The sequence below is a fragment of the Canis aureus genome, chromosome 19, assembly GCF_053574225.1.
Source record: "Canis aureus isolate CA01 chromosome 19, VMU_Caureus_v.1.0, whole genome shotgun sequence".
Taxonomy (NCBI): domain Eukaryota; kingdom Metazoa; phylum Chordata; class Mammalia; order Carnivora; family Canidae; genus Canis; species Canis aureus.
In genome coordinates, this window is record NC_135629.1 from 45655392 (window position 1) to 45792920 (window position 137529).

Below are 137529 nucleotides of genomic sequence, written 5' to 3' on the forward strand. Positions count from 1 at the left end.
GGTTTAGAGATGGTCAGGGAATAGTCCAAGTCCCTCAGAACCATGGGTGACCCAGGGTTTATTTGATGTTCTTTCCCAGGAAATTTCTTATATGTCCTCACTGTCCTAGCACCTCTTTGGCTAACTGGCCTGCTTTCCTACCAACCACAAAGATTTCCCTGAATTTCCCCCACCCCCTCTCTTTTTATGCCAGTCACTGTGTAGGCCCCAGTGCTAAAACAATGACAAACAACAGACTCTTCCCAGACTATGGGGGTTTTCCAATCTAATGGGCAAGGCAGAGGTAAGTCAAATAATGGCACAGACATAAAATCAGTTACAAAGTAGAGGTTCATCATGTTCAGAGGACAGCCAACCAGACCTTGTTTGGGAAGGTCATGGAGAGCTTCCTGTAGGAGGTGACCTTGGAAGGAGCTCCAATCTGACAGGTTAGTTGCCTCCAAAAGCAGTTACCTCCTCCGGGGTTAGGTACCTCCAATAGTCAGTGACTCCTTCCTTCCTTCCTTCATTCATTCATTCATTCATTCACTCATTCAATTATTCACTCATTTATTGTACTCCCATATCATAGGTGCTAGGCTTCATTCAAGGATGCAGTGGAGACAAAACAGGAAAAATTCTTTTCCAGGATGGAGCAGCATGGGATAAGGGGAGGGAAGCAAAAGAATGAACAAGATCATTCTGTGCTTGGGTAACTCCTGGGAAGGAAGTAAAACAGAGTGAGGGAAGAATAAGTGTTTCCCCTTTTGCAAAACAAGATCCATAAAAACCCATCTAATCGAAGCTGCCAGCTTCTCCTGATGCCATGGGTACCTTATCACCCCTCAACAGAGGGTGCAAGGAGGAGAAACTCCTTCCAGTAGCCCTCCCGGCTCAGTCGTTCACCTATTAATTGAGCTCCTGTACGCAAAAGGCACCCTCCTGGGGATTAGACAGTCCACACGGGGGGAGGGGGTTCCGTGTACCCTTGGGTGATCTCTCCCCCTCGAGACCTTGGGTCCACATCTGTAACTAGGGCTTCAGGGTGGGTTTATCCAACAGTCCCAGAGCTGCCCTGACGGTCAAATCGGAGCTCCTCAAAGAAATACCTTTTAGGACTGTCCTCCCCAAAGTCCCCCCCCACCCCACAATGTGAAAGTGCGTGGATGGGGGTGTTTATCCTCATTTCGCAGATGAGCAGGATGAAGCTCAGACCGGAACGATTAGTCCCGCTAAGCAGCGCGACGCAGATTGGCGAAAGGACTCCTATCCGGAGAGCCCCCTGCCCCCGCCCCCGCCCGGGGTGGAGGGGCAGCCTCTGCCCCTTTAAGAACGCCCCGCGGAAACAAGCAGGAAGGGGGTGGTGCTTGCTCCCGCGACGGATGCGCCCTCGGACCAATGGGTGCCGCAGTCGCAGCAGCGGCGGCCAATGGGCACGGTGGGGGCGGGGCCGGGCGCCCGAGCCTGGTTCCCGAGGCGCGGCGGCCGCGGCTGGGGGCGGGGAGGGGGGCGCAGGACCCCAGGCGGGGGTCCCGGAGCCGGAGGCACGTGTCCCGGGGCGCCGGCAGGGTTGCGCCGGCTGGGGGCGCTGCCCAGGCCGGGGCTGGTCTGGGTGCCGGGGCGGCGGGGGCTGGGGCCGATGGGCGGGGCCAAGGGCCGCCGGGGGGAGGCGAGCCGGGGGGTGCGGAGGGTCGGAGTGCTAGAGGGGGCGCGGCCCAGCGCGGGCGGCCGGGGGTGGGGGCCGAAGGGGGCTGAGGGGAGTGGGTGGGGGCGGTGCTGGCAGAGAAGTGCAGGGCCGGGGCTCCGAGGGTGCGGGGGGTCGGGGGCCCCAGAGTGGTGGCGTCAAACAGGCATGAGGCGTTGGGAGCCTGGGTGGGAGGTTGACGGAGAGCCAGGTCGAGGCAAGGGGTGTCTGGAGGGCGTAGGGTGTTATGCGATTGGGAAAGGAGCGTATGGGGACATCAGGGTGTTTACGGGTCGACTGAGCGGCTCTCGGGGGAGCTGCCCGGGTTGGGGGCGGTGGTTGGGGGAGGGGGCAGAGCGAGTATGCGGGCGCAGGGGATTGTGGGGGTGGGGGCAGGGAGGGTCTCAGAAAATGGGGCTGGAGCCCGGAAGGAGCAGGCAGGTGAGGGTTAGGGAGATGCTGTGGGTTAGGATGATGGCTAGGCTCTACGACCTCCGAGCTGGGGGCCTGGAGGAGAGGGGGAGTTCTTGGTAGCCCGAGGAGGGGGCTGTAGAATGTCGTGGGGGTCTTGACCACTTCTGTACAGGAGGCTACTTGGAGAGAGTGGTCAGGAGGCTCTAGGAGAAAGGGCTCCCAGGGAAGGGTTTGAGCCAGGGTCCTTGGTATTGGGGAAGTGGCATTAGAGTCGGTATGGAAAGAAAAGGCTTGGGGTCGTGGCAACCCTTAGGAGAAGGGGCAGCTGGAGGTAGGGAGTCCTGGTAAAAATTCAGTTCCCTTTGGGCTCTAAAAGTAGACTTCCTGAGACTTCAGTCCCTCTAACAAAATCCCAGTACCCCCTCTGGGCATTTAATCAGTTAAAGCCCCAGGTTCAAATTCTGTCCCTTGCAGTTGCCTTGCTATGTGACCTTGGGCAAATGGCTTTGCCCCTCTGGGCCTCAATTGCCTTTTCTGCAAGATATAGTGTGGAGAGGGGAGTGTTTCCTACTTCTCTGGGTATTTGTAAAAACTATAAAATAATTAGCTGTAATAACAGTTATTATTGTTTGGGACTGATTGATGCTCAGGGTTTGATGTGTGGGGTCAAGCCCAGGTTGTTCTTTACCCACCGTATAGATGAGGAAATTAAGGCCTGGAGCCTCCAAGTCACATAGCAGATGATTGGCAGCATGGTGAATGGATGCAGAGAGGAATTCTTACCCCATCCATTCCCCCCACCAGGGCCAATTCCCGTCCCCCCAGCAGCATGGCATCCTGTGCTGAGCCCTCTGCCTCAGGGCCTGAGCCCACTGCCCCACCGCCTGCTGGGGTCCCACCACTTGAGGACTTCGAGGTGCTGGATGGGGTGGAAGACGCAGAGGGCGAGGAGGAGGAAGAGGAGGAGGAGGAGGAGGAAGACCTGAATGAGCTGCCACCACTTGAAGATGTGGGGCAGCCTCCACTGGAGGAGGCTGAGCAACCTGGGGCCCTGGCCCGAGAGTTCCTGGCCGCCATGGAACCTGAGCCCGAGCCCGCCCCAGCTCCGGATGAGTGGCTGGACATCCTGGGTAAGGAGCAGGGGTGGCTTGGGTTGACCCTAATGGCCTGGACAGCTCAGGATCAGAAATGACCTTGGCCTAGGCCCTCCTCTCCCCTGAGCCTCCTTTTCCCCTTTCTGCTATGAAGTAGATTGGAAGTTAAACATGTAATCACGGTGATCGCCAGCCATCGGCAACTGGTTGAGACACTTCATATTTAAGAACCCCTTTCATTGTCACATGCACACACGCACATGCACATTGTGTTATGTTCCTGTTTCCCAGAGCTGCTAAGAGCGGCTCAGAGAGGCTTAGTCACCTGCCCAGGGCCACACAGCCAGTATGTCAGGTGCTGGCAACTCCCAGCCCCCACTGCTGCTTTTTTAATATTTGTCTGGTGAGTACCTGTCCCCTGAAAATGTGTCTGGGGGTCAAATAGATCTGTGAACATCCTATTTTGTTCAGTCCTCTGTCTGGCTCATTGTAACTGCTCAGAGAAGTCCTGCAAGGAAGAAACTAGGGGAACCCACACACGTGGCCCACCATGTGCCCCATGATAGCAACTCTGGAAACTAGAGAAACATATTGCTACTGGTGCTGATATCTAGTATGTTAAATAATGTTAGAATCTGCTAATAAATGTAGCAGTAAAACATCATTAATCGGATCACTGATACTAATATTAAAGCAATAGTATCATATAATACTGATACTGATAACACAGAATTGTTGCTAATATCATCTCTACTGCTAATAGAAACGTTACTTCTAAAAATAACACCAGGTAGTATTTACTAAGCACTGGTTCTGTGCAGGGCCTGTGCATCATATTTTAGCTTCACAGTAACCCTCTGATGTAATTCTTACCATATTCCCATCTTACAAATGAGGAAACTGAGGCTCAGAGAAGTGGAGGTGTTTGCTCAACAGACAGCTTCCTTTGCTATATTAGAATTTGGGAAAGTCTTCTCTACTGTTATTAAGAGCTGCCATGCTGTGCCTCTAAGCACAAACCTGATTGTGCATTTATATTTGAGCCAGCTGCTTTCTGAGGTCAGAATTTGGGCTTCCATACAAGGATACTGAGGCCTTGAGAGGGCACGTGATTTGCCCAGAGTCTATCCTGATGGCTGCTTGTAACCCTACCAGCACATCCATCATTAGTGCCCAGGAACTTAAAGACTCAGGATTCCTAGGGACCCACTAGATCAATGGTTCTGAGACCAGATATGGGGCATATATAAGCTGGGGAGCAGTACAGAAATTTGGAACATTCTAGAATATTCCAGAATATTAATAGATATTTCCCTGTCCCTCACCTTCAGTCTAAGGTCTGTTCAGAGTTATGGTATATTCCAGACTAGAATAGTATAGAATCCAGGTAAATGTCAGAATATGGGTGATTGCAGGTGATATTACGATGACAGGCCTCACAGGTATAAGCCCTCGCTTGTCTCAGTGGTTGTTGTGGGATGACATTGGCTATCTTTGTTTTGGGGGTACCTTGAGTGGATTCGTGAAGGCCTCATGCATGCTCAGTGGCTGTTGGCCTTTGATTTACGGGGGCATGGAGGAAAACATGGGCTGTGAGGCAATTAGGGGCACTTTGCTTATAGGTCTTCTCGCTCTGTTTAACTTTTAAATTTGGTGACATTGTGCTTTGGTAGGGACTCACTCCTGGTGTCACAGGCACTCTGCTAACCAAGCAAAGTGCTCATTGGGTGTCACCAGGGGGCCCCCTGATGACCCCATTTCATGGCGAGGTAAACTGAGGCCCAAATGTTGAAGGGCTGGATTGGAGCCAGGAGAGGGAGTGGAGGGTGGCTCCAGAGTCTTTTCTGGACATCCCTGTCAGCCTGACTCTGCTGGGCAGGAGGACTTTTCTCAGCTCTTTGCCTTTGCTATCTTAATTTTCTTAAGGTAATGGTCATACAGGCAGCCATTATCATTACCCTTTCATGCCTAGTGTCCCGCCAGGGACTATCCCAGAGGCATGGGGTCACTTATCCAGTAAGTGGCAGGGCAGCTGTTTGAGGCTCAGCAGGGTGCTGGAAGAGGAGTGCTTGGGGAGCAAGCACCCATCTGACCTGCCCAGTGACAGACTGCTTGTCCCTGATTCCCCGACAGGGAATGGGCTGTTACGAAAGAAGACGTTGGTCCCAGGCCCACCTGGCTCGAGCCGCCCAGCTAAAGGCCAGGTGGTCACTGTACAGCTGCAGACCTCGCTGGAGAATGGCACTCGGGTGCAGGAAGAGCCAGAGCTGGTGTTCACCTTGGGCGACTGCGACGTCATCCAGGTGGGAGGGGGCGAGGGGCCTGGCATCTGGCCTGGGGCCCAGTGGAGGAGGCCGGGGCTGCAGCCTGGAGGGGGAGGAGGTGGGCTGGGGGGCGGGGAGATGGTGGGGTCAGAGCAGGAATGGTATTGCTACTCTGTACCTGAGCCTGACTCTCTTGCCCCCACATATCCAGGCCCTGGATCTCAGCGTTCCACTCATGGATGTGGGGGAGACAGCTATGGTCACTGCTGATTCTAAGTACTGCTATGGCCCCCAGGGCAGGTGAGAACCTGTCACCAGCAGGATCCCTCCCTGTGGGGGACCCTTTTGCTTACCAATTTTATAGAAAAAGAAACAGACTTAGGCAGGGGAAGTCACTCATAAAGTCAGGTAGCTCGTGGGTGGCAAGTCACTTCCCTTTTGCTTTACTGAGGAGGGGGTGACGGTGGGGCCAGCTCCCAAGTCTTGAGCCTTTTCCCCCCTGCTCCCTAGCCAACCCAGTATGACAGGTTCATTCGTGGTGGCCGCTGGGTCTGAGTGCTGCTCTTGCCCCATCCCCCAGCAGGAGCCCATACATCCCCCCACACGCGGCCCTGTGCCTGGAGGTGACCCTGAAGACTGCCGTGGATGGGCCTGACCTGGAAATGCTCACAGGGCAGGAACGTGTGGCTTTGGCCAACCGGAAGCGGGAGTGTGGCAATGCCCACTACCAGCGGGCCGACTTCGTGTTGGCGGCCAATTCCTACGACCTCGCCATCAAGGCCATCACCTCTAGCGCCAAAGGTGACTGCCACATCAAATCCCCCCACCCCCTGTGAAGGCATCCACTAGTGCCAGAAACATCAAGCCACAGAGGGCTTCAGACTCAGAATGTTCTGGAGTATTTCAGAACAGAATATGGATAGATGTCCAACTATTCCTAACCTTTAGGCTAGGGTCCACTGTAGACTTGTGTGGTATGTCCCCAATCAGTGGAATGTTACAGAACTCAGGTAGGTGTTAGAATGTGGGTAACTGTAGATCGTGTCAACTATGTGCCCTGTGGTTAAGCCTTCGCGTTGCTTAGGCTCTATCTTACAGACCCTTCAGGAGTGCCCTGAGGATGGTGCTGGTCTTGGCCCCTGTTAGAGATACAGAAACTGAGACGGGAGAGGCTTGAGGTACTCTGAGGAATAGATGGTGGAGGCCCCGCCCCCAGGATCTCAGAGCCTCTCTCCCCAGTCTCTTGTGACTGAGGTTCTCTGAGGCCCTCCCCACCCAGTCCCCCCTTCCACCAGGGCCTGGGTGACACAGTGTGTGGGGAGCCTTTCCCTGGGGGTAGAAGCCAGCTGGCCCTCCACATGGGTGGCTGTGGGGGCTTGGCAGCGTGGTGACCACTGCCATGGTTGAACGCCATCCTCCCACAGTGGACATGACATTCGAGGAGGAGGAGCAGCTCCTACAGCTGAAGGTGAAATGTCTGAACAACCTGGCGGCCTCACAGCTGAAGCTGGATCACTACCGTGCAGCGCTGCGCTCCTGCAGCCTTGTGCTGGAGCACCAGCCTGACAACATCAAGGCTCTTTTCCGCAAGGGCAAGGTAAGCTGCAGGCTGCAGATGGATGGACCACGAGCTGTGGGCAGATGAGCATAAGCTCCGGCTGGGCGGGCTAGTTCCCCCCAACCTAGGACAGTGGGGCTGGTTCTAAACTCTGGATTTGAGACAGGCATAGGTGTCAACCAGCCAAGCTCTCTAGGGTACAGGTAGGGATACTGAGTCCCAGACAGGTGCTGGGGTGTGGCCTGAAACACAGCAATTCATTGACTGAGGCCAGACTTGAACCCTAGGTCTTAGGTTCCCTCTTATACCTGACACTACTTAGCGGCCCTTTGGTGACTGCTCTTTGCATATAATCCTCTGTGGTTCACTTGTCTCACGGAGTGAAAGCCAAGTCCTCATGGCAACCCTTGGGGCTCTGAGTCATCTGGTCCTCCCACCATCGCCTTCTACCTCTCCTCTTTCTTTTCTCCATTCCTGCTCAGCTTTCTCACTGCTTGCTGCCCAGGCCAGGTCTCTTCCCACCCGAGTGACTTTGCACAGGCTGTGCTCTCCACCTGAGATGTTCATACGTCGGATCCCCCCATGGATCCCTCTTTCACCTCCTTCAGGTCTTTGCTCTGATGTCACCTCCTCAGGAAGCTCTCCCTGCCGTGCCCACCTGACCCCCCTACCCCGTCTTCATGTTTTCCGTGTTGCCGTCAGGCGTCATCGTGGCTGTTATGTCCCTTACTAGGAGCTGGAAATTTTGTGTGTTTCACTCACTGGTAAATCTCTAGCCCTGCAAACAGGGCCAGGTACACAGTGGGAGCCCAGTAAGTGCTATGGAATGTAGGGATGAATTTTGCCTGTGTAGACTTGATCATAATTGGTTTTGCCCCATCTCTGTTCATCCCCACCCCTGTGTCTGTGTGTGTTTTGGGGAGAGGTTCAGCACCTTTCAGCAGTAAACTGAGGAAATTGAAATACAAGCAAACTGTAGGGGCAGCCCCGGTGGCTCAGTGGTTTGGTGCCTGCCTTGGGCCCAGGGCGTGATCCTGGAGACCCGGGATCGAGTCCCGTGTCAGGCTCCCTGCATGGAGCCTGCTTCTCCCTCTGCCTGTGTCTCTGCCTCTCTCTCTCTCTTCTCCGTGTATTCTTATAAATAAATAAAATCTTTAAAAAAAATAGTGTTAAAAAAAAAAGAACAAGCAAACTGTGGGTCACCTAGCCTGTTTATGAGAGGCATGAATAGGGCCTCCTTCCAGCCAGCATTTTTTAAGCACTTGTGTGCAGGGGTCTGTGTTGAAATGTGGAAAGAAGATGCCATCTCTATTTTTTTCAAGGATCTATAATCTTGGGGGTAGTGGGATTATCTGATCATGTAGCCTCACACACATTTACATTGCCGGTTTTAGGTGACAAAAACCTACTCAAACAGATTCAAGCAAGAGGAGGAATTAATAGTTTATAAAACTGTCAAGTACCAGGGTCTTGCTTCAGGCATGGCTGGATCCGGGTGTTAAACAATGTTGTAGGGATGCTTTGCCTGACTGCTGTAGGTTTTCCTCTCATGGTGACCAAGATGCTTCTTCCTGTCCGCTCAAAAGTTCAAGGCTTCCATCCTCCCTGCTTAGTATCTGGTTTCTCAGTGACACCAGAGTAGTTCCGGCTGGATCTCATTGGTTGGCTCTGAATCATTCACTGTAGTCAAAGTTTTGGAAATGTTCAGTTGGCTTCTTGAGCCAGCCAGGGTTGAGGCCACCACCCAGGTTTCCTGCAAAGGATGAGACTGACATGCAAGGGAAGGAGCAGATTGGGATGACACTGAACCCAGTGGGTACTCATGTAGTTCTGAGGGCTTGGGAAAGATATGAGGGTGGCTGGATCCCTGGGGTGATTGTTGGTGATAGATTTGGGACTAGTCAAGGTGGCCAGGAGCCTGGCAGAGCTGAGCCTTTTGAAGAAGATCATGGTCTCTTGTGATGCCATCCATCTCCTCCCACAGGTGCTGGCCCAGCAAGGGGAGTACAGTGAGGCCATCCCCATTCTGAGGGCAGCCCTGAAGCTGGAACCTTCCAATAAGGTGAGCAGAAAGGAGGCAAGCTTGGGTCTTGCCCTGCCATCTGGTGGTCTTCCCCTTGTCCTTTTGGCTGCGGCTCTCCCTATGGTGCCCCAGCCTGGGCAGTGACAGCGAGGGGGTGGGTGGCCAGAGAGCCCCAGCCAGCTTGCTGAGACTCCCATCACCCCTGCATAGGTGGTCTGGGCTCACCTCTCTCCCAAAGGAGTCCCAGAGCCAAGGGTGCCACCAACATGGCCAGTATCAGCAAACTCAGCTTTTTTCCCCAAATCTTCCAGTGTTCTGGCCACCTTGTGCTCTGCCCCATCCACTGGTTACTTAGGGAGATAAAGGTGGCAGTCCAGTTTGCTGATGCCCAGGGTGGGGCCGATGGAACTTTTATGGCCCAGTGGTCCTAGCCCCAAAGTGACTGGGGGCACCAGAAAAGCAGCACATCAGAAATGATGGTCAGGTTGGCTGCTTCCACTGTGTGTTCTTAGCCAACTGACACCCACCTCTTGTAGACGATCCACGCAGAGCTATCGAAACTGGTGAAGAAGCACGCAGCCCAGCGGAGCACGGAGACTGCCCTGTACCGGAAAATGCTGGGCAACCCCAGCCGGCTGCCTGCCAAGTGTCCTGGCAAGGGTGCCTGGGTGAGCGGGGGCTGGCAGGCACAGGGATGCTCTGAGAGGAGGGGCAGGGGCTAAGGGCGGGGCACACCACGTAGAAGGAGTTTCTTCATTTTGCAAGCATTGTCAACTGGGCTGTGTTGGACTACACGGTACACAGAGAAGCCTCAGCCCCATGCGGCCAGGGCTAGAACAGAAGATGGAACACAAGTTGGAGGGCCCAGGGTGGGGAATGATAGCTCTTCCAGAGGGGAAGGGGAGGTGTTCTAGAACAGGGGACATTTGGCTTGAGTTTTGATGTATGAGTAGGAGTTTTGCCAGAAGGTGGGAAAGGCATTGTCAGGCAGTGGTTTGCTGGGAGGCCTGTTTGGACCATGTTGGTAGCTGAAGCCCGGGGTATCCATCTTGACTGCCCTCCAGCCTTCTCTTCCCTCCCCTTTATCCACAGTCCATCCCCTGGAAGTGGCTCTTTGGGGCGACTGCTGTTGCCCTGGGGGGCGTGGCTCTCTCTGTGGTCATCGCTGCCAGGAACTGACCACCCAGGCGGCCACCACCCCCTCGCACACCATGGACCCCACCCCGCGCTCCCTAACTTCCCCAGGCTCCCTGTCCACTGCCCTGTCTGATCTAGCCCCCTCCTCTGGGGCGAGAGCAGTGAGGTGTGGGGGCCACGTGGCCCCAGTGAGCCAGGAGGGACTGTGGCCCTATAGGAGGAAAGTGAGGCAGGGCCTGGGCTTCATATCCAGCCAGGAGGGAGGGGGCCCTCATTCCTCCAGACCCAATTCCCACCCCCACCCCCTTGGGTTAGGTCTCAACAGAGGCCAGTTTCTCCTTCCCAACAGGCCTGGGGGCAGCCCTTTCCCAACTCAGTCCCTGTCCAAGCGTCAACCCCTGCCCACACCGCCTGCTGCCCTCTGTCCAGGTTCTCCTTCTGACCCCTCCCGTGAAATAAAGCCTCCTACCCCGCACTCTGCCGTCTCCAGTACCTTCTTCCACTGTCACTTGGGGCTGGGCCAGAGATGGCCCATGTCACATCCAGGGCCACGGACCAGAGTGGAGAGTGTCTCCTCTCAGGCCACCGTGGCAGCAGACCTGATTTACAGAGGGGGAATGGAGGCTGGAGAGGTGAGGTGATGCGTTCAGGGTACCCAGCTGGATCTCGCAGGAGTTCACACTCAGCTGGGCTGGTTCCTCCACTTTTCTTGTCTCTGTTGCCCCATCTGAAAATGGAGATCCTGACAGGACCTAACTGGGGATGGTGCTGAGACCTCAGTGACCACAGGGGGCTGGCTACTCTGCAAACTGACAGCTCCAGTCTGGGTAGCAGCATAGCCAGTGCAAAGGTCCTGGGGCAGGATTGAGCCTGGTGCATTCAGAGTGAAGAAGAGTGTGTGGTCAGCAGAACTGGATCCTGCAGGGACTAGGGGGAAGGGTTGGGGTTGAAGCTAGGAGTTCCCCGTGATCTCCTTTAGTTTTTCCCCCAACCTGGGGCTGTAGGTGCTTTTCCCATACATGCTGCCACCAGAACAGGCAGAGCCAGTGTTCCAACTTCTGTCAGCACAGCACCTGAGGCCCATCTCACGGCTTCATCCTGCCTCCGGGAAAGGGGCTCTTTGGGAATAGGTCACCACAAGGATCTGTCCTGCACCTGTCTCCTAAGCCCAGGAGGGAAAGCCACTGGCCACAGCCACCCAGTAGAAGGTAGCGGTTAGGCCTTGAACTTGCCTGCTCCTGGCCCCTGCTCTATGAGCCATCAGGATGACTCTGGACACAGATCTGTGGGTAGCTTGAACCTGCTCCTCCTTTCTACACCATTCAGTCCCTTGAGGGTTGTACTTTATACTCAGACAGGAGGGGGCTCTGTGGGTTGTGCTGCCATAGGGGCTGTGGGTTGGCCAAGTTTGGGGGGGCAGAGTCCCAGGTAGGATACCCCCTCCTCAGCCTTGCTGACCTCAGGCTAGGAAGCTGGCCTGGACTGATGACCGTGGGCTGGCTAGGGTGACTTCCTGGCCTGGGTTGTGAGGGTCATTGCTGCCACCATCCCCAAGTACTGCTTATGTGCTGGCATGGCACTAGTCTACCAGGGACCCACAGTGGCTTCATTTCTGGGCCCATTCTTCACATATTCTGGAGACAAGTCCTATGTCAGGTAGGTATATTGTGAATATTTTTTTCATTCTGGGGCTCACTTCATTTTCTTAGAGCAGATGTTTTAAATTTTGATGAAGTCCAATTTACATTTTGCTTTTCTACCATTCTGTGTGCTTTTTGTCAACATTTGCTGAACCCACTTTGTAGGGATTTTCTAGGCTTTCTTTTAAGTGGTTTATGGCTTCAGCTTTTCCATGGAGATCACGATTCACCTTCAGTCAATGTTTGTATACAATGTGAGGTTGGAGTTCAGGTCCATTTTCCGTATAGCCTATCCAGTTGTTCCAGGAACATCTGTGGGGAAGACTTTCTTTTCCCTAGTGAATTACTGGGGCAGTTTTGTTAAAAATCCATTGATGACAAGTGTGAGTCTTCTGGCCTCTGTTCCATCCTCAGGGTCTCTGTCCTTTTTGTGGGTCCCTTATTGGGTTGCATGCTCTCCTGAAGGCTGTAGCTTTTTAGTAACACTGGAGTCAGGCTTTGCTCCAAAGTTCTTTTGGTTGTGCCCATTATTAGCTGAGCAGACCAAGGCCCAGAAAGGAGGGTCCCATCATCTGGAAACAAAAGGCAAGATTAGGCCCAGGTCAGCCTGCCTTCAGAGCCCATGCTCTGACCACCAGCCAGTTCTGCACCTCCTTACAACTTCTAGCTGGGAAACAGGCAGAGAGGCTTTGAATGCCATGGTCAGGAGTGTGAACTTTAGTGTATTTATTCCCTTGGTCATTCCATCCTCAATGGTCTGAACGGGGCGGGGGGCAGGGTGTCCAGGATGAGGGGCATGGAAGTTTCTTTGAAGACCCAGGAGTCCTTTGGCAGGCGTGAAGAGTGCTCCTAGGACTGGCATGGCATGGGCAAAATTGTGTTGGCGAGGCAGTATGTGATACATTCAGAAGACAGCTAGGATGGATTTTTCTTAAATATGAAAACACATACCAGTGCCTCTCGTATACTTGGACTTAGGCTGTGACTCAGCATGGCCCTGCCCTTGAGGGCTGCAGCTCACAGTGGGCTGTGAATTTGAAGTGTGCATGATAGAATGAGGTGTGTGTGTGTGTGGGTGTGTGTGTGTGTGTGTGTGTTTGAGTGAGTGAGTGAGTGAGTGGGAGGGGAAGAGAGCAAGCCTTCACATCTGAGCACTTCAGTGGGGCATCCTTTGCATGCCTCTATGTCATGTCATTGTTAAAGGATAGCCTCCTGGGTCACCCACCTCCTGGGTCACCCACCCACCTAGTGTGGGACCATTAGGTCCCTGACTGCCTGTGTCCTCTATTTCTCATGGTGGAACTCGCCTTCATGCTTTTCCATCCAGGTTCAGGGGTAGGTCTGCAACCCAGGCTTGACCAATCAGAACATGGTAGCCCTCTGGCCACAGTACTGGCACCAAGATGGTCATGTGGCCCACAACAAGCCAATCAAAGCCTGCTCTGATACTTCTGGAGCCAGAGGGCAGTAGGTACTCTTCTTCTAGGGGCTGCTGAGCTGGTGGATGATGGCCTGGTAGTGCTGTGATTATCTTTGTTCCTACAAAGGGATCTAAGAGTGAAGTCTACCCAGAGAGCAGAGCTGAGAGAGACGTGGACACGTCCTAGTGACCCTATTCAGCTCCTGGAGCTAGCTGGACCTGGAGTCTGTCATTTCTTTAGTCTTTTGAGCCAATAATTGTTTTTGCCTGAGTCAGTCTAGATTTTCTGTTGCATGTGGGTGTTTAGAGGAGGGGGATCTGCCGGGTTATATCAGTTTTGTTCTGTGGCCTGCTGTGTCCTCCTCGGGGAGCCTCCCTCACTGGGCAGAGGACAGAAAGGAGTGATCATAAATGCTTGTGAACAGATGGGTGGGTGGAAGAAAATTAGCACGGAATCCGCAGTCACCTGGGCATGGAGGTGTTTGAACTGACATTGAGAATTGTCTAGGAGTCTAGCAAGCACACAGGCTACCTTTGAGGAACAGTTCAGATGGCCATCACTACAAACTGTTCCCAGGTAATGCTAGGCCTTACCTTCTTCATGGCTCCTGGTGAGGATGATGCAGCTGATTCATGAAGCAAAATGGCAGTTTGGGGGGCACCAGAAGGCCTTACCTGATGTAGATCAGCAAAGAAATAACTAAGCAGGCCTAGGTTGTCCAAACGCTGCACATTCCCAAGAAAGGACTGGCCCTTGATCTGTACCTGGTAGGTCAGGTCAACCTTCTTGGGATGTCCTGACTGATCATCTGTGCTAACAATATAATTTAGGGTGGGACTCTTGGTCCCATAATTTCACCTTGACTTGAGGTCAAGCACATGGATGGTCAGCCCTCCTCCCCAATAAAAACCCTGGACAACCAGGCTCGGGTGAGCTTCCCTGGTTGGCAGTAGTCTGTGAGTGTTGTTGCAGAGGTTGCTAGGAGAATTAAGTGGTCCACACCTGGATGTTTGCCTGGTTTCTCCTGGTCTCTGCCTTAGGCACTCTTCTCCTTTCACTGTGATTAACCATAGTCATGGATCTAACAGCTAGACTTGCTGGATCTGAGATGCCCAGCTGAGGAAGCAGTGGAGCAGGCACAGGACCCTGGGGCTGCATGTTGGCTGCCCCATCAAGCAGAGGGGGTGTTTCAAAGTGAGTGTTCTCATGGGTCCTTGCATTCCCTCTGCTACAAAATAGTATATTTCAAAGTCCTTAAGGCTCATTTGCTGAAGGAGCAACAGAGCTGGTAGAAAGCTATGGGGCAGGTGTGCAGAGGTGTGGCTCCAAGGGCTGCAGGCTGCAGAAATTTTAAGGTGTTCCTGAGATTTCTCATTCTGCATCATCACAGGACAAGAAGTAGGACAGATCTCACTCCTGTGATTATGTTGTTATTGGGCACAGTTGACTGAGATATGGAGATAATCTGGGTGGGCCTGACCTCGCTGGTTACAAATGAGGAAGGTAGAGAGACTTGAAATATGAGAGGGATTCAACATTCAAAATTATCCCTCTCAATAGAGGGAGGCTGTCTTACTGAGGTGGAGGGGGGGCATGTGGCTAGCACCTATGAGTGGCCCCCAGCTGACAGCCAGGAAACAGGGACCATAGTCCTACAACCACCAGGAAATGAGTTCCACCAACAACCTGAAGAAGCTTGGACATGGATCCTCCTGTTGAGCCTCTGGATCTGAGGATGCATCCCAGCCAACACCTTGCTTGCCAGCTTCATGGGACCTTGAGCAGAGAATCAATTAAAACATACCAGACTTCTGACAGAAACTGTGGGATAATAAATGTTTGTTGTTTTAAGCCACTAAGTTTGAGGTACTTTGTTATGCAGCAGTAGCTAACAAATACAGATCTTAGCAATAGCTGTTCGGTAGCAATTGCTGACTAATGAATGGCAGGTGTTCATCCCAGTGTGGTTTAAAAGCACATAAGCTGCAGACAACATAGATAGATAACAGAAAGGGATTACGTAGATAAACTATTGTAAACCCATTAATAATAATGATTTCCATGATGATGCCATTTGCCAATGGTCCAGGACCAGGCTCTTGTGTAAATGCTGTGATTATACATATTTTACGATATGAGCACACCGAGGAGGACAAGACATGTCCAGATATAGGGAATGAGCAGCAGACCAGGATCACTATTCCCATTGTAGAGATAGAGCTTTTGCAATAAGCTTGCCAGGTGGAGTATGTGTTCACGGGCCATCCGTTAGTGATCAACCAGCTTCCTGGGGTCCCACTGGGAGCCACTGGGACATTAAACATACAGCGGAGAGATGCTCATTACTAAGCAGCACGGCCCATGGTTGCAGTGTTCTTAATTCTCTCTTTTTTGCGGGGGTGGGGGGGAGGTCAGGGAAGGGAGAGAGAGGGATGGGGAGGGGCAAAGGGAGAGGGAGAGAGAATCTTCAGCAGATTCCACCCAGTATGGAACCTGATGTGGGATTTGATCTCACAACCCTGAAATCATGACCTGAGCTGAAATCAAGTCAGATGCTTGAAGAACTGAGCCACCCAGGTGCTCCCTCCTCTCTTTTTATTTTATTTATTTATTTTAAATATTTTATTTATTTATTCATGAGAGACACAGAGAGAGGCAGAGACATAGGCAGAGGGAGAAGCAGCCTCTCTGCAGGGAGCCTGATGCGAGACTCAATCCCAGGATCCGGGGATCATGACCTGAGCCAAAGGCAGATGCTCAACCACTATTTATTCATGAGAGACACACACACACACACACAGAGAATGAGAGAGAGAGGCAGAGGGAGAAGCAGGCTCCATGCAGGGAGCCAGATGTGGGACTCGATCCTGGGTCTCCAGGATCACGCCCTGGGCTGAAGGCAGCGCTAAACCACTGAGCCACCGAGGCTGCCCCTGCCCTCTCTTTTTAAAACAACATTTAAGTATTCCTACACCTAACGTGGGGCTTGAACTCACAACCCTGAGATCAAGAATTTCATGTTCCCCCTACTGAGCCAGCCAGGTGCCCGTGTTCTTAATTATCTTCTCTTCAAGCCTCAGTTTCCAGAAGGTAATCCTGGATGCCAAGCACTGAACCCAGAGCTGGGGGCATTTTAAGCACTCAGTGTTACTACTGTTGTCTGTGAGCTAAATCCACAGAGGCTCAGAAAGGGGTCATGCCTTTCCCAAAGTCATACAGTGAGCTGGTCAGCCTTCAAAGCTGGCTCCTCCCATGTTCTCCATTCAGCAGTCCAGCTGTCTCTATCCTCCCCATCATTCACTCCAGACTGCCCATGCCTCACCTAATCCTGCCCTTCTGTGATCCCTCTGGGCAGTGCAGTCCTTCTTGCTCCAATATTTACCTGGCCTAGCTCCTGGGTAAACCGCTGGGCCCAGACAGTGGGCAGAGGGCTCAGTGTGTCTGAGCAAGTGCTAGCATCTTCCAGGTAGGAAGGACTGATCCCAGGTGAAGGATAGAGGATTCCAGAGCCTTGACCCTAGGCTTAGGCAGGCTGGATGTGAAACCTTTCTAAGTCTCATTCTCCTCATCTACAAAATGGGCTGATAGCTGTGTTGTGAGAATTAAATGTCATTTATTCATTCAACACATTTCCTGAGCACCTACTCCATGCTAGGTCCTGTGCTGAGGGTGTTCAATGAGGAAATATAGGGAAAGGGACCCAGGTGCCTAATCAGGAGGGTTCTGGGTCAGAAAGATATTAAATTCAAGTTCCAGCCAGCCTGCTCGCCGGCGGTGCCACTGCCCTTGAGTGCTGCCTCACATCTCTTAGTTTCACCTTTTGTAAATGGAGATATTAACGGCAGGTATGGGAGAGTGTTTCAAGAAATCTAGCATTGCCTCGGGCTCAGTAGTTTATGGTTAGAGGATCAATGGATAATAGTGCCAACTTGGCAGTGGTGAGCAGAACTAAGGAGGTCACTTTGGTAGAGATATAACAAGGTCTTTGAACTTCACTTTCCTCTCTTAGCTCAAAATCTTCATCCTATGGTTACTGTTTGTAATTAGATTGAAGGGAAAGAGAAAAGTCATGAACTTCCTGTAGATTAGGAGAGCCAGGAGTCCAAGAGAAGCTTGCCTGGGCAAGTCAGTGCTGTTTCCAGCCTCAGTTCCCCCACTGATAGGATCAGAGATTGATAAAATCTCTCATAGCTCCTGTGAAAAACAATTAAACACAGAATTACCATAGGACCTAATAATACCTCCTAGGTATAGACCCAGGAGAAGGGAAAATATTCAACCATACAAAAACTTGTACATGAATTCACGGCAGCATTATTCATAAGAGTGAAATGGTGGAAATATCCCAAATGTCCATCAGTGGATGAATGATTAAACAAAATGTGGTCCATCCACACGATGGAATATTACCCAGTCATAAAAAGGAATGAAACGTTGATACATGCCACAATAGGACCCGCCTTGGAAACATCAACCTTGAAAATAAAACAGCCAGTTATTTTACCAGCAAAATGGGTTTTATTCAGGAATAGTAGAGGAATTGTAACTCTGGACATGAAAAATATAAAACTATTGGTAGAAAAGGAACAAAGGATATGAAACATTACCTTACAGAAAAGGAGGAATTTGGGAGGGTCTCATTTGGAGGAAAGCAAGAGTTCAAGGTAGTGACAGTTTCTCATTGGCTGAGTGGTGGCAGGTTATCATCGGCTCGGCCAGGAGAAAATCATCCTTCATCCTGCTGGGGTAGCAAAGTAGACTTCTTCCTGTTGGGGTTTGCATTTGACAATGAGTCAGGAGGGCACAGAGCTCTCTCTTCTGAACTCCTGACTTTATTTATTGAGAGAGAGAGAGAGAAGGGGCAGAGAGTGAGGGAGAAAATCTTAAGCAGGATCCAGGTCCAACTAAGAGCCCTGCACGGGGTTTGATCTCACAACTGAGATCATGACCTGAGCCGAGATAAAAAATCTGACACTTAACAGACTGAGCCATCCAGGTGCCCCCAACTCTGTTTTAAATGAGGTTGCCTTCATTCAAGTTCACAAAAATATCATGCTGAGTCTTTCACGGAGTGCGAGTCACAGAATGTCAATGATATGATTTCATTGATACGAAATGTCCAGAATAAGTAAAATCATAAACACAGTAAGTAGGTTAGTGGTTGCAGGGGCTAGGAAGTGGGTTTGGGGAGTGACTTTGGTGGGTAGCTGTTTTCTTTAGGGGTGATGAAAATTTCTCCAAATAAGATAGTTGTAGCGGCTGCACAGCATTGTGGATGTACTAAATGCCACTGAATAGGACACTTTAAATGCATTGAAGTCATGATACATAAAATGTTTTCTTAAAATGGGAAAGGTGCACAACCGCTACGTCTCAGGAACCTTGAGGATACAGAATTTTATTCTATTAAAACTATACTCTTATCATGAGCAAACTTCACCGCCTCCCCAACACCCCTAATACCCTAACAACCCCGGCAGGAAATCCCATCTACTTACCTTACGGGAAGCTCCACTAGTCCAATCCAGCGTCCAACGCGCGCTCGGTTTGCATAGCCACGCCCACTCACCGGCTATTAGCGGCCCCGCCCCCCACGTGTTTTGCACCAGCCCCGCCCCCTTCACGCACTGGCTACGGCTCTCGACAGAAACCAGGGACGGAAGGCTTGGAGCGACCTCATAAATAATGCATCACGTCAGCGGCCAGGGGGGTGTGGCTTCGACCCTCGCCTGGCTGAGCCAGGGTCATGAATTATGCATATAGAGGCGGGGCCTGAAGGTGTGCGCGTGTCGGGGCGGAGTCCCGGCACGGAAGTGGCCCCCTCTGGTGCCTTGAGAGGTGGGGCCATCCACGCTTCATGAATATGCAGCACATCGGGGCGGTGACTGTGTGCTTCTCCAGGCCCATAGGGGGCGCGATCTGCGGCATTCATGAATAATGCAACAGTCGGCGGGCCGTGCAGAGGTGACTGCAGGCTTCATTAGATCCAGAGGGGGCGTGGCCAGCCGCGTCTCATCATGAATAATGCAGCGCGTCAGCGGGCGGTGGGGCGGGGCGGGGCGGGGCGGGGCGGGGCGGGGCGGGGCCGGCGCGCCGGCGCTGGAACCGGGAAGGGGGGGCGGGGGAGCGATGGTCGCAAGATGGCGGCGCTGAAGGAGGCTCGGAGCTACGGGCTGTCTTGCGGGCGGGTGAGCGACGGCAGCAAGGTGTCCGTATTCCACGTGAAGCTCACCGACAGCGCCCTGAGGGCTTTCGAGAGCTACCGCGCCAGCCAGGTGAGCGGCGTGGGGCCCGGCGCGATCGTCGGGGACGTCGAGGCGCAGGCCGGCCTCATGCGCCCCTCGCGGAGGCGTCCTGTCTTGGGGGCGCGGGGTCTGGCGTCCGGGGTGCTGCTCGCGGGCCCCTGGACCGACGGGTCGCGGGGTGGGCACCTGTCCAGCTTGGAGCGCGGAGAACCGCGTTCCTTCACGGCGCTGGGAGGTGACACTGGCGGGCGGCCCGGGGCGGCCGAGGGGCCCCGAGCTCGCTCTTCTGGTCCGCGGCGGGGAGGAGGAGGGGAGGCGACTGAGTCGGCACCTGGAGGCGTCCGGAGCCTTTCTCGGCTCACCCAGCCACTGAGCAGGAACTGAACTGTTCACCTAGCTGGGGGACGGGAGAGGGGGTTGGGGAGGCTTGAGGCTTCTCCGTCTGGGTCCCAGGCAGGGTGGGTCAGTGGGGCACCGCGGTTGGGCACCTGTGGAGAACCTGTTCCATCCGTGTGGGGAGGCTGAGTCTGTGCTTGAGGGCAGGCTTTAACACCAATGTAGCCCTTGGAATTGGGCTCACTCTTGGTTCTTGGGAAGGAGAGTTTGGGCAGAAACTGACAGCTTGTTTCCAACTCCCCTACCCCTCTCAGGTGACCCTGTCTCACTGGACATTTTTGGAGAGTGGGAGTGTTTTGGGTAGGGGGGAAGCTGTGCGTGTGTGTGTGGGGGGGTCGCTGGCATGGTGCCTTTCCCAGGATGGGCGCTCTTAGTGGGCAGCTGGGAGGGAGCTCTGGCCACCGCACCTGGCTACTGACTCTCAGACTTCTCAGGGGCCGATTTGGGCCCATCTGGGGAAGTTAGAGGTGTTTCACTTCTGCCACCTGGCTCAGGGTGCGTGGGTTGGGGGGAGGCTGCTGTGCACCTTCTTTTAGGCTTGATTTGGGGGCACATCTGGGGCCCTGGTCAGAAACCTGCTTCTTCCCATTTCTGTTTGTGTCAGGACAGAAGTTTCAGGTGCCCAGAGTGGCCAGGACCTGAGGGGAAGTGGTTTGGGAGCCCCTTTCCTTGTTGCCTGGAAAGTGGGGGCTTTATAGTCGTGAAGTAGTTGAGGAGGGGTCTAATGTCAGGCTCAGGGAGGCCCTGCTCCCTGTGTGTGTGTGTGTGTGTTTGTGTATACTGGGAATGGGGGGGCTGAGGGCGGGTGAGGAGAGAGACTAACTAGGAAGGAATGTGGCTTTCTTCCTGCCCCAGACTTGTTCAGCACCATTAGCTAAGCCGGGAATTTCTTCCTGTGTTACGTTCCCACCACTTTCCTGGTGCCCACCCTTCCCGTGCTGCTTCCCACTTTTTGGGGCAGTTTCCTTCCCGTCCCGGTGTCCCAATTTCCCATTCATAGAAGGAGTCTTTTTTTTTTTTTTTTTTTTTTTTTTAAGAAGACCGAGGTCTTCCCTTGTCAAAAGGATTCCTCAGGATGAGGCTAAAGCACCCTAGCAGGTGAGGAGTCGGGCAAGGGTGAGGGGTGGGGAGATCACTGTGTCCAGCTTAAGTCTCCTTTGTGGAATTCCAGTCTGGAGTCTTTTCCCTAGGCAATTCTGACTTGTTCTGCAGGAAGGCGGGCTTTCCTAGAAACAGCTGAGGGATAGCTCATGAGTCATGTAAATAAGGTGAACTTGGTACCTGGTCACTTAGGAGCCCCGCCTTCCCTGCCATGCTGCCCTCGCTTGATCTAGTCGTCCCCAAGGCTGCCTGTATGTCCACCTCATGCTGTCACACAGCTATTTTTAATTTAGGGTGTTGGTTACATCCCCTAACTAAGCTGGATCTTCCTCATGTGAGGGCGAAGGTAACTGCAGACTCTAGCTCATCCCACTTGGAGCCCAGCTGTGTATGTCAGTGTTGATCAGCCAGGAGGGGCTCCCTTGAAGAACTTTTCCAAGCCAGCTGGGCGAAACTTTTGAGGGTGACCCAAATTTGCATTTTTCTCAGAAGCTTGTGACCAGAGAACTGTATGGGTTATTAACAAAATCTCTTATGTACGATTGTCAGTAGTGTCTGGAGTTTTCTATTCTATAGCACTGTGGTTATATGGCTTGCCAATGGCAACTTGTGGAGAGGGTTTTTATTTTTACTTTTAATTGCAAGAGGCATTTACAGATTCAGATGTGGCAGGGGACTGGAGAGGAAGTTCATGTGAAACTTTTCTCTGTGGCCCAAGAGAGCCTGTAATCCTAACTCTTGGAGTAGCCTGAGTAAAAGTCCCCTGTGGTTTCTCTCTTCAGAGCGGTGTGGAGTCTGAGCTGCCTTTGTGCAGACCTGATGGCCAGCTTGGAATGTGGCAGAAGGTAATATACGCAGCTGCCACCGTCTAGACTTGGGGTTCGTGCAATTTCTCCTTGAATATAAAAAAACAAGTGATGTGGGGATTCTTTTGACACATGTGTGGCTATCAGTGCAGCTACTCCCATAGATCTCCTTTTTCACTGTGTTTGGCTACTTCTGGGAGAGAAGAGAGCGGAAGCGTGGACCCATCCTTCTAAGATAGCGTCATGTGCTTGCTCAGAGAAGTGTTCCCTAGCCACTCTGAGGAAGTATCTGTCCTTGGGGCACCTGCCTCAACCACCCAGCTATTGCATTGTTGGATTTAGTGGGCTTTGTTGCTAAGTGACCCTCTCTCCTGGTTTATAAGCTGCTTGGTGGTGAGGAGCATATTATTGTTCAGTAAAAATTGAGAGCCCAGAGAGGGACTCAAGAAGCCTGAAGATTATAGCCTATCTAGGTTTAAATCTTGGTTCTACCTGCTTGAGGCCTTGACCCAGTCAGTGCCTGACCCCCTCCCAGTCCAGATCCTCCTCTTTGGAGCTATGAGGATCCCTGTGCCTGACCTTCTCCCAGCTCTAGATCCTTCTGATCCTTAGGATTGTGTAGATCCCAGTATCTGAGCCCTCCCAGCCCTGAGTGCTTCTTTCAGGGTTGCAAAGGCAGGTTGCCCTACCTGCCTTGAGCTCTGGATCCTTCTCAGGACTGTTGAGGGTCCCAGTGCCCTGCTGTGTCTAAAGTCTGGCTCCTTCTCTCAGGGATGTGGGGATTCTTTTGACACATGTGTGGCTATCAGTGCAGCCCTGACACTTCCCCTCTCCTGCTGTGTTTTCAGCACTTGGTGTCCATACCCAGAGGGTATGGAACCCAGAGCTGGTTCCCACCTGGAGGTTTGAATAGAGACTATGGGAGACAGGGAGCCTGGGCTGCATCTGCCTAAATCTGATTGACCACCTGGCTTGTGTAGGGCTACTGCTCAGATGCTGGACATTCAGAAGTGACCAAGATGAGTCCCAAGTGTCATGAGCTGACATTCTGGAAGCAGGAGACATATCGGTACAAAGAGCTTGTCAGCAATCAGCATCAGGAAGGAAATAAAATGGTGTGATGTGATGGTAGGGTGGGGCTGCGTGAAAGGATACTGATTGAGAAGGTGCTTCTAGGAGATGCCAGAGCTGAGGCCTCCCTGGTGAAGGGTCCTGTGCAGGGAGGGTTGGGGGTTCCAGGCACTCTGCCTTCGAGCGTTGAGACACAAGAGGCTGGGGAGAGTGTTGGGACACGGAGGTACTGGGGCTCTGTCCTAGGAAGGGTGTGTGGGGAGAGGAGGTGGAAGGGGCCTGCAGCAAATAGTCCATGACTCTTGTAGAGCTGTGATGGGGGCTGTTTGCTGCTAAGGGGGCGGCTGTGTGGATGTCAGCTCGGGCACTGATGGCAGGAGGAGCCTTAATTTAGCCTCTGTTCTCCAACCACAGCAAGGCCCCAGGAGGTAGGCTTGTCTCCCCTTTCTGGGAGGTGCCCCCTGGGCCCTAAGCAGGGCAGCTTTTTGCCAGCCCTGCTGTCTTCAGGAATAGCTGGGGCTGCCCTTCTTGGCTGTGGGCCGGGCCCCACTAGGCCTTTTGTCCAGGCTCGTGTCATCTTCTGGTAACCTTGGCCAGAGGCTAGCTTGTTGTTTCCCCTATGCCTTGGGGGCAGTGAGGGGGCTCAGAGAGTCCTTGTCTACCTGTCCAAGATCACTCGGCCCAGGTTGCCTCTTGAGTTGGGAGGGAGCTTGAGCCACTGTGACACAGCTATGAAAGGGGGTCCCTCGATGGTCTTGAGTTCTAGTTAAACTCCAGCATTCTGGACTCCTGCAAGCAGTGGTGACATGAGTGGCTGTATATATTCCTGAGGTTGCCGAAGTGACTGTCCTATGCCCCCTACCCCAGAGAAAGCCTAAAATGGCAATAACCAACACCTGTGGATCACACCCTCATGCCAGCACTGGCCTGAGCTATACACGTTAATTTCTCTCACATCTGTCCTTCAGCCCTATGGTGGGGAATGGCTCCCACCTCTCCGGTGAGGAAACGGGAAGAAACTCTGGGAGGCCAAGTCACTGGAAGGAAATTCCCAGCTGGGATGGGACTGAGAACCAGGCTTCAGACTTGCATGCCAGTGTGTGGCTCCAAGCTCTGCCCCCTCTGAAGGGTGATCTGGCTGGCTGGGCCAGATGGAGTAGCCAGGTCCATTGATGTCAGGAGCATGGCTTCCTGTCTCCTGCCCTCTGGGGCTGTAGCGGTTTGGTTTACTTGTGTCTTTTCTTTTCTTCTTTTCTTTTCTTTTCTTTTCTTTTCTTTTCTTATTTATTTATTTATTTATTTATTTATTTATTTATTCATTCATTCATGAGAGACAGAGAGAGAGGCAGAGACACAGGCAGAGGGAGAAGCAGGCTCCTCATGGGGAGCCTGATGCAGGACTTGATCCCCAACCCTGGGATCATGCCCTGACCTGAAGGCAGATGCTCAACCACTGAGCCAACCAGGCGTCCCTACTTGCGTATTTCAGTGTGGGCTCTTGATAATTCTGAGTGAGGTGAGTCCTTCCTAGTAGGTGCGTGTCTCAAAGGTGCTGTGGGAGGATGTGTGAACCAGCCGGAGTTGGGGTAAGTGATGGAGGCTTCTGCTGGCAGCCAGTGAGGCTGTGTGAGGGGCCAAACCCTGCCTCAGCCACTGTGACCCTTGACTAGGTTTCCAGCTTGTATGCTGTTCCTGCACCACGGTGACTGTGGTGATTGTGTGTAAACAGCAGGCAGCTTGGCGGAAACCCACCCTCTGTTGACTCATCGGCAAGGCCAGAGTTCATCACCCTTGAAGTAGTTTTGACATCATACCCGGATTGTGACATCTCTGGGGAGTCTTTGAAAATAACACTGCTTCTCCTGTTCCAAGTAACTCTGTCCTGGAGCAGACACTGGTTTCGGGAAATCTACTTCTGTGGCAGCAGCCCAGGCTGGCCATCGATGTTGTGCCTTTGGGCTTTGGCCTCCTCTGGGTCCATCATTTTTAGGGTCTTGCTTCCCTGCTCTCTGACTTTGATTTTCTCTTTGGTCTGTAATGAGCACAGCCTGGAGTTGTCTGAGATCTTACCTCCAGTGATACGTGGCTACTCCACAGTCATCAAGTGCCCAAAGGGACTCTTTTGAGAACAGTTCCCCCAAATGATCTCTGACCTATAGGTGCTAGGAGTGATAGACCACTACAATGTGTAGTTGTTTTGTCACTTTACTCTTTAATAAAAAAGCTGGTATCCAAATTAACCATCCAGAGAGAGACCTCCTGTGCCTACACCAAGTGGCTGCACTGTAGTCTGATGCTAATTATATTCTCTCGGCTCCGTCCCTCCCTGACCACGTTGTGACGCGGCTCTTGGCTGAGTCACCAGGTCAGCAGGGCACGTTGGTGACTCCCTGCAGCCCTTCTGGAGGGCAGTGGGCCTTGATTGTTTGTGAACTTCATGGGGTTACCGAACTCCCATTTAATAGTAACACGTGTTGAGAAGTTTAAAAGGAGTATAGCCTATAGTATAGGAGTATAGCCTATAGTATAGTGTAGAAAACTTGCAAAATACCTGAAAGGAGCAACTTCTTGTTCCCATGGGCCCAGGCCATGTCTGTTGTTGACACCTTTGCACCTTCCTCTGTCTTGTGTCCGGATACCTCATCGTCACAGAGGTGTCCTCATATAGTGTTAGATCTTGCTTCTTCCCTGACATCATATTAGGTCTATTGTTTAATGTAATGTAATTTTATTTAATGTAATCGTAAGCTTTACTTTCCAGTGACTGCATCTCCCTTGCAGTGTGCACCCTAACCGATCAGTATTCCTCCAGTACATGAATTTGGGGCACCATACCGATGGGGTAAGCGAGGAATCCTCAGGATTCCTGTGTGCTGAGACCCTTGTCTGCTGTCCCGTGCCAAGGGCTGTGCAGAGATGCTGAAATGCAGTGAGGGGCACCCCTGGTGTGCCTGTGCCTCAGAGGGGAGCATGAGGCTGTGTGTGGCTGGCTGATGGGTACAACTTCTGTACGTTGAAATTGAGTCTTGGGAGACATAAGGTCTGGTCCGCGTGGTGGATGGTCAGGGAGGGCAGGATTAGAGGAAGAAGGCTCTGAGGGCCTAAGCTGGGGTGGCACTGGGGAATGGGCATGGAAACAGATGTGAGAAGTATTTGGTCAGCCACCTGTGGCTGGTTGGGGAGGCGGACATTTCTAACCTTTCCTGATTCTGAACATATGGCAGAAACATCTTCACACACTCAGCTTTATTGTCATGCCTGAGCTGGGTTTGTGAGAGTCAGGTTATGTGTGGCTTGAAAAGATGTTGACAACTGCCTCTGAAGTGACTCTGGGCTGGAGGAAAGATGAGGGCAGCTGATCTGGGAGCTGCTGTTGGTCTGTGGTGGGTGGGCATCATTATCATCATTGATGTCAAGGGGTGAGATGGTAGATGTGTATATGCTGCCTTATTGAGGCCAGCTACAGAGCCCACACCTTTCTGGGTTGCTGCTTTTGTTCCCAGATGTGAATGTTATGCGGTTCTTTCAAACATCCTGAGTGTATTTGGAAGGTGTTTTGAATTGATGTGGCAGCTCTGGAAGCCAGAAGCCTTTTTTTCTTCAGTTCTTAGACCGTGTTCTTTGCTCAAGGATAGTTGGATGCCAGATTTCCCTTGTGCTGGTGTTGACCAGCTCTGACTATGGGGGAGCCAAGGCTGCATGGAGGGCAGGTGATGCTGTCTAAAGCATAGAGAAAGTTGGGTCGAGGACTTTCCCAGAATTCTCAGAAGTGCTGTGGAACAAGTGGCCTTGGATCACCCTGTCTTTGAGAAGTTAATGAGCTGTCTATGATTGAGGACTGCGGTTAATCCTCCACACCTTTGTTTGTGGGTGTTCTCACTGTTCTTTAGATAGGAAGACTGAAGATTGACTCTGGGACAACTTTCCTGAATGTGTGCCCTTCCAGCTAACCACCCACTCCTACCTTGAGCTGTTGGTGGGTGTCAGCTCCTTACTGATTGCCTTACTGTCCCTGTGTCCATCTTAGACATGTAGGGACATGTGTCCTACTAAGGAGGTGCCTCCCTCAAAGGATGGTGAAGACCACGAGTTGGGGTCAGGTAGACTGGCTCCAGATAGCTCCAGATGACAGCCTGGGGATCCAGGCTTCTTTTTTTTTTTTTTTTTTTTTAAAGATTTTTATTTATCCATGAGAGACACAGAGAGAGAGGCAGAGACATAGGCAGAGGGGGGGAAGCAGGCTCCCGGTGGGGAGCCCAATGTGGGATTTGATCCCCCAGACCAAGGATCATGCCCTGAGCTAAAGGCAGGCGCTTAACCGCTGAGCCACCCAGGCGTTGCTCCAGGCATACTTCTGAGCCTCAGTTTTCCTGGGTTGAAGCAGCACCTAAGATAGTAGAGGGCACTCCAGGTCAGAGGATCCTGTCATCCCATCCCATCTGTCCCTCCCTCTCTTATCCCCCTCCACACCTTGTATGCATGTGTTAGTGTACCACAAATTTAAAATATCTACTCGTTTGTCTCTATTATTAAAGATTTCTCTTTTAAATAAAGAAATGGCTTTCCTCAGATTCTTCAGCAGCTTTCCTATCAGAAGTCCATCCCACTGTGTTGAGGGAGCTGGCCCCTTCTGCATATGCTCCTTTTCCATCTCTTGAGCAGCCTCACCAGGTGGTGATCATGGAGTGGACAGTGGGCAGGGGCCATACAGAGCAGAGGAGGGCAGGAAATGCTGACTGAGCTTCTGGAGAGACATCTGACCTGACCTGGGGGTGACTGCTGAATCCACCAGGCTGGGGACCCCTGCTGATGGAGTATGAGAAGTCAGGCCCAGAGCTCTGGGTGCCTTGGCTCCATCTTTGCCTTCAGATTGCATGTGAGTGCATGGCTATTGGGGAGTCCCATAAGGGCAGCCTCAATGGGCCAAGCCCCCTCTCCATTGGAGAATGCTGTTCCCTTGGGATGGGAGGTGAGGGTTCTGTTTCCTCCGTTGTCTATCCTGGGCAAGTGGAGCCCCAGTGTGTAACAAGGGATTACTCCTTACATTTCCACATGCTCCTTGGCCTCTTTCTGATATGGGGACTGGCCCACTGCACGCCTCACCTGAACATGTGCATGTGGCCTCATCCTGTTTATCAGACTGACTTGGGATTTATTAGTGGGCTGAGGCAGGCCTAGTGCTGTTCTGGGCATGGGGGATTCATGGTGGGCAGGCTAGCCAGGCTGCATCCTAGGGTCCTTACATCCCTGTGGGAGAGGCCCATTGAGAGCATGATGATTTGATAGTGGTGACCATGAATGATGACTACTAGGAGGGAGAAACACAGCGGGCTGTAGGCAGGAGATGCCGTGGGAAGTGGGGCAGGCGGAACCGTCTGGGAACAGGCTGAGATTGCCAAAGTCTGCGTGAGATCTGAGAGAGTGGCCATAGGAGGGAGGCTAGGATGGTGGGACAGCTAGAGGGCGCGGGGGTACGGGAAGTTGGGGTTAATTTCATCATCTAGCCGACTAAGCAGTGACTGCAGTGACTTATGCGGGTATAGATGAGCTCCAGCCCCTGCCTAGGCTCACTGTGGGGGGACTGACCCAACTCTAATTTCATTCCACTGTGCGGAGAGACGTTTTCTTTGGGGCATTCCATCCTATGACAGGCCATAGTCAGGGAGCCCTTGGGAGTGCTAAGACCAATCAGTAAGAGTCTTTACTGGAACCCCTTGGAATCTTTCTTAAATTTTATTTTTCTTTTCTTTTCTTTTCTTTTCTTTTCTTTTCTTTTCTTTTCTTTTCTTTTCTTTTTTCTTTCTTTCTTCTTTCTTTCTTTCTTTCTTTCTTTCTTTCTTTCTTTCTTTCTTTCTTTCTTTCTTCTTCTCTTTCTATTTTTGGCAACAGCTCCTTTCCTTTATATCTTCCCCTTATAAAGCAAGATTCAAGTTTCTTGGAGCCTTTTTATTTTTTTTTTTTTAATTTTTAATTTTTAAAAATTTTATTTATTCATGAGAGATGCAGAGAGAGAGAAAGAGAAAGAGGCAGAGACACAGGCAGAGGGAGAAGCAGGCTCTGTGCCAGGAGCCTGACGTGGGACTCAATCTCGGGTCTCCCTCCAGGATCATGCCCGGGGCCGAAGGTGGCACTAAACCACTGACCCACCGGGGCTGCCCCTCTTGGGCCTTTTTTTTTTTTAAAGATTTTATTTATTTATTCATGATAGTCACACAGAGAGAGACAGAGAGGCAGAGACACAGGCAGAGGGAGAAGCAGGCTCCATGCACTGGGAGCCCGACGTGGGATTCGATCCCGGGTCTCCAGGATCGCGCCCTGGGCCAAAGGCAGGCGCCAAACCGCTGCGCCACCCAGGGATCCCCTCTCTTGGGCCTTTTTTAAAAAAAAATTGTGGTGAGATATGCATAACATAAAATTACCATCTTAATCATTTTTCCCCTTTCTTAACCATTTTTGAGTGTACAGCTCAGTGGTATTGTCTGTATGCAGCCATCATCACTCTCCATTCCCAGAACTTTTCCATTTTCCCAAACTGAAACACTGTCCCATTGACACTAACTCCCCGTTCCCCTCCCCCAGCCCCCGGTGTCCACCGTTCTAGTTTCTGTTTCTGTGAATTTGATAACTTTTGGGATCTCATATAAGTGAGATCATGTGGTATTTGTCCTTTTAAATTTTTTAAAGTTTATTTAAGTAATCTTTATACCCAGTGTGGGTCTCAAACTCATGACCCCAAAATCAAAAGTTGCATGCTCTTCCGACTGAACCAGACAGGCGCCTTGATATTTATCTTTTTATGACTGGTTTCTTTCACTGATCATAATGTGTCCAAGGTTCATCCATGTTGTCATATGTGTCAATTTCCTTCCCTTGTAAGGCTGCATAATATTCTATCGTATGGATATACCACATTTTGTTTTATTTATTTATTTATTATTTATTTTTTTAAAGATTTTATTTATTTATTCATAGAGACAGAGAGAGAGGCAGAGACACAGGCAGAAGGAGAAGCAGGCTCCATGCAGAGAGCCCAACGCGGGACCTGATCCAGGGTCCCCAGGATCACACCCCTGGCTGCAGGCGGCGCTAAACCGCCACCAGGGCTACCCTCACATTTTGTTTTAATTGTCTGTTGATAGACACTGGATTGTTTTCACTTCTTGGCTGCTGTGAATACTGTGAACATGGCGTACAAAATCGGGTCAAGTCCCTGCCTTTTTTTTTCCCCCTAGTTTTACTGAGATACTATTGATATCTAGCACTGTATAAGATTAAGGTGTACAGCATAGTAATATGACTGACATACATTGTGAGATAATGACCACAAGAAGGTTTTTTTTTTAATATTTTATTTATTTATTCATGAGAAGCACAGAGAGAGAGAAAGGCAGAGACACAGGCAGAGGGAGAAGCAAGCTCCACGTAGGGAGCCCAATGTGAGACTCGATCCCGGGTCTCCAGGATCATGCCCTGGGCGGAAGGCAACTGCTGAGCCACCCAGAGAACCCGACCACAAGAAGTCTAGCTAATGTTTATCATCTCATGTTGATACAAAAACAGAAAAGTTTTTTTTAAGAACTCTTAAAATCTACTTTTTTTTCTTTTTAAAGATTTAGTCTATTTATTTGCGAGAGTGAGAGAGAGAGAGAGAGAGGGCACAAGCTGGGGGAGGGGCGGAGGGAGGGAGAAGCAAACTCCCTGCTGAGCAGGGAGCCTGACTTGGAGCTTGATCCTGGGTTTGGGATTATGACCAGAGCCCAAGGCAGAAGCTTAATTGACTGAGCCACCCAGGCACCCCTAAGATCTTCCTTCTTTTTCTTTTTCATTTTCATTTTCTTTTTCTTTTTCTTTTTCTTTTCTTTTTCTTTTTCTCTTTCTCTTTTTCTTTTTCTTTTCTTTTCTTTTCTTTTCTTTTCTTTTCTTTTCTTTTCTTTTCTTTTCTTTTCTTTTCCTTCCTTTCTTCCTTTCTTATTTTTAAGATTTTGTTTATTTATTCACGAGAGACACAGATTGAGAGAGAGGGAGGCAGAGACATAGGCAGAGGGAGAAGCAGGCTCCATGCAGGAAGCCCGATGTGGGACCCCATCCTGGGACTCCAGGATCACACCCTGGGCCGAAGGCAGGTGCTAAGCCGCTGAGCCACCCAGGGATCCCCAAGATCGATCGATCTTTCTTTCTTTCTTTCTCTCTCTCTCTCTCTCTCTCTAAGATTTTATTTATTTATTCATGAGAGACAGAGAGAGAGTCAGAGACAGGCAGAGGAAGAAGCAAGCTCCCCATGGGGAGCCTGTTGGGAGACTCGATCCCAGGACCCAGGGATCATGACCTGAGCTGAAGGCAGACGCTCAACCACTGAGCCACCTAGGCTCCCTAAGATCTATTTTCTTTCTTTCTTTCTTTCTTTCTTTCTTTTTTTTTTTTTAAATGATTTTATTTATTCATGAGAGACACAGAGAGGTAGAGGGAGAAACAGACTCCCTGCAGGGAGCCCGATGTGGGACTCGATGCCAGGACCCCAGGATCACAACCTGAGCCAAAGGCAGACCCTCAACTGCTGAGCCACCCAGGCATCCCTAAGATCTATTTTCTTAACAACTCTCTTAAGATCTACCTTAACAAAAAAAAAAAAAAAAAAAAAAAGATCTACCTTAACAACTTTCCTATATACCATATAGTACTGTTAGCTGTAGTCATCATGTTACATATTACATCTCTAATGCTTATTTATCTTATAACTGGAAGTTTGTACTTTTTGACCCCCTTCCTCCAATTTCCCCACCCTATACTCCCTGCCTCTGATGACCACAAGTCTGATCTCTTTTTCTGTGGTTTATCTTTTTCTTTTCTTTTTTAGGATTCCACATATAAATGAGATATTACAGTATTTGTCTTTCTCTGATTTATTTCACTTGAGTCCTCGTTTTCAGTTCTTTTGATTATATATCCAGAAGTTGAGTTGCTGGATCATATGGTAATTCTATGTTTAACTTTTTGAAAAACTGCCAAGCTGTTTTGCACAGCGGCTGTCCCATTTCACATTTTACATTCCCACCAGCAGTGCACAAGGACTCCAGTTTCTCCAGCCAGCGGTCCTCACCAACACTTGTTCTTTTGATAATAGCTGTACTGATGGGTGTGAAGTGTCTTGGAGCCTTTAAAAGTGTGTGACTCTCCAACAAGAGTTAGGGACTGTTAGGTTTCTGACACCTGGTGGACCATTGATGGGCTCAGGAGTCCCCTTGTCACAGGTCACAGACCTGGAGCCCAGAGGAATCGGGCCATGTTGGCTCTCACACTTGATGTGGTCTTGGGCTAGCTTCAGGTGCTGCCTGAGAGAGGATCTTGATCAGGGTCTCCTGAGTGCAGATGGCAAGAAGGGTAAGGAGAGCTATTACCATCTCCCAGCCCTCCAGTGGCAGGACTTCTGTGTCCTTTCCTGCCCTCAAACCAGACAGAGGTCCTGAGGGTGATGGGCAAGGCTAGGCTCTGCCCTTTGGGACCCGAGTTTGCTGGGCCCTTCCCTGGCCATGAACTCAGGACAGAATTTGTGCTTTGGTGAATTTACCTCTTTGTGTCCCCTACTGAATCACAAGGTGACCGGTGGAAAGTGGGCTTGCTTTTGGGTTAGGAAGTGGCCTGGAGGCCCCTCAGGTCAGGTGCTGCCCTTTGGGACGTATTGGACAGGTAGGGAGCTATGCTTTTTTTTTTTTTTTTTTTTTTTTAAGGTTTTATTTATTTGACAAAGCGCGTATCAGCAGGGAGAGGTGCAGAGGGAGAGAGAGAAACAGGATCCCCACTGCCCCAGGACCATGACCTGAGCTGAAGGCAGACACCTAGCCGACTGGGCCACCCAGGGACCCCATATGTCATTGTCTTTGCTCCTGCCTTTGGCTTGGCTTTGGGGCTGGGGTCTGTGCCTGTGGTGCTGAAGGTGATGAGAAGGAGGAATGGTGTTTTCTCTGACCCCGGGGGCAGATGCAGTTCACTTGCCTTAGGGTTTCTGACTGTGGAGGCCCTGTTCCCTGCCCCTGTCCTGCTGCCACCTTCCCTTTTCTTGCATGGGGATTTGCCTGTGTGCATGGGGCCCCATAGTTAAGCATAGGCTGGTTAGAGCAGGGCTGAGGGACTGGGCTGAGGCAGCCATCCCTTTATGCTGCCCTTCCTGGTGGTGAGGGCTTTTTGGAGTAGCCATTGGCCTGCCATTGGCCTGAGGAGGATAAGTGTGTTAGGAGGTTCCTTTTTTATTTTCCCCTTTTTACTGAACAGTGACTTTTTGGAGGAAATTCAGCTTCCTGATATGGACCTTGTGGTTTTCCCCACATCTGGAGGGGATGATTTAAGGGTTCTATAGAAACACTTCCAATAAGGAGAATGCCCACTGAATGAAGTCAGGACAGCTTGGTTTGCAGTAGCCCGGTGTGGAGCATGAGCTTAGCATGTCTTTCCCCTTGACAATGGTCACCTCCTGCCTGTAACCTCTCCACCATGTTGTTCTCGAGGTCCTGACAGGGATCCCATGCCTTGACCATATCCTCACTGCTTGATCCATCCATCCCTCCCTCCCTCCCTCCCTCCCTTCCTTCCTTCCTCTTTCTTGATTCTATTTATTTATTTGAGAGAGCAGAGAGAGAAGGAGAAGCAGAAGCAGACTCCTTGCTGAGCAGGACCCTGGGATCCTGACCTGAGCCAAGGCCAGATGCTTAAGAAATGGAACCACCCAGACACTTTTTCCTTTCCTTTCCTTCCCTTCCCTTCCCTTCCCTTCCCTTCCCTTCCCTTCCCTTCCCTTCCCTTCCCTTTTTCCTTTCCTTTATTTTTTTTTTAATTTTTATTTATTTATGATAGTCACACAGAGAGAGAGAGAGAGAGAGAGAGGCAGAGACACAGGCAGAGGGAGGAGCAGGCTCCATGCACTGGGAGCCCAATGTGGGATTCGATCCCGGGTCTCCAGGATCGCACCCTGGGCCAAAGACAGGCGCCAAACCGCTGTGCCACCCAGGGATCCCTCTGATTTATTTATTTGAGAGAGAGAGAGGAAGAGAACATGAGAGAGTGCTCGTGGGGGGAGGGCAGAGAGAGAATCTCCAAGCAGACTCCCCATTGAGTAGAGAGCCTGATACAGGGCTAGATCCCAGGACCCTGAGACCATGACTGGGGCCACACTCAAGAGTCAGCCAACTGAGCTACCCAGGTGCCTTATGGCTGCTCTGTTTTCTGTACCATTAGTGGTAGAGGACTTCTTTTTGTTCTCAAGGAAACTGAGGTCTGCTGTGCCTAGTGTTGCTGCCGAAGCTGCTAGCCCTTAAAATCAAGGCCTCTGGCATGTTTGCTGCCATGTTAGGTGAACAGAATTGGATAGGGATGCCAATAAAGTAGATTGTTATGGCATGTTCTTCTTTTAGTGCCAATGTTAGAGTCTAAAACAAGTTGGTAAACCATGACCCAAGAGGCAAATCCAATCTTCCAACTTGTGTGTATTTTATTGGGATAAAAGCATCGTTTATGGCTGCTTTTGCTGTATGACAGCATCTGAGTCTTTGTGATGGAGATTGTCTAGTTCTCAAAACCTATAATATTTATTCTCTGGCCCTTTACAGTAGAAGTTCGAGAGCTGCTAGTTTGGAGTGTTGGGATGAGCATGTGACTTGAGGACTATGTGTGTTAGTGGAATGTGCTGTCCAGGTCTCATACCCCAGGCCCCTGTGCCATGGCATGCTGCCATGGCTGTGGCTTCCTGTCACATCTCAGGACTGGACTGAGATCTTGGAGCATCCTTTTGGTCCGGCCCTTTCATTTCATTGATGGGATTCCTAGAGGATGGTGGCTGACCTGAAGGCATGTGGTCAGTGTAGATTAAATTGATCCTCAAACCTAAGGGTGTCTGCTCTGTGATTGCCTCCCCCCACGCCTGATTTCATGCAGATTCAAAATGCTTCCCACACCATGTGCAAGTCCCAGGAGCTTTTCTCAGGCACAGTGTCAAGACTGGTGGGGCCTCTGGTGGGCCTGGCTTTATCTGTGACCTGCTGGTGAACTCTGGCAACACACACATGGCAGGAAGGGCTAAGCGTAGGTGTCCCTGATGGAGCTGGGAGGGTGGGTATCTGCCTGCCATTGGAGTCAGGCTCTGGCTGTAGCATCCCCTTCCCTTTCCCCCCTCTCCTCAGCCTCAGTTCCATGGGGATACAGTGGGACCAGTGTCATCTTCCAAGAGAGGATTGTGCTCGATTAGGGGTTGGTTGTTTGTATGGGTGTCTTTCCAGTGTGTGCTTCATAGCATGAAGCAGATGGGTCCCTTGTGTGGAGAAAGTGGGCAGCAGGTGTCTCCTGTTTCCTAGGAGTGAGCTTTCCATGGGCTGGGGGGCCTCAATGAATCTTTTAGAGCTTTCTCAGCTCAGAATGAGTATCATCTATAAATGGATTCTGAATTAGCTACCAGCAGCCTGAAAGACCTGGAGAAGGGCTTCTCAGGCAGGCCTGTCTGCCAAGGGGCTGAGGTTTCTGGGTTCTGTCAGCAGAAATGGCCTCTCCCCTCTCCACTCTCCCCTCCTCTTTCTTTCTTTAAAAAAGACTTATTTATTTGAGAGAGAGTACATGTGTAAGTGAGCCAGGGGTGGGGTACCAGAGGGAGAGAGAGAATCCTGAAGCCGATTCTCTGCTGAGCTCAGAGCCTGTGTAAGGGGTTGATCCCAGGCCCCTGAGATCATGACCTGAGCCAAGATCAAGGGTTGGCTACTTAACCTACTGAGCCACCCAGGTGCCCCTGCTGTTCTTATCTTTCGTTATTTCTCCTTTTTCAGAATCAAATAAGACTGTTGAATTGCTGTCGGCTGGGTGGGGGGTACAGTGCAGTGGGGAGGATCTATGGGGTACATTCCAGTGTGGAGAGACTGCAGGGAGATGTCTGAGACAGAGACAGGTCACAGCTAGAAGAGTGTGTTCCTTCCTCCCCTGGTCACACTATTTTTGGTGTTGGACGCTCACAGATGTCTGCTTGTTCCAGAGAAATGTGCTCAGCTCACAGTGGATCTGGCAAGTGGGATGAGGACAACCAGCACTGGTCACTTGTGTTCAGCTTGTTTCCAGCTTACTTTGGCACTGGGATGAGGCCTTGCTGGCTTCCTTACCTGTGCTGCTGCTTGGGGGCCTTGCTCACAGAGTGCCACAACCTAGTAATCTGTGCTAGTTCCTCCTGACAGGAAGTGGAGCTGCACTAAGGATTCTGAGACGGGCTTTGGCCTAGAGTGTAGGATTGATGATATGTGCCCCTGGCCCTCCCTACCTTTAGCTCTGCCAGCTGATGTCTCTGTGGGGATGGTCCTGTCTTGTCTCTGAACAGATGAAGTTAATGCCCCTCTTCCTCCCTGGTCCTGGGTGAGCCTGGGCTGTGAGAATGTGACTAGTGAACGGGGTTTGCTGGTGCAAGGCAAGGCTCACAGGCTGTCAGCCGAAGTTGGGCTGATGCCGTTCCAAAAAGACATGAGGCTTTGGACCCCTTTCTCCTCAAGGGTGGATGGCAACTCACTAGGGTCTATACCCCAGAGCAGTGGCCTTAACGCTTCATTCTGGGATCTTCAAGAAATTGTCTTGGTCTCTCGTGTAAATTCACGGAAGCCCAGATGCTTTCGGGTGATAGGTTGCCAAAAGTGTGATCTCCTAGGCACAGCTCAGCTTTGGGGAGTGGCTGGTTTGAGTGGATGTGGTATCACCTCAGTGCTCTCTTCTTAGGGCTCCTGGTGCTGTTCCCAGGGCTCAGCTGTTCAAGAGCAAGCATAGCACGTGTTGCAGGTGTGGGTGTTCCTCTGCTGTTGTGAAGCTCAGGGGGCGGACAAGCTTAGGGGTGTTACAGGCAGGTCACTGGAGGATGCACAACTCAGCCCTGGGGTGGTGGAACAAGATGCCTCACCTTGGCTGAGCTGGGGCTGGTTCTGAACCAGCCTGCAGACCCAGGATATTGCCACTGCCTCATGTTCACATGGGTGTCCAGTGGGCCTAGGCACAGAGGTTCCAGCTGTCTGAGCTTTTGTCCCTTGGGACATGTGAAGGCCAGGGTATGGGACAATCTATATTGTTTCCAAATCTTCACTGGTATTTTTTTTTAAAGATTTATTTATTTATTCATGAGAGACACAGAGAGAAAGAGAGGCAGAGAGGCAGAGACAAGCAGAGGGAGAAGCAGGCTCCTCGCAGGAGCCCCACGTGGGACTCGATCCTGAATCCCGGGATCACGACCTGAGCCGAAGGCAGATGCTCAACCGCTGAGCCACCCAGGTGTCCCCTTCACTGGTATTGAAATGGCTAGGTGGCTGCAAAGATCAGGGCAGGACACAGGGCAGGAAGGAGCAGGGGAGAAGGAGCTGGCTATACAGCAACACCACCCTTTGGGCCTCAGTTTACCATCCTGCTGTGTGGGAATCATCATTAGATTTTGGGTCTATGTCTTAGATGCTATAGCCCTGGCTGTCCAGGAGAATAGTTAAGGCCTGAGGTGTCTCAAAAGTCAGGATTTTGCTCCTGCATTCGATCCCTGGGTGGAGGGTCTCCTGGGTACAGACATCATAGACCTCAGGCCAACTGGCTCCTCGAGTACTCAAGGCTGCAGGGTCTGTGTGAATCCCCAGGACTTGTTGACTGGATAAATTGGTGGCAGGACTCGGTGGTGGCTATGGAGGGCTTCCCACAGTGGATGCCTTCTGGTGTCAGGAGCATTTCTCAGGACAGCCTGCAGAGTGTGTTGTTGGGGGCGGGGGGGCTGTCTGTTCATGTGCAGACACTGTTGGGCCTTAGCCAGGATGCAGCCCAGAAAGCTCTGTTTGTTTAAAGTTGGGCTTAGTGTTTCTTGTTACTTTTTAACCTATTGACTAAGCCTATGGGTGGTGCTGAGCTTACCTTTGGCTTGCAGGTAGAGTCAGGAGGCCCAGAGTCTGAGCTCTGTAAGCTGGCCCAGTTCTGGGGAGATGACCATTGATTGCTGTTCTGAAAACCAGGTTCCAGGCTTGAGGGTTTTGAAGCCTCTAACTGTTTCCCCTTCTCTCTGCCCTAGTTGTAGATGAACACGACAGAAATCAGATGTGCACAGCAGTTTTATGTAGGAGTCCAGGAGGAATCCTGAAGTCTGCGGAAAATTTAGGGGAAATTTAGAAAAACGAGCTCCATGTCATCGTTTTTACTCAGGATGTGTGTTGAGATTTTGGTAACCCAGATAGTCACAAGATTGCATTAAAAAAAAAAAAAAAACAACAGGAGTGACATCAGTTAGCCCACATCACTTAGACCAGCTGGCCTCCTGCCCTGTGCCCACTTACGGAGCTGGCCTTACTCAGCCCCTGTCTCAATGCGGCCCATCTGCACAGTGGATGAGCACCCATCACCCAGGGCCTGAAATGAAGCAGTGTGTGCCTATCTGCTATACACTGTATAGCACCTGGAGAGTCGTCCCCCAAACTCTCTGGCCTAGGTGAGGCCTGGGCAGTGGGTAATGAGTGAATGGGATGTCTATATGTGGGGTCCCAGTTAGACCTGGGCATCTAGCCCAGAGTATATGTCCTTAACATTGGCCAGACTGTAACCAGGCCCCAGGTATGACAGCAAAGTAAGCAAACAGCCTCCAGCACCTGACCCTGTGCTGGGCAGTGAGGTTCCCAAGTGAAGAGTGACAGGCTCATGGGCTCTAATCCTGCCTATGGACCATAGAGCTCCCTGGAGAAAGGATATTTGTCGGGACCTGAAGGAAAAGTGGTGTGCCTGGGCCCTGAGTAGGTGGTGGGGAAGAGCCTATACCCTGAGGAGGTCTGGAAAGATACACTGGGGGAGCAGCCTGGCCCTCTCCCTTGGGTGCCATGGTCAGGGTGACAGGTCAGAGAGAGCTGGAGGGTGGCCAGGGGGTTCCACACCACAGGGTACCACATGCTTTTGGGCCTCAAGACTCAGTGCACTGTGCCTACACCTATAATGCTCTTCCTCCAGGTCTTCCTGGCCCTCTCCCTACCCTTCCTATTTCATCTCTGGTCAGAGGGCCCCTCTTCCATGTGCCTTCCAGCACTCAGTGTGTCCCCAGAGGCCATCCTGTTTCTGTCACAGCTGTCTGGGGCTGCGTCAGCACACAGGGGCTCAGTGAATCATTTGTTATCAGATGAATGTGTGGGAGGGCCGTGTCAAGAAGGAACAGGGGTCCTGTGTGATCTCCTGATCCAACTCACCTTGCACAGTCTGTTCTGTTAATCCAAGTGCGAGGATCTTGCTATGGGTCTGGATACTGGCAGCTCAGTTCCCATGGCAGAGCCCTGGCCTGGTGGCTGTAATTCTTCCGTGGAGGCCTCTCCATGTTCATAGGTTTGATTTTCTCACTGTTCTCCAGCTCTGTCAGATTCCTTTTCCATAAAGAAAGCCCTGCCACCTCCCTTTCACCTGCATTGTCCCAGTTCTCAGCTCAAGATGGTGATGTTTTCTCAGAGAGCACCAAAAAGGCGCCTCTGAAGCTGCTTGGAGCAGCAGCATGGGCCCACAGGGTAGACAGTGTAGTTGGACAGGACCTCGAATGGCTGCTCACGGCATCTTCCCTGTAGTAGGCCTGGGCCTGATGTGCTATACGGATTTTAACACTTTTTGAGAGGCACCTGGGTAGCTCAATTGGTTGGGCAGGCTGCCTTAAGCTCAGGTCATGATCCTAGAGTCCTGGGGTTGAGCCCTGGGTTGGGCTCCCCCTTCATTGGGGAGTCTGCGTCTCCCTCTCCCTCTGCCCCTCCCCCGGCTTGTGTGTGCATTCTCTTGCTCTCTGTCTCTCTCTCAAATAAATAAAATCTTTAAAAAAACAAAACACTTTTCTTTTTGAGCTGAGTTACCTTTTTACTAAGTAAAACCAAGTGTAAAGTGCACTTTCTAAAGTAGGTGACAGGAGTGGGGGCCAGGGAGTCTTACAGTGTGGCCTGGCTCTGTCTAGGAGCCGGTGGCCCATGGCAAGTTCTTGGCCTTGAGTGGGTGCAGGCAGTACCTTCCCCTGCAGGGGGCTTCCAGCCCCTGTGGCCTGTCTGTGGTGGGGGTGCCCTGGATAGCAACATCAGGACCGCTTGCTTGGGGCCCCAACCTATATGTTACTAGCAGCCAGGCTCGTGCCCAAAGTGTTGGTAAATCTGGTCAGGCTGCTGAGTAGTTTTGCCAGGCATGGGCTTTTGGATTCTGCATTTATGGTCCCAAAACTTTTTTTTTTTTTTAAAGAAAGGATTTTATTTACTTATTCATTAGAGACACACACACACACACACACACACACAGAGAGGCAGAGACACAGGCAGAAGGAGAAGCAGGCTCCACACAGGGAGCCCGGCGTGGGACTCGATCCCGGGTCTCCAGGATCACACCCTGGGCCAAAGGTGGAGCCAAACCGCTGAGCTACCGGGGCTGCCCCAGTCCCAAAACTTCTTCCCTAAGTTGGTTTAGAAGCAGAAAGACGAAGGCCATCAATTTTCCTCATGGAACACTGACCGTGCCGCATGCCTCATATACTGGCACTTTGTGGCCGCATGCCTCATATACTGGCACTTTGTGATGTAACAAGTGGCAAATGTCATCACTGAGGTTTGTCTTCCTTCAAAGACAAGGCTTTGGGAACTCCCATGTTCAGGGTATTGGAACGGCCTTGGTGGGGACATTTAACTTTTCAACTCTAAACATTTGCTCCTAAGTTAGCTGGTTGCAGGATTTTCTGTGGTGGGGGGTGGGGTGGTGGTCCCTGTTTGCAGAATGGACTGAAGCTGGCTCTCTCTGGGTTCTGGCTGCCCTGTCTGTGGCAGTGTCATTGCAGTACACCCGGGGTGAATGTTTGCTGCTTACCAGTGCTTCTGCCTGGAGCAAAGTTGGTGCGGACCTGCACCTCTCCCTCGTCAGGGGCCTGTTCCCCTCGCCTCTCTCACCTGAGATGCCGTCCATCCTCTCTTGACTCACTTGACTCACTCCTATCATGCCCATGCCCCATAGAAAGTACTCTGTCAGCATAGATAGCTCTGTGGTCACAGCTCCCGGAAGCTTGCCTCTACCCACAGCCATAGGGCCTGTTCTGTGTTCTTGTGACCCATCACCCCAGGGTGGCTGTGTGTGTTCCTTGGGGTCCCTGCTGTCCACCAGCCCTTGTTCATCTCTGACTGGACTGAGAGTGTGGTTTTCTTTTTTTTGAGTAGGCTCCACGCCCTGGGTGGAAGGAACTCAATGTGGGGCGTGAACCCACAACCCTGAGATTAAGACCTGAGCTTGAGATCAAGAGTTGGACACACAACCAACTGAGCCATCCAGGTGCCCTGAATGTGTAGGGTTTTTTTTCCCCCTAAAAGAGGGCTCAAACCTCCCTCATTTTTATTTTTTTTTAAGGGAGATTGGGAGAGAGAGTACACAAAGCAGGGAGGAGGGAGAGGGAGAGAGAGAATCTTAAATAAAATCCACACCCATCACAGAGCTTGGATACAAGGCTCCATCTCACAATCCTGAGATTGCGACCTGAGCTAAAATCAAGAGTCAGAGACTTAACTAAGTCACCCAGGCGCCCCAAGAGTGTGGGATCTAAATGCAAGCTATTGAGCCACAGTGATGGGGCCACTCCTGGGGCCTTCCTATAGCCCACAGAGCTCTGGTACATTTGTTGGTCTAATACCGGGCTTCTTCAGTGGTTACAAACCCCTGTCTCAGCCAGCAGTACCACTCAATGCCACTGGGGGATCTTAACAGTGGCAGTGAGTGTTGGTTATGTGTCTCCGATGCCCACATCACCCTCACAGCATGCTTGGAGCCTCTGCTGCTCAGATCTCCGTGTGGTCTCCTCCTTGACTGCAGGGCCTTTCTTTGGAAGTCTCCTCTTCATTGTCAGTGCCCTCACTGCCTCCCTACCGTCCTACCCATTGAGAGACATACTCCCAGAGCCCAGGACTCTCCCCAGGACAGAGTGTGCATGTGAGGGCAGTATACACCAGGCCTTTGCTGTGAGCCCATGGATTTGATTGGGCCTTCCTTTTCTGGATCAGTGGCTTCTGATTTTATTTTGCTTTTACATGTTGTGACCAACTCTTGGGTACCACCCACATGTGTCAGCCATACCTGTAGGGAAGTACCTAGGATCGTGTTCCTCATACACAACCTGCCGAGGCCAGTGGGTCCTGCCCCATGACTCCAGTCCATCCTTGCCTGAGTATGTGGCCCCTGTCCCAAGATGCTAGTCCAGCCTGCCTATGCAGACCCAAGAGAGGGCCCAGCTCTCAGCTGCTGCCCTGTGGGTTGTGCCTTACCACCCCCCACCATGCCTTTCCCATTTCCTCTTACACACCAGATTATCTGATTCTTCCTAATTTTGTGGTAGTGCTGGGCAAAAGTGATACCTCCCTCTCATTGTTTTGCTGATGGCTTCTGTGTTTTAGCCATTTGCATCTATCTTTTTATTCTGTGCTGTGTTCATTGCCATTTCCTGTTGGTTGGTCTTTTATTTATTTACTTTTTAAAAGATTTTATTTATTTATTCATGAGAGAGTCACAGAGAGGGGCAGAGACATAGGCAGATGGAGAAGCAGGCTCCCTGTGGGGAGTCCAGTGCGGGACTCATCCTGGGTCCCCATGATCACAACCTGAGCCAAAGGCAGATGCACAGCCACTGTGCCACCCAGGCTCCCCCGTTAGTCTGTATTTTAATGGGGCTTTCTTCAGCATGGGTTGGCCCTGGTTCGCTGATCATTGTCTGCTGGCCGAGACGGTGAGGATGGCATTGTGGCATGCTCGTTCTCTCTCCCAGTTGTGACCCACCATACTCCTGATGGAGCAAGATTACCCCTCTCTTGCTGTGAGCTTTGGCCTCAGTTGGTTGAAAGGCTGAAAGTGGCACTTACTTCAAGGCTCTACTCTGGCAAATTAAACGTGTGAAGTTGGTACCCAGAGGCCTTTTGTCATTTCCTTAAGCATGACTGTGGACCCGGCTGGCTGGTGTCTTTGAGCACTCAGGCCATGTTGTCAGGCTCTTTTCCAGGGTCTTGGCTTTGTTTCAGCTTATCCTAGTGACATGTTAGTTAAAAAACTAAAGTGGCATTTATGAAGTGGAAAATCCTACTAAATTCTTTTTTTTTTAATTTTTTAATTTATTTATGATAGAGAGAGAGAGAGAGAGGCAGAGACACAGGCAGAGGAAGAAGCAGGCTCCATGCACCGGGAGCCTGATGTGGGATTCGATCCCGGGTCTCCAGGATCGCGCCCTGGGCCAAAAGCAGGCGCTAAACCGCTGCGCCACCCAGGGATCCCGGAAAATCCTACTAAATTCTATATGGCCCCTGATGGTTCCCAAAGTCCATTCATACACATTACATTTAGACCCACAGCTACTGACTCTTGGAAGCAGGGACAGTCAGTTAGGACCATTGTGCTGAGCCATATGAATTGCTTCCTGTCCCTGGGGCAGAGCAAGGACTCATCAGGAGGTCTGGGTACTTGTGCCATGCTGACCTCTGGAGGGACAAGGGTGTACCGTCAGCTCTGACCACACAGCTGCTTCCTTGAAGCCCGTGATTCTCCTCTGTCCCTCCATCCCTTCCCCCTGCGAGGACGTTTCCCATTTCTACCTTTGTCAGAGGAGGTAGTTGGAGGAGGAAGGCGCTAACAGTCCTGCTGGAAGAAAACCACATTTGGTGTGCAGGATTTCAGATGTCATGACTGGAGGGTTGGTGGGGCAGCTGTTAAAGGAATCCACGATGGGTATCCACATGGTGAGTTCTTGGCATCACCTGAAGGGGTTCACTCAACTGTTGAACACGCAGCAGACTTATTGTGGTGATATCTACCACATAGGTGACACATGTGGGAACATGAGCATGTCTAGTAGCCATGTTTTATTTAAATGGGCACTTATTATTATTAATTGTCATTACTTTGTTGAATATTGTTTGAAGTCGTTGATGCAGTTTTGGGAAAGGTTCTGTGGTTCTGATGGTTCTCTTGGTTTGGGGGCAGGGGCATTCCCGCCTGTTCCATCAGTGGTCCCTGGTGGGGCTTCCTGGTGCACCCAGAGCATCTAGGTGTCCTTTTGCTCACCCCTTGTCCCCTTGACCTGACAGGAGAACTGATGCAGAGAGGTCATGTGCCTGTTACCCCTGCATTGCCTCTCAAGGTTGAGGGTATAAACTTGCCATGTCCCGACTACAGCCCTTCAAAGTCAATGGGGTCATTTCCATTTCACAGATGAGAAAACTGATTAGTGCTGGGATGACATCCATCTCACCCAAGATCACATGGCCAGTGAAGGGGTGGTCTCCCTGACACTGGTGGCCTTGCCCACTTGCTTGTGTCAGGGTTGTTTTTGTTTGTTTGTTTTTTCTTTCCTAAAGAATGTTGCATTCTTTACAACATTTAGAAACTTCGAAGTGCGAACTGGAGGTCACGTGTGTGGCAGAGCTGGTTTGTGCTGTTCTATACCTTGTTTCAGCAGCCTAGTGACTTAGATCACCAGCCTGTGAGACCATGCCAGAGAAGTTGAGTATCTTAATTAGGTCACATAGCTTTTATTTTTGAAAAAAAATTTTTTTTTAATTTTTTTTATAATTTATTTATGATAGTCACAGAGAGAGAGAGAGAGAGAGAGAGAAAGAGAGAGGGGCAGAGACACAGGCAGAGGGAGAAGCAGGCTCCATCCACCGGGAGCCCGACGTGGGATTCGATCCCGGGTCTCCAGGATTGCGCCCCGGGCCAAAGGCAGGCGCTAAACCGCTGCGCCACCCAGGGATCCCATTTTTGAGATTTTTAAGAGATACCTTATTTATTTTTGAGAGAGCATGCGCGAGAGCAAAGAGAAGCAGAAGAGGGGAGGGGCAGATGGAGAGGGAGAATCAGGAGCCCAACACAGGGCTCAATCCCAGGGCCCTGAGATCCTGACTTGAGCCAAAGGTAGATGCCTAACCCACTGAGCCACTCAGGCACCCCTGTCACACAGCTTTTAAATGGCAGATCCTGAAGCGGAAGTGAATCTTCTGATTTCAGCTTCTAGGCACTGAGATGAAGTTTTGCTTTCAATTCCCATTAGCTGTCAGTGACCTAGTGTGTCATTCCTGATCCTGAGCCCTTGGTTTCCTGTCCCTGCTAGGACTGGTTGATTGATGTGGAAGCTGGGCAGGGGCACTGCTCAGATCTAGATCTCCTGTAAGGAAGGGATATAACACCTTCAGGTACTGCCTCAGCTTTCAAGGAGGTCGGGTCCTTTTCGTCCAGCCCTGGGTTGGATTTGAGTGGCCAGTGGTGGTGTGAAGAGGGAGCTCAGGACCAGGGCAGTTTTAGTTTTACCGCCTTTAACTTTGTCATTCCTGCCTGCGTCTGAGTTTCATGTTGGGTTCTTTGTAACCCAGGCCCCTGGCTGTGTGACATTTGCTCACCTGCCAGTGTGATGGGTGGTGTGAAGCCAGACCAGCCTCAGGCCATGAGGAAGGGCCTTAAAAGGCCTCCAGAGTTAACCAGAACTCTTTCGCTGGTCAGTTACAGGGTTCTAGCCTAGTCCAGAAAGGGTTTGGATCGTACTGTGTGGTCTCACTGCTGATATATGCGGCTGCCCAGCACCAGCAAGATGGTTCCGTTTTCCTTTCCTAATAGATCTTCTGGCCCTCCTCCGGCGGCTGTGGCTGCCCTGGAGTTCTGCCAGGTTCTGCTCTTGACATGGCGCACATCATGAGCTGCTCCCAAAATTTAATTTCAGGCCTGAAGTAAAATGATTATAATGACCTTGGGTCGGCCAGTAGGAAAGCAGGAGACCTGATCTTTCCTTCTAGATGTTTCTTGTTACTGATGTGATGTTACTCACTTGGAAGACCGGCATCATCTCAGGGTCAGCGCTTGAGCCCCCTCCCATGTGCCAAGGAGGTTTCTGGATGAGGCAGGGACCTACTCTGCCCATGGGGGCTGGCATGTAGCTCTCCTTCCCTCAGGCTGTGTGTCACACACTTAGGCATGGCAATCTTAGCTCATTGCTGTCATATTCTGACGTTTGTCTTGGAGGTGCCTATAGGTGTCTGCATGGGGGCCCAGTGGGTATGAACTGAGTCCTCTTTCCCTTGTTATAGGACACCTCTTTGGCTGTTTTGCCTGCCCTGCTCATTGAGTAACCTGGGTAGGTTAGAGATGGAAAACTAGACCACGTTTATGTCATTTCCATCCTCCTCTGAGTGGGACTTCTTGCTCCCATTTAATGGTCTCTGTTTTCCATCCAAGATGAAGGCCCCATGCTCATGCTGCCTGGAGTCCAGGGCAAGCTCCCTGGAGCCATGGTATAGAAAGGGTCTTTTGGGGATGCCTGGGGTGGCTCAGCGGTTGAGCTTCTGCCTTCATGCCCAGGGCGTGATCCTGGAGTCCCGGGATCAAGTCCCACATCGGGCTCCCTGCATGGAGTCTGCTTCTCTCGCTGCCTATGTCTCTGCCTCTCTCTCTGTCTCTCTCTATCTCTTACGAATAAATAAATAAAATCTTAAAAAAAAAAGGGTCTTTTTTGAAAGGTGCAAGGAAGAGCTTTCCAGCATGGCCTGGTGGGCAGCTCTGGCAACAATGGCCCCCTCTTCTTACTCTCTATCAGCTGCCTCTCACCCTCTCCTGCCTTTCTCCTTTTAAATTTCTCAGACAAATCCCTGGGCTTGTAGAAATGGTTTGTCTTAATTGGTATAAGCCCTCACTTTCCTTCTTGGTTGCCCTAGTGGTCTGGTCTTGATGCAGTAGATGAAGGCAGTCTGTGCTTGCCTCTGCTTGTCACTCTTGGCTTTAGAAACCAGACTAGATCAGGAGCAGCACAGTGAAATCACTTTGTGGCTTGGCCTGCTCATTGAGGTACTCAGAGCCACACTTTTCATTTTGGAGGTTGGAGGAGGTCTTAGCAGGAGGAATTATGAGGGTAGGAATGGGGCACATATTTGTCCCTGGCTACTGAGTCTTCCTAGTCGTATTTTCCAGAAGAGAGAAGTAAGATTCAGGGAAGCTTGCTCATTTGCCCAAGCTGCAAGAATAGGAAGGCAGAGGCATAGATGTGTGGCCTAGCTGCTGGACTCAGAGCCCTGTTCTCTGCTCTGAGCTGCCCTCCCCAGCTTCAACTTCTGCCTGTTGTCACCTCCTTCTCTTGGTCATTGAAGGGTCTGGGAACACTTTGGGGAGAGAGGGCAAGGGGACACCCATGCACCTTAGGCCCTAGTGGCCATGCAAAGTGGTACCTCATTTGGGTCAAAATGCTGGAGGTTAGTGTCAGAAGCTGTCATGCTCATTGCTGAATGATTGCTGAATTTATAAGTAGGTCACTGAGTTTATAAGATACCTGGGTTCCCTCTGGTCAGACCTAGGTGGGGCCCAGAGGTAAAAAGAACGCTGTGCTTTCACACTGCAGAGTACTTAAGTTTGGGCAGGGCCTCCCAGGGCCTGGCATGCTGATGGAGGTTGAGCTGATGGCAGTGCACAGGCACTCCCTGCCAGGGGGTATGGGAAGGTGGGGCAGAGGGGTGGCTACTCCATTGTACACCATCCAGGGAACACAGTCTGTCCAGATCTGGAAACCTATGGGAGGCTCCCAAGAAGCGGAGGTTCAAAAGAGGCTAGGCAGGGAAGTAGGGAGGGGTTCCCAGTAGAGCCCGGGGCAGGGGGTAGGCATTCATGTCTAGGAGTCCTTTTAGTCATGTAATGTCACATGTCCAAGTGCACCTGTGTTCATGATGTAATTATGACATTGTTTTTTTTTTTAATTTTTATTTATTTATGATAGTCACACACAGAGAAAGAGAGAGAGGCAGAGACACAGGCAGAGGGAGAAGCAGGCTCCATGCACCGGGAGCCCAATGTGGGACTCGATCCCGGGTCTCCAGGATCGTGCCCTGGGCCAAAGGCAGGCGCCAAACCGCTGTGCCACCCAGGGATCCCTAATTATGGCATTGTTAATAACTAGAGCAAATGCTCATGAATTTGTCCATGTGTTCCCTGCTGCGTGGAGACCCCTGCCCCACCCCATGGGTACCAGTAAACACTGGGGGTGTCAGTTCCCCAGCAGCACTGGCATGGAATTTGGGGTATCGATGTTCCACATCTAAGCCAACACTTTACGTGGCTTATCTGGTGAGTTCTCACTCTGACTTTCTGCGGCCAGAAGTAAAATATGGGTTCAGAAACAGCAGATTAGGGACGCCTGGGTGGCTCAGTGGTTTAGCATCTGCCTTTGGCTCAGGGAGTGATCCCGGGTCTGGGGATCGAGTCCCACATTCTCTCTCTGCCTATGTCTCTTCCTCTCTCACTGCCTCTCTCTCTCTCTCTCAGGAGTAAATAAATCAATCTTTTTTTTTTTTAATTTTATTTATTTATGATAGTCATCACAGAGAGAGAGAGGCAGAGACACAGGCAGAGGGAGAAGCAGGCTCCATGCAGGGAGCCTGACGTGGGATTCGATCCTGGGTCTCCAGGATCGCACCCTGGGCCAAAGGCAGGCGCTAAACCGCTGCGCCACCCAGGGATCCCTAAATCAATCTTAAAAAAAAAAAACAAAACAAAACAGATTAGAGAGGCTAATTTTTTTTTTTTTTACTCCAGTTGATTTATTTTATTTTAAGATTTTATTTATTTATTCATGAGAGACACAGGCAGAGAGAGAAGCAGGCTCCATGCAGGGAGCCTGATGTGGGACTCGATCCCAGGTCCTCAGGATCATGCCCTGGGCTGAAGGCAGCGCTAAGTTGCTAAGCCACCCTGGCGTCCCTCTAGTTGACTTTATAAGTACCGTCCCAATAAGGCAATTCATGGCTGAACCTCAGTTCGGGGAGATCCTGTCAAGATAGCGAGTCATGGGCAGGGGCCTTGGTCTTTTCTGGATGCGGATCCCTCTCAGGCACCAAAAATATGTAGAATTACCAAAGCAATGCTCTATGTGGAGAGAGAGTAAAGTGTTAAAGAGAAATATGTGACCTAGTAACACATTTATTGTTAGTGTATTAAATGATGAGATTCAGCAGATTTAATTGCTGCTTTATTTATTATGATTTAGAAATAGTGGTGAGTGAAATGACTTTTGAAGGCATCAGCACAAATGGCATTTGATGTGCTAAAGCATATCAGTGATGCTACCCTACTGCTGCACAGTTGACCCTTGACCAATGTATGGATTAGGGGTGCTGACCCCACACACACAGTTGAAAATCTGTGTATAACTTTTGACTCCCCAAAAACTTGATAGCCTGCTATTGGCCAGAAGCTTTACTGACAACATAAATAGTCCATTAACATGTTTTTTATGTCATGTGTTTCATATACTGTGTTCTTACAAAGTCAACTAGAGAAAGGAAAATAAAAAACTCATAAAGAGGAGGGGGTACATGTGGGGCTCAGTCGTTTAAGTGTCCAACTCTTGATTTTGGCTTGGTTCATGATCTGAGGGTGGTAAGATTGAGCCTCGTGTCGGACTGGGTGTGGAGCCTGCTTGAGATTTTCTCTTACCCTCTCCCCCACTCCTCTCTTCTCTCTTTAAAAAAAGAGAGAGAGAGAGAGAGAAAATAGAAAGTACTGTTACTATATTTATTGGAAAAAAAAAAAACCTGTATGTAAGATGAATCTTGCAGTTTAAGCCACTGTTCAAGGTCAGTTGTGTTTGTAACAGAAAGAAGTGCTAAGTTTCAGTTAGTGGAAATATGTTTGTTTTCTTCCCACTCAAATTCAAGAACACCCCAAATTCAAGCCATGTCCTTAGGACTTCTGCTAATGCAGTGCCCTCAGGAGCTATCCTGGTGGGGGCCTCTGTAAGCTGCTCTGAGAAATGAGGAAGCTTCCAGATCTCAGTCTTGGAACCAAGGCTCCTCAGAGAGGGGGAGATGCCACTGCTGTGCTGCAGCAGGCCAAGTGGAGCCCAGAGCTTCTCCTGGTGCCAAGACTTCAGGGAGGGCTCTGAGGAGGGTAGGGATGGGTCGGGAGCCAACACCAGAGGCTCTAGGGCCACCCTGGAACAGTTTGAGCATCAAGATAATTAAGAACTCTAATGTGTTTGAGACCATAGCAGAAGACACTCCATGAATCTATATTAAGGTTCTCCAGAGAAACAGAACCAATGGAGAGGGAGAGGGAGAGAGACTTACTTTTAAGGAATCAGCTCCTGCAGTCGTGGGAGCTGGTAAGTCCAAATTTGCAGGGCAGGCTGGCAAGGTGGAGACTCAAGGAAGAGCTGATGATGTATCTGGAGTCCAAAGGCAGTCTGGAGGCAAAATTCCTTATTTCTCCAGGAGGCCGTGATCTTTTGGCTCATATGACCTTCATCTGATTAGATGAGGCCCACCCACATTATGGAAGACAATTTATTCTAAGTCTACCGATTTAACTGTTTTTCCCATCTTTGCTATAACATCTAGATTGGTGTTTGACCACACAACTAGGCTCTGTGAGCTAGCCAAGTTGACACATAAAATTAACTGTCAACACTGCTGATGGCAAGAATGGAAATAATTGATGGAGAAGAAGGGAAGGCTCCTGCTTACTGTGGAATGCTGAGGCTGCTAGAGACAAGAACTTGGTTTTATGGCTGCAGCCCTGAAGCTGTGAGTGGCAGGGTCAAGCCTGGACCATGAGTTAGGAGTAGGCATCCACCGTAAGCTGCACAGGGAGAAGGTAGCCCGAGCAGGGTGGCCCTGCCTGGGTGTGATCAGTGTTCATAGCCCCATTAGGGCAGACAGACTCTGTGCTGAAAATGGGGTGTCATGGAGGGCCGCTGTCAACTCGAGGCCTGCAGCTGGAACATAGAGTGAGTTACATCGTGGGTTGCATCAGGCAGACCTGAAACGTGGCAAACTCTAGTAAAGAAAAGGGGTGCTGGGATCCCTGGGTGGTGCAGCGGTTTGGCGCCTGCCTTTGGCCCAGGGCGCGATCCTGGAGACCCGGGATCGAGTCCCACGTCGGGCTCCCGGTGCATGGAGCCTGCTTCTCCCTCTGCCTTTTGTCTCTGCCTCTCTCTCCCTCTGTGTAACTATCATAAAAGAAAAAAAGAAAAAAAAGAAAAAAAAAAGAAAAGGGGTGCTGTCCCATATTATCCCCAAACGGCAGTGCCTCCATGTCAAAGAACTGCTGAGAAACTTCCAGATTAAAGCTGGCTTTCGGAGGGAAAGTGATGCGAGGACATCACTGAGCCAGGTGGCAATGTGGAAGGTGGACTGTGGTGTGAAATGCCCTGTTAATAATGAGCATAATAAGCTCGTTGGCAGCTGCTGTGTAGTTGTGGAAGAGAATACCTTTACTTTTCAGAAGCATGCCATGTGTTTAGGGGTGAAACGTGGTAAATGTGTGAAGTTTGCTTTCAGGTGATCCAGGAACGCACGCGCCTGTGTGTCTGAATTGGTTGGTATATGATGGTATGCATGTTGGGGGAGGGCAGCCAGGAGAAAACCCACATGCTTGCATGGGCAGGTAGGGCAACTTAAAGCAGGTTAGTGTGGCATTTAAATGTATTTGCGTGGGACACCTGGATGGCTCAGCGATTGGGCGTCTGCCTTTGGCTCAGGGCATGATCCTAGAGTTTTGGGATCGAGTCCCGCATCAGGCTTCCTGTGGGGAGCCGGCTTCTCCCTCTGTCTATGTTTCTGCCTCTCTCTGTTTCTGTCTATCTCTCATGAATAAATGAATAAAGTGTTTTTTAAAAAATGTATTTGTGTGTTCTTTGAACCATTGCAGCTTTTTTGTGAGTTTGGGATTATTTCCAGGTCATGTCTAGGAGAGAGAACTGGGCTGTAGCGCTTTTTCTCTACTTTTCGAAGCAGCATGTCTCACCTACCACACAGCACAGCTGGGGCTGCCTTGAACCTCTGTCAGCCTGGTGCCAGGCTATGGGCCCTGGGGATCAGTTTTGATGGGACAAACTCTCCTCCTAGGACTTACTTTCAGGTAGGAAGAGACCACTCTAGCACATTGGTTAGGGACATGCCCTCAGCTGGTGGCAGGGGTCTGAGTGAGTGTGCCTGGCATGAAATCTGTCTGAGGAACACTCCATTGAGAAGTTAGTGGGGATGGATCCCAGGAGCAATGCCCTAGATGGGGGTTCACACCAGCGCTGGGTTTGAGAACCATAAAGGGGACCAATGTGGGCCCTACTGGCTGCAGGGCAAGATTTGACAGATGGTTGTATAAGATCAGAACCCCCCTCCCCCCCCAGGAGGCTGGGAGGATCTGAGGGTTCTGGCTGGGAAGGGGTACAGGGCCTTGATGTCAGTGGGTGAGAAGGCCCACTAAGGAAGGAGCATGGCAGGAGTGAGCCTGGTCAGTGTAACAGGGAGGTAGCCAGCCTGGAGGCCACCAGGCTTGCACTGCTGTCCCCAGACCTCTCCATGACCATGAATATGTCTGATTGTACATACTTTAAGAAATATTCTTCTGAAGCTACTAGGATCGTGCTGCAGTTCTTGGGAGGACTCCTTGTTCCCATCTGCACCATTCTTACCTGGATCTGCAGTTTGCTCAGCAGAACTTGAGCTGCCTCCTGGTTTCTGGGGTGCGTCAGCTTTTGGCAACTACATGATGCTCGTCTTGTCACTTTGAGCTGAGATCATTCACTTTTGTTTTTAGGCAGGTGACAAATTGTTCTGTAAAAAGGCTATTGACAGTTTCAGACTTCTGGCTCATTCGTATTTTCAGGGCAATTCTCTTTCCCAGCAAACGGGTTAAGGAAAACAGATCTGCAGAAATGGGGAGTGCCCCACATAGCTCCAGCTGAGGATGCTGATTAGCTGGTTTGGGAGGGTTACAGGCATGTCCAAAGGAGCAAGACCCCATTGATGTGGAAGGAGAGGCAGTTAGGAGAAAAGACATATCTGAAGTAGCAGGGGGTCTGCTCCCTCCTTATTATTTTTAAAGATTTTCTTTTTGAGAGAGAGACAGAGTGAGCCCAAGCAAGGGGAAGGGCAGAGGGAGAAGGACAAGCAGACTCCTTACTGACCGGGGAGCCCAATGGGGGGCTTAGTCCTAGGACCCCAAGGTCACGACTTGAGCTGAAATCAGATGCTCAGCTGACTCAGCCACCCTGGCGCCCATGCTCCCTCCTTATTTGAGTTGGGTCCTGGCTTCAGTAAGTGCTCTGCTGCTTCCTGAGCAGGTGACCTTGAGCAAGTTGCTTGGCTTCCCTAAGCCTATTTCCTCATCTGCCTGAAGCTGATCCTGGAAACACATGGCCTTGTACATAGGAGGTCCTCACAGTTGGCACTTGAGAGCCAGTGGGCAGCTGGCAGAGCACATGCTGCTGTCTACCCTCACCACACAAGAGGTGGGCACCACTGCCCCATGTGCTTTGCAGGATGAGCCCAGTTTGGCACCATTTTCCACTGGACAGTGTGCTCTAAGGGATGCTCTGAGGGATAGTCAGTTGGTGGATCTTGGTGGATGCTTATGCATGACTTAACCCAAGAACAGGACTGATCCTTTTGTGTCATGGGAGCCAGGTGGCAGCTGATACGCAGCTTTATGCACGTGTGAGATGAACTTCACTCAACTCACCTGCCAGACGCCTTCAGGAGGAGGGTAGTTGAGGATGCTTGCCCTTCAGATATTCTTTAGCCAGCCTGTCCATGCTTAGAGGGGTCACACTCCACACCAGGTGGGGATAGTGGGCAGAGGGCCTTTCTTAGGATAGGTCTGAAGCCTGTGGCTGAGATTATAACTGGATGGGTAGATAGGCTCTGTTCTCTAGGGCTTCACAGCTCCTGAGCATCCAGAGTCTGAAAGTCCAGATTATTCCAGGAAGGTCCATTCTGTTTGTCTAGGTGATAGAGGATCTTGTTGTCCCAAAGACAACAATTAGGCCCCCTCGAAGCCAAGCCAGGATCTGAAGGGACTGATCTGTTCTTGGCTCTAATAGTGATGAAAACTGAGTGCCTGGCAGCCGCAGGGGACCTCATTGAAAAGACATGGTGACGCTCTGTGAATGCAGGATGCAGGGTGTTGTTTGGTCCTGGAGCCTCCCTGTGGGACCTAGCCCAGCCCAGCCTTGGCCAGGTCAGGTTCTACTTCTTAAAAGTTAAAAATGCACAGATTTCATGTAGCCTGCTTTGTGTCAGACCCAGTGAGGGTGAGCCTGACTTCTGAACTCCAAGCCTGGCTTCCTGCACAGTGCTTGCTCCTCCAAGAGAAGGCATACCATGGGCTGAAGCCAGCTGGGTCAGTTTTCTGAGGCTTCATTGTCCAGTGTACCCACCTCATGTGCGTTGGTCACATCAATTCTGCTTTCCTCCTGTCTATACATTAGAGAGTAGGCCCAGCTGAACCCTGGGCCCAGTGCTCTCCCTCTGGTGTCAGCAAGAGCATGTTGCCAGTGACCCAGGGACTCAGAACTGCCATGTGGGTGGGCCTAAAGCCCCAGACAATTTTGGTACCTCTCTGAGATGTTTGGAATGTTCTGGCTCAAAATATTAGAACTTCTAGAAGTAGAGAGGGTGACCTAGCTCTCTGAGGAGATTGGCTTGTCCAGACATTCCCCTAAAACCTCAAGGATGTCTTCGGAGCCCTTAGAAGGGATTTCCCAGGTGAACCTCACCCTGTGTTTTAAGGTCAAGTCTCTGAACTGGCTTTATGGCAGAGGCAGCCTCCTTGGCTCAGAGGCAGTCCCCATTCCCAGGGCCCTGGCTGGCAAATGGCAGGATCTGCCTTTTCTGTGTTCCCGAGCAATTACGATTTATTCCAGTGCACTGATAAAGCTAACAAAGGGTGTTGAGCATGGCCTGGAGCTGATGCCCAGGCTGGTTGGAGGCTGGCATTATCTGGAGGCTTTGCTAGGGCAGGATTGGGTGGGAAGGCTGTGGATTCACAGCAGGTGCCCAGGTGACAGGGCTGGACCAACACTGAGTACTGGGACTGGGAAAGGTCCCTGACCTGGCAGCTCCCCGCTAGCAGGTCATCCTGTGTGTGTGACAAGGATGTAGAAGAGTGACCTTTCACTGGATGTAGGCACTGACCAGAGGCCATGAAGTACCACTGTGCCCTGAAGGGAAGAGAAGGCTGGGTTTGCAGCCAGGGCTTTTATATGTCTGTAATTTGATCCTGCATCTCCTGGGACACGTTTGTGGCGCTTTGGGATGGGCAATGAGACAGGAGATATACAAGTTGAGCCCACTGTGAGATGTGGATCATCAGGCAGCCCGAATCCCAAGCAGTACTCCAGAGGACCTGGGGCCCTCTGCTTTCTCCACTGTCATTCGATCTTCTCTCAGTTGTCTAGGGAGTGGGGCTGTCATGTCCCCCACCCCTGCCCACCAGCTCTGGGCCAGAGTCAAGTTTGATACTGAGTTCAGTGCCTGGTGTGATGAGTTTTAGTTGAGTTAGAAAAACAAAAGAAGCCCACCCAGCACTCAGGCTCCTCTTGAGGCTGTGGCAGAAGAGCGTACAAAGTGTTCTGTGTGATTTCTTGCTTGTTTATCGGTGTTTCCCATGCATTTTCGTTTGCCTGGTCAAGGACTCTGTGAGAGAGATGAGAGGCCAAGCACACACCTTCCTGAGGTTGTCTCCTGCCTAGACAGAGGACTCTCGGGTCCTGGGAGCAGAGCGAGGGGCTGGGGGCTAGGAGTTCTGTGCTTGGGCTTGCTCTGTCCCAGAAGGTGAGTGGTAACACAGGCAAGATGAGATTTGAGGTTTGGCCGTTTGCCACCGTAGGGCCTAGACAGAGGACTCTCGGGTCCTGGGAGCAGAGCGAGGGGCTGGGGGCTAGGAGTTCTGTGCTTGGGCTTGCTCTGTCCCAGAAGGTGAGTGGTAACACAGGCAAGATGAGATTTGAGGTTTGGCCGTTTGCCACCGTAGGGACAGGGGCTGAGTCCAGCCCCTCCTCAGGTTCTCCTCAGCACTCAGGCTATGTACACTGGGGGGGGCATGCAGCAAGTTCGAGGTAGGGCATCTTTTTAATTTTTCTATTGAGGAAAGGCAGAGGGGAAAGATGAAATAATAATGAGACCAAAGTGTTGAAAAGAGGGCCTGGCTCCAGCATAAGTTGCACGACTCAGAGAGGTGGTAAGGGCTGGTCCCTCATGATAGACACGCACCCCTAGGGGGAGGCCTGGGACTGTGGGGGCATCTTGTAGAGGGCTGTTTTCTGTTGATGGAGCAGGGCTCAGTGGTATAGAAACACTTCAGTGTGAAGTTTTGTTTAGTAGATGTTTGTCTCATCCCATTATCATGGGGTTATGCACCTTTCATAGAAGTTTGGATAAATTGTGAAATTGGATTAAGATCCAGTGAGGTGGTGACTGAGCATGAGCCATGTGGGTACCCCAGGACTGGTCTCCCTGTGAGACTGAGATAAGCTCTGTGTGGAATGGAGACCCCAGCCCCTCTCTCCTCCATGACCTCCAGCATCCTTGTCTTCTCTTTGTGCATAATTTTCCTCACTTGTAACAATGGTTATCTGATCCCTGAGTGGTTGAAGATGGGGTCTTACAATGGAGGTTGGCCGTCCAAGATAACACAAGTTGTTGTGTTCGATTTGTTTTTTTTTTTTTTTTAATTTTTATTTATTATTTATTATAGTCACAGAGAGAGAGAGAGAGAGAGAGAGGCAGAGACATAGGCAGAGGGAGAAGCAGGCTCCATGCACCAGGAGCCCGACGTGGGATTCGATCCTGGGTCTCCAGGATCGCACCCTGGGCCAAAGGCAGGCGCCAAACCACTGCGCCACCCAGGGATCCCTGTTGTGTTCGATTTGGCTGCAGATTCTGTGCCGAGCCTGTGCCTAACAAGTCCTTGCAGCACCTGCTCTGGTCAGGGCTCAGATGCTGCCCACTCTTATCTGAGTGGAACATAGGCCATACCCTGCCCTGTGGGTTCTTCACTTCCTGTGACCCACTGTACCCTATGTTCTGATTCACTTGGTGTCCCATCTGTAGGGTCACTGCTTTAGGCACCCAGGGTTAGTCATGTTGACTGATACAGAGAGGAACACAGGGAACCCAGTGGTGTAATGGTCTTGGCCCTGTGTGGCCCTGGCCCAATTTATTGGATGTAATAGTGTGTAAGTCTTGAAGCAGTGAAAACTATAGTCAGGGTGAGGGGCAGGTGTGGTGGGAGGACAGTATCTCGCCCACCCCACCAGGGTCATGAGGCTAAGTCCAGATAGTGTCCAAGTGGTCAGCATCCAGGAAGCATACATGGCCATGATTCAGAGAGTGTACAGACATGGGAATCTGAGAGAGACACTTAACTGGGAACTAGTGGGGTGGAGATGGGAGGGCTGGACCTGGCCATTCCCTAGAGCTGCTTTTTCGGGAATGAGAGGGAGAATTGGCAAGAATGGCAATTTAGAAGATTTTCATAAAATAGAACTATTTTAAAAAAGAAAGTGGGTAGCTATAACACCATCAAGAGCAAGTTCCATAAAAGAAGAAATTGATAAGTGCTGCTTCATCGGAATTAATACCTTCTCTTTAAAGGACACTGTTATAAGAAAGAAAAAACAAGTCATGGACTGGGAGAAACTTCAAAACTCATGTGATAAAGCTCTTGTATCCAGAACATACGTAGAACTCTCAAAATGCAATACTAAGAAAATGACCCAGTTTTTAAAAATGTGTTACAGCTTTGTGTAGCTTCACCACAAAGATGCAAGAATGGCAAATTAGTCCATGAAAAATGCTCCACATCATTAGTCAATAGGGGAATGCAAATTAAAATCATCATGAGCTACCACTTCCCACCTATGAGAATGGCTAAAATAAAACAGCCGACAACCCAAATGCTGATGTGAATAGGGAGCAGCTGGATTTCCCTCGTTGCTGGTGGGAACACAAAATGGTGCAGCCCCAGGGATGCCTGGGTGGCTCAGCAGTTGAGTGTCTGCCTTCGGCTCAGGGTGTGATCCTGAGATCCAGGATCAAGTCCCACATCACGCTTCCTGTGGGGAGCCTGCTTCTCCCTCTGCCTGTGTCTCTGTCTCTCTGTGTGTCTCTCATGAATAAATAAATAAATCTTAAAAAAAAAAAACCCACAAAAACAAAACAAAAAACCCAAAATGTTACAGCCCCTTTGGGAGACACTTTGGCAGCTTCTCATAAAGTCAAACGGATACTTACCAGAGGACCTCCCAATTGTTCTCTTGGGTGAACTGAAAACTCATGTCTGTACAAAATCCTGTATGTGAATGTTTATAGCAGCTTATTCATTGGTCCCCAGAACAAGAGATGAGCCTTGTGTCCTTCAGTCAGCAAATGGATGAACAAACTGGTATAATAGAGTAGGTTAACAATAGTAAAATGGAATGGACTTTGGAGACAGCAGCATGGATGAACCTCAAAGGCATTCCGCTAAGTATGTGTGGTCAGCTGGATAAGGATCTGATAAATGTCCGGGACTGAACCCCTAGAACTTGTGAATGTGACTTTAGATGGAAAAAAAGACTTTGTAGATGGGATTAAGTTAAGAATCTTTAGATGGGGAGATCATCCTGAATTATCTGAGTGGGCCCGAAATGTAATCACAAGTGACCTTATTAAGGAAGAAGCAGAAAGAGATCTGACAGAAGAGGAGAAGGTGATGTGACCATAGAGGCAGAGATTGGAGTGGTGTGGCCATATGCTGAGGGATGCCTGAGGATTCAAAAGGCTGGAGGAAGTAAGGAAGGCTCACACCCTAGAGCCTCTTGACGGAGTACAGCCATGCTGTACTCCGTGCTCATACCTGGATTTCAGCCGGGGAATACTGATTTTGGGCTTCTGGCCTCCAGGACTGTGAGAGAATACATTTCTCTTGTTTTCAGCCACCAAGTTTGTAGTGATTTGTTACAACAACCACAGGGAACTCTGTATGATTCCAGTTACGTGACCTGGAGGAAGCTCCCTGGTAGGGACAGAAAACAGATCGCTGATTGCCAGGGACTGGGAGTGGTGGAGGGTTGGAGGACAGGTGGGTACCGGGAAAATCAGTGGAAAGAAGGTGGCCCTTCTAGTCTGCCTTTATTTGCTGACCCAGGAAGAGCAGACAAGACACTGAGGGGTAGAGGTTGTCAGGGCCACAGTTAGGTGATTTGTCTTTTTTTTTTTTTTTTTTAATCCTCAAACTTCCTGTGTACCTCCATGAATTTAGATGGAATATGTTCTGTGCTGGCCATCGTGTGGGTCCTGATTTCCACCTAGCCCTTGGCCACTTGGAATCTCTCTCTTTGCTTTTCTGTGTCCCTCCACGTAGTGATGAAAGTGTTGCTATTCTCCCTGGCTGTACTTGACGGAAATGGCCCCTCATGGTCATAGACGCTGTCTAAACTCTCCACAGCCTCGGCATCCTGCTCAGAATTTGCCAGGAAGTTGCAGGGAGGATTCCTTGAAAGGAGTTTCCCAATTGTTTGTGCTTTACTGGAAAGGAGGGGAACAGTTGCCAGGTCAGCAGCCAGGCCTTTTCTCAGGACTTAGCTTCCCCCTTTCCTAGCCACATTCTGCTCAGGAGAGGATTGATGGATTGATCATAGCCCCTAAGAAGTGCTGGTGCTCTTCACTTGTGCTTTGTCAAGACTTTTTTTTTTTTTTTTTTTTAAGATTTATTTATTTAATTCATGGAGACACAGAGAGAGAGGCAGAGATATAGGCAGAGGGAGAAGCAGGCTCCCCATAGGAGCCCAATGCAGGACTCAATCCTAGATCCAGGGATCACAACCTGAGCCGAAAGCAGCCACCCAACTGCTTAGCCACCGAGGTGTCTGGAGAGACTCTCTTTAAGGAGGAACAGACCCCCCCCCCCCCAAAAAAAAAGGAGGAACAGACCCCTCCTTTTCGGTCCATTTTCCACAGGCAGTCTGTGGAAAGGAGAGCAGGCCGTGTAGGTTGCAGGGAGCATGTTTACCCACGCAGAATTGACACTGAGCCCCACGGGCTGGGAGGGATGGTGTCCAGTGCTGCTTTTTCCACACAGGCCCAGTGGCAGACATTCTGTGGCTCTCTCCAGGTCAGGACAGTCCTCACTTGTCCTACCTCTTGCTGGCTCTGTCCCTTTTCCCCAGATGATGTGCAGACACTGTGCTTGTCCCTCTCACTGGCCTTGCCCTGTGTCCATTCTGTGTGGTACATGTGTACTTTTATTTTAAACCTTTTATTTTTTAAAAAGATTTTATTTATTTATTCATCACACACACACACACACACACACACACACACACACACACAGGCAGAGACACAGGCAGAAGGAGCAGCAGGCCCCATGCAGGGAGCCCGATGTGGGACTCGATCCAGGGTCCCCAGGATCATGCCCTGGGCTGAAGGTGGCCCTAAACCGCTGAGCCACCCAGGCTGCCCTATTTTAAACCTTTCACATGGAAATGTTAACATGTGGAGATGACAGAGATGAGAACCATGGGCCCTGTGCCATCACCCAGCCTTGCCCTTTGTGAGTGCCTGACCCTTCACATCTCAGCTCTTCCCAGTGCCGTCCCCCCCCTTTTCTTTGTTTAGTCTTGCTGGAGCATTTTTTAAAAATATTTTATTTATTTACGAGACACACACAGAGAGAGAGAGGCAGAGACATAGGCAGAGGGAAAAGCAGGCTCCATGCAGGGAGCCTGATGCGGGACTCGATCCCGGGACCCCAGGATCACGCCTTGGGCCAAAGGCAGATGCTCAACCGCTAAGCCACCCAGGTGTCCCTTGCTGGAGCATTTGTAAAACAATTCTAAGTATCTTCATTTCACTCTTGGCTTTTTCAGTGACCAAGTTGAATGGTAACAGGTATGGACTGTTTTTTTTTCAGATGATCTTTACACAGCTCTGTGAGAGCACCTGAGGCATAGCCCCTGGCACCCTTGTAAGGCTGTCTCCGCTTGGGTCTCCACGTGGCTGGGTCCACATAGAGCCACACGTGATGTCCATGTCAAGTCTGGTAATTTATAGCACTCCATCCTTCTTCCTTTTGTGCCATCCATCTGTTGGAGAAATCAGGTCATTTGTCCCGTGGAATGTCCCACATTATGGCCCAGGTTCTGCTCTGTTAATTGCTTTACCCTTTGTTTTCCTCAGGGCAACAATTAGCTCAGGGCTTCTCTGCCTCGACACTGCTGGTATTGGGGGCTCGATCACTCTGGAGTGAGGCTCTTGTGGGCACAGCATCCCAGGTCTCCATGTACCTGAGGCCAGCAGTGCCCTCTTCTCTAATGAAGTATATCTCTGTCCCATGGGGCTAGGATCACCCAGGTGACCCTGAGTGGAACTCAGTGCCTTACCCAGTGTGCTTCCTGAACCTGGAGGTGGATTTTGTAAGCTACATCCTATTGCTTTGCCTGGGAAATGCTCTGCTCCATGGGGCTACACAGGGATTCTGGCCATGGTGAAGTTCTAACTTGTCCTCTCCGGGACCTAGCATAAAGGGGTCTTGGGCAGCATTTGATGCCTCCTCCCACAGGGCTGCCTGTTCCCCAGCTCTACTTGCTCCCTGTGTCTTCCATCTTTATGGTACCTGCAGGGTGCTCTGTGGTGATACCTTCTCACTGCCCATCTCCACCAGTCCTCCTGACTCATTTGGGCTCTTGGCTAAAACACAGCACCAACAGTGACACTTGTCCCAATGAACTCCTGCCTTTTTTTTAAAGATTTTATTTATTCATGAGAGAGACAGAAAGAGAGGCAGAGACATAGGCAGAGGGAGAAGCAGGCTCCCTATGGGGAGCCTGATGTGGCACTTGATACCAGGACCCCGGGATCACACCCTGAGCCGAAGACAGACACTCAACCACTGAGCCACCCAGGTGTCCCTGAACTACTGGTTTCAAACCCCGCACATGCCCAGTAGGAGATGGTGTTCTGCTACACAGAGTCCTGATAAGGCCAGTGGGAGGGGTGGCTCTTGAGGACCCCATACCACTGTCCATGCCTGTTATAGTCATTGCTGTCACTGGGCTGCTCAGCCCCTGGGTAGGATGTGACTTGTGAGCCTGTGGTGGGAGTAAGGGGGTCTGCAGAGACTAGAGGCATTATGTGTAAGCCAGCCTGAAGCATAAGTACTGAGCATGATGACGCATGCAGACAGGTGGTACCTTGTTCCAGAGACTGTTATAGGAAGTTACATTACCTGGTGACTCACTAATCACAGTCTGGGGGAATAACCCAAAAGCTGCCAAGGCAACAGGGAAATGGACAGCACTCCGGCTAGTCTGATGGACCCTCCTGGCCTGGGCATGTTTGCCACCTTTTGCTTTCTGTCCTGCTGAGAAAGCGAGGTAACAGGGTGACAAGGCTCCCCTAACAAATGGTATGTCCCTGGTCCCATAAGCTGTTGCCCCTGCAGGGAACAGCCAGCCAGAAGGCAGTGATTGGATTGCCAGAGTGTTGCAGCTGCTGGGAGCCAGGCTAGGTGAGTCCAGAGGGTAACCACTGGTCCTGCTGTGAAGGCATCTCTGGCAAGGGCTCTGGCTGCTTGCTCCACAGACACTGTTGGTGCCACACTGTGGGGGGTGGGGGTAGTCCGCAAGCCCAGGGGAAGCCTTGCCCCCACTACACTGCCGCTGACTTCCATTTGCACCATGCCTTCTCACCTACTGCCACTGTCTCACTGCTCTTCTGCTCAGCATCTCTGCACTGGCCTCCTCCTGCCTTGGTTCACATCTGTTCTCTTGCCGTGTGCAATAAACCCCTCACTTGATCCTTCTATGTGCAGTCATGGGCACGTGGTGGGGTAGCCAGTTGTCCTGCCCTGCGTGCCATGCTCTGTGAGGCATGGCTTGGGAGCCGAGGGACTCAGGAAGTGCCCCTTGAATACATAAAGGGGAAAGTTGGTCGAACCACGCTAGAGGTGCATGCCTAGCCTGTTCAGGAGGCAAATGTGTAGAGTCTGGCTACTGCACTCTCCCAGGGCCATGGCTCAGGGAGGTCAGGGTTAGCTTGGTACTGGGAGAGCACAGCTCTCACATTAACCTTGTGCCTCGGGTCATAATGGTGTCAGGGCCCTGGGATAATTTGCTTCTATCTCCCCAATCCCGCTCCACCCAGTCCTTGTGCCTCATTGCTACCCTTAGAAAGGCTGCACTTCCAATCCTGTGCTTCGTCACTGTTATTTATGCCTTGAATAGTCAGTGATCTATAGAAATGTAACAATGAGAAAAAGTCTCTTGTGTTCATATACATATTCCCCGTGACCCAGTGTTCTTGACCCTGTGTGCAGATCCACATGTCCATCTGGTATCACTCTCCCTCCTCTTGAAGGACTTCCAGAACCTTCCCTACAGTGCAGATCTACTGCAAAGATTATCTCCGCCTTTGTCTGCCCAAACAAGCTTTTGTTTCACCTTCTCTTTTCACTGGATAAGTTTGGCATTCATTGTTCTTCTCTCAGTATTTTACAGACCTTCCATGGTCTCCAGGCTTTTTTCTGATACTTAGCTTTGGGAGTCTCCTCTTTGCTCCTTGGTTCATAGCATGTCAGTCTGTGGTCATACTGATTTGCCTGTGGTGTGCTGTGACATGGTTCTTTGTTTTCCTGCTGGCATTTCTTAGATCTGTGGAATTACTGTGTTCCTCACATTTGGGCCATTATTTCCTCAGATACCATGCTCTTGGGATTCCAGTTATGCATATGTTGGAACTCTTGGTACCATCGTCCCACAGTTCACCAAGGCTGTATTCATTTTCCTGTAGACGTCTTTTCTTTTCTTGTCTTTTCTTTCTTTTTTTTTTTTTTTTCTTTTTTTGTAGACTCTTTTCTGTGTGTGATTCATTTTGGATAGTTTCTGGTAGTTTGTCATCAGGTTCATCACCTTTTCTTCCACATTGTCCCATATTTATCCCACCTCGAGAGTTTTCCTTTCCAGATATTGCATTTCTCAGCTCCAGAAATTCCATGTGGCTCTTTCCTCCTACCTCATATTTCTCTTCTCACCAGTTCAAGTTTCTTTTAAGCCCTTGAACATTTTTCATATGTAATAGTTGCTCTAATGTGAGGCCCTTGTCTGTCAGTTACGTTGTCTCTGTCCTTCGTGAGTCTGTTTTCGTTGGCTGAATTTTCTTCTGGGTTGGGGGGGTCACACTGTCCTATAGCTTCACATTGTCTGGGGGTTTCTGGTTTTGGATACCAAGTGTTGTGAATTCCATGCGGTTGTGTGGTGGATTTTGTTATCTTTCTTGAAGTGTGTCAGTTCTCTGCTGGCTGCTGGCAGGCAGTTTGGTGAGTGGTGGATCACCTGATCCTGCGGAAGCTTGTTTCTGAGATTTTTTTTTTAGTAAAGGGAACTGAGAGAAGCCTTTACTTGAGGGCTAGTTTAGCTCCACTGCTGAGTGGGGTACAGTGAGGACTCCCTTGGACTGGCCATATATGGCATCTCTCAGGCCACATCCTCTGTCTTGGGGCCCTGGGTCAAGGAGTGCCCCCGAGCCTTCAAGGGGAGCAGTTTAGTCCGCTTTGAGGACTCCAGGAGAGTCTTCTGCACTGCCCCCTACTCCAGGGGCCTCTACCCACACATCCAGCCCCTTCTGCCTCCCCAGCCCGTGATCTGGAAAGTTTCTTGAGGCAGTAAGCTGAGTGGTCAGAGGCTGCCACAGGGGCCCATGGCATTTGGGATTCCCCTTAGCCTGCCTGCCCCACCCTGAACCTAACCTCCTGGACTCGGGAAAGGTAAGAATTGGTGAATTATTCAGCTAGCTTTATTCCAGTTGGTTCCTGGAGGTGACAACCTTGATGCATTTTGAGTCATTCAAATTTACTTTACAGTAAATAGCTGAGAACTTATGTTTAGAAAAATAAAAACCTCACTTTGGTCTAAAAACAGATTTCCATTGCAAGTAGCACCCCCGCCCCCAACAAAACAGTGTGTGCCAAAGACCACTCTAGTGGATACTGGAGATACACAAGTGGTTTCAGTACATTTTAGAACCCTTCAGAAATTTCTCTTAAACCTTCTTATAATGATTTTAATTCTGTATTCTTCATTAAAATGTTGCTGGGTCTCTGACCTGGGAATTTGTGGCAGGTGGGATGGTCACATGCCATTGTGCAGGACACTCTACATCAGATTCCTGTAGCCCTTGGAGAGGTGACCCAGCTGGCACCCATGGTCCCTCCTAGAAATCTTAAGGGGGTGTAGGGGCACAGTGGTGAGCAGGTGCCCAGTGTCGAAAAGTCTGCACAAAAGGTCAAGGAAGCCTGCCCTGGGGTGGAGGAGCTGATGGGCAAGAGCCACAGTTGACTTATGCAGCCTCAGTAACACAGATTACCAGGGTTAGGTTCTGCTGGGCCTGTGAATGTGGCAATGACCATGACTGGCTGTCCACTGTTGGGTGGCGTGGCCTGAATGTCATTAGAACACACCTTGTTGTCCAGTGAGTCTGAGGGCGCTGAGGGCTGCTATTCTCTTTGTTCTGATGTCTTACCAAGTGGGGCCCCTTGCCCTCTGCTGCCTGCACAGAGCTGGCAGTACTTAGATGGGTCTGGTCCTGGTGTCTGTTTTTGTTAGTGGCTATAGACAGGGGTCTTGTGGGGAATCACCCAAGTATGTATGTGATAGAAGTGAATTGCTCTGCTGAGGGCAGAGGTTCTCCTGCTGGAGGGAGGACACACCAGGAAAACTTGTATAGCCAGGAGCCTGGTTTTGTGATTATAGCCAGGCCATATGGGAACATGCATTTGTCATTGTTGAGAAAGCCTGGGTTTTTAGGCTTCTCTGCCAAATGCTCTAATGGGTAAAGTCCACTGCCCTTGGAAAGTGGGTGACCACAGGAAAGGAATCTTCTAGGTAACTTGCTTGACAGCTACCAAGCTAGTTAAATGCTTCACAAAATGGCCTACGGGGAGCATGTGGTCCAGGGGAGGTTGGCCCACTACGCCAGCTGGTGTGGGCGCTGGTGGTTGTCATCCAGGCACTATTGTGGCTGCCCTGGTGGTGTTCCTTCTGGGGAAATGCACCCTTTCTGGTTCCTCCCCATTATTACTCTAAATCCAGACTTGCATTGTCACCATTGTCATCACCCCTGCCCCCAGCCTTGGAACACACAGGCCTTGCACTGTTGATAGTAGAAGCACATAGTGCTAGAGTTAGCCCCAGGCTGGCTCCTAGGTGGGGGTCTGAGCTAACAGACCTGGAGGTGCAAGAAGCAAGCCCAGGTGCCCTCTGCCACTGTGGCATCCCATGTCTCTACTCTGGGCTTTGTACCTGCTGTTCCCTCTGCCAGGAGCAGCCTGCCTGCCTGCCTTTAATGATCAGGTGAGGTCAGTAGAGAGTTCATAGGACTGCATTGCCTTTGCCGTGGTGTTCCTGTGTCTTTTGCTGTTTCGTTCCATCTACTCTATATCCTGTGCTGAAAATGTTTAACAGACTGGAATATCTCCCCTGGGTGTTCAGGAATCTTCTGTGTTCAGATGATATTGGTAAAAGCCAGGAGTCTTCAGAGAAAGGCCCTCTGTGAACTTGAGAGTATGTCACAGCTGTCATGGAGGTGTGTTGATGGCCCATAGAACTTACTGTTTTAGGTGTAGAGTCTGTGAATGTTAATACAGTGCCCTAGAAGCTACCTGCAGCCACTGCCCACTCCCATCCACAGCCTAAGCACTCACTGATCTGCTTTCTGTCTCTTTACTTTTGCATTTTCTGAAAATTTATATGAACAGAATCATACAATGCAGGATGTCCTATGTTGAGGTGCTTTTAGCCAGTGGCTTTGAGATTTGTCCCATGTTGTGTCCATCAGGAATTTGTTCCTTTTTATTTCTGAGTAATATTCTGTTGTTACTTTGTCCACCAATTAATGGACGTTTGAGTTGTTGCAGCCTTTTGGATACTAAGAGTAATTCTGCTGTGCACGTTTTACGTAAGTTTTTGTGTAGACCCATATTTTCAATTCTCTTGGGTCTGTCCCTTGGAGTGGAAATGCTGGGTCATGTGGTAAATTGTGTTTAACCTTTTTAGAAACTACCAGATTGTTTTCCACAGTGGCTCTGCCGTGTGCGCTCCCACCAATGTGTTGGGTGTTGTCCTTTTTGTTTTAGCCGTCCTGATAGATGCATATTATCACCCCGGGAAATCTGCCCTTCGCTGATGATGAATAGTGGCTTTTCACACACTCATTTGCCACCTTGCAGGTTTTCTTTTTAGTCTCTGTCTTTAACCCAATCCCAAGCAAAAAATGCTTAAATGTTGTGTCTCCAAGGACCCAGCCAGGCCAAGGACCCCATAGGTGCCACGTTTATCATTCTGTGAATGTCAGTGAAGCCTGGGGGGTGGCGGTGGATGCTGTCTGGTTGTGGCTTATAGGATGGGTCAGCTGGTCCTGAGTCTGCTTTGGGGAAAGTCTGGCCCCTGTCTCTGAAGCACAGCAACCCTTGTGCCGGCAGAGGCTGGTTTCTAGTCCTGGAGGAGGACAGGGGGCTGGAGGATGCCCCATGTCCAATGGCCTGGCAGTGAGAGGTGATGTGCTTTGGAAGTGTAGGGTGGTTTCTAGGGCATCAGATCTTATGGGGTAAGTGCTAGTGCTAGGTGTAATCTCTCAGGATGTTTGGAAATTCTGTTGCCCCAAGTTCACTGACAAACTGCTCCAGATGACAGAGTCCTTGAGATTTTTGGCAAAAGAGAGGGCTCCTGGTAAACAAAGTGTATGTGTAGTGGGGGGAGAATTCATGCGTGGCTTGTGTGGTCCCAGCTGGCTGAGCCATGTCTGCCTCATACAGCCACAGCCCTCATCTGAGCGACTAATGGACTCATGCACACCATGAGGCCAACCTGCCGGTTGGCTGATTCTTCTCATGAGTCTAGAGAGCTGCTTCACCCATGCAGGGCCTATGGTGGACCTGACGGTCTGGGTGGAGAGCAGACAGGTAGTCACTCCAGATACCTGGTGTCTGGGATGTGGGGAGCCAGCGAGAGGGCCTCTTCTCACTGCAGATGGGTCTGAAGTACAGGCCTGAGAACAGGCTCTGAGGGAGGTAGGAGAGCCAGACCCTGGCTGCCATCTGGAGGAGGCTGGGGAGGACAGTGGGCACAGAAGCGAGGCAGGTTTGGGGGCTGAGGGAGGAGGTTGTGGTGACAAACTAGGACCATGCTGGGGGGTGATATGTGCTGTACAGAAGATGGGTGCTCAGGGCCCAAGATGGGTGAGAAGAAGAGGTGCGACCCTCCATCTGGATTCATGTTCTTTCTAAAATTCTGGCAGAAGGCTGATCTCTGAATAGCTGAAGCTTAAAGTATTTTGAGTTTTTAAGTATATTTTTTCTTGTGACATTTGGAAATTGCGCCACCCCAAGCTCAGTGACAAACTGCTCTGAAACTGTGACGAGGGAGCTGAGCAGGCCTTGGGCCCTGTCCTGGCAGGGTGTTTGGTGGGGGCTGGGGGGTGGGGATCACCTCATCACCCTGCCTTCTGGCCAACAGCACTCATTCATTGCAATTCCCTTCTGAGGGGGTGTCTCCGAAGCAGGGTGGTCTGGGCTGATACTGGTTTGGGGAGAACAGTGAGGGGCTGTCATCTCCTGTGTCTCCACTCTTAACTCTTTTATACCTGGCCTCCATGCCGTCGAGGAACTCCTACTGATCCTTCAAAATCTTGTTCCAGTGACCTTTCCTGTAATTTTCAGATGTATGTGTGTTTTCTCTCGCCTCTCCTAAAAACACTCTTACCTTACTCTTTCTATAACTGGGAAGTGAGTGTTTGGATTTCGAGATATCTTTATTGACGTTTTCCCATTTTGCTTTTTTGCAGGAGTCTGTTTCACTGAGACCATCAATACGATTTCAAGGAAGTCAAGGGGTGAGTCTTTTTTGTCTTAATCATATCTGGAATTGTGACCAGTATTCTCTCTGGCCTGTCATGGTATGCTGGGCACAGAAGCAGACTAGGGGCAGCATTTTGGTCCCATCCATCTCGGTGTCAGGCCAGGCACTGTGCGAAGCTAAGATCTGCTAGGTTGGTCCCATGGCCAAGGACCACATCAAGAGGCTCTCTGGGGGTAAATGCAACTTTTCTGTCCAGCAGAGCCTCCCTTCCTGTAGCCAATGCATAGCTGACTCTCAGGCCCCCAAATCTCTGTTCTGATCTAATCTCTGTGCTAATTCTAAACTGAAGTGTCCCAGCGGCCAGGCAGGCCTAGAGCTATGGCCTCCCCTGGAGGTGGTTTGTTGGTGGACCTGGGACCATGGATGTTTGATTTTGGTACTGGACTGCTGGATGGGGGGAGGGGCTTGTTATAGAAGCTCACCACTCCATGTTTTCTGAAACATCTTTATTTCATTCTAAATGATCATCTTCCAGAAAAATTAGAGAATAAGAAAAAGGAAAAGTCCACAATCCTTGCCCCCCAAGGCTTAGGACCTCCCACCGCCCCCATATCCCTCATCCACCAAACATGCCTTGGAACGCTTCAGTTTTTTTTTTTTTTCTGGTCTTTATATTGCAAATTTTTTTTTTTTTAATCTGAAATGTTGCCACAAGTGGCTGAGTCAGTTTCCACCTGACAGCTGGGCGTCTGCCTCCTTATGGAGGAGGTCTGTGGGTTTCACCTCTGCCAGGGTGCTCCAGAGAGACAGCCTCTAGAGGATCCATGTGTCTTTGTGTGTGCAAATGCAAAGATACCAAGAGATACATTGCAGTGCATTGGCTCACGGAGTTGTGGGGCTGATGAGGCTGAAGCCCATCCAGGGGCAGGCAGGAATGGGCACTGTGGTCCATAGGCGAGGTTCCTTTTTCCTCAGGGAAACTGAAGTTTCCCTCCTAAGGCCTTCAGCTGATTGGATGAGGCCTACTCAGACCATTAAGGATCATTTTCTTAAAGTCAGCTGATCATGGATGTCACCACATCTACAGAATACCTCCATCCAGATTAGCATTCGTGGCGTCACTTAGGGCTGTGGCCTGGCCAGGTGCACACATGAACTGAACTGACCATCATACCAAGACCTGTCAAGGTCAGCAAGATCCCCTGAAAAGCCCCAGACTCCCTGCTCCCCCGGTGCCTCCTCTGGGACATCTGCACCTCTGTCAGGCTCCTGCTGAGTCTTGTGGTAATCTTCTCTTTATCTTCCTTGGGACATTTCCCCAGGGGCAGAGGTCAGTGTTGAAGGCAGGGCTCCCTGGGCTTGCTGCCAGACTGGCCTCATGGCGCCCTCTGGTGGCCAGTGGTCGTGCTGTGCCCTCAGTGGTCAGGGAAAGATGAGGAAGTGGATCTATGCAAAGGGCCACTGAGATCAGTGGCTTATCTAGTGAGCAGCATTTTCTGGTCATGAAGACACCACCTGGCCACTCACAGGAGCCACAGAAGCACCACAGAGTTCTCCCGGGCCCTGCCTTGTATTGCCCAAATTTCTGTGCAAAGCCTGAGAGCCACATCCATTCAATTAAGGATCCTACTACCTTCAATTTAGAATCATGCTTTATCTGCCTTTTTTTGCTTCCTGGATTTTCTCATGCATAACAGAAGAACCTAAAGGTTCTGAGGGTACTGAGGCCCTGTGCCAGAGTTCTGGCCAGGCAAGTCAGACCATGATTCTCCATAGGAGGCTATTCCCTGTGTAAGCCCGTGTGAGGGTTAGAGGGTGCCAGGTTGCAAGGAGGGGTGCTATTCTTTCTCTGCTTGCTGTGAAGAGTCAGGCACTAGATCTACCCTCTTTGTCCTTTGGACCTTGTTCTTCTCTTCCTGGGCTTTGATGGGATGCATCCCCTCATCCCTGCCAGTTGTGAGGAGCGTGGCCTGGCTCTACGCACATAGCAGACACTCTCTTTGCCAGGCTGCATCTGCATAGTCAGCCTGATGCCAGAGGAGGCAGGACACCTGGGCTCTCCCCTCCTCCTTCTCCCAGGTACTCAGCTGCTTGTGCATAGCTGAGGTTGGTGGTGGAGCTGGTGAGGTAGGCTGGACAGAGAAGGAGTAGAAGGTCAGTGGGGGTGGGGCTGGGCAGGCTCTTTCAGTGTTCATGGTGCATGGGCTGATTCCACATTTGGCTCTTTGTAGGCTGACAGGAACTCTCTTTCCCAGAGGCCCATGAAGCTGACAGACTGAGACCCCATCTGCCAGCTCCTTAGCTTGGGGACCTTGGCCAGTTCTTTTCACCATCCCTCAGCCTCCTTGCCCAGGGGATGGGCTCTCTGCCTCAAGGGTCGTGTGTGTGCGTGTGTGTGTGTGTGTGTGTGTGTTAATGAGGCCTTAGGAGAACCATTGTCTGTCTTGTGGCCCAGAATGAGCTCACTCAGCTCCTTGTACACATTCCCCCTTGGTGTGCACAGCCAGCACAGGGCTTCAGCATTGAGCACCGCCAGGGGTGGGAGTCTGATCTGGCCTGGCCACCTCCCTGCCTGTGCTTGCAAGCACCATGAGAGCCAGGCCTGCCCAAGGAGGTTGTGGCATGCATCTGGGCCATGGTATTAGCGGGTTCCTTGGAGTGACTAACGGCATGTGCCAAGTTGTCCTGTGAGCCATGTTGGGCCTCTAGGGTGCCATGTGCCAGAGCTAGATGTTCATCTTTGTTTCATTTGCTGTGTACATGTTTGTTTGCATTCTCTGCCTTCTCTCAGATACTGAGCTGGCTGAGACCTGGGCCTCTCTGCTGTCCACAGGTCACTTCTAAGTTGTTAACCTCTGACAGCTGGCGAAAAGCCTCTGCAGGGAAAGAGAAACCCCCACCTGGCCAGCCCCACCCTGAAACTCTTCAGTTGATGAAAAAAGAGAAGTAGGGTCAGTATCCAGGGCTGCTTAGGGTCTTCACATTTCCCTGTGCTGCAACAGGAGCCTGCACTACAATTTCTAGAATGAGGTTTGGCAGGTCTGGTCAGAGATGTTTGACCAGTTTCTGTGTGTCTAAGAGTCATCTCTTCGGGAGCAGTTAGGGACATAAATAAGATTGAGCCACTAGGGTGCTTGTAGCTGCGTTGTTTGTAACAGGGACAATTTGGAAACAGTCTAGAAAATTTTTGAAGTGGGGGTTTCAGAAATTGGGAGCCATTTCCAGGAGGAGGGGCGGGTGTGTCCTCCTTCTACTGAGCTTCCTGGGTGAGTGAAAGCATGAAAGTGGCTCTTGAAATGCAAGCAGAGCTTAGAATGCACCCTTGGGTTGGTATTGAGGGAGTGCCTCTGGGTGGAAGAGGAGGCTTTGCTCTTGGAAGTCAAGTTCAGCAATAGTAGTTCTCATTACCCAGAATATGTTTATTCTTAGGCTTCCTTGAGAAGTGAAAATAGCTAAGGAAATGTATGGCCTGGAAGTTCCTCTGACCAGAGAGAAGACTCTGGGCATTTGGTGTTTGGGTTCCTGTGTATGCCGGTTTACCTCATGCTTACCTGAATAGAATATCAAGTGCTTCCTCTCCCCACCCCCAGTTTTTTCCCCCAGGACTTGCTTTGTCTTTTCACAGCCCCCACCTGCACCTACACTGTACAGGAGGCCCTGCAGATGGGTGGGGAGAGGAGGCAGGCTCTGCTTGGGACAGATTTCAAAGGGAGGGGCTCTAGCCAGGGACCTGTGTCCCATCACAGGCCTCAGAGGCAGTCAGGGCTACCCAGGAAGGACAAAACTGTTTGGTGCTTCAGGTCTATGCACACAGACACTAATTAGGTTTATAGTGACGTAACCTGGAGTCAGGGCTGACATCAGACACACCCAAATCTACGTGCTTAGGCCAGCTGAGGACCACATGGTGGCCCCCATGAGGCAGCTGAGACTTGGTCCAGAAGGTACATGTTCTGGCCAAGTAGGGCCGAGTTTCGGGCCACATCCTGGAGCATGTTCCAGGCTCTTCGCTGACACACAGAAAGCCATGCATTCCTGGGCTATTCATCCCCATCTGGCTAATTTCCCTGCCTGGTTCCTAGTGACTGGTAACCAATAACAAGCGTTGTTAAGGAGCAGCAGAGCAGCCTGTTAACTAGAGGATTCTACAGGCCATGGTAGTGCTGGGGAGGAGCTGGGACCAAGAGAATGGGTCACAGCAGGCTCCTGGAAAACCTCCCTTCTACCTCCCCTCCTCCCCGACTCAGGTGCCCCCCACTTTGTCCTGAAGGATACTAGAGACCTCTTCCTCTGTCACGAAGAGCATCCTGTTCCCCTATTAGTCAGTTTCAAGCCTTGGGTTCCCCCACCATCCTGTGGCTCCAGTAGCTACACAAGCCCACCTCTGGGCTCTGCACTGGAACTCCTACTTCCATAATGGATTTTGAAGGTGGACAGACACACCTGTGTGGAAAAGGTGTAGATGGGGTCAAGGGGTCACAGTGAAGAGCCCTCCCATAGCCCCCGCCCAGAGGCAAGCAAAATCACTTTGGGGCTCAGGCCTCAACTCCTTTCCTCTTCTCAGAGGTGACAGCCCAGTGAGCATCATTGTCCTTGAGGCAGCCACTGTCCTGAGCAGACTGAGGTGGAAAATGCTGCCTGGGGAGGCCACATCTCCACAAGAGTCAAGATGGGATGAGGGAGAGGGTCAGGGATAGGGTGGAAAAAGAGCCCCTCACGGCAGCAGGTGTCAGACTCCACTGGCAGCTGCTTTTGGTTTGCTGACTTTGTGGCACACAAGCTTCCTGCTGCATTCTGGGCAACTGCGTCAGTGTGTTTCTGGCTTTGGGTACGTCTCCTGCAGTGACCCTTAGCAGCCTGGGCCTTGGCATCTTGTGCAGCGTGTTTCCAGCTACTTCTATGATGGGGAACGAAAGTCACATCCAAGAATGGTTGAGTGGACAGCACAGGTGGCCACAAGTGTTGGACAAGGAGGTGTCATGTGCGGGCAGGCCAGGGCTCAGCTGCCATATCTGGGAGCCACTCTGTGCCATGTTGGCTCTCGCTGTGCACATCCATGCCTCTCCTTGGGGTGGGGACTGACTGTATGCTGGGCGGGTCACTCAGTGTTGGGGGCCAGCTCTCAGCTGGGTGCAAATGCAGGTTCCCTGTGGATCCACACACCCACCACCCTGAGGGGCAGGATAGGGAGGCCATGAAGCCTGGTCAAGAGAGCAGTGTCCCTCCATGTGGCCTGAGCCACTGTGTCCTCAGTCTCAGGCCAAACTGCCCTAATTTACCTGTGACAGCTAAAGGGGTAGCTGTGACAGGGGTAGAACTCAGCTGGGACCATGTTCGATCCAGTGCTAATGAGAGGTGTTGGCGTCCTCACAACATTGGGGAGGATACAGTGCTTGGATATACAGAGGTGGTTTGGCAGCCCAGGGATGAGGCCTGAAGGTGGCCTGCCCATCCCCTTAACCTCCATTTACCACTTGTGTCCCCCTTCTGTGTCTGCCTAGCTGTGGTAAGCTCTTGCACTCAAAACCCAGGGATTACTGTATGAGGGGTCACCACTGGTGACAGAGGGTTCTAGAAGCCCATCCTGCACTCCAGATATGGCCCAGCCACGAGAACATTGTATCTTCCTACCAGCTTCCTCCATAGCCCCCAGGACTTCAGCCTAGGGAGGGTTGACCTGGAATCCTGCAGTGTCCTCTGGGGGCAAGGCTTTCCCACCTGCGCTGAGCCCTGCACTGTGGCTTGGAGCATTGCTGTCTATCTTGTCTGCCAGCCAGGCTCTCCATCCCTTCTGCAGAGGCACTGTCCAAAGTCAGGGTTACATTAACCAAGACATTCATCCTGTGTCACATGTAACTGTGTCATGGTTTGTTAGCAATGAGCCCCTCACCCCCCTCCTGCCTTGTTCTTGGCTGCTGGACAGTGAGTGGACATAGGTGGAGTCTGTATCCCACAGGGGAGCAAGTGTGTGATGTCTCCTGATGCCCATCTTTTTTTTTTTAATTTTATTTATTTTGAGTATTTTATTTATTTATTCATGAGAGACACAGAGTGAGAGGCAGAAACATAGGCAGAGGGAGAAGCAGGCTCCCCATAGGGAGCCTGATGTGGGACCTGATCCAGCACCCCAGGATCATGCCCTGAGCCAAAGGCAGACGCTCAACCACTGAGCCACCCAGGTGTCCCTCCTGATGCCCATCTTGTCTGATTTCATCTTCATGCATGTCCCAGGCCAGATCTGCCCCATTTGCTGGGTAGGACACTGGGTCTTGGCCTAGATCAATGTGGGGTCCCTGTTTCCAGGTGTGTGTTCGGTGTTCTATGCTCCTCAAGCCTAGGTACCATCACTGCTTAGAAAGTGCTTGCACATTCTCATTGTGTCAAGCTGTGGGGATGGTCTAGGGTCCAATGCGTGGGCCATCCCATGGTGTTGTGGACCTCTCAGTGATGTCTCCACTCTCCATGCAGCACATCTCCATCCCCCAGCCTGACTGCCCCACAGAGGCACGGACTTTCTCCTTCTACCTCTCCAACATTGGCCGTGACAGCCCCCAGGGCAGCTTCGACTGCATCCAGCAATATGTCTCCAGGTGAGGCCCCACCCGGGCCAGTGCCCCCTTCTATTTCTTCTTCTTTTTTTAAAATTTATTTATTTAAGTAATCTCTACACCCAGCATAGGCCTTGCTCATGACCATGAGATCAAGAGCCGTATGCTGTACCAACTGAGCCAGCTGGGCCACCCCAGTGTCCCCTTCTTTTACACAAGCCTTGCTGCTGCTTTCAACATGTCCATGGCACAGGTGCAGGTCCTGGCCTGCTGCCTCTGCCCAGGGGCCTGGGTTCCCTTGTTTCTTCCAGGTCAAGATGTGCCGTGTGGAAACCAAGCTGCTCAAGTTAGCACTGACCCCATTTCCCAGCTGGGGATAGTGGGGTGGGGGGAGGGCATGAGCTCCTAGACCGTCTCTCCTTGTCATCCCAGGAGTTCACCTTGGCTCCTGGCCCCTTATCTTGCAGCCATGGGGATGTTCACCTGGACTGCCTGGGCAGCATCCAGGACAAAATCACGGTGTGTGCCACTGACGACTCCTATCAGAAAGCACGGCAGAGCATGGCACAGGCTGAGGAGGAGACACGGAGCCGTGGTGCCATCGTCATCAAGGCTGGAGGCCGCTACCTAGGTGAGGATGAGGCCTGGGACTCCTCCTATGGGGGGCTCATGACTGTTGGGCAGCTGTGGTGGGGAGCAGGAAGGACTTAGGGCCTGTCCCGGCCAAGAGCTGGAATGGTGGGTTGATAGGTGCGGCCCCTAGCTGGGTGAGCCAGATGGTATGTCAGGTCAGAAAGGAAGGTCCTATTGCACTGGCTGAGTTGGCTAGGGGCTGTGGCATCTGTTAATTCTCCAGTCTGAATAAGAGCCCCATGAACCCTAGGAATTCCAAATCCATGAGACCCTCTCTTAGGATCTGGCCTCAGGAATCTCTACCCATCAGGGAGATAGACACATTTCTCCACAGCAGGGCTTCAGTCTGTCCTCCTCCAGCCGCCACCCCTGCCCTCACCTGCCTGGTCGACTCTTCCCCGAGACCAACATGGTCAGTGGCAAGATGCAGATGGTGATATGTACTCTATGGCAAGTGCCCTGCTGCTGGGTTGGGGCCAATGAGGGGCCATAGGGTTGCAACTGGGAAGGAAATGTGTTGACTCCCTGCTGGATGAGAAGGCTCTGGCAGCTAATCATCTGCTTGGAAACAATTTTGGTGAAGTTGAGACACCAACAACATGAAAAGTGTTTACTTGTAGGAAGCTCCGTTCCTGCTTTAGTCCTCCCAGCACCTAGGCCCAGATAATTTCAAGAGTCATCAGGATTCAAGGCCAGGAGGAAGGGTGTGACCGGGTATTAGGTGTGAGAGAGGCACAAAATGGCATACAGCAAACCAGGACCTTGATGACATTGGGTCCTTTTTTCTTGTTTAAGAAAAGGTGGGAGGATTTCAAAGCGCCACGCCCCGCCGCCCCCCCCCCCCCTTCCGCCAGCCAGGAGTATGTGACTTCACTGGCTTGGCAGTGGGCTTGGCTCTGAACGAAACTGAGACGTCATTGCAGGAGTCCATTTGCCAGTAAATACTGTGTCCCAGTGGACGTGGCTGTGCATGCTGAGGGAGCCTGTGCTCTGGGCTGTGAGCTGTTGCTGGGGATGGAGCCACCCGAGCAGCAGCCAGAATCCAAAAATGCTTCCCTTGTTCTCACCTCAAGGTGCAAGTGTGGACATGCATATATATATCTTAGTAAATTTCTGGTCCTTTGGCCAAAAATTTGGTCAAAAATGTGGTTTCTTATACTACTTTGGGTACAGCAAGAGTGTTGCAGGGGTTTTGGTTCTGGTGGAAGCCCTTGTGCCCTGGCCTGTGAAGCCACAAATGAGCATATCCCACTGTGTCAGGCCTCTCCTCGACCTTGCATTAGCCATCAGCTTGGTCTTCTGGAGACAAAGTCTGATCCTGAGGATTCTGACAGCACTTCTTCCTGTGTTAATTTGACAAGTGAGATTTAAGGGACAAGAGAAAAACAAAAAAACAAGTCCTCACGGAGAGCTTTCTGGCCCAAGGACGGGAGGCATGCACTGACCTCACTTGGCCGTGCATGTTTCCTCAGTGGCAGTGGTGCTGTCCAGGGTGGAGTAACAGTTTCCGAGTGGAGGCCCCTCCCTCCAGAGCAGTGCTGGAGTCTGTTTGCTCCAGGCTGCTGCCCCCTGGGACTCTGAGCCATGTCTGCTCGAGAAGCATTTGACGGGGCTGGAGCTGGGAGCTGCTCATACCTGGGGTCTCCAAGAAGCTGCCCAAGTGGTCCGATACTTTTGTTCACTCATCCTTTTTCATAAAAGAGAATGGGGGATCCTGGGGGAGACAGCACAATGCTGTGATATGTAGGCTCTGGGGGCACCTGCCTCTCGCCATTCAGGAACCCCACTCTTTTTACTATCAGCCCCTTTTCCTGGTGTGGTTGGGCTGCCCATGATGAAGTCTTGAAGTCTGTGAAGGCTCTGAACACACTTCTGTTTCCTATAGTTCCTCCTTCTGACACTAGAGGCCCCACAAACGCCTGATGAACTGTGTATGGTCAGCAGATGGTGCTCTCACTTTTTTTTTTTTAAGATTTTATTTATTCATAGAGACGGAGAGAGAGGGGCAGAGACACAGTCAGAGGGAGAAGCAGGCTCCATGCAGGGAGCCTGACGTGGGACTCGATCCCAGGTCTCCAGGATCACACCCCAGGCTGCAGGCAGCGCTAAACCACTGTGCCACCGGGGCTGCCCTGGTGCTCTCACTTGTCCTGGGTCCCCACCGAGCAGGCCACGCTGGACAGGGCTTGAACTGCCTTCCCTGGGGCTGTCGGCCTTCAGTGGGCATCCATGCACTTGCTCAGAACCTGGCATCAGCCCTAGGCAGAAAGACACAGAGGCCACCCCCTCACCCCCCTCAAAACCCTAATGCCTTGGCTCTTGTTGCAGGTAAGAAGGTTCAGTTTCGGAAACCAGCCCCGGGGGCTACAGATGCTGTGCCTTCCCGGAAGCGGGCAACCCCCATCAACCTGGCGAGTGCCATCAAGAAGAACAGTGTTGGTGGCATTAGCGGGGGCAGCGGGGTGTCTCAGAGGCCTTTCCGTGACCGGGTGCTGCACCTCCTGGCGCTGAGGCCCTACCGGAAGGCCGAGCTCTTGCTTCGGTTACAGAAGGATGGCCTGGCCCAGGCAGACAAGGATGCGCTGGATGGCCTCCTCCAGCAGGTTCGTGCTTCTTGCCTGGGGCCAGGTTGAGGGTCCAGTCAGCCTCTGCATAGGGTCTGGATACAGGGTGGGCTGGGAAGGGCCCTTCCCGGGGATCTCTTCCAAGATTCTCAGCCTACCTCAGAGCCTCAGCCTCCTGGGTTAGGGCGTGCTTAGGGGTGTCACGGACATGGCACTAGCCATGGTGGTTGCTGTCCAGTGGCCATGAGATTGGCTCTGAGTAAGGTCACACCCTCCTCCTCACTGTCTGCGGACACACAGGCAGCAGGAACAGCACGGAGGATCCTAGACTTCAGGTGCCTAAGGATTTTAGAATCACTCAACACATATGTGAGTGAGCAAGAGCTCAGGCTCCATGGTCAGGAAGGCCTCCTGCCGCTCACCAGCACTGGCCCTGGGCAGGGGCTTTGCTTTTGGACGCTCAGGCTTCTGTGTGTGGCTGCGGCTTGACTCCAGCACCTCTCGAGGGCTGAGCTGGAGGGAATGTGATGTCAGCAGATGGAACCTGTTATTATGGAACAGTTCAGGCTTTAGAACAAGAGCTGCAGGCCTGGCTGCTTTCCCTAGGCCCTTTCCTGTCTCCCAAGCCCCTGGAGGGAACTCAAGGACCCTGGGAAGGTGAGCAGCTTGTTCTGGCTTTGCCATGTCAGCAGGGCCATGCAGATACGTTGGAGCCCTGCTGTGAGGCTCACATGGCTGGTTGTGGACAGTCCCATCTTGCGGAAGAGGTATGGTCGAACCTCCAGTTCTGTCCACCAGCTCACTTGCCCCTCTTGCACCCCGCCTCAGACACTGGGCGCACAGACAGTGCAAACACACGTGTTGTGATAATCAGTGGTTGTATCTGAGGATGAGCCATGGAGTTGGCTGTCCCTTATGTCATGGGGACCCTGGCCTCGGGGGCTCCACTTGCCAGGAAAAATCTGTATGGGTTTGGCCTTTAAATTTTAAAAAAAAATTTTTTAATTTTGAATGCATGTGCAAGCACAGGGGTGGGGGGGCAGAGGGAGAGAGAGAATCCTAAGCAGGTTCCACACCCAACACAGAACCTGACCCAGGGCTCAATCTCATAACCCTGAGATCATGACAAAATCAAGAGCTGAATGCCTGACCAAAAGAGCCACCAAGGTGCCCCTGGATTTGGCCTCTTGAACCACTGTCCCTCACTCAGGTTGTGCAGGTGAGGACCAAGCTGCACAGTTTCTTCCTGTGAGCTTAGGAGTTGGCTCAAGGCCTGTTAGAAGATAGATATGTAGCTTCATGGCTCAGAAGGGGGTTTTTTTGTTTGTTTTTTTTTGTTTGTTTGGTTTTTTTTTTTGTTTTGTTTTGTTTTTTTGGCAGAGGGGCTTGCCAAAGCATCCAGAAAGCTCCAGAACCAGGAATGATGTTGCTAGGGGACTTGTTTCCTTGGAAAGTCACAGACGTCAACCTTATCCTTGGGAACTCAAGGGAAGCACAGCAGAGACCCTTCCCCTGGGCTGGAACTCAGAGAGAATGAGGCAGGGCTGGCTAAATGCCGGGTCTTTAGATGTGAGCCAGTACTGAAGACAGAGACCTGCCGCTGGATGTGCCTGCAGCACATACTGCTGTCCATTCAGGCCACTATCAGCCCCTAGCATGGCATTCTTGGAAATGCCCTTGCTCCCACCTTCCTCTCTCGCCCTGTTTGTGCCCAGAATAAAGAAGAAGCACATGAGCCCCTCAAATGCAGAATGTGAAACTTGGCTGACCGAGCACACAGATACAGCTGAGATTTACCCTCTGAGCAATCCTCAAATGCAACAGGAACGCCAGGCTCAGTTTTCCGAAGAAATGGGGATCTGTTGGTACTGATGTCGCTCTGCCAGGGGTGCCTGCTTTTTTAACCTCTGAGATGCTGTCGTTCCCAGCCCTTTCCCAGAACCAAAGAGGGACTGTGCTGGGCTCTGGCTTCTCTGGTTGATTCGGATTCAGCAGCCTCCTGTGGGGAAGCTTATCTGGTGTCTGTGAGCAGAACGTCCTTCCCATGTCTACTCTGATTTCTTCTGAGTGGCCCCATCTGCTTTGTGCTTGTGTATTTACTACCAGCTTGTCCTCCCCGGCAGTTGTGGGCAGTAGCAGGACCCCATCAGCTTGAGGAAGGGAAAGGTCTCGGGAGATACTATGGGCTGGGCCTTGTCTAGGCTGGTCATTTCCAGCCTCCCCCGAGTGATCAGGGATTCCGATGAGCAGCACAGACAAAACCACACTCCTCAAAGGCACCTTCTCTTTTCCTTCTGTGAAAACATCCAAAGCAAAGATTCAAAGCATCTGTCTCTGGTGCTGGTGGGGCCTCAGAGAAACCCGTAGGCTCATTCTCTGTGGGTAGGAGTGTTGATGGGTAGGTTGCTCTTCTGGAGAGCATTTTAGCAAGATACATCAAGAGCCATAAAAATGTTCAGAGCCTTTGACCCACCCATCCCACTTCTGGGAAGCTGGCCGAAGGAAACCATCGGCATGGAAAAACCTGCACACAGTGGTGTCTGTTCATGCTACAGAGAAACTGCAGATGGTGTTGCATCCAACAAAGGAAAAATCTGAGTAACTCACAGTGCAGATGCTTGGTGGAATGTTACTTGGTCATTAAAAATGCTCCCTGTAGAAACTCTTATGGCCTGGAGTCCCTTTCAGAAGCCTGTGACAGTGAAGACCAGCAGTTGCCATGCCTACGTTCCACGGCCGTGTGCTAGAGGCCTAGTGAGATAGTCACCAAAGCACCCGCTTTGGAGCGGGGTCTGAACTTCTTCAAGCACCCTTAAGGTCAAAGTTCTGAGTCCATCTTTGTGGTTTTGGAGACAAGCTCAGCCTTCATTAACCAGCCTGAGTAGGGCTCACTGTTTTCAGGGAAGATGGACCTAGCTTGGCACCCCAGAACACTAGCGGCCCCAGCTCCCCCACCCTCCACCATTTCTGCCACAGGAGTGCATACCCGAAGGGGGGTGTCAGTCTGTTAAGGGTGCTATAACAGAATTACATAAACGGGGTGGCTTATCAACAACAGATGTTTCCTTTTCATGGTTCTGGAGACTGGAAAGTCAAAGATCAAGGCACCAGCAGACTGGGTGTTTGGTGAGGGCCCCTTTCCTGGTTCATAGACTGTCTTCTCCATGTGTTGTCACATGGCAGGAGTGAGGAGGGAGCCTCCTGGAGGCTCTTATAGGGACACTGCTCACATTCAGGAGGGCTTCATCCTGATGACCTAATCACCTCCCAGAGGCCCCACCTCCCAATACCATCATTTTGGGTGTTCAGATTTAACATGAATTTCAGTTGAAATATTTCAAAATATTCAGTACATAATAGGGGAGGCTGGTGATGGGGTCCTGGGAGTATAGATGACAGCAGCTGGCGCCACCACCTGCCCCCTCCCCTACCCCCTCGCTTTGGAGCAAGCCTGTCTGCCAGCAGCTATAAGACATATGCATCAGGATGTGGTGTTCTGATCCTTTTGCATCCCAAGGCTTGCTGCCCCAGTGTGCAGTGGATTTGGCGGGGGTAGAGGGTGATGTCCTCTTTGCCCTGTGTGTCTCTATCCCCCCACTCTCCCATCAAATGCTTTCAGTAACTTCTGTCTCTCCTGGGCTTCTGGCAAGGTGATCCTGTCTATGTCTTACAGGTGGCCAATGTGAATGCCAAGGATGGCACATGCACGTTGAAAGACTGTGTCTATAAAGACGTGCAGAAGGACTGGCCTGGCTACTCAGAAGGGGACCAGCAGCTGTTGAAGCGGATGCTTGTCCGGTAATGCTGCCTCCCATGCCTAGGCATGTCCCCTGGTTCTGGGGCATATGTCATCCTGAGGATGTCGGGGTGGCCTTATGTGGTCCCAAAGGCCACAGGCCCTTGAGCAGGATGGAAAGATCTGGGAGACTTTGGCGGTCTTCCTATTTCCTGGTATGCCCTGGTGCTGAGGCAGCCCACTGTGGCCTCCTGTTGGGGGAAAGGCCAGTCCCTGGTGATGGAGCAAATGGTTCAAGTCACTGTCCTGAACACTAGAATGCCCAACAGAGGATTCAGTCCACCCAGCCTGTTCCACGCTTCCTTTCCCAACAAGCTCCTTTCCCAAACCTGCACATCCCCACAGGCTTCAGCTATAGGCTGCCTCCTTAAAAAGAACCTTTCAAGAACATGAAGCAGAGAGAGACAAAGCAAAACAAAACTCCCCACAGGCGAGATTAAGTAGCATTAATTAAACACATTCACTCTCAGATTAATTGGGACCTGAGGTCAGGAGTGGCCTTGGTGGCTCAGGGGAGGAGTGGTTAAGTAGGCCCCTGCCTGGCTCAGGCAAGCAGTTAATGATTTCCTTCTCAATTGATGCCTGACTTGGGAGCACGGGCTGTGAAGTGCCATTCAGAGCAGGCTGATACACTAATTAGTCTTTAAATGATTTCTCAGGGACTTGAGTTATTTATGAAGTTGTGGGGTTTTTTTTGAAGTTCATCTGTTCAAAACAGTAATTGCATGTAGACTTGGGGCTACTCTTCGGTGAACCTGGGGTTTCTCCTCAGCCTTGCAGGGCACTCCTCCCCAAGCCAGTACCTGCTTCTGAGCCAGCCTAAGGTCACCACTCTGGGTGTCCAGAGGTCCTGGGGAGGCTGAAGAGCTGTTTTCAGCAGAAGACCACTCCTACCCCCTATACCCTCTCTGGTGTCTCCTGTTGCCCTAGCTAACCACATATAGGGCCTTGGCCACACTGAACTCTCTAGAAGGGGCGTGGGCAAGAACAAGTAGCCTTGTTGTATGTTTGTGTGTAGGTGGGGTCAGTTAGGAATCTTGGCTCTGGAGCTTTGTGTAATTCCGGGCTCATATTCCTCCCTGCTCCACTGAGTGAGTTGCTAGGACACCTGTGAACTCAAGGCACTCAGCTTTCTCCTGGGCAAGTATGGTGTCCCTCTTTCTGTCTGCACGGGCCAGCTTAGGGATCAACCGTGCCAGAAACCATTTGTTGCCAGCAGCATGTATTGTCCATGGAAGCTTGAATCAGTTGGTGTGCAAAGGTGAGGGTCAACATCATCAATGCCCGCAGACACACTGGAGGTCACCTGAGCCACCTGTCTGTGCAGCTTATTTTCTTTAGGTTGTCCCCCTCTCCCTGAAGAAAGCCCCATTTATAGTGGTTCTTGAAGCCTCATGGCAAGAAGGAAAAATAGGGCCTTGGGGTATTTCTGCTAGTGGGGACCAGCATCACCCCAGAAGCTGGGCCACCTCCTTTTCCTACAGTTTGTTCAAAATTCATACCTGAGGTTAAGCATGTTCATGCTTTCAGGGTCTGCCTGGGCCCCTGGGGCTTTGCTCTGCTCAGACACCCTCTTGCGGTATTGTTTTGATCGTTTGTGCTTCAATTCCTAGTGTGTGTAGCTGCTAAGGCTTGTCTGTCCCAGGTGTCTAGTGCAGGATGAGGCCTCGGCAGCTGTGCCCAGCCCTATAGTCACTGCCCTGAATGCCATCGCCACCACCTGCACTTGTCCCAGCCTTGCTTGCCCAAGGGCAGGTGTCTGCACCAGGTGCCAAGCCATGGCCACCAGCCCCGTCACATGTGCTTTCCATGGACTTGGTAACCTATATTACTGTTACTTTCTCTGCTTTGACTTCTCCTTGTCTTTCACATCCAACTCCAAACTTCCCCCGGTGTCCCATGGCCTTTTGTCACTCTCAGCAGATCAGAGGTCCTGCAGGTTCCCCCAGGAACCGCTGCCCTCTCCTGCCAGCTCTCCCATTCCTGGGTCTGCAGTTCTGCCTTGGTGCCCAAGGGCTGCAGCTCTCGAGGAAAGAACTTCAGAAGGTCCCTTTGCCATAGTGCAGTCAAATCGGATTGACAGTTGGCCAGGTCTGGACCTTCAGCTCCTGAGGACTTTTGCCTTCATGTGGAAGGCCTGGACCCCAGGGCTTGGAGGTTGCATGTCGGCATGGTCACAGGGTTACCTGGCAGGTGCTCAGAGGTGAGTGCGTCAGCCCTCACAGCCTGAAAACTCAGCTCATCCTTCTTCTTACTCTGTGTGCGCTCCTGAAAAGGCTCCCTGTGCCCCATTACATGGGGTGGGACGTGGGAGGCATGGGCCGTGGGGTGTGCTCCACACACTGTCTGCCTTCTGGTATTACCCATTGTTGTGGTCACTCTCTTCAACTTTTCCCAGCCCATCTCTTCTTTGCCATTGTTTATGGTTTCTACTAGTCTTTGGTCTTGTTTTGTGTAGCATCACGTTGTTATTCCACGGAGGTGATGTTATTTTTATTTTTAAAATTTTTATTGTTGAAGTATAGTTGATATACAGCGTTATATTAGTTTCCAGCATGCGGCAGGTGGCTGGACAGTGTTCACCCCAGTAAGTGTAGTCGTCGTCTGTTACCGCACCACAGCCACAGTGTCATCACCTACGTTCCCTGTGCTGCACCTCGGGTGCCCATTCCCGTGACTTCTTTATCTCAGAACTGGAAGTGTGTACCTCTTCATTCTCTTCACCTATTCTGTCCATCCCCCCCATGCCTCTCCCCTCTGGCAGCTGCCAGTTTTGTTCCCTGAACTTGAGTCTGTTTCTGTTTGTTTCTTTATTCATTTTCTTTCTTAGATTCCACACATAAGTGAAATAATGTGGTATTTGTAGGACTCACTGCACTTAGCATTATGCCCTCTAGGTCCATTCACATTGTTGCACGTGGCAAGATCTCATCCTTTTATATGGCCGAGCAATGGTCCTTTGTTTCTGTCTCCCACATCTTTTCATCCCCATCTATCAGTGGACACTTGGGCTGCTTCCATATCTTGGCTACTGTAAACTAGGGGTGCTTATATGTTTTTGAATTCATCTTTTATGTTTTCTTTGTGTAAGTACCCAGTCATAGAAGTACTAGATCATATGGTATTTCTGTTTTTAACTTTTTGAGGAACCTCCATCCTGTTTTCCACAATGCAATCAGTTTGCATTCCCACCAACAGGACACAAAGGTTCCTTTTCTCCTCATCCTTGCCAGCACTTAGTTCTTTTTGTTTTTGTTTTTTTAAAGATTTTATTTATTTATTTTGAGAGAATGGGAGAGAGTGAGTGAGAGAGCACAGCAGGGGGAGGGACAGAGAGAAAGGGAGAAGCAGCCTCCCCACTGAGCAGGGAGCCCAACCCAGGACTCAACCCCAGGATCCCTATCATGACCTGAGCCATAGGCCTATGCCTAACTGACCGCCGCCCCCCCCCCCCCCCCCCCGCCCCCGGCACCTCAGTTCTTGTCAACAAGATACTAGCCTTTCTAATTGGTGTGAAGTGATATCTTATGGTTTTGATTTGCATTTCTCTGATAATCGGTGATGTTGAGCATCTGTCCTACATCTGCTAGCCATCTGTATGTCTTTGGGAAAATGTCTCTTCAGGTCCTCTGTCCTTTTCTAAATCAGATTATTTGTGCTTTTTCGTGTTGAGTTGTCTAAGTGCTTTATATGTTTTGGGTATTGATCCCCTAGCAGATGTATAATTTGCACATGTCTTCTCCTGTTCATCAGGTTGTCTTTTTGTTTTGTTGATGTTCCCTTGCTGTGCAAAAACTTTTTGTTTTGATATAGTCCCAGTTGTTTGTCCTTTTGTTTCCCTTGCCTGAGGAGGCAGATCCATAAATATGTTGCTAAGGTTGATATACAAGACATGACTATGTTTTCTTTTAGGAGTTTTTGGTTTCAGGTCTCACATTTAGGTCTTTAATCCATTATGAGTTTATTTTTGTGTCTGGTGAAAGCAAGCGGTCCAATTGCATTCTTTTGCATATAACTGTCCAGTTTTCCCAGCACCATTTATTGAAGAGACTGTCTTTTCCCTATTGTATATTGTTGCCTCCTCTGTCATGGATTAATGGACCATGTATGTGTGAGTTTATTTCTGGTCTCTATTCTGTTCCATTAATACCTATGTGCCTATTTTTTGTGTCAGTACCAAGCTGTGTTGACTATTATAGCTTTATAATATATCTCAAAATCTGGGATTGTGATGCCTCCAGCCTTATTTGTCTTTCTCACAATTCAGTGGTGTTAACTACATTCACAGTGTTGTACAACTACTACCTCTAGCTAATTCCAGAGCACATACCCCAAAATGGAACCCCATATTAGCAGATAGTCCCATTCCCCTCTCCCAGCAACCACTAATCTTTCTGTTTCTATGGATTTGCCTTTTCTGGATGTTTCATATCAGTGGGATCATACAGCATGTGGCCTATTGTGACTGGATTCTCTCACTCAGTTTACTGTTCTTAAGGTTGTAACAGGTATCAGGGCTGTGTTCCTTTTGTGGCTCAGTAATCTGTTGTGTGTGGATATACACACACATTTGTTCATTCACTCATCTGTTGATGGACCCTTGTGTTGTTTCTACCTTTTGGCGATTGCAACTAGTGCTTCTAGGAGAGAACATTTGTGTACGAGGATTTGTATGGACATAGATTCTCAGTTCTCTCAAGTGTAGAAGGAGGAGCGGAGTTGAGGTTTTTGAAAAACTGCCAAAAATGTTTTCCACAACAGCTGCACGCTTTTACATTCCCACCAGCAGCACACAAAGAGGTTTTCCAGTTTCCCCACTTTCTCACCAATACTTATTATTTTCCGTTATGGTTTGGTTTTATCCTAGCCCTCTTAGTGAATATGAGGTAATATCTCGTTGTGGTTTTGATTTGCATTTTCCTGATGACTAATGATGTTGAACCCTTTCTCATGTGCTTATTGGCCATTTGTGTATCTTTGGAACAATGTCTACTTGAGTCCTTTGTCTTTCTGTGGATGTTAAGGCTGGTGTTTTGTTGTGGATTTAAAGTTTTCATCTGCTTATAGAGTCTCTCTTCTCTTTAAAATGCATTTTCTTGTCTCTGTCTTTTGGGCCCTGACATGTGTTACCTGGAGGCCCAGGGGCAGCCCTTCAAGGCTTTCCTCTGAGTGGCTCCATTTCCTCAGGAGGGCCGCTGAGGTTTCTTGGAACCCTCCGTGGGCCCTTCTGTTTCTTCAGTCTCCTGAGGCCACACCTCTGTCCATCCCGTTGTCCAGGTGTGCCTGGAGCAGCCTTCTGGCCTTCTAGAGAAGGCTGGGCTCCTTCACTCCTGAACACACTGGGTTCCTTCCCCACAACCCCAGAGCATAGTGGGGACAGCCCTGCAGGAGCCCCTTCACTGTGGTCTCTAAGACTCTAACCCCAGGCCTGTGAGGTTCTGTGGCCTGGGGCCCTATTTTCTTGGATAAGACAGTCACCACATCTGTTTTCAGCATTAGATAATGCTGCTCCCTTTTCCCCTTGCTCCTTCAGGCATTTTTAGTGGAGCCTAGAAAGAGCAGATGTAAATGCCTCTGGTTACTTCTATGTGGATGGCCAGCAAACTTGAAGTACCCATGTTGGCCACATGTACTGTGTTACCCGGGTGAGCGCTTGCATGTTGCAGACATTTTTTTCTATGGCTTTCTTTGCATTTGGGGCCACCATAGAGGCGGCAGCAGCAGTGGTTTGTAATATGGCCATCAATCAAGGAGGTCTGCTCTGCTCATCACTGATTAAGGTCCGTGCAGACATGGTCCCTGCAGCCCCAGACCCTGCAGGGTATGGAGCACCCAAGGCACCATGCACAGTACCAGGCTGGCTACTGGGTTCTCATGAGACTTGCAGCCTCTGGGATTATAAGAGGTGCATCAGAGAGGGGCCACAAGCACGGTCACTAGTAGGGCCTCCGTTTGCCCTTTGAGTGTCGGAGTGTCTCTTCCCTCTCCCCGCCTGCATCATTATGCTCAGGTACTGGTAGGCCAGTGGCTGCCCCATTATCCTTAAGGAGGTATTGTAATGTTGGCTCCCAGGAAAGTGGGTCCTGAATCCAGGAGGTCTTCCTGTTGTGCCAGTGCATCTTAATCCCCTTCAGCATTTTCTGAAGTTTCTGCAGTAAGCATTATTATTAGGATGAATGATTGTTTGTTTTAAAGATTTTATTTATTTGAGAGAGTGACCAAGAGAGAGCACACACGAGCAGGGGTAAAGGGAGAAGGAGAGGGAGAAGCCAACTCCCCTGCTGAGCAGGGAGCCCAATGTGGGGCTCGATCCCAGGACCCTGAGATCATGACCTAAGCTGAAGGCAGACGCTTAACCAACTGAGCCACCGAGGCACCCCTGGAATGAATGATTGCTTTCAAAAGGAGAGGCCAGTGCCCTAGTGTACCCAGCTCCCACAGGGACATAGCGCAGAGCTTGAATATCTTGTCAATTTTACTTGGGTCCCTAGTCTCCACAGTAATGGGTGTTTAGATGAGTGGGAGGTCCACTGACCCTTCTCTGGGTGCGACAAGATACTAAATGGGCAGTCCTCCAGGTTGTGGATAAATCTAGGGTGGGATGTGTTCAGCTGCCCTCTGCCAGCCGTGTCCTGTAGTACCCCGTGTACTCAACCCTGCTCTGGTTCGACAGCAGGGCCCACCCCAAATCACTGAGTGTAGGTGGGACAGCACGGTGTCAGTGGAAAGGCAGATGGGTCTGGCAGTGCCCTACTGGTTGTGGAGCCTTACAACTACCCTACATCTCCTTCGTAGGAAGCTGTGCCAGCCACAGAGTGCAGTTGGCCTCCCTGGAGACCCTGCTGCCACCAGTCCTCCCAGGGAACATGGAAGCTCAGCCTCACCTCCTCAGGTAGGAGCATTGGGCAAGGATGTGACAACACGTTGCTGGCGGTGGCGGCGGTAGTTGTGAGGGAGGAAAGTGGGATAGGAGCCAGCGGGCCAGACCTGACCTCAGTGTTTGGACAGCCCATTGCATCCGTGGCTCATAGCTGGGTATTTTCTTCAGTGAGTGAGCAACTGCCTGGCTTTCCCCAGACTGGGGACCTGGGTCTGGTTCCCTGGTGCAGTTCCCTCGAGTACTTGTGAGAGGTATGTGCAAGGAGGGCAGTCTCCCAAATCATGCTGAGCTTTGTGCTCTGTGCACAGCAGGCACAGCAGATGCACACGCTGGGACTGTCATGAAGATTCCATAAAATCGAGCGTGCCAGCTGCGGGCACAGGCCCTGTGAGTGGTGGCTACTGCCGAATTGGTGAATAATCAAGAGGGTGCTCAGGTGGCCCCATCTGTATGCTCTGGCTCATGAGGCCCTCATCCCAAGACCCTAATTTACCTCCCTTTTCTCCTTTGCTGTGGAGGCTCCCAGCCCATATCCAAGGCCCTGAATCCTCCTTGTGGAGAGGTCAGGTCTGTGCCTGCCCTGGCTCTGGGGCCGAAGTAGAGGGCTAACAGCCTCCTTATCCTGCTTCCCCCTGATGGTGGGCCTGCCGCCTACCATCCTGCTCTCTCAAGCCACTTCCCAGGGACCGGGCTATCTATGTTCTGGCCTTGCCTCACATGCCTCAGCCTTCTCACTTATGAAGTGGGGATGCAGCCTGTATCATGTCACAGGATTGCCTTGGGGATCCAGGTAGTCCTGGGTCTGGTAGGGGGTTGTGAGGGAGTCCCAGCCTATGGGGCTGCCCTGTATCCTTCAGACTTGGTTCTGTCACCATTCCCATCATCTAGGAATGATGCCGAATGCTGAGACGTTTCAGACCAGTCCCTGGAGGTGGCCCTACTTGAGCACTCGGGTGGGCAGTTTGGCTGATGCTGCCCCCTTCTTGGATCCGTCCTCAGGGTGGGCTGAGCCTAGGTTAGCAAGGGCCTGGCTGTTTTCAGTGTGCCCCCTTGTGGCCAGAGGAGGCCTTGCAGGCAGGCACTGACTTTCCTGGGGCCTCATGAGCTCCAGGGTCAGCCTGTTGCTCCCCAGCCATTTCTCAGGAGACACCAGTGGCTCCACAGTCTCCCTTTTAAAATTGTTTCCCTTCCATTGTAGAAACGAGCACAGCCTCCTGATTTCATCGACCGCCTGACTAGCAAGAAACCCAGGATATCACATTTTACCCAGAGAGCTCAGCCTGCCATCAATGGGAAGCTGAGTGCACCCCATGGCCGTGAGGCCCTGTTGCCTACTCCGGGCCTGCTAGCAGGGACAGATGCCCACCCACCTCCACGGTTGGAGCCCCCAAGGGCCCATGACCCTCTGGCTGACGTCAGCAATGACCTGGGCCACAGTGGCCGGGACTGCGAGCACGGGGAAGTGGCTGCCCCAGCCCCAACTACATGCCTCAGTTTGCCCCTGCTGACGGACTGTGCCCAGCCCAGCAGGCCCCATGGTAGCTCATCACGCAGCAAATCCAAGAAGAAGTCCAAGAAGCACAAAGACAAGGAGAGAGCAGCTGAGGACAGACACCGGGCCCGGTTGCCAGAACACATGCCCAGCCCCCTTGGAGCCCCACCAGATGCCCCGGGTAGGTACCAGGAGGCAGGCCTGGGGTCAGGGACTCTGTGGGAGGACCCTGCTAGGAGCCTGAGCTGCAGTCCACACCCACCATTGCGCAGGGGGCACTGCGCCACCCCATGAACCCCTATATTGGCACAACCTGCACATTCAGCTCCTTTGCACCTTGTCTTCTAACACAAGGTCGTCTGTGCCCTGGAGCCTTCTGCGGTCCTGCTATGCCAGGTCAGTGCCAGGAGCACAGAACTGGACTGAGCTGAGGTCCGCGGGAGGAGACCATGTACCGGGAGAGCAACTAGTTCCAGGCTCAGCTCTGGCTGCCCTGAGGTCTCAGACACTGAAAGGGAGCAGGATGGGGCTGGGGTTCACAGAAGGCAGTGGGTGGGGTGCAGTACCTGGTTGGAGAAGACCAGCACTTGGAGCCACAGGGCCTCGTGTAGCCTGCTGACAAGTGAATTTTTCAGCCTGTGGAGACTGGGTTTGGGAAGCTATCCATATAACAGCAGGCTGTAGGAGTCGGAATGAGGTCACATAGCAGGAGAGAAAGTCGGGGGTCGAGAGATCTGGGATCACAGCAGCAGGATGAGGGGTGCAAGGTTGGCTGGGGCTGCGTGCTGAGCCTGAGAACCCTTGGTGGGGGGCATCCCATACACCCAGGAGAGATGTATGGACAGACCGGCTTGGGGTGGGAGGAGGAATCTTCACCCCCAGAGCCTGGGCCACCTTAAGTTCATAGCCGAGGGCGCCTGAGCTGAACACCCCATGTGGCTGTTAACTTAATCAGCATGGTGTGACCACAAAGATGCAGCTGCACCTGCCACCTGCAGTCTCAGGCTATGTAACTTGCTGCCCTTTCAGATTATTTCCCCAGGAAGGATCCAAGCAGGAGGCATTCCTAGGGCAAAGGGTGGAGTTACTTTCTCCTTAAGGCTTTTTTAATGAGTTATTCAACTACTCTCCAGAAAGGCCTTTGCCAGCCCCTCCCTCTGACTGGAGGGCAGGTGTTGGCAGCAGCCAGGTGGAGGCAAGGCCTGGTTCCCTTGAGCTGATCCTGCCGGGAGAGACAAACCCTGAGCAGGCCCAGCCAGGCAGCACGTCCTGTCCCAAATGGTGAAAGCAAGGCCCTGTGTTCCTCTGGCAGTGCCCAGGGAAGGAGGAGCATACTTGGCGCTCAGACAGCTTCAGATCCTGCCCAGTGCCAATTGGCCTGGTATCTTGTCCCTAGGTTAAGATGAGAAAGTGAGATTTGGCAAACCAGGGAATAGGTGGCCCAAGGGAAAAGATAAGGACAACTAGGCACTAAATACTGCTTTATTCATCTTGATCTGCGTCTCGCAGGAGCCTCAGATGTAACAGTAATGGCCGAGCACAGAGGCCCCTTCTGGGGTGCTGTGTGCTACCTGTGCAGGCAGCCACACAAGCAGGAGCCACCACCTCTCTTAACAATGGCATTGTTCTTTGTGCACCACGCCCCTCCCTCAGACACACTGGATAAGGTTCCAGGTCAGCGTGTGAGGAAGCGTCCTTGCTTTCGTGTCCCATAGGAGAGGGACACCATTGAAGCCCCTCCTCTGTGCAGTACTGTCCCAGCCCTGTCCTGTGATTGCCTCTGCCCCAGACAGATGCAGTGGCCCCCCCGCCTGCCGGGCTCATGGCTCTTACTCAGCTTCCCCTGTGCTGCTGCCACCCTGAACCCATAGCCCTGCCCCTCGAGGCTGCCCATCACTCTGAGCCATGGGTCCAGCCCCGGGTCCTCTGCCCATCCTTGTGCCTGAGCCGCGCTCCTGCTCAGTCCATGGGCCCTCCTGTTGCCTTGGCGTGCCTTTGCAGGAGGGCTGGTGTGCTGGGGTTGGCGGGGGGTGGATCTCAGCCAGCCTGAGCTCGGGCCCACTGGCCTCTGCGGGCAGCATGGGGGCCCGTCTCCCAAAGGGGGCCTTCTCCCAAGGGGAGCCGGGCCCCGGTGGAGGTACAGGAGGAGCAGTGGGAGGGGCAGGTGGGGAGGAGTCCCTTTAGGCCCAGGCCTGTGAGCCAGGGCCATGCACAGCCAGAGCTGCAGCAGGAGGGGGCCTCTGAGGTTTGCCTCAGGCCAGACCCAAAGGTGTCTTAGGTGCCAGGTGAATGTGACCCCGAGCCCTGGTTTCCCTATTTGGTCTCTTACCTGGCGAAGATCTCAAAAGGGCTAAATGAGGTGATACTGACGGGGCCCACAAAGCAGAACACTCTGGAAGGTGTACCTCATGCAAAGCACATGTGGTAGAAGCATGGACTAAACTGTCACGTGTGGGTTCATTGGGCTGCAGCCCCAAGAGGTGGGAGAGGTGTGCTCCATCCGCTGGTGAGAGTCCTGCGGCACAGGGATTCCCAGGTGGGCTGCATCTGAGAGGACACAGTGTGTATTGAGGATGCACTGCACAGTGATAAAATCTCTTCTGTGCCGGGAAGAAAGGCTGCCTGAAGGAAGCCCCTGGGAAATAGACTAGATTGTGGTTTTGGTCATCTGTCCCCCCCACCCTCCACCCCAAGCGCTGTGGACGGTCTCGTGTCCTCCGGTTCCACCTAGTGGGTGGCCTGGGGTGCTGGCAGGAGCAAGGGCTTTCCCAGGCAGCCTCAAGGCCAGAGACCAGGACACCCTAAGGACTTGGTTGGGCAAGGGCGTTGCTTGTTTTCAGAGTAATGGCCTTTTACATGCAGTCAGTGGAGGCAGCAGGGGCTCTGGGTGGGTCCAGCTCTGGACAGGCTGCCCAGGCGCTGGCCCCGTGATTAACTTGTCCTAGCAGCTGCCTGCTGAAAACGTGCATGCGCCACATCTGGACTCTCTACACGTCCCAGGATTGTGGTTTGGAGACACACCTTGTGTTTGGCTGTGTTGCTTCTGGGTCCAGTGAAGCTCCCGAGGCGGCACCAGCCCGGCCATCAGATTCCCTCTGCCCATCCCGACCCCCTTCTGTTATCTCTCCAGGTCCTGCAGATAACAGACCTGTTATAGAATTCGGTATGGGCTTAGAAGATGGTGTGCATTTGCTCTTTTTTTGTAGGTTTGAATGGGACTTGCAACAGCTCAAGTGTCCCCACATCAACCTCAGAGACACCCGACTACTTGCTGTGAGTACTTCCCTGGCTGGCCTCCCACCCTCTCCCCACCCTGCACTCTCCCCTGCACTGCAGGTTAGTAGAGGGAGGACTGACTTCATGTTTTTGTGTGGGAATTCTCACAATTCTCAACAATTCTCCCCCGTCCTAGTGCCAGGCTCCTGCTGAAGCCAGTAGGTCACCCACAGGGTGAGGGCCGGGGGGTGGGGGGGTGGGCCAGCCACGCAACTATGGGCACTCCAGCCTCTCCCCAGCAGCCTCCTGAGCCCCTCCGACCCCTCTTTGTCTCTCCTCAGAAAATATGCCACCATTTCCTCCTCGGAGCAGCGCCAAAGCTACAAGAATGACTTTAATGCTGAGTATAGCGAGTACCGCGACCTGCACGCTCGCATTGAGCAGATCACACGGCGCTTCACGCAGCTGGATGCCCAACTCCGGCAGCTCTCCCAGGGCTCTGAGGAATACGAGGTAGAGCCCCATGCTATGCGCACTCATCCCTGCACTCTGCACCCGACCTGGGTGAGACAGGCCCATTTCTCATGGGTGCAGCCAAACCCAAGGCCTCCAACCCCACCCGTGGCCCCAGAGCCTGGCCGCTGCCCCTCCCAGGTGAAAAGGCCTGCCACGCTCTGCCAGTGTTTCTCCCTGTCATAGCCCGCCAGGCAGCTGTCCCTGGCCGTTGGCATGGTTTGGGTCCGTCCACAGGGCTCTGCCCTGGGAGTCCACAGGCTCTCAGGCCCAGCTCAGCCTCCCGTGCAATGGGGACACTGGCGACCGAGTCTGCAGTTGGGAGATGACCTGTTGGGGCAGGGGTGGTATTCAGAGCAACTGAAACAGCCAGGCCCTACAGGATTGGGTCACATGGGTCCCCCCCCTGCAAGAGTGCCTGGGGTCCTCTCTGCGGCTCACAGCCCATCCATGCTGTCAGAGCCATAGGGGGAGGGGCTGCAGAGTCCCAGTGGCCCCCTTACTAGGAGTCCCTCACCCTCTGATCAAAGGCACATGGGTTCCCTAAGCCGGCCCAAATTGGGAGCTCAGTGTGGGGGTGTGTAGGGGGAGCTCCAGTCTTGCTCACCAGCCTCCCTCATGCCATCTTTCAGAGCTAGTCTGATTAATTGGAGTGTTGGAGTCTGCCTCCCCTCGTGGGGTCCACTTTGGTTTCCAGAGGAAACAGCTCCTAACTGAAGAAGTGATGAGGGCTCTGAGGAGTCCCGGGGTCTCGCTCTCCTCCCTTCTGCAGCCCCCACATGGACATTCCCTAGTATCCCCCTGCACCCCTAGGTGGTTGGGACAGTGGTGGGGGGGGGGTGTTCTTTGCTTGACCTTAAACACTGGAAGGGCTGCCTCCTCCCTCCCACAGCTGTGACCAGCCCCTCCCACTCTGCTGCCATTGTGCTTGTCCCTGAGGCTGGGTCCCTGGCCCTCACTCCCCTGGCCCAGCTCATCCTCCCCCACCTCCTGCCCTGCTTATCCTCCACCCCCACCCCCACCCCCACCCCAGCCTGGGCCTGCCTGTCTTTACTTTGGTCAGCTTCTCTCAGGCCATGCTGAGGCTATTGTCTCAAGGCTGGTGGTGACTCTGCAGGTCACAGGTTATCAGGGGAGAAGGGGTCACTCAGTGGGGGTCTCCTGCAGGCAAGGACATTGTTCGCTTTCTCTTTTGTTTTTCCTCCAGACTACTCGGGGTCAGATTTTGCAGGAATATCGAAAAATCAAAAAGGTAAGTCTCCACCCTTGTGGGGGGTGGGGTGGGGTCAGACTAAGCTGTCTCAAGGTGAGCAGCACTGCAGTCAGGGAAGGGATAGAGGGAAGGAAGAGCCTTGCCTGGGTTGGGGTCTCAGGTCCTCAGAGCAGCTCCTGTGCCCCAATCCCCCATTTACAGCAGAGGAGCTCAGCCCATCCCTCCCTTGGCGCCCCAGCACCCTCCAGCACTCCCCCTCCTTGGTGGGTGCAGCCCCCGGGATCTTTCCAGCTCTTTCCAAGGTCAAGGGAGGAGCTGAAGTTCCCCACCCCCAGCTGCCGGTCTGGCAGGAATGCCTCCTCAGGGCTCTATCAGTTCTTGTTCCGAAGGCCACTAGCTGTGGGTTCGCCACGTGTGTGCCCCCATGTGCCAGGGCATTTCTCTGCCAGCCAGGCCCGAGCCCGGGAAGGAGGCTTCATGACAGTCTTGCCTCTGACCCTCATCCAGGCAGTGACCCTGATTCCCAGGATGAGGCTTGGGGAGGGACAGGCCTAGGCTCTGGCCTGAGGTAGAGGAAGGGTTCTTGTCATTCCTGGTGGGCACTGGCCTACAGGCAGGAGGAGGGGGAGCCTAAGCTGGCCCAAGGCTGGCACGCTTCACGCAGGGCAGTATGGCCATGCTCTGGGATGCCAGCTGCTTGTAGGATGTGGCTCAGCCCTGCCACTCTCTTGCAGACCAATACCAACTACAGCCAGGAGAAGCACCGCTGCGAGTACCTGCACAGCAAGCTGGCCCACATCAAGAGGCTCATTGCCGAGTATGACCAGCGGCAGCTGCAGGCCTGGCCCTAGCCTGAGGCCACAGGGCAGGAGGTCCTGCTTGGCTAGCCAGGCCAGCTCCCCTTGCCGGGCTGACCCTTCTGGATGGTGGGGGAGTTGGGGGCGGGTGGGGGGGGAGCTACGGAGCGGAAAAAGAGATTTATTTAAAAAAAAAAAATAAACCCAAGGAAGACATGTTCATCTGAGCCAGCAACGCGGCTTTCAGGGGAGCCCCTGCAGACCTGATGCCTGCAGGTCACAGATCCCGGGGGCCAGGCGTCTCGTCCCCCCCACCCCCCCCACACACACACCTGGGATGGGCTCCTCAGGAAGCCCACCTCCTCTCCTACCCTATCACAGCCCGAGGGGCTTCAGCTTCCCCTCATGAAAGACTCCCAGGCCAACCCGCCTGCCTTTTCTAGTTTTATACAAAAACAGCCACTTTTAGCTACTGCTTATGAGACTTCAGTCTATTTTTGTATGAGAGAGAAAGCATCTTTTCTAAACCTGTGCCTCCCCTCCTTGGACACCAGGGTCCAGATGCCGCCCTGTGTCCTTCCTGCAGTATTACAGATGCCATCTGAAAGTTGTTCCTGAGGACTGAGGAGGGAACCAAGGGGGAGAGGGGGGCACAGCCAGCTCGGCTCCCGCCCCGCCCCAGGCCCTCCCTACAGTCCCGGCCTCTCCTCCCCGCCTAGGCAAGGATGGGGTCTGCTCTAAGGGGGTAGAGGCCCGCCCAGGTCTATTTCGAGAACTCCAGCTGGCCCTGAGCAGCTGCTGAGAGCTGCAGGGGCAGAACAGCTCTCAGCCCACCAGGCCTGCCCTGCTATTTCAGTCCCTCAGCTGTAGGGGGTCACTGGGGGTTTTCTGTGCTACGAGCTCACGCTGCAACAACAGTGTCGGATTTTATTTTATTATGTTCTCAATTTTCCCCCTTTGCTGCTGCTTTTCTTTTCGCGCCGAGACCGTGTGGTCTCCATGCTGTTGACCTCACTCCATCCCTCAGTCCGCTTGTGGGTCTTGGGGTCATCTTAGCAGAGCCACCACAGGGTTTGCACTCAGGGAGGGGCTGGGGGTCATTGGGGTCAGGGGACCCCCCCGAGAGCGAGTTCAGAAAACGCACCCTATCTGCCCACTCTGGGGGCATGGGATCCATGGACAACATAATTGCTGCTTAGTAGCTGTGCCTAGTCTAGTGTCCCCCCAGTCTAGTGTCGGGGGGCCACACACGCATGTGCGTGTGTGTGCGCGCTCATGCATGCGTGTATATGTGCGTGCGTGTATGTGTGTGTGTGTGTGTGTGTGTGTGTGTGTGTGTGAGGGGGGGGGCGCTGCCAGGGTGCAGTGGGGCCTGAAGTGTATGTTCACATTCAGGGCCACATTCAGCAAAGCCACCCAGGACTGGGGAAGGTGGAGGGAGTGGCTGCAACCTGGAGCCTGGGGCTCAAAAACTGGGGTGGGTGGGGGGTGCTGCCGCCAACAGTAGTGAGGCGGGGAGAGCAGAATGCTCAGGTAGACGTGTCTATTTTTCTAAGCCATGGGGCTGCCTCCTAATGGCTTCCCAAAGAGCAAGTGCCCGAGTGGAGGCACCTGCAGTTTGCCCACCCCACCCCACAGGCCCCTTCCTTGGGCCCCCTGGGGTGCCCGGAGCACCAAGGGAGCCCATCCTTCATGTTTCAATAGCTGTTGTTTTGTTTTTCATTTGGGATGGAGTGGGGGAAGGGCCGAGCAGACCCCAGGGACCCCCGAGTTCTGCAGACAGCCGTGTGGTGTGCGCAGACTGTACTCAGCTGGACGCGCAGACTCGGCCGAAGGATTATTTAAGGAGGCTGCAGCCACAGGGCTGACCCGGTCCTCTGCCCTGGGAACCAGTTCAAGGGACTCTCAGTTGAATTTCCTTTTTGTTGTTGGCTTTTTGTTGTTTTTTGTTGTTGTTGTTTTTCTCCTTTTAAGGAATTATGAAGCTAAGAAAAGTTTTGTGCTTTGGGGGTTGATGGACAAAAGTTCTAGCTGATTAACTATGGTCTAACTTATTGATACTGTGTTTTTCCCCCCTTTTAATATTGTACTGTGGAGAAAAACTATTTTGAGCCATGGAGTTGGTGTTTACAAGAACTTTTCACTTTTGCCAAAATGTTACGATTGAAAGGCATCCGCGTCTTCAGTTTCCTAATATTTTCTTAAAAGAACTAGTGTCCTTTTTGTACACTAAACAGGTGAATGCTGATTTTTTCAACATACAATAAATTTCACTGAACCAAACCTAGCAGCCCCAAGTGCCTGGGTGTGTTTGTGTCCATCCCAGCCAGGGCCTCCTGGCCCCATGGGGGGGTAGGCTGGGGTCAGGAGAAGACTGGGCCCTGGAGCAGCCATGGTGATGAGCAGGTGTGGGGCGGGGGCGCAGGGAGGTGGCCAGGTGAGGCTGGCAGGCTGAGGCGATGGGCCCTGCCCAAGCCAGGGCATGAGGCCAGACCGCCTGGTCGTAGGTAGGCAAGGATGGAGGTGGGATGTGGAGGCCATGGGGAGCCACGGTTGGGTGTTATGAGCAGGGCTGTGTCCCCAGGGGCAGACAGGTAGACCAGGTCCAGGAGCAGGGGCCTTCCGAAGTGCCAAAGGCGCCAGGAGTAGTAGGGACCCCTGGGTCCAGGGGAGTGCCCTCCCTTGGGGAAATGAGCTGTGACTGGGGGAAACGGCAGTGATGGCACAGTTTTTGTTTCTTCCAACTAGGCCGGCTCGCTGGGGCTGCCCCTGTGCCCATGATGGGGATGGGGATGCTGAGGCCCAGTGGAATCCCCCGGCCCCAAGATGCCAGCAGGGACGGCTGTCCTTGTCCCATCCTCCAGGTGAGGAGATGGAAGGCAGGGGTCAGGGTCCTGCTCTTGAGGGACGGGGTGTGGGTGGGTGTTTATTTTAGAAAGGAAAAACAGACAAAGAATAAGCCTGGGATGAAAGGGGTCCAGGGGTCAGGGGCTGTGGGCCTTCACCTCCTGAACAGCCCCACTGGCCAGCGGCCTTGGCCCAAGTCCGAAGGTGGCCGGGGAATCCAAGGAGCGCAGGAGACGAGGTCAAGCAGGCCCTGTGGGGCAGAGTGTACCCTGCGCCCCGGGCAGCCTGGCTGTACTGTTCTTTTCGGGGAGAACATCTCTATCCCCACAGTTCAGGGTCCAGGGCTAGTGTGTGCTTCCTCGAACCCCATCATGCCTCACCTTTGCCCTGTCCACCTGCCCCCCAGACCCTTCAACTAACTCTCCTGCAGCTCCTCACGCTCCCCAGAGGCACCATGGCCATCACTCCCAGAGTGCACCTTAGCTGCAGGGGGTCCCATCAAGCTCCTTCCCGACCAAGGATGCCACAAATCCAGGCCCCCCAGGGGCCTCAGAAAGGTCCCCCCAACCTCACAACCTGTACCATGGCCCAAGGGCTTGGGGCTGCCCACTCGTGCCCCTTGCTGGACAATGTCCCTAGCTGTCATCCTACCAGCACCCCGATCCCTCCTGTGTGCTGAGCTCCACCTGGGCACTGGCACTCAGCGGGACAAAGACAGCCCTGCCCCTGCCCTCAGGAGCCTGTGTTATGGTGGGGACAGGGGTGCCCAGTTGCTCCCAAGCAGCACAGTCACCCCGTGTCACATACCCCGGCGGTCCCCGCAGTTGCTACACGGTGCCCACCTGACTGCTAGGAATAGAAGCAGCCCAAGGCCGGTCCCTCCCAGCTGCCTCCTGCCCTACTCCCCTGGGGAGCCGGCTCTGCTAGCACCCCCACCCCACCCCGACTGCCCTGCAGATGCTAGGGTTCCCCGGGGCTGGGCTAGGGGGCCTTTGCTCTCTGCACACGTTCCCAGGTCATCTGGCACTTGGCGCAGGCCCCCTCCAGGCCCCCGGCCCCGAGTGTACTCCGGTTCCTGGGGTTCCTGGAGCACGCATCACACCGCACGAGTGAAGGGCTCAGTCCCACGAGACTCCACCCACTTCAGCACCTGCCATGGTCTCTGGCCACCCATACTGCCAAGGAAGCGGCTGTAAATCCGGGGTTCCCTCGGCTCCCTCCTAGGTTTGTCAGAATGGCTCACTGCTCAGAAAAACCCTTGCAACAGCCAAGTGGAGGGAGCCGAAGGTGGAGTGTGGAGAGCGGCCCTGGGCTGCCCCGCCACCTCCAGGTGTGCCACCCTCCCAGCACCTCCATGGGTCCGCCCAGCCCCATGCCGTCCAGGGGTTTTTAGGGAGGCTCTGTTAGGTATGATGAAATCGCCGGCCATTAAGCGACTGAGCGCCATCTCCAGCCAGAAACCAGGGACAAAACTAAAATATTTATTACGTGATATTCCCTGTCCTCAGCCTTGAGGGGCTGCTCTGACCCTGAACTGCTCCTCTCCCCTCCCGCCTGGCCACCTCGTCATCGGCCCCTGGGCCCGCTCCCCAGGCTTTTGCCTGGGCAGCTCTTCATATTTCTTGATAGGCGATGTCTTCGTATCTCCAGACCCCTTCCAGCAACCACTTCCTCCAGGCAACCTGCCCTGCCAGACCCTCCTTGTGTGCTGCCTCTGGCTAGGGGTGCCCCATTCTACTTCCGGCTCCCCCACACTGGAGTCCCTTGAGGGCGATGCCTGGAACAGGAGTCTTGGAGCCCCCAGCCCCCAAGGCCAGGCCCTGACCATGTTTCCTGCGAGCCTTCCCAACTATCCACCTTTTGGGTCAGCTCCAGTGGTGGAAACTTTCCAGCCGGAGGAGGCCGCTTGTTTTGGAAAGTTCCTGGGGGAGCCGCCCCCGCCCGCCCGCCGGGTTCCCACGCTCCCTTATCACTGGGTGCTAGGGGGGCGCAGTGCTGTGCCTGCCCAGCTCCTCCCCAGCTGACCTCCTTGGCCCTGCCCCCTCCCCCTCCCCACCCCTCCTCACCCACCGAACACTGGCCCCCTCAAGCCTGGCCCTGCCAGCCCTCCTGCTACAGGTAGGGAAACCGAGGCCTCGCAGCGCCCCGCGCACCGTGTCAGCCGGGTCAGGAGGGCCTGGTGGGTACTACTGCTCTGGAAGGGGAAAGGCCGAGGCCGCCGGGGCGCCTGCCTGGCTCTGGAGTCAGAGTCCCGGCTCCGTCTGGGGCCGAGCCCCCACCGCAGCACCCCGGGCCATCTCCTCTCTGGTGCCTGGGCCTGGCCCGGCGCGCTCTCGCAGCCTTAATGTCCTCTTTTGTAAAAATGAGGAAAAGCGGCCGCGCGCCCTAACCGGCTGTGGCGCAAGGCGAATCCGCGCGCCCCGTGCTCGGGCCGGGGTCCGTGGCCCACGTGGCTGTCCGGGAGCCCCAGGGCAGTGATGGCCGGGTCTACGGGGCCTTGAACCCGAGTCCTCCGAATGCCCGGCGGGCGCGCCCCTCCTCCCCGCGCGCCCCTCCTCCCTGGCGCGGGTGGGGTGAGGGGCGGGGCGTGGGCGGGGCCGCGGCTCTTTTCTCTGGAGTTCGCGCGCCCCGAGCCCTCGCCGTTCGCCACAGTCCGAGTTGACTCCGCGCCGGTGAGTGCGGCCCCGGGCGTAGTGCGGGCTTCCGGGCGACCGTGGTCGGCTCGCTCCGCCGACTCGCGCGTCCCCGCTGACCTCCTGCCCAACCTGCGCCCCTAGCTCTCCCCGATGGAGGCCTCAGCCGAGTTCGTGGTCGAGAGCCCCGACGTGGTCTACGGCCCCGACGCCATCGAGGCTCAGTACGAGTACCGGACGACGTGCGTCAGCCGCGAGGATGGTGTCCTCAAGGTGGGCAAGGGACCGGGGTGGCGGGTAGGGACGGGAGTTACCTAAGGTCGGAGACCCTGTCCCTGCAGTGAGGGGGAAGGGCCTGTGGCCCCCGGCTCACGGCGCCGTCCGCCCCCAGGTGTACCCCACGTCCACGCGCTTCACCTTTCGGACCGCCCGGCAGGTGCCCCGGCTCGGGGTCATGCTCGTCGGCTGGGGCGGGAACAACGGCTCCACGCTCACCGCCGCCGTGCTGGCCAACCGGCTGCGCCTGTCCTGGCCCACGCGCACCGGCCGCAAGGTGGGGGGTCGGCTGGGGCCCGGCCGGCCTCTGTGCAGGGGGAGCGGGGGAGAGGGCCCTTAGGGGGCGGAGCTCTACGAAGGAGGGGACCTTCAGGGGGCGGGGCCTACGGTGCCGGCGGGCTCCCGGGGGTGGGGGGAACCTCCGAAGGGGAAGCGGCTTCTGCCGCGGGTTGGAGCACGGAGCTGCGGCGTCCAGAAGGCGGAGCCTGAGGCTGCCGGGCGGGGCCCTGGCCGGCTAGGGACTCACGCCACGCCCCGCCTCACTCCGCCCCGCCTGCCGCCCCCCAGGAGGCCAACTACTACGGCTCGCTGACGCAGGCGGGCACCGTTAGCCTGGGCTTGGACGCCGAGGGCCAGGAGGTGTTCGTGCCCTTCAGCGCACTGCTGCCCATGGTGGCACCCGACGACCTCGTGTTCGACGGTGGGCGGGGCCCTAGGCAGGGGGCTGGGGTGGGAGGCGGGGCCTGGAGGGGCCATGTTCAGGGCTGGGCTGAGCTTGGGGGTGTCCCCCTCCCCCGCCCCAGGCTGGGACATATCGTCGCTGAACCTGGCTGAGGCGATGAGGCGTGCACAGGTGCTGGACTGGGGGCTGCAGGAGCAACTGTGGCCACACTTGGAGGCTCTGCGCCCTCGGCCCTCCGTCTACATCCCCGAATTCATCGCAGCCAACCAGAGTGTGCGAGCTGACAATCTCATACTGGGCACGCGCGCACAGCAGGTGCGGCCCCGCCCCAAGCCCTTTATCCCTTGCCACTTGTTGCTCCCTGACATCGCCCACCACCCAACCCCCGTTCCCGTGTTACTGTCCATGTGTCTCCTCGCTCCCATCCTGCGGTTCCAGACCTCCCCAGGTCGAGGGGCCTGTACAACCTCCTTCCCTCCCTGCCCAGCTGGAGCAGATCCGTAGGGACATCCGTGACTTCCGATCCAGTGCTGGGCTAGACAAAGTCATCGTGCTGTGGACCGCAAACACGGAGCGCTTCTGCGAAGTCATCCCCGGCCTCAATGATACTGCTGAGAACCTGCTGCGTACCATCCAGGTGCGCGGCCCTCAGGGTTGGAGAGGGGTCAGGGCCAGCTCCAAAGGACCTCTCCGTGCTGACCACCCGCCTACGTCCACAGCTGGGCCTGGAGGTGTCGCCCTCCACTCTTTTTGCTGTGGCCAGCATCTTGGAGGGCTGTGCCTTCCTCAACGGGTCCCCGCAGAACACGCTGGTGCCTGGGGCGCTTGAGCTCGCCCGTCAGCGACGTGTCTTCGTGGGTGGAGATGACTTCAAGTCAGGCCAAACCAAGGTCAAGTCCGTGCTGGTGGACTTCCTTATTGGCTCTGGCCTCAAGGTGCGTGGGCCTGGGGGGTGCACTGCTCAGGAGGGGTGGGCCTGGACCCCATGTGCCAGGCTGGTGGGCAGCTGGGCTGGCATGCACTGCGGGGCCTGCAGCTGCCCCCGGGGCCCCTTGTTCCCGCAGACCATGTCCATCGTGAGCTACAACCACCTGGGCAACAATGACGGGCAGAACCTGTCGGCACCGCCGCAGTTCCGTTCCAAGGAGGTGTCCAAGAGCAGCGTGGTAGACGACATGGTGCAGAGCAACCCTGTGCTCTATGCACCCGGCGAGGAGCCCGACCACTGTGTGCGTGGGTCATAGGCCGTGGGGGGGTGGGGCACGGAGGCCAGGGGGCAGGGAAGGGCCCCTGACAGAGAAGGGCACGGACCCCCTGTGACCTCCTGCCACCCCCCAGGTGGTCATCAAGTACGTGCCATACGTGGGCGACAGCAAGCGTGCGTTGGATGAGTACACCTCGGAGCTGATGCTGGGCGGCACCAACACGCTGGTGCTGCACAACACCTGTGAGGTACGGGGCCTGCCGGGGCAGGAGTGGGGCTGCCCGCCGGCCCGGCCCACCTTCTGACCCACCGGCCCTGCAGGACTCCCTCCTGGCCGCACCCATCATGCTGGACCTGGTGCTGCTGACCGAGCTGTGCCAGCGCGTGAGCTTCTGCACCGATGCCGACCCAGAGCCGCAGGGCTTCCACTCCGTGCTGTCCCTGCTCAGCTTCCTATTCAAGGCGCCACTCGTGCCGCCGGGCAGCCCTGTGGTCAATGCCCTCTTCCGCCAGCGCAGCTGCATCGAGAATATCCTCAGGTGTGCCTCCAGCTGCGGGGTCCCCCTCCAAGCCCAAATGTCCACTGGCGGGCTATGCACAGGGACCCTAGGGACTGGAGACTGTGGGGTTGCTGGTCTCGGGTCTGGCCCAACTTAAGTCCCGACCTTTCCCCCAGGGCCTGTGTGGGGCTCCCCCCACAGAACCACATGCTTCTGGAGCACAAGATGGAGCGCCCTGGCCTCAAGCGAGTGGGGCCTATGGTTGCTGCCTGCCCTGTGCCCTGCAAGAAAGGACCAGCGCCAACTGCCCCCAATGGCTGTACGGGTGATGCCAATGGGCACTCGCAGGCTGAGGCACCCCAGATGCCCACCACTTAAGGCCATGGCCATCCTTCTCCCCCCAAACTGTTGCCTCTGTTGCCCCTCAGGACCCAACCCTTCCCAGACCCTAAAGACAATAAAACCAGTGCTACAATCAGCCCCAGCATCACCTGTGGGTTCTCACAGCACCTGCGTACGACCTAACCCTAACCACCCAACTCCAGCTCCATCTCCATTTTTCACATGGGAGACACACCTATCTACCCTTCAGAAACTGATGCCCCAACTCTTGAAACTTCTAGAACCCTGAGGCCTCTGTCTAACCCCATGATAGGAGATTGTGGCTGCAAGCCCAAGCAAAGAAATCTGAGACCAGATACCAAAAACCAAAACCAAGTTACATTTATTGATGGGGCCCACCCCTGCCATCCAGGGGGGAAGGAGGTCCCCAAGGAGCCCCCTGGGACAAAATAGAAATGGCGGGTAGGGCCTATAAGGAAAGAACGTCTCTGAGGTCCTTGCGTTTTTTTTTTTTGTTTGTTTGTTTGTTTTGTCTTTTTTTTTTTTTTTTTTTTTTTTTATAAAATGAGAGTCCTTCGTGCGGGGCCTCCCAGCTGTCCAATCCTTGAACTGGATGGAGTACAGTCACCCAAGGTGTGACCTCAGACCCTCACCCAGCAGACTGCCCGAGCCCCTGGACCTTGGTCCCAGGCAGGGGCACTGGGCAGAAGCCGAGGCCGGCAGTGGGCAAGGGGCTGCTGCCCCATCACACGCTCATGGTCATCCCGGGCGAGTACTGCGGAGAGACGAGGGGGTGGCGCGCGGAGGCGGGCTCAGCTCCGGCCTAGGCTGGGACCCGCCCCCCAGGGGAGAGTGGGGGGCGGGGCGGAGGGAGGGGAAGAGACAGGTGGTGATGCATGGGGAGGCCGCCCTGGGGTGCGGGTCCCAGAGTGGGGTTGGGACTGGGGGCGGGCTGGTGAGATTAGGGCGGGAGTGGGGGGGGTAGGGGGGAGAGGGAGGGGAAGGATGCCGCGGCCGCCCCCCCACCTGGCCCGCCGCGGTCACGGTCTTGCTCTGGCCCCCCGGCCGCCCCGCCGGGGCCTGCCCGCCAGGCCCCTCCGGCCCGACGCCGCCGCGGGGGGGGAGTCGACGCAGTCGCTTACGCTTTCGCTCGGGAACGGGTGCAGGAAGGTCCCGGCGGCCGCCATCTCACCGTCGTCCCGCGGGGTGCCCGGGGCGTTGCTCAGGCCGGCCACGGCGCCGGGGGAGCTCTGGGGGCGGCTGTGGTCAGCGCAGTACTCCCCGCCCCGCGGGGCAGGCCCTGCCCACCCCTGCTCGGCCCAACCCGGACTAGGCCTCACAGCCCTAGCCAAGCTCGCACCCCTGCACCCCAGAAGCCCCAGGCCCCGCCCCACGCAGGAGCGCGGCTCCTCACCTTCGGCAACCCGTCCATATCGCCCGAGCCTGCGGACGACACACCGTGGACCGCAGCTCAGATGCGCCTGCGCCAGGCCCATACCAACACCCTCCCCTCCCCCAGCCCCAGGGTCACCCGTACCTCCCCGAACTTGTCCCGCCCTGTCCCTAGGACTTTGCCCACTGGTGCACCGCTGGGGGTCCCAGATGGAGGGTCCAGACGGGGGTCAGTGATGGCACACTGGGTTTAGTTATTGGAACCTCCTCCCCTACCCCCAATCGCGGCCCCTCCACCAGGGACACCACCAGAGAAACCAGGGAGACGGGCAGGACCAACCACCAGGGGGCGCAAAAGGCCCGTGAGGTAGCGGTGTTGGGGCATGGGGGGGGCGGGTGTCTGCGGACGCCCACTCACCCAGGGATCCATTCACGTGGTGAGGCTCCATCGCACTCATGGCCGCCATGGGGCCCTCTGGACCAGGACCGAGCGGGAACTGCGGGCGGAGGGGCAGCGTGGGACTCGAGTCACCCCATCCCCCGCAGGGCCACCGCCTTCCGCTGCCCCCACCCTGTAACCCCTACTCACATTAGCCCTGCCGGCACCCGGGCCAATGGGGTTCATGATAGTGTACATGTTCTCGCTGGAGTTGGTAGAGTCTAGGGAAGATATTGGTGCATGAGGTGATGGGGGGCGGTGAGGGTTTCTCCAGGCAAGCACACCCCTCCCTGGACCCCACCCAGGCTGTAGTACCTCCAGGACTGGGCATGATGGGTGTTCCAGGGGGCCCACCTCCTCCTGGGGGTCCCTGCACAAGGAAGGAGACAGAGCAGGTGAGAAAGAGCCCCCATCTGCCACCCAGCACCCCTGCCCCCTGGCTCAAGTGGCCCAGCCACAGCCTCACTCACCGAGTAGCTGCCGGGGGAGGAGGAGGAATAGGGAATCTGGGGAGAGCGGCAGCCATGAGCAGTCGGCCCACTGCACCCCCACCCTGATGACCCATCCCCCACCCTCCCCTGGCCGGCCAGCCTGCCACTCACCGAGTTTCCACTGGGGCTAGCCCACGGGCCTCGCACTCCAGGGCCCCTGGAAGAAACAGTGGGTGGACCCTGGGGTGGGGCCAGGTGGTGCACAGCCCCCACTACACACTCTGTGACATTCCCCCCCACCCCATGTACCCTTCAAACAGGCCCGCAGAGCAGCAGACACTGGCTGAGATGGTAATGCATCCCTGGATGGATTCTGGTCAACCTGCAAATCCCATCCTATCACTCACTGGCCTTTGGGCCTCAGTTTCCCCACCCAACAGCACAGTAAACCAGCAGAACTGTAGTGCAGACTGAGTCTGCCTCAGCAGAGCGAGCCTACGAAGCTGAATGGTGGCCCACATGGGCACACTCCAGGGGTCTCTCTCCGGGCCTTACATGTTCATGGTGGGCAGGCCTGGGCCGGCGAGGGAGTTGGGTGGGGGCCGCATGCCACCTCCATAACTCTGGAAAAGCAAAAGGGCTGTGAGTGCAGGCCAAGGTGTTGGGGGAAGCCCCTGACGTGCACCTCCTCTCCTGGACCCAGCCCTCACCTGGGGTCCAACGCTGGCCATGCCCCGTGGAGGTGTCACTCTCTGCATCGGGCCCATGCTTGGATGCCCTGAGGCGGGGACAGAAGGAAGAGGGCTCAGGCCAGTAACACTCCCCCGTGCGCACATGGGTTGGATGGGGGCGGTTCTGCACCAGGAGGTGGCAGGGACATGGAGGTTGGAGCTGGGGTCCTACTGGGTGGGGAGCGGCAGCAGCTGGAGCTTCTGTACTCACCCTGAGCTCTCGGGGAGGGTTCCATGGTGCCAGGGAGGAGGGGCTGGGAGCCAGGGAGGCCCACAGGAGGCTGCGGAGGGGGTGTGGCAGCACTGAGAGTGGGTACCCCCACCCTGGCCCAACTCCTGCCCCCCCTCCCCTCATCCCTCTCTCACCTGACTCGGCATCCGCAGGGTGGGCCGGGGGCCCCCTGGGAACCGCGGTGACATGAAGGGCTGGAAGAGGTGGGCCGGGGATCAGCACCTCCCACCACCCACTCACCCCCCAAAGCTACCCCGTCCCTGCGGCGCCCGGGCCCCCAGCCTGGACAGCCCCCTCCTCCAGGACCAGCCAGCAAACCGCAGCCAGCCAGTGCCTGGTGCATGAGTGCGGTGGGGCCAGGGGGCTCGAGTTGCTGGGATGTGCGTGTGTGGAGGGACAGGGCGTCATAGATCCTTACCTGAACATGAGGCCCCATCATGGGGGCGTTGGGGTTGTGGGGGGGCTGCTGGGAGCCGAGGGGGCCCTAGGAGGACAGAACCAGGTGGGTTGGGAGGAGCGAGGTCCACTGAAGCTTCACTGTTTTCTCTTTGGCCCTGCTGGGCCTGGCCATAGAGGGTGGCCGTGAAGGCGGGCACCGTGGAGGTGAGGGTGGGCCTGCCCTGCACTTCCCGGAGTGGAAAACGGGGTTTGGGGTGAGGGACTCTAGGGGACCAGTCATGGGCAAGCTGCATGGCTCCGAGAGCCATGCTCTGAGGCCCTTAGCAACCAAGCACGCACAGGCCAACCACATGGAGACCCGGCAGGAGGCCCTCTCCTGCCGCAGGCCCAGCCCAAACAGCCCACCCTGCCGGCGCCACTGAGACCAGCAAGCAAATAATCCACCTACCCACCTGGCGGGGCCTCTCCCCACATAGCACTCACCCACCCCCATCATCGCCCACACCTGTCACCCTCCAACACATGCCCACTTGAGTTGGAGTGGGGGGTGGGGCACCAGTCCTGGCTGTACCTGGAAGAATCCGGGTGCCATGGGGCCCGCTGCCATTGCGTCATTGGGGGCCATGCTCCCCATCACAGGACTGGGAGCCGCTACAGCGCTCTGTGAGGGGTGGGAGGAGACCAGGGAGACCAGGTCAGGTCACTTCCTACTTCAGTGTCCCCTCCTCTCGGCAAGCAGCCCACTCCACAGAACAAGGGACCTGGCCCATGTGATCCTCTGCCCCTGTGAGGATGCCTGCAGGCTTCTCTGGATGAAGGAAGAGCAGCCTCCCGGCTCTGTCCTGGTTTTAGAAACCCTAACTCAGCCTCCTCCTGAGATGTGCTGTGTGGACACAGGCTGTGTCCCTCTGCTGTACCCAAGACACTGGAGGTAATCGAGACCCTGCCAGGCACAGTCCACAGCCCAGGAAGGAGGCCAGAGACCTGAGGATCCCACCCTCAAGGAGTCAGTCCCAAGCCAGAGGATTCTGGGGGTCTGAAAATGCCAGGCCTCCAGTGAGCATGTGCTTCCTGCATCCGGCACAGGCTTGTTCTTTCCATCGGAACCTCACCTTAGACTAGTGAGAGCATTGTCCCGGATTCCAGGCCCATCCCAACAGGCCCTATGTCCTCCTGGCTGGAAAGGCAGGTTAGCTGGACTCCCAGTTGGACACAAGACACCCCAAACACACAAAAATCAATTGGCAGCTTCAAGAGGAAACTCCCTCCCAGAGGGCTCCTCCCTAGAGCTGCTGTGCAGACCACTCCTCCTCCTCGTCCAGTAGGGAGTGGAAGGAAGAGCAGGACTACTGGGGTGGGGTCTCCAGGCTCCCAACCTCTCTTCAGTTGGAGGAGGGGAGAAGACCGGGTGCTAGTCAGGGGAGTTCCCATGTCAGCAGAGGGTGGAGATGCTGGTGGCAGGCCAGAGCTGGCAGGGGGACAGGCTGACAGGCCACTTCCTCTGGTAGGTTCCAAGTCCCAGACCTGTCTGCCTTTGGGAACAGAGCAGGGAGGAGGGAAATGGAGGCCTAGTCTACAGCACAGAGGGGACACATCAAAGGATAGGGAAGGAGGACAACTCTGCAAGGACTGAGTAAAGAGAGTACTTCCTTGGGGGCCCCTTGACTCTTAACTGTCTGGACCATCTACCCCCACTCCACCCCTGACAGGATTCAAGAGGAAGGGTATGGTCTGTGTGGGTCACTGCTATCCCTGGGACTGGCACAGGCTATCACCCAGGGATGCTCAGGAATTTGCGAAACTGTAGCCACTTAGGCTCAGAGAAGTTAAGCATTTTGCCCACAGTCACACAGCATTTCCTAGCCCACAGAAGTGGGGAGAGGGTCCCTTGGCTAGGTCAGAGCAGGACCCCTGAAGACATACCCTTCCCCTTGGGTACTGCAAGCTGCCTCCTCTTCCTGCCCCTTCTCAAAGATCAGCCTCTGAAGGACTCCTGCCCAGGCCCCAACCTGGGCCGGAGGCTTGGGCAGGCACCTCCCAAGGCCTACAGTGATTGAAAACATTCCCAGGGCCCAGCACCAACATTTTGAAAGTCCAAGAGACCCTAAGAGTAAGGGATAGGGACGCCTGGGTGGCTCAGCGGTTGAGTGCCTGCCTTTGGCCCAGGGCATGATCTTGGGGTCCCGGGATTGAGTCCCGCATCAGGCTCCCTGCATTGAGCCTGCTTCTCCCTCCGCTTGTGTCTCTGCCTCTCTCTGTGTGTCTCTCAAGAATAAATAAAATCTTGAAAAAAAAAAAAAAAAGAGTAGGGGATAAAGCTCTCACCCTGCCCCCTCCAAACTGCCAGGTTCCCCCTACCTCCATCTCATCCCCTCAACAGACACACAGCCTGACACCTAGAGCAGCTATTCGTGCCTGCCTCAGTGGCTGGAGGAGGTACTTCTGAGCTCTCGGTCTGTCCACTCCCCCCAACCTACCGCAGGGAGGGTGGGAGAGGAGTCCCCCCGCCCCTTTCAAGCCACAACAGGCGCCAAAGCATTTCCTGGTGGGGAGGGGGGCAGCTGCTCTCTGGGTTGCCTACAAGGTGTGGGGGCAGGGAGAAGATAAGGCACCCCTCAGCCTCTGCAGCTCCCCAACTCTAGGCCCAGAAGGGTTAATACCCGGCGGGCGCACCCTCCCTGGCGGGTGGCCCGAGCTAGACCCCCCACGTCAATCATCCACCCGGAGACGCCCTGGCCCCTCCCGCGTTGCTATGACGACGGGTTGGGCGCCCGAGCGTTTCCTGGAGACGCTGAGGTCGGCTGTGGAGCCAGGAGGGGCAAACTGAGCCCCCACTCCGAGGCCTTCCCCCCCTACACCCACAGGCGAGGCAAGCACGGCGCTCCCCCCACGTCAGAGCAGCTGCCGGGCAGGATGTGCGCCCGCAGCCTCAGGGAACCCGTCATCCTGGGGCCAGGGCCCTCCCCCCCCCACCCCCGCCCCCAACGCCTGCTGGGCCCACACCGGCTCCCCGATGCACTCCGCTGCCATGGTAACCGGCGCGCTCTCGGGAAGCGCGCCCCCGTCAATGTGAAGAACTCAGCGCTCGCCTTCCTGCCCTCCCCAGAGGGGCCCCGAGAGGCCGCTAGAGGCCGCGGCAGGGGTGGGGAGGGAAGGGGGCGCTGCACAGGCTGGGAGGGGCTAAGGCTTGACTGGGAGTGAGTACCCATGCGGAGTCACTCCGCACGCATGCAGCTCCAGACACCCCTGGAGCCGCAGTTCTGGCAGGAGAGGGACAGAGGGATGGCACACGGGCAGTGGGACCCGACAGGGACCAACAGTGTGTCCCCGGCAACCCTGCACAGCGTACATTTGCAGAGGGACTGAAACCCCGAAAACCCAGCTCTTGCGAGCTGCACCCCAGCTCTACAGAGGCCTTCCCTTGCAGGGTGGGGGAGCCTTAGGTGGGGAGGCGGTGCGTGACCTTGGCCAACTGCAGAGTGAGATGGGGACAGCCAAGCCCGGGAAGCCTGAGGGGGCCCAGCGGGGTGCAGACAAAAAACGCCAGCTGTAGGAGAGTGGGTGCACCAGGGGGAGGGGAACTCCTGGAGAGCTGCACCACCCCTGGACTCCAGCTGAGCTGCTGCTTTCCCCCACCACCTCAGTGAGCCCAGAGCCCCCAAGCCCTTCCTGTCCAGCCAGAGACTTCTCTGAGAAGCCAGGGGGCCAAGCCCCACAGCCAGGACCAGGAGGATAAAGGCAGGGGCGGCCATCTGCTCCCCTGACAAGATGCCACCAGCCCTTTCATGTTATCCTCTCTCCTCTCCAGACAGGCCCCTGACTTCCAGTCATCTTTGGCCAAACTGAGGCCAAAGAGGTAGGGGTCAACAGCCCGTCACCAAAGTCAGGAAGTGTGCCCAGGGCTGGGCCTCTATTGCTCAAGGGTACACCTGCCAGTTAGCCAACCTCCCCCTACCACCCCCCCACCCCACCCCACTCCACCCCCGCCTGGGTCAGAAAGGCTGGAGTAGGAGGGGACTCGCAGTGGTGGCCCCAACCCCCAACACATACACCCAGCTGGGCAGATGGGAAGGTAGGAGTTCCTGGTTCCCCCAGGGATTCAGATGAAGAGGAGGAGAGGTGGGGGCTGGCCTCAGGAAGGTGCAGGGAAGAGGGGGGAGCGGGCCTGTGGCTCAGGAGTTGGGTGCAATGGAAGGAGCCTCCCCCACCCTGTGAGTGATCCTAGACTGAGTAGAGGGCACAGGGACTCCCTAGAAGTGGCCAACATCCTAGATCAAACCTCAATGCCAGACCCACCTGCCCACCCAAGCCAGCCTCAGGCCATGCAGGCCCCCAAGGCCACAGGCCCAGAAACCGGCCCATGCCCATGAGCCCTGGGCCGGATCCCTGGGGCAGGGACTCACGTAGTCCTGGAAGGCCTTGGCCTCATTTGAGTGCTCACACGCCTCTCTGCGGTCGGGTGCTGCACAGTACAAGTCCCAGAACACGCTGTGGGCGGCAGGGGTGGGGGGACGATGGTTTCCCCATGCGTCCCCACCCAGCCCCCCTCCATGGCCCACCCTGGCCAGCCCCACACGCACCACCACCAGGAATGCAGGAAGCCTGGGGGCTCCCCCAGCGTAATGTTCTTCTCCCATCGGATCTGCAGGGGAAAGGCAATACAGTGAGGGGGACCGTTGCCTGGCCCTGCCTGACCTCTTCCAACCTGAAGCAGCTCCAGCCCAGCCTGGCGCCTGGGGAGCAGGGAACCAATAGCCTGAGCAAGGGTGCTGGGCGGGGGATAACTGGGTAAAGGGTGGAGAAGTAGGCACAGATCCTTGGATGCCTAGACAGATGCCCCAACACCAGCCCATGGGCCCTGACCCGGCCCAGCCCTCAGTTCCCTGGGCCAGCAGAGGGACAACGCAACCCCACCACTGGAGCCCCAATGGGAAGAAGGTGGAGAGGACGCCAGGTATGGGGAGTAAGGAAGGGCCCAGCTGGGGCAGGGGGAGCTCTGCCTGGCAAGGCTGGCTTACCTCAGACAGAAAGGTCTGGGCTGACTTCTGGGCACCGACGTGCAGCAGGTACTCGTACACATAGAGCGCCAACCTGCAGGCAGGCAGGGTGGGGGCTGGCTCAGGCTCTCCAGAGCCTGCAGCCATCCCTGCAGCCCCTCTCCAAGAGTCCCTGGGAGAGGCCTCCATAAGCCCTTTGTGATACCAACCCCAGCCTCACTCACTGCCCCCCACTGGTTCCCCAACCCCCCACATCTCTCCCACCCTGATATGATGGCTTCACCAGTTGCTGACTCGCCAACTCCTACATATCCATCAATACCCAGCCTGCAGGCCCTTCCTCTAGGCAGCACTCCCAACAGTCCCTGCCCTGACTTGTAAGCCAAATTCTGCTCAGTTCAACAACTCGTGGACCAAGTCCTGGCCCCATTCTGCCAATGATGAGACCCCAGAATAGCCTCTGTCCCTGGGAGGTCTTCTGGCCAGAAGACAGACTCTTGGATGTCACTCCAGACTGGGCCCTGGATGGGATCTCTCAGTGGGTACCCTAGACCATGTGGCCAGGGCTCAATACCTAATTTCCTTCCAGTCTTGTCTGCTAGGGAAAGAAAGGGACCTTCTAGCCTGAAGTCTTCCTCCTCCAGGTGTCCCTGGACCCCCACTCTTTCTCAAGATCAGCACCCATCCACCACTGGTCGCCATGACCTATCTATACCAGCCCTCCAGGGGGAGTCTGGAGAAGTAAGGGTAGGTGAGGGACAGGGGGGCCTGCAGTGCCACTCGGCTGCCATGGCACTACTTCGTGGAAACACAGTGCCCAGTACTCCTGGATGCACCAACTTGGCTGCTGCAGGCCCCAAGAACACAGGCCACCTTCCAACCAGCAGTGTCCTCCGCAGGCCACAAAGGGAGGCCGGCCCCTCTACACCACCTTCAGAGCCTCTGCATCCTCAGCCCCCATGCCCCCTCTCATCAGTCTTCTCTACCAGCAAGCAGAGAAATAACTTCCTACCTCCTGGGGTCACCCATTTCCCATCCATCCATTTCACAGTTACCAGCCCCTTCCAGTGCTATCTAGGCCCTAGGTAGGGGCTGGGGGAGGGTTGGGTCTAGATCCAAGACTGGGGTGGGGGGGCTCCCCAAGGGCTGGCCTGAGCTGGAAGCCCTTTCAGTACGCCTCCCTGCTCAGCTGGCTACCCTTCCCTGGCTGAGGGCCCCATCCTAAAATAACCCGGCTTTGACTCATGTTCCTGTTCTCTCCCACCTTCCCAGCCAGACTTCTTGATCCTCACATACCCGCCCCCTATCAGATCACCTCCATTCTGCAGCTCCTCTCAGACCTCACTGAGGCAGTTCCAGCCATTCTGTCCTGGCCCCTGCACCCTGCTCCACCCCATGGGTTCTGTCCTTACACTGGATCCCCTTCCTTCACCCATCCATTTTCATTCATTCAACATTAGCCCAGCACCTCTTTGTGCAGTGAACACAAAAGATGCTTGTACCCCTGGAGGCTCCCTGCTTGCAGGGAGACAGGGAAGCAATAGTAGGAAGCAGCTGAGTTCCCTGGTGGGCTGGAAGGTAGTCTGTGCTAGGGAAGGACAAGAGGCGGGCATCGGAGGGACTGGGCAGGACAGCTGTCCCACCTCACACCACACCAAAGGAGTTGTGACAGCCCCCAACAGGGACAGGGTATACAGGGGTATAGCCCACGGTGGACACGCTGCTCCAAGTGTGGGTCTTCCTGAAGACTGGCTGTGGATTCCGCCAAGTCATCACACCCCTCTCAGCCTTTCCAGCCCCGTGACCTCCAGGTTTACCTCCTTTACCTGTCCAACTCACTCCTATCATTCTCTTCCTTCCCAGATGCTTCCTGAGCCTTTGAGTAGTCTGCATATGCCAGCCCCACATCCATCAAAGAAGGAACAAACTCGAAAAGCCAATGGGCTGGAGCAGAGCCAACAGGCACAGGCCTGCCCACCAACCCAGGCAAGGAGAGAGGCTGAGAGAGGTCTGGCCAGGCCCTCACTCATATTGGGGGTCACTGCAGGAAGCAGGAAAGTCTGGGGGTGAGATGCTTGGAGTTAAGGGAGCGAGATGGGACGGGGATCCAGGTAGGTAGGGGTAAGAATAGGGACAGGGAGGCTGCAGTCTTGCCCTGGGGGCATTCTGGCTCAAAGAGCTTGGACACTGCCAGCCATCAGGTCCTCCCACATCTCCCCTTTGCCCCCCCCTCCCCCGATTGTTCAGTGGTGGTATCTGACCCAGGATGCAGGTCTAGGACCCTAGCCCTGCCTGCTCCCCTCACCCCTCCACTAGCTCAGCCCTTAGGCCTTCACTTCTCTAGGTGGCCTCCTTTCCCTTTTAATGACATCTGTATGCAGCTGCCCATGGGATGCACCAGCCTGGCCCCCCCAACCTAGGGGTTCACAAGACATCTAATGGCCCAGCCTTAATAGGCTCCCCACCCAGGTTTTTCATTTCCCACCTCCCCTGCCCCCAATCCCCCAAGACCTGACTTGGGTAGTCTGGCCTTGACTCATAAAGGTACACAGGTTTGTGAATATGCACCCATCCATCCCTCTGAGCTCACTGCACTTACAGAATTTAGGGAAAAAAACTTAAGGAAAATGCTCTCTCTTCTACTTTGGAGCCTTCTTCCCACCTCCTCTACCACACTTGGTCCAGGCCACTACCACCTCTTACCTGGATTTCTACAGGGCTCCGCCAAGGGCTGCTTCCTCCCCAGCCCAGCCTCTAGAGTCTACACACACACCCTATAGCACTCCTCCTTCATTCCCTCCAATGCCCCAACACATGCACACTGGGCATCCTTGACCCCAGGGCCATTGCACATGGTGTCCCCCCAGCTGGGGCACTTCCACCTAGAGACCTATATGGTTCAAATATCACCTGTCACAGTCTTCTCTGTCACACCTAACCTCCTTCTTCCCCATCCACCCCCCAATCAACTTATTTATCTCCTTCTGACACATCTCTCTGCTCAATGCCTGTAGCTCCTTCTGGAATATAGCTTTGGGAGGGCAGGGACTTGGTGTCTTTCATTCACTACTGAGCTTACATACAACAGAGCCCAGGGCATTCTGGGCCCCTAGCTACCCCAAATGAATGAATAAACCAACACTGGGACTCCTTCCTGCAACGTCAGGAGGATTAACACAGGCAGTCTGGTAAGCACCAATAAAAGTTAGCTTAGTATTTTGATGTTAAAGGATTTGGGGTTTTATCCCCAAAGCAAAGAGAAGCCAGAGAAGATTTTAAGTTTTTCTGATTTCTCTTATGTGTTCGTACTTTAATTTTTACCAGGATAGAGTCTCAGGGAAGAATTGTGAGCTATTTTTGAGTGAAAAATTCTGAAGCCTGGACATCTGGCCATGTTGTTTTGAGACCTTCCAGGTACTACCTCATGCAGGGCTTCCAGCTTGAGGTGTCACCGTCCAGGCCCTGATCTCAGTTACAGGGAAGGGCCTGGGCCCTGGATCCAAATCCTGGCATCCCCATCCCTAACCAGGTTGGCAAATGACCTGCAGAACAAAGAGCGTGCTCACGGGAGGGGTTTCTGCTGTAGGGGGGCAGGTGGATGGAAGGAACAAGTGACCTAGAGGATATGGAGTCCCCAGACCCCAAGTGCTCACAGGAAGAAATGCACATGGGGCTGTTCAGGTGACATGCTGGTATGTCAGAGGCTTGTAGACTACAATACGGCACCACCACTGTAATCACAAAGAACTGTGGTAGGTAATGGATGCTCTGAGCACAGCACAGCATCCTCCTCCCCATTAAAGCCCCTGGACTTGCTGCTGGGGGCTGGGAGAAACCCCCTATCAGAGCTTTGTATCACTCCTCCACAGAGGATTGCTCCAGCCCACACATTTTTCACCCTTCCCCCCACCCCCCAAGGCCAGGCCTTCAGGTATCTCTCACCAGGGTGGTGACCACCCTCCTCACCATCTGCCCGGCAGCCTCCATGCTTGTTACAGCCCTTCTCTCAGCCAGTGGCCAGGGTGATGATCCTCACAAATTCCACCTCTCTCTTCCTCCTCCTCCTGTTCCTTCCCTCTTCTTGGAAGCTCCCCTGTGTCCACTGGCTCTGCTTAGCCTCTGGGACTTAGTTCCTTTCTCAAGAACCTCTTGCCCATCTGCCCTTCAAACAAGGCTGCACACAGCCACACCTGGAAGCCCCGCAAGAGCCAGAGCAAACACAAGGTGATTCCCTCATCTGCTGGGCTAAGGAAGAAACTATCCGCGGTCACATGCCCCATCTCAAAACCAATCCCAGGAACAAACACAAGACACCCAGTGACAGCAACCATGGTTGTCATTAACGGAACGGCAGCACTTCACGTTGGCAGAACCTCTGGGGCCACAGGGGAAGGATATAAAGGGGACAAAGGGGCCTTCGACTATCCCAGCCACCTTCGTCCCCTTATTTAAAAAGCCCTGAAACCAAGGACCAAATGCAGTGCTAGTTAGTTCTGGGTGATAGGTGTCCTCCAGGCTGCCCTGTAGGCTGGGAGTGTTTATTATTGGATCCACCATCCACACACCCAGCAGGTACTCAGTCCATTTCTGGGGCAGGCTGTCCCAGACCTAGAGTAGAGATGAGCAAGAAGTGGGCTCAGGACAGGGACCTGAGAGGGAAGAAGAGGAGGAGGAGGCAGGTCTGTGAGCAGGGAAGAAAAACACAGAAGCAGAGAGCTCAGGACCTGAGCAATGTAACCCCCCCACACACACGCCCATTTCACGGAGGAGGAAACCGAGGCCCAGAGGCAGGAAGTGGCTGGGGTGGTGGCTGCCTATGTGGGGTGCTCTACCTGTAGCCTTTCACCCAGTCCTTGTGAGAATCCTCCAAGGCCGGTTGTCCGTATCTCAGAAACCAATGCTCAAAGCAACCCACGGACCTCTTCAGTATGCCCACCCCCATCTCCGCCTTCTGAGAGAGCTCTCCGGTTCCCCAGACCCTGAAACCTCAGCAGATCGCTTCCTCCCCAGGGCCCGGGTACCCCCGAGTATTGAAAGAGGGGACGTGGCCATCTGGTGTCCTCCAAACTTTCTTTAGCACCAGGACCCTATCTCCAAACCAAGGCTTAGAGGGGACCCTCTATAAGAAATGGACGAGCACAGGACAAATCTGGCCATCAAAGGGACTGGGAATGAGACACGATGGGGCCTTTAAACTCCGCGTGAGGTGTTTTCGCAGATCCCGGGGTCCTCCCACTGGGAGCCCCACCCAGCTGCCCTGCGCGCGGAGCTGAGGCTAGCACCCTTCAGGCCCTCTCCTCTCCAGCTCTTCCTGACAGGCAGGGGTCCCCGACTGGTCAGCCTCGCCCGCCCCGGAAACTTCCCTGGAGAATGTGGGAAACCGCTCAGTGCGCGACCTCGCGCGCACGCGCGACCGCAAACTCGCGCATCCAAGTCTCGACCGTCGGGGAGGTCCCGCTCGGGTCTCTCGCGCCCCCGCAAATGTCGCGACCCCTTGAGCCACTCGGGTCTCCCTAGCCCTCGAGTTTCACGCGCCCACTCAAATCTCGCAAACCTCGGGTCTCCCGCGCCCCTTCAACTCTCACGACCTCTGGGCTCTCGCGCACCCCCCCAAACCTCACGACTCCTTGCGCCCCTCAAGCTCCCGAAGTCTGACGCGCCCCTCAAATCTCGCGAACTCTTAAGCTCCTCACACCCCTCAGATCTAGCGCACTCCCACACATGTCGCGACCCCTCGAGCTCCCTCGGGCTCGCGCGCCCCTCAAATCTCGCGCCCCTCGGGTCTCGCGCGCCTCCGTAAATCTCGCGACCCCTCGAGCGCTCGGGCCCCGCACGCCCTGCCCCCGCGCCCACGTGCCCCGCGCGGTGCCCGCCGGCACTGGGGCCCACGGAAGCTGCGCGGCCGCCGAGCCCCGCCCCCGGCTCCCGCGGCCTCGGCCCACCGACTCACTTCTCGCGGGCCTGGCTGTCGGAGGGCACGGCCGAGCCCTTGCCCCCCTTGGCGTACATGCTGCTCCGAGCCGCCGCCACCGCCGCCGCCGGGGCCCACACCTGTCAGGCGGCACCGCGGGCCGCGCTAGCGGTCGCCATAGCTACCCCGCGCCCCGGGCCTCACCGCCCCGAGCCCCGCGCGGGCACCGCGGGCATCGTCCGCGCGGGGGAGCTCCAGACGGCCAAGGCGGCGGCGGCGGCAGCGGCGGCAGCTCCAGCTTCAGCTCCAGCCACGGGTTTTATTTTCTTCCTCTCTTCCCTCAGCGCGGGCTGTTCCGGGAAGCGCGCGCCCCCTCCTCCCGCCGCGCGCGCCCCCGCCCGCCGCCTCCCTGCCGCCCGCGGGCGCCGCTCTTAAAGGGGCGATGGCGGGCGCGCGGATGGGTCCCGCTGTGGGGACCGTGGGCCGGGCGCGCACGCGCAGTGCCTGCCGCGGTGGGAGGGGCGCGGGGACACACACGCAGGCACGGGTGGGGACGGCCACCTGGGGACACACAGCAGGATACAGTTGATCACGGCTACACACACACTCCCCAGTTAGGACCAGCTGCCCAAATTGTACACCCAGGAACACAGCCACACACAGTTGCAGCTACAGTCTCGGACAGCGGACTCCACACACATAAATCCACATAGCTACTTGAACAACCAGTGAGAGTTCCATAAAGCAAAAAGCGGGGTGTATCACCCCGCAGCAGAACTACCCGACCCAACACACACACACACACACACACACACAGCTTGAGAGAGAACTACCGCACATACAGCTCACTCAGGGACACACCGTCATACACACAGACGTATACACAGTGGCTCGCAGAACAACAAAACACACCGACCACCATCACATAGACCTATAACCGCAGAGAGACACACGTAAGCTCAGCTGTGCTATAGCTTCCAACAAGCTGTGGAAAGAGCCCATGCAGCTACTTGCAGTCACCCTGGGGCACACCATGGCAGCCTGAACAGGGCTCCACACACAGCCCTGGGGTCTCACAGTGCCATAAATGTGTCAGTGTCACACAGTCACATGGCCTGTAGATACAGCTACACACACACACAACACACATATGCAACACAAAGACAACCACACAGGGAGTTCCTGGGATACCTGGGCCCCTCCCTGGGAGCCACCCTGCACTGCCCCACAGTCACACCCTGTGTCAATAGTAGTCGGTGGGTGATTGTTGACTGGGTCATTCCTGCTGCCACTTCTTGACTTCTGTGCTGCCACCTGTAAATTGGGTGCAGCCCACATTTAATCACCCCTCTGAAGGAGTCAAGACTGCAGGCAGTGGGTAACTCATTTCTCCTCCTGGGGTCCTTCTTCCAGGGAGTGTGAGATGGGGCAGACACTGAAGTAAGTGTTCCCGGGAGGGGTGGAGGAGGCCTGTGCACTGGACCTACTGGCAACCAGTAGGGAGAAGCAGTCCAGTTGTGACTCCAGGTCTGGATGTTTCTGTGAATATTTGCCATAGGTGTTCTTTTTTCCTGTACATGACTGCAAGTGTGTGTGTGTGTGTGTGTGTGTGTCTGTGAACACGCAGTTCCTGTGTGAGTGCATGGATACATCATTATTAGAGGGGTGGTGGTCCAGTGAAAGGTTGCTGCCTGAACAACTGGCCCTGGCTCTTCCGAGGTGGTTGTGTCCTTGGCAGTTGTGCGGGGCCGAATAACACCGTCACACGTGTTCACAAATGTGTATGCGTTTGCGTGCATGTGCACATGCCTGTGCCTCCACGCGTGGGTTGATTGCTAGCTCCCTGGGACCTGCGTTGTGTACTCTGGTTTCCTGTGTCGTGTGTGTCTGCGTGTGAGTGTCTAGATGGGAGTACCCTCTCCCACAGCCAGCTGACCCCGTGTTATACCTCCTTTCTTAGAGGCTGCGCCCCGCAGTGGGGATCCCCACCCCTCAGGCCTCCTGGCAGTCGGGAAGTGGGAGCCGCTAGGGTTCCAGACAGGCGGAGAGGAAGGGAAGGGCCAGGCTGGCCCCAGCCCCGCCTCCATCCCGAGGGGCCTCAGCCGGGGTTGGAGGGGGACGCCAGCCCTTCCCACTTCCTGTCCAGCCGGTCGTCCCCTCCCCCAGCTTCCTCTCCCGCTGGGGGCCCCCCCAGCCCGGAGCCGGGGTAGAGGAGGGGCCTGTGCCGCGAGCGAGTGGGGGTGCGGCCGGCGAGCTTCTGTAGGGCCTCTTGCTGGCGACTGCCAGCGCCCCGGACGCCACCAGCGGACGGACGTGGGCCTCCAGGGCACCCTCATGTAATACCCGCTCCCACCACCGCTCTCCAGCGCTCACTTTCAACGAGACACAGAGAAAGTGTGGCTTACCCAAGTCACACAGCGTATTGGTGACAACTGTGACACCCAGGCCCTGCAGATGTTCCTCCTGCTACCCCAGGCACCCCTTATTTATCTCCCAATGCTCCGTGGCTCCCCAGGTTCTGTGTGCCCTGCGAGGGTCCTTCGCCCTGAGCCGCGGCTCCTTGAGTCGTTGGGACTCTTCAACCTCCCCACAAACATTTACTGAGCGTCTGCTGGGTGCAGGGACCTGGGGACCCAGCCAGGACGCGTTGCTACTGCTTGCGAAGCAGAGATTCTGCTGGGGAAAGCTGACCGTCAAAAGCTGGCGAGTCAGGATAACCTCAGGGAGCACTACATGCTGGGCAGAGGGAGGGCTTCCCGGGGGAGGAGAGGACCCAGCGACGGCCGGCGAGTGGGCCCGGCTCCCGGAGCAGGGTGGAGGCGAGGGGAGAGGAGGGAGACGGAGGCGCGAGCTGCGAAGGGGGAGGCGCGGCCGGCTGGAGCGCCTAGCGCGGTTCTCATGGCAACCGAGACGGATCTCCAAACACAGCCTCGGTGCCCGCGGAAAAGTCCGAGAGGAGCGAGCTCTGGGCCCCCCACGGCGTCAGGGAAGCTGAGCCGCAGGCACATCCAAACGGGGCGCACGCCTTGTAAAAGCCGAACCCGCAAAAGAGCCCCCACCCCGCACCCGTACGAGGGACGGGCACGGGGAGGGGAGTTTTGTTTTGTTTAACAAGGGGAGGGGTGGATCTGAAAGATCTGAAAACAAAATGTTCAGCCTGCAGTCACAGAAGTGCAAGGGCCCTGAGATGGGTGCGCGGTGAAGGTGCTGGAGGCAGAGCGAGGAGGGCCGTGCGGCTGGAGCAGGGGGAAGGGGAGCCGGATCACTCCCGAAGGGACGGGTTGAGATTTGTTCCAAGAGCAATAGAGTCACGGGAACGTGTGTAGCCCTGAGGGGCAGGATCTGCAACAGGATTTTAAGAAGCTCCATGGGGCTCCTGGGGAGATTAGGATGGCATGGGGGATGCAGGAGGTTGTCCCGGTAAGAGGCCCAAGTAGACAGGGGCTCTGGGCCTTAGCAGCCCCGGGGACTAATTAAGGGGCCCGGGTGGGGACCGCGAGCCGAGTAGGCTAAAGGGTCTCGGCTGGATCCCAGACCCGGATCTCTTCACCAGCTCCCGATCGCCCCTGTGTGGCTGCGCGGGCACTGCAGCCCTGAGCCGATTCTCGGCCTCGGGATTACCACCGGGTTGGGGGCGGGGCCTGGGGAAGCCTGAAGCGGGCTGTGCTTGTAGGGCTGGGTCTTTTTTTTTTTTTTTTTTTTCTGCGGGGGGTGGGGGAGAGGGGGAGGCTGTCCTTCCCACTTCCTTCCAGTCTTTCCAGTCTTCTTATCCACCCTTCACAGGCCCGCCTCACGGCCTTTGCCCTGGCTGTTCCTGCTGCCTGGAGGGCAGTTTGGCTCCTGGCCTGGCCTATACTAGTTCCTTCTTCTCCATCTTCTCCCTCCTTCCCTTTTCTCCTCTCCTCCCTTCTTCTTGCCTTCCTTGGCCATCTCCCCTGGATTACGGATTCTGCACTGGCCTTGGCTGGATTTGTCACTGTTACGATAAAATGATGCATCAGATAATTGGCTGGCAGCCTCCGCCTCCCATTGGATCTGTGCTCCCTGCGGACACAGCCCTGGCTGCCGGTGAATATGTTGCAGGAGTCGCTCGGAAGGCTGGTTTGGGTTTACCTCCCTACTGGAGATGGAAGCAGCACCCCCCCCCCCCCCCCCGCCGCCCCATTAAAGTGGCAGGCTTTGGGAGGGGCCGGGCTCCGGAGGGCGGCTCCTGCAGCCCAGCCCCAGCCGTGCGTGGGAGGCGGGCCACAGCTGGGAGCCGGGTCTGGGCCAGGAGATGTTTCCTCTCAGAAGCTGTAATTATGGGTAATTTTCTAACTGCAACACAAAAATTAAAACCCAAACAACACCGGGAGGGGAGAAGCCACAGCAGCCGGTGAGCGCTAGAGCTGGGGTGGGAGTTCTCGCAGAGACCTGGCGGGAGGAGCAAGGCCCCCAACCCGGGAGTCCTGGGGATGGGGTGGGGGAGCCAAGGCTCGCTCAGATGGACTAAGCTCCTTGAAAAGGCAGCAACCCCTTGGAGTTTCAGTTTCCTCTATTCCAAGACCGATCACCTGGAGACAGAAGTCCCCAGATGGAGAATGAGCCTGGATGTGAATCGTGTGTGCAGCCTGCTGCGGCCTGCGCTTGTGAGTCTTTGAGCGGGAGGCAGGCGACTGAACCTCCCAAGCTTGCAAAGCTGCGATGAACTCTAGGCGAGAGAAGGGACCCAGGACTGGGAGGAGGAGCCTCGACCAAGTCTACAGCTCCCCCCACAGCACCTGTGTCCATCCTCCATAAGGCTCAGCCTGAGCCGGTACCCTGCCCTGTTTTCAGGACTTTCTGTGGTCTCTTGTGCCCACAAAGTAAGTCCCTCCCCCTCCTGCCTACAGTTGAATTCCAAATCATTAGAAATTGGTATGCTCAGCCCAGGATCAGATCATCCCTGGAAAAGCCACCGAGCAGCCTCATTGGAGAGGTAGCATATCTTCTCCACATGTTATAGAATGGGGAAACTGAGCCCTGAGAGGTACTGAGGTAGTCCCATAGGTGATCCAGAGGCAGCACTTCATCCCCTGGCATGCCTGCCCTGTCTGGGTCTGGGATACTCACTCTGGGAAATTGGAGGCATTTTTTGAAAACCTCAGGCCTGCCGGGAGGAGCAGGGAAGAAAGGAGTGGAGGAAAGGAGAGCCTGTAGCAGCTACAGAGAAAGTTCTGCAGATAAAACTGAGGCTCAGCACAGGGAAGCAACTTGCCTGAAGACACAGAGCAGAGAGTGGAGGACCAGGTCCCACTTTGGGGTGCATGGCAACATCTCTCCCTTACCTCTCCTTTCCAGACCTCTGATCTCTTCCTGTGGCAGAAGAGGCTCCATGGCACCTAAGGTCCCACTCTCTTTCTGGGCAGTAAAAGGGAGGAGTCTTTTCTTCCCCATTTGGGAGTCCCTCAGCTTAAGAACAACACTGCGGAATGAATGCTAAGGGGAACTTGGGTGCTTTCTGTGCATGATCCTGCTGCAAGCATCCAGCTCATTCCCACCCCAGGGCCTTTACATGCTGTTCTCCCTGCCTGGGACACCTTTCCCTCAGCCCTTCCCCATGGGTTGCTTCTCTTCATCCTTCAGGCCTGAGCTCCAGCAATGTCTTTTCAGAGAGGCCCTCCAACCTGGGTTGCGCTGGATTTTTCCTGAAAATTTTGTTTTTGCACATTGATTTCTTTCTTTAAAAAAAAAAATTGTTTATTTATTCATGAGAGACATAGACAGAGGCAGAGACGCAGGCAGAAGGAGAAGCAGGCTCCATGCAGGGAGCTTGAGGCGGGACTCCATCCTTGGTCTCCAGGATCATGCCTTGGGCTGAAGGCGGTGCTAAACTGCTGAGCCACCTGGGCTGCCCTGCACATTGATTTCCCATGTCCCCAGTAATCCATGAGGTCTAGGAGGGCAGTGAATTTGTTTTTTGGTTTTGTTTATTTTTTTCTAAAGATTTTTATGTATTTGAGAGAGAGGGAGAGAGCACAAGCAGGGGAGCGGCAGAGGGAAAGGAAGAAGCAGGCTCCCCACTCAACAGGGACCCTGAAGTGGGGCTCAATCCCAGGACCCTGGGATCATGACCTGAGCAGGAGGCAGATACTTAACCGACTGAGTACCCAGGCATCCCAGGGCCAGGAATTTGAATATTTTGTACAGTGCAAAGAACAATGCTTGGCACACAGCAGGAGCTCGATAAATACCTGTTGCAAACCAAATGAATTAAAAATTACCACTGTCCCCTTTGTGCTGGGATCCGAGGCCTCCAGTGTCCCCAGGGGTCTCAGCCTGATTGTGACACAAACTGTCATTACCATCCTCCCTGGTGGAGTCTGGTGGTGTGAAGGGCCGGGAACCCCCAGGACTTGCAATCCCGAGTATGGCCACACGAGGACAGCAGAGACTCGCAGCACCAACTCCTGCGGGGTCCCTGCAGGCCTCGCCCTGGTGCCCCTTTGGAACAGCTCTTGAGACCTCCAGATTCAAGCTTCATTGTCAGCTTCTCTTGACCTTGCCCATGCTCCCCAAGTCGGCTTCCAGATATATATCTAAATTTTTATACGTTGCATTATTTCATAGTAAAAAAGGAGAAAAATAAAAAAATCACCCAGTCCCCCTACAACCCCCAAAACTTCCCATTTTGAACTCTGACCTGCACATCCTTTTTTTCCTCCCCTTTCTTTTCTGCATTTTTTTCCTCTTTGACTAACCTTTTTAAAACTGTGAACCACCCCGTCTTGCTCTTCAAATCTCCCACATTCTGTTTAACTTTTTCTCTCTTGAGCTATTATTTCCTAACCGCTTTTAAATTTGGTAATTTAGGGATGCCTGGGTGGCTCAGTGGTTCAGCATCTGCCTTTGGCTCTGGTCATGATGCCTGGGTTCCTGGGATTGAGTCCTACATTGGATTCCCCAGGGGGAGCCTGCTTCTCCCTCTGCCTTTGTCTCCACCTCTCTCTCTCTCTCTCTCTGTTTCTCATGAGTAAATAAATAAAATCTTTAAAAATAATAAAATAAATAAATAAATAATAAATAAATTTGGTAACTTACTGTTCGTGGTGCCCTCCCCCTGGAACATTAGCTCCTTAAGAGCAGGAGTGTTGCTGCATTCAGGAGGCACTCAGTAAATATTTGAGGAATGAATGAATTGTTACCAAAAACAAACAAAACCTAGCAAATAAAACAAAATACCCTCCTTAGTCCACAGCCCCAGGCAATCACTATCATGAACACAAGTCCAAATCCATGTATCCAGGAGCCACATAGAGATTCATTGTGTGCCCTGGAATGGCTCTGCAGACCCTTCCAGAACGATGCAAATACATCTTGTGTTTGAGCATAGTGTAGCGTAATGGTCAACCACACAGATTCTGGGCCGACCCTCAGTTGCTGTTGAGCCTTGGGCAAGCTACTCAACCACACCATGCCTCAGTTTCCTTGCCTGTAAAATGAGGAGGGGTCTTATCAGTTCCTATGAACTGGTAATGACAGTTCCTATCTCAGGGGGCTATGGTGAAGATTACATCTCTCTCTGTCTAAGTTTATTTTTATTTTTTTTAAGATTTTATTCATGAGTAATCAGAGACACCAGCAGAGGGAGAAGCAAGCTCCATGCAGGGAGCCTGATGTGGGACTCGATCCTGGGTGTCTCCAGGATCACACCCTGGGCTGAAGGCGGCACTAAACCGCTGAGCCACCGGGGCTGCCCCAAGTTTATTTTTTAAATTTATTTTCTTTTATCGTTAAGATTGTATTTATTCATGAGACACAGACAGGCAGAGACATAGGCAGAGGGAGAAGCAGGCTCCCTCTAGAGAGTTGGAGTTGGAACTCCATCCTAGGACTCCAGGATCACAACCAGAGCCAAAGGCAGATGCTCAACCACTGAGCCACCCAGGCGCCCCTCTTTAAATTTATTTTAAAAATTCTCTACACCCAATGTGGGGATCCAACTCACGACCCTGAGATCAAGAATTGCATGCTCTGGCTGCCTGGGTAGCTTAATCCATTTAGCCATGGGCTTTTGATTTTAGCTCAGGTCTCTATCTCAGGGTCCTGGGGATAGAGTCCGCCTTGGGCGCCCTGCTCAGAGGGAAGTCCAGGTCAGGATTCTCTCTCTCTCTCTCTTTCTGCTCCTCTCCCCTTTGCTGCGGGGGCTCTCTCTCTCTCTCTCTCTCAAATGAATGGGTAAATTAAAAAAAAAAAATAAAGAGTTGCATGTTCCACCCACTGAGCCAGCCCGGTGTCCCAGTCAGTCACTCTACCTATCTTCATTGGGGTCCCTGAGAAGCAGGCCTGAAGAACAGAATCCTAGAGCCTGTTTGCAGTGGGGGGCGGGGCGGGGGGGGGGACGGGGAATCACCCCTGGAAGCCCCGGTCGGGGTGAGCAGAGAGGAGGAGCCCTGCAGGGGGCGCCAGGCAGCAGGCTCCGAGGGCCAGGTCTCCTAGGGGGCCGGGGCGCCCGGAGCACCTCGGAGAGGTCCTACCTGAGGTGGGAGGCAGTGAGGCGTCCACAGGCAGCTCGCCTTCCGTCTGTGGTCGCGGGCTGCTCCCAGGGGAGCCCTGTGGGCGGGCAGCGTGGCGTCCCGCGGCCCCAGCAGCCCTCGGCTAAGCAGCCAGCAGGTGGACGTGCTCGGCGACGACCGCAGTGCTCGATGCCACGTTTGCTTTGCGCCACCCCCACCCGACGACACCCCGCGGACAACAGCGTTCAGCGGCTTCTAAAATTTTACTCTAACCGACGGGACCAAGTGACTTCAAACAGGGTCTTTCCGCACCATTAAAACTCCAGCCTTAACCTTCTGAAGTCAATGCTTGTGCCTCGATGGATCCGCGTTTACCCCTCTCCCCACCTCCTGCGTCTGAGCACCACCCCTCCCACCCCCCCACCTCCCCACCACCACCACCACCACCACCACCACCCACCCCCCGTGCCAGGCACACACTCACGTTCACATCTGACTCTCAGCCCTTCTTCACAGCGGCCCCACAGAGTGGTTTTCATTGTCTCTGTTTTAGGGAGGAGGAAGCCAGGCCTAAAGAGATTAAGGTGGCGGTCCTGGGTCACGGGGAGGTGAAGGTGAGGCCTAGACCTCAGTGATCGCTGGCTGGATGCTCGCCTGGCTGGGGTGGCCGTGTCTGCCTACTGTCTGGGTACCCAGCCCGGCCTTGGCTTGTCACACCTGCCTCTGGTCCTGACCTGCTGGCTCCAGAGCCCCCTTGGACACCTTGAGATCCCCAGGCCTTTAGATCTGGGCCTCCTGGGCTGGGTTGGGCTGCCTGGCACCTTGCCCTCCCTCCTCTCCCAGGTGAGACAGGACCCTAAGGGCAGCCAGACTCCAGGCTGGGACAGAAGTCTGGCATTCAAAGGCTGCGCTTTGAAGCATGGGGAATGCAAATGGCAGGCAGGACAGGGCCTGGGACCTGAGCCCCAAACCTCTGGCCCCACGGAGAATCAGGGCTCCAGAGAAGGGCAGATTAGGGATAAGTATGAGAGCTCAGGAACAGGAGGAGAGGTAGATGGCGGGGGAGGGCAAACCCTTGATCCCACTTCAGATCCCCAATCTTGGGAATACTGGGGGCAGGGGCAGGACTGAGGCCTCACCCAGTACAGGTGGGTACATGGGGGTCAGAGGGAGTTGGGCATATATGGCTATATTGAGGAGGTCATAGGTTGGTGGCCCTGAGTCTGGGTTATCCCAGGGAACTCTGTATTTCTATCTTTGTCTTTGTGGGATGGCTCCATGTTTTCATGGCTACTGGGGGTGGGGGGGTCTCTGAAGATCTCTGAAGGCCTCTGGGTAACCTGGGGGCTTGGGGATTCTGAGTTGTTCTAGACATCTCTGGGGATTTCTGAAGGTCTCTAGGTGGCCCTAAGGACCTCTGGAAGTCTCTGTGCTGAGGGACTGGCCCTGCCTGGGACTCAGGCTTGTTTCAGGCCCAGGCTCAAGAGCATGTCAGGCAGGATGGAGGGGGAGTATGGAGGTGTGCCCTCTGGAAGCTTCTGGTCCCCCTCAGGCAGTGAAGCCCCGGGTTACTCTGCTTCCCATAGCCTGGACACGACCTGTTCAGGTGGCAGCTAGGATGGCCCAGACCCCAGGTCTCCCACGTCCCATGCTTCAGACCCCAATACCTTACCACATGCCAAGCATTTCCAAACCCCCAAACCCCAGGACCTAGGTCTCCCAAACTCCTGACCCCTCTAAATTTTCCAGATTCTGGGTCTCTCAGGTCCCCCAGACCACCTCCAGAACCCACTATCCCAGACCCCACGCCTACCTCCCTCCACCCCAAACACACACACAAACACACACACACACACACACACACAGACCGGGTGTCTGGCACTTCCTCATTTCCTCCTATTCTAAGAGACCTTAGGGCTGGATGCCACTAACTCCTCCCAGGGTGTGGGACATGGGGGATATCCACTCACACCCCAGCCTGAGGGTGGCTGCTGCTCCTCTGTTCCTCCTTTTTTTTTTTTTTTTTTTTTTTTAAGATTTTATTTATTTGAGAGAGATAGGGAGAGAGCAGGGGCAGGGAGGGAAGAAGAAGCAGGCTCCCTGCTGAGCAGGAAGCCTGGTGTGGGGCTCCATCCCAGGACACTGGATTCATGACCTGAGCCCAAGGCAGATGCTTAACCCACTGAGCCAGCCAGGCACCCCTGCCCCGTCCCTCTTATCCCAAAAGTCTTGTGTGGGCTTGTTGGTTGATTTCGGTGTTTTATTTTATTTTTTAAAGATTTTACTTATTTATTTGAGATAGAGAGGGAGAGTGCAAGCAGGGGGAGGCAGAGAGGGAGAAGCAGGCTCCCACTAGGCAAGGGAACCCAATACAGGGCTCGATCCCAGGACCCGCTTGGCTTCCCTCCACCTCGCACATATGCACAAACTTGAACTCTCTCTCCCAAATAAGTAAATAAAATCTTGAAAAAAGAAAAAAAAGAGTTGCCACCTTGCCTGCTTGCTTCTTGTTTTATTTTTCTCTGCATTACTTTTTCCACCTGCTCCATATTTTCTCGGTCGATCCTACATGTTGCCAACCTCTCCAACTGCTACGAGAACCCCACAAGCACAGGGATTTGGTCTGTTTTGTTCAGGGCTGTAGGCACAGCTCCCTGACCAGTCTCTGGCACACAGTAGCCACTTAATAAAGGTTTATGGAAAAAGATGAATGAGTTTTTCCTTATCAGTTCATAGAGATCTATCATTTTGTTTTTATGACTCTGAGGCATCCTCCAGGAAGGAGGAGCTGTTATTCATCTAACCAATCCCTTAGGTTGCTTCCCTTCCCCATCACCCCCATATCCCAACATGCAATGAATCATCTCTTAGCTCTGCCATCTTTTTGCCTTCCCTCCTGTTTTAAATTGTTCAAAATACACTTCGCACAAAATCTACCATTTTAGCCATTTTTGAGTGTACAATTCAGTGAGATTTTAGTACATTTACAGTGTTTTGCAAGCATCACCTACATCTAGTTCCAGAACATTTCCGTTGCCCCAAATGGAAACCCCATCCCCCTGAATAGGCCCTCCCCCCAGCTCCTGGCAACCACCAGTCGGCTTTCTATCTCTAAGGATTCACCTGTTCTGGATGTTTTATATCAATAGAATCACAGACTATGTGGCCTTTTGTGACTGGCTGCTTTCACTCTTCATGATGTTTTCAAAGTTCATCCACGATGTAGCTGGTATCAGGGCTTCGTTCCTTTCTATGGCTGAGTAACATTCTGCTGTATGGATGCGCTGCATTTTGTTTACCCACTGGTTAGTTAGCTCATGCCCCTGCTGCCCTTGTCATTTTGTAAACATGAATTATTCAGGAGCATCCCAGAAGTGGGAGGCTGGGTCAGCTGGGACAAGTGTTTGTGACTCCGGTGGCCTGTGTCAGCATACCTTCCTCTGGGACAGCGCCACAGATGCTCCCGCAGCCCTGCCGAACATTAGCATCCTTTTGAAGTTCTGCCAATCTGATAGCGGAAAATAAATGGCACTGGTACCACAGAGTTGTGATTTGCAATTTTTCTGTACCATTGGGGCTCCTGGGTGGCTCAGTCAGTTAGGCATCTGCATTCAGCTCAGGTCATGGTCCGGGGGTCCTGGGATCAAGCCCTGCATTGGGCTCCCTGCTCAGTGCAGAGCCTGCTTCTCCCTCTCCCTCTGCCTGCCACCCCCTCCTCACTGTGCTCTCTCTCTATTGTCAAATCAATAAAATCTTTTTAAAAAGAGAGAGAGAATGAGTACTTTTGAGTGTGTTGAAGCAACAATTTTCAACTTTCTATAGTCTCAGTTCAAAACCTTTGGTCATTCCTCTGAGTTTGAAGATGGAAAGGGGCACAGTTTGAGGAGACCAGAAAGCACCAGGGAGTGAACTGTAGCTTCCCACAGTCAAGGAGAAGGCTCTTAGCATTTATCCCGTTTTACCGATGTGGAAACTGAGGCACAGAGTGGTTAAAGTTGCACAGTGGGCCAGGGTCTGGAATGGATTCGAACCTGGTCTTCCTGACACCAGGACACCCCGGTGAGGCTGAGACCCTCTCCTAGCCCACCCTTCTTAATCTACTCTTATTATCTTCTGGGTCTGACTCAGGCACCCCTCCTCCTCCTCTGGAACTCTGGCCTCTTCCTCAGGTCCCCCACTTCCAAGACTGGTTCACTCTGGGGGAATATTTTCTTTTTAAATATTTTATTTATTTATTAATGAGAGAGAGAGAGAGAGCGGCAGAGGGAGAAGCAGGCTCCATGCAGGGAGCATGACGTGGGACTCCATCCCGGGTCTCCAGGATCAGGCCCTGGGCTGAAGGCAGCGCTAAACCACTGAGCCACCCGGGTTGCCTGGGGGAATATTTTGACAGGACACCCCTCCACTGCTCACACGTCGTCCTTGGTTCCCCATGGTCCTGGGAATAATGCCCCACTCCTTAGCCTGGCTTCTGAGGCCTGCACTGCCCACCCCCTGCCCACACCACCAGTTCCTCCTCTTGGTCTGCCCACTCCAGCCACTCCACTCCTAAACACACTGACCCATCCAGCCATGGCTGCAGGGCCTCTGCTCCTGTTGTGACTTCTGCCTGGAATCTGCCATGCATTTGTTTCTGCCAGCTCCTGTGACTCATCCTCAGCCCCAGACTCAACGTTTCCTTCCCCAGGGAACCCTCCTCACAGCCCCCTCCAGCAGGGAGGCAGCGCTGTATGGAGCAGGAGCTCTGAGTCTGTGGGGGAAGCTAGCAGCTTGGAGAGTCAAAGGCATGGTTTTGGGAATCCTTGGCAAAACCCTACTCGCGTGTTGAAGCCCCAATCCTAATGCTTCCTCCTCCAAGAAGCCTTCCTGGACTCTGTGGCTCCCTCTGACCTGACCTGACTCCACTGGACTGGGTGTGTCTGTGTCCCGCTGTGACCTCTCTGAAGACTGGGTGCTCCACCAGAACCCGGCCACACTCAGGCCTTCTGGAAGTCCAGCACCGGCGCTGGTTGAATGAACCAACATACGAATGCGTGGGTTGGGCGTCAATTTGAGCTGACAACCAGGAAGCGAGTTGATGAGGTAGCAGTCTGTCGGGGTGTTAATGGGGGACATGCAGTCTCTGGGTTCCAGCAACAGAGAAGCAGGTCGCCCCTCCCCCTCCCGTGAGAATCCCGGGCCTGAGGCCTTGAAGGGGGGCGGGTCTCTGTGTCTTCATTCTTCCCCTCAGCATTGCACCCGGACACCAGTTCCTCTTCCCCTGAGTCGCTGGGTGCAGATCCTGAGCCGAGGAGCGCCCCGGGCCACGCGGATCCGAGGCGGGTGCTGACCACCTCGGCCCCCGCGTCCAGGTGAGCTCCGCGAGCTCCCGCGCCGCCCAGGCAACAGCGTGGCGGTGGGACCCGAAAGGTAGGACCGGGGCACTAGAACCGGGTCCGGGCAGAGACCTCAAGCCAGAGCGGACGGGGTTCCTTTCAGCAGCCGCGTCCGACCCCAGCCCAAGACTCGCAGCACCCCGCAGTCCAGGGAGAAAGAATTAGCGGGCCGGTGACCCCGCCGTTTCCGGGGCAACCGCTTATTTTGCATATGGTCTCCTTTTGGCCAATGAGGGTGCCCGAAATATTCGGGCGTGGGGGAGGGGGACACGCTTGAGGAATGGGCGAATTGACCCGAAGGGGCTTCATTGGGAGAAGGGGAGGGGATGACTGGGCCCGGTCTTCTGGCCTCCCAGGACCGGCGGGCACTGGGATTCTGTACCCATTCCCCAGAGGGGGCGACTGAGGCAGAGGCCGGAGCCAGCCAGGGAGGTGGCGAGCGAGGGCCTGCGTTGTACCATTTCAGAAGCAGCCTGAGCCACTCTGAGACAACAACGACGACAATGACAATAATACAACAGGAGCGGTGAGGGCGAGGCGACCACAAGCTAAGGTCTGGGCTTAGATTCTGGTGTCTCTCTGTCTAGGTTGCTTGAATGGAGGGCTCCCTGGTGTGGATGCTGCTGTTGCCACTGCTGCTGCAGAATCCAGGCAGCCAAGCGCTTTCCTGCAACGTGTCCTCCGGGGACGTGAACTGGACCATGGAGTTCACGGCCACATGCCTGAATTTCAGTGGCCAAGGCCTCAGACTGCCCCAGAACCAGTCTCTGCAGGCCAGGAACCTGGTTCACCTTGACCTGTCTGGCAACAATCTTCAAGAGCTACCATTGCTCTTCTTTAAACTCCTGGAAAAGCTGCAGGTCCTAGATGTGACAAACAACTCACTGGACCGCGTGGACCCGGACCTGGCTATGCTCTGTCAACTTGACCTGAAGGCTGACTGCAGCTGTGTCCTAAAATCCTGGCACCAGGTCCGACAGAACAACTGCTCTGGCCAAGAGCCTCCGAAGTGCCAGGACACAGCCACTGGGGCCTGGCACAATGTGTCTGCCTTCCTGGCGGCTAGCTGCTCCTCTGGCCTGTCCTTGACCATCGTGGCACTGGTGGCCAGTGGAACCCTGCTCCTCGTGCTCACCATTGCTGGCCTAGGTCTGGCCTGGAGATTCCGGGGACGCTGGACGGCCAGTCCCCGGGACCTGGACAAAACGTGGGCTGCTCAGGATGGTTCTAGGTCTGTGGCTGGCAAGCAGCCAAGGTACAGTAGCCGGGGCTTCAGCCCTAAGCCCCCGGCGGCTGCCCAGCCCAGACTCTCCACACCCGACTATGAGAATGTGTTTGTGGGCCAGCCAGATGCCGGGCACCAGTGGGCCGAACATGGGTGAGTGATTCACACCTACCTCCAAGACTCTGGAACCAGATGGCCGGGGTTCAAACCCCTGGGCTACCTGTTGTAGTCTGTGTGATCTTGGGCAAGTAGTTTTACCTCAGGGCCTCCGTTTTCTCACCTGTAAAATGGGAATAATAACAGCTCCACCTCACAGAGTTGGGATAAGAATTAAGCGAATTCCTGTATATGAGACAAGTGTTTCCCTTCCTGACCCGCAAACTGAGTTTCTGGTTGCCCAGTATGGGGAGAGAGGAGGCAAGTGTTCCAGGCAGAGTAGGGGCATTGCAACAATAGTCAGTGGTCTAAGCTCAGATCCTGTGTGACCCAGGGCTATTTCTGAGTCTCTGTTTCAGTCTTTATACAGTGGGGATGGCTCCCCTCCCACAGGTCCCTCTGGTTTTTTTTTTAAATATTTTATTTATTTATTCATGAGAGACACACAGAGAGAGGCAGAGACAGGCAGAGGGAGAAGCAGGCTCCCTGTGGCGAGCCCGATGTGGGGACTCAATCCCAGGACCCCGGGATCATGACCTGAGCCAAAGGCAGGCGCTCAATCACTGAGCCACCCAGGCGCCCCTCCACATGTCCCTTTGACACATGAGATGCTAAGAAAGCTGTGTTTCCCCCCCCCCAAAGCCCTGACACCTCTAGATTTGGCTGAACTTAGAAGGATGGCTTCAACTTTTCCAGGCTGGATAAGGGAATGAAAGGAATTGCAGGGGACAGCACAGGCCGGGGCAAAGGCCTGGAGGTGGAGGAGAATGGAGAATCTTCTGTGAATCGGTTTTGAGAAGGCAAAACATTAGAGCTGAGGGAATCTGAGCAGGAATGGAACAGGGTCATGGATGGGTGTGGGCAGGGAAATCCACAAAGTGGGGAGGCTGGGGGGAAGCTGTTGGTGAGAAATAGGAGAATATGCAAAACAGATGCAAATACGGCTCAAAAGCAGAAGTGGTCCGGAGGGAGTTGAAGGCACTAATTAGACCCACTAAGGCAGCTTGTGCTGTGATGCTCCCCTCTGCCTCGCTGTCACCAAAGCCTTAGGACCAGTCTCCTCCAAAAACATTGTTTAGAATTGGATCTGCCATTCCCACTATACATTTTCCTTGTACAAACGGAGGCCCCCTGGGAGGCAGAGGGGGGACTTGCCCAAGGTCACACATTGAGTCCGAAGCAGAGGTAGGAAACAGATCCTGACTCCCAGTCCTGTCTATCTCTATACGAGCATTTATGTGTTTGGAGTGATTCATTCTAAAGCATGAATGAATGATAGACTCCACTTGCCCAAAGTAGCCTTTGTCACCAGAGGAGTCCAGGGTAGTGTTAGGATGTTCCAGAGCCAGGAGAGCTTTTCCCCGAAACGTGGGGGTGGGGGGTGGGGGGGTGGAGTTCTTGTCCACCATACATAGCTAGACATTGCTAAGAAGCTACCTCCTCCCAGGTCAATTCTATGGATGCGGAAACTGAGACTCAGAAATTTATTTCTATATTGAGGCCGAAAAGTCAGTTGCTTCGGAGAACCTAGTAAAAACATTTCCCAGCTGAAGGGATACTAGTTTGGCTCTAGCCACTTGCGTTCATGTGGCTGGTGTGACTAGAGCTTCTGATTTTTCAAGAGGAAACCGAAGTCTATCTTTAAAAAAAGGGTGGATGGTGGGGAGGCACCTGATGGTTAAGCGTCTGCCTTGGGCTCAAATCATGAACTCCAGGTCCTGGGGTCCAGCTCCCAGCTCAGCAAGGAGTCTACTTCTACCTCTCTGTCTGCCTCCCCCCCTGCTCATGCGCTCTCGCTCTCTCAAATGAATAAATAAAATCTTAAGAAAAGAAAAGACGGGATCCCTGGGTGGCGCAGTGGTTTAGCGCCTGCCTTTGGCCCAGGGCGGGATCCTGGAGACCCGGGATCGAATCCCACGTCAGGCTCCCGGTGCATGGAGCCTGCTTCTCCCTCTGCCTATGTCTCTGCCTCTCTCTCTCTCTCTCTCTCTGTGACTATCATAAATAAATAAATATTAAAAAAAAAAAAAGAAAAGAAAAGAGGAATGCCTGGGTGGCTCAGTGGTTGGGCATCTGCCTTTGGCTCAGGGCGTGATCCCAGGGTCTGGGATCGGGTCCCATATCGGGCTCTTTGCAGGAGGCCTCTGCTTATGTCTTTGCCTCTCTCAATCTCTCTCTCTCTCTCATAAATAAATAAATAAAATCTTAAAATAAAATTTTTAAAAAAGAAAAGAAACCAAAGTGTAGATTTTAAAGTAAAAAATGAGCAACTGCCTCAACTTTAAGGAAGAAAATAATTCAATCATGGACTTGAGGTCCTTGGACCACAGTGTTATAATGCTAAATCCATGGAATCTTCCCTGAATCTCTGGCCCCCACCTCCTTTCCTCAGAGAAGGTTGGGAGGCTGGGAGAACACTGCTCCGTGCCTCAGTTTCCTCATATGTAAATGTAGGAAGGGACTCAGTCGCCCAGAACTTTCTTTACCTCTCAAAGCTGACATGCCTACCCTCTGAGTCCTTCCTCCCCTCACATCTCTCTTTCTCCACAGGGTTCACTCATCAGAGGACAGCGACTTCTACATGAACTACGAGGGCCCCGACCATTCCTCCCAGCCTGTCTACTGCAACCTGCAGTCCGTGTACCGGGGCCCGCTGGACTAAGAGGAGTATGTGTTCCCCGGGTGCTGAGCCTTTGATGCCCCGAACTCCAGCATGATGCCTTCTAGGTGACTTGCGGCCTTCTGGCTCTTCCCTGGCCTCAGTCTTCCCAAACCTGAGGAATGAGGACAGGGAAGGACCATCCCTGAGGCCCCAGAGAGGTTCTGCAGTTCCCTCTCCAGCCCCCACTCTGCTTCTCAGTTCCCTCAGCTGCTGGAAGGGGAAGAGGAGAGGCCCCAGCATGGGGGTAACAAGGTCAATTTGTGAACTCCATCGTCACCTTCCTGTCAGTGTCTAGGCCGTGCTCAATAAACACTGCAGGGCTGACAAGGCTGCTGGCTCAGGGTGAGTGGGTTCCTTGAGGTGAGGATTCCCTAAGATCCCCAAACCGGATCTCTAAGACTTCCGAGGCTCAGCCCCCAGGGAAGCCCACACAAACCCCAGAGGGGTCATTACAACTTATGAATGGGACTGTATCCCTCCCCTGCTCACCCACCCTCCATGGCTCCCCATG

At 53.6% G+C, this 137529-nt stretch overlaps 5 protein-coding genes across 31 annotated transcripts; 4 read left to right on the plus strand and 1 right to left on the minus strand.

Annotated features, from left to right (window-relative positions):
• Positions 1-1394: 1394 nt before the first annotated feature.
• FKBP8 (FKBP prolyl isomerase 8) lies at positions 1395-10628 on the plus strand. 2 transcript variants are annotated; one of them, XM_077859340.1, is made up of 9 exons: positions 1395-1523; positions 2882-3207; positions 5305-5474; positions 5647-5735; positions 6019-6236; positions 6860-7032; positions 8978-9055; positions 9553-9684; positions 10109-10628. In XM_077859340.1, exons 2-9 carry the CDS (start codon positions 2907-2909, stop codon positions 10193-10195), a joined length of 1248 nt encoding a protein of 415 aa, XP_077715466.1. In that variant the 5' UTR covers positions 1395-1523; positions 2882-2906; the 3' UTR covers positions 10196-10628. The 2 variants fall into 2 exon arrangements, with proteins under 2 accessions (XP_077715466.1, XP_077715465.1); XM_077859339.1 differs by having other exon boundaries at positions 1396-1523; positions 6016-6236.
• Positions 10629-18956: 8328 nt separating this feature from the next.
• Positions 18957-98397, plus strand: ELL (elongation factor for RNA polymerase II). Of its 2 annotated transcripts, none has more exons than XM_077859352.1 (12): positions 18957-19178; positions 68445-68492; positions 74927-75048; positions 75474-75637; positions 77968-78242; positions 81877-82001; positions 88795-88891; positions 90078-90552; positions 93578-93644; positions 93929-94100; positions 95308-95352; positions 96048-98397. In XM_077859352.1, exons 1-12 carry the CDS (start codon positions 19152-19154, stop codon positions 96162-96164), a joined length of 1734 nt encoding a protein of 577 aa, XP_077715478.1. In that variant the 5' UTR covers positions 18957-19151; the 3' UTR covers positions 96165-98397. The 2 variants fall into 2 exon arrangements, with proteins under 2 accessions (XP_077715478.1, XP_077715477.1); XM_077859351.1 differs by lacking the exon at positions 18957-19178 and adding an exon at positions 19320-19489.
• A 2657-nt stretch (positions 98398-101054) lies between these two features.
• Positions 101055-104730, plus strand: ISYNA1 (inositol-3-phosphate synthase 1). 2 transcript variants are annotated; one of them, XM_077859354.1, is made up of 11 exons: positions 101055-101075; positions 101735-101863; positions 101982-102143; positions 102434-102566; positions 102670-102863; positions 103036-103185; positions 103268-103483; positions 103613-103777; positions 103887-104000; positions 104074-104291; positions 104429-104730. In XM_077859354.1, the coding sequence occupies exons 2-11, from the start codon at positions 101744-101746 to the stop codon at positions 104628-104630; spliced, it is 1674 nt and encodes a 557-aa protein (XP_077715480.1). In that variant the 5' UTR covers positions 101055-101075; positions 101735-101743; the 3' UTR covers positions 104631-104730. The 2 variants fall into 2 exon arrangements, with proteins under 2 accessions (XP_077715480.1, XP_077715479.1); XM_077859353.1 differs by lacking the exon at positions 101055-101075 and adding an exon at positions 101492-101629.
• Positions 104731-104950: 220 nt separating this feature from the next.
• SSBP4 (single stranded DNA binding protein 4) lies at positions 104951-119569 on the minus strand. Of its 23 annotated transcripts, none has more exons than XM_077859369.1 (18): positions 119166-119324; positions 113237-113309; positions 112799-112860; positions 112622-112706; positions 108790-108879; positions 108238-108303; positions 107954-108013; positions 107799-107868; positions 107567-107634; positions 107412-107479; positions 107028-107073; positions 106896-106931; positions 106741-106795; positions 106576-106646; positions 106405-106483; positions 106009-106037; positions 105737-105844; positions 104951-105369 (listed from the first exon to the last, which is right to left on the minus strand). In XM_077859369.1, exons 1-18 carry the CDS (start codon positions 119222-119224, stop codon positions 105340-105342), a joined length of 1155 nt encoding a protein of 384 aa, XP_077715495.1. In that variant the 5' UTR covers positions 119225-119324; the 3' UTR covers positions 104951-105339. The 23 variants fall into 23 exon arrangements, with proteins under 23 accessions (XP_077715495.1, XP_077715482.1, XP_077715490.1 ...); XM_077859356.1 differs by lacking the exon at positions 119166-119324 and adding an exon at positions 118048-118465 and having other exon boundaries at positions 105621-105844; XM_077859364.1 differs by lacking the exon at positions 119166-119324 and adding an exon at positions 118048-118461.
• A 13234-nt stretch (positions 119570-132803) lies between these two features.
• Positions 132804-137347, plus strand: LRRC25 (leucine rich repeat containing 25). 2 transcript variants are annotated; one of them, XM_077859381.1, is made up of 3 exons: positions 132804-132951; positions 133563-134353; positions 136907-137347. In XM_077859381.1, exons 2-3 carry the CDS (start codon positions 133572-133574, stop codon positions 137016-137018), a joined length of 894 nt encoding a protein of 297 aa, XP_077715507.1. In that variant the 5' UTR covers positions 132804-132951; positions 133563-133571; the 3' UTR covers positions 137019-137347. The 2 variants fall into 2 exon arrangements, with proteins under 2 accessions (XP_077715507.1, XP_077715506.1); XM_077859380.1 differs by having other exon boundaries at positions 132812-133009.
• The last annotated feature ends 182 nt before the right edge of the window (positions 137348-137529 follow it).

Bases quoted from the DNA above. Each gene is read 5' to 3' on its own strand.
- FKBP8 (XM_077859339.1), top strand. From the start codon at position 2,907: ATGGCATCCTGTGCTGAGCCCTCTGCCTCAGGGCCTGAGCCCACTGCC. The intron at 5,475-5,646 runs GTGGGAGGGGGC...CCACATATCCAG, and splicing joins GCGACTGCGACGTCATCCAG to GCCCTGGATCTCAGCGTTCC. The intron at 9,685-10,108 runs GTGAGCGGGGGC...CTTTATCCACAG, and splicing joins GTCCTGGCAAGGGTGCCTGG to TCCATCCCCTGGAAGTGGCT.
- ELL (XM_077859351.1), top strand. From the start codon at position 19,355: ATGGCGGCGCTGAAGGAGGCTCGGAGCTACGGGCTGTCTTGCGGGCGG. The intron at 19,490-68,444 runs GTGAGCGGCGTG...GCTTTTTTGCAG, and splicing joins AGAGCTACCGCGCCAGCCAG to GAGTCTGTTTCACTGAGACC. The intron at 90,553-93,577 runs GTAGGTACCAGG...CTTTTTTTGTAG, and splicing joins AGCCCCACCAGATGCCCCGG to GTTTGAATGGGACTTGCAAC.
- ISYNA1 (XM_077859354.1), top strand. From the start codon at position 101,744: ATGGAGGCCTCAGCCGAGTTCGTGGTCGAGAGCCCCGACGTGGTCTAC. The intron at 102,567-102,669 runs GTGGGCGGGGCC...CCCCCGCCCCAG, and splicing joins CGACGACCTCGTGTTCGACG to GCTGGGACATATCGTCGCTG. The intron at 104,292-104,428 runs GTGTGCCTCCAG...CCTTTCCCCCAG, and splicing joins TGCATCGAGAATATCCTCAG to GGCCTGTGTGGGGCTCCCCC.
- SSBP4 (XM_077859355.1), bottom strand. From the start codon at position 118,157: ATGGGGGTGGGCATACTGAAGAGGTCCGTGGGTTGCTTTGAGCATTGG. The intron at 107,074-107,411 runs GTAAGGCCCGGA...TGTTTCTTCCAG, and splicing joins GGCCTGCCCACCATGAACAT to GGGCCCTGGAGTGCGAGGCC. The intron at 106,484-106,575 runs GTGAGTAGGGGT...CTCCGCCCGCAG, and splicing joins CGGGTGCCGGCAGGGCTAAT to TTCCCGCTCGGTCCTGGTCC.
- LRRC25 (XM_077859381.1), top strand. From the start codon at position 133,572: ATGGAGGGCTCCCTGGTGTGGATGCTGCTGTTGCCACTGCTGCTGCAG. The intron at 134,354-136,906 runs GTGAGTGATTCA...CTTTCTCCACAG, and splicing joins CACCAGTGGGCCGAACATGG to GGTTCACTCATCAGAGGACA.